General features: G+C 35.9%; 1 protein-coding gene and 1 pseudogene across 1 annotated transcript; one reads left to right on the top strand and one right to left on the bottom strand.

Annotated features, from left to right (window-relative positions):
- Positions 1-544: 544 nt before the first annotated feature.
- Positions 545-84815, top strand: DTWD2 (DTW motif tRNA-uridine aminocarboxypropyltransferase 2). The gene is made up of 6 exons (XM_090279037.1): positions 545-773; positions 20060-20150; positions 37674-37768; positions 39949-40141; positions 77558-77686; positions 84446-84815. The coding sequence occupies exons 1-6, from the start codon at positions 571-573 to the stop codon at positions 84614-84616; spliced, it is 882 nt and encodes a 293-aa protein (XP_090135163.1). The 5' UTR covers positions 545-570; the 3' UTR covers positions 84617-84815.
- LOC150008865 (large ribosomal subunit protein uL18 pseudogene) lies at positions 35239-36629 on the bottom strand (annotated as a pseudogene).
- Positions 84816-121896: the final 37081 nt, after the last annotated feature.

The raw sequence follows: 121896 nt of genomic DNA, 5'->3' as shown, positions 1-121896 counted from the left end.
TATGCTTGATGCTGGGAGAAATACCAAGAAGTACAAGATATAGGATACAGGTCGCTGCCCCTGTAGAGCAAGAAATTCGCGTGAACCAGACAAGTGTGAATCCAGTTTTCAGTTGGTACAACTTTTCCTGTGTTGGCCTTTAGCTATCAACTATTGTACACCATTTGCGGCTATTGCTGTGTCCACTCACCCAACGAATTTGTAAAGTGTCATGCTAAGGCGGAAAATACAGAATTCCATCTTACTTTCACTTTTAAAGAAGTGGAACTAAGGAAGGTTCATTGCTACCTGGGGCGTTTCTATAGGGTAACCTTTACGTGTCTCAGCGACGCTAACCATGCCAGCCCACACGTCCCGATCTGCGTCTAGGTAATGGACCCACTGAGTATTGACCTATGGGCTCGCTCCTTCTTCGTTGAGGGGCGGAACCTCGAGCATAAACTTCGGAGATCCGCCCCTGTACGTGGCGTGCACGCGTGGCGACGTGCAGCGCGAAAGGTTTTCTGCAGCGTGTGGCGCCCTCCGGCGGCAGCGGGGCGTCAGTGTGACAGCCGGATCTGAGCGCCTGCCATGGAGCAGCAGAGAGAGGCGCCAACACCTAGGGAGCGGTCGCCGACCTCCAGGTCTCAGACTCCTAAAGAGGCGGAGCAGCGGGAGAGTGGCGAAGCGGCGGTGGCTGCCCTGGGCGAGGAGGCCAACGGCGCCAGTGCTGAGGGGCTATGGGAGCTGCCAGTGGTGCCGACTGTGCGGAGGCCCGAGTGCAGCCGCTGCAGGTGACCGACGGGCGGGGCCTCAAGCTGGGGGAGGCGAGGCTGCAGCGCCCCCTTCTGGGAAGGCGGCTGCTGCGGCTCGGGCCCAGTGCAGCGCTGGCTCTGGCATCTTAGCTCTTAGGGTGACGGGCCCGTTGGTTGACTTTGCTGTCACTGTGAAATACTTGTCACAGTCCTCTAATAGGCAGCCATTTATCTAAGTTCGTTATTATTTAGCCTTACTTCCCACAAGACTCTGAGTGCGCTTATGTGACAGTCGTCTCACAAAAAATCCAACCAACCAACATTGAATTAGAGAATAGAGACAGTCAAGTGACTATAATAGTAATTAAGACTGTATTCAGAATTCTGGATTCACTCAGAAATATTTATCAAGCACCTACTATGTGCCAGACACTCTGCTAGGTCCTGGGAATGCAGGCATGATTAAATAGACGTGGTCTCTGCCCTCCTTGGGGCTCTTACAGTCTAATGAGACAATTTGTTAAACCGCCACCGACTAACATGATTGAATGCCCACAGTGTGCCCGCTTGTTTAAGTACTTCTCAGGATTACCCCACTGTGCTGGTGCACTAAACGATTGTAAGGATTGCTTTCCTTGTTTGAATTTTTGCTGTCCACATATACTTTTCTCTTTATTTCCTGGGTGTTCAGGATCACTTCCCTTGGTTCCTGAAGGTCTCCATCTATCTCCTATCTCCCTGCTGCCTTCACAATTTTAACTGTTAGTGGCTGTACTTCCTTACCTCTGGATCACTCTGCAATTTGTCATCAGATCCTACACTGTCCTGAAATGGCTTTCACTCAAGTCACCAGTAATCTCCGTGAGATGAAATCCAGCGGATCCTTTTCTGCTCACTTTTTACTAGACCTCTTGGCAGCGTCCTGCAGGTGAATACTTCCTTCTCAAAGCACTCTTTCTTTGTCTTCCCTTTGGTTTATCTGACTTCCCTGCCCTAGTTGCCTTTGCTTGTTCTACTCAAACTAAATGGTGGGCTTCTTCAGGTCTTGATTCTAGATGCTCTTCTCTTCTAACCCCACACCCTTCCCACAGGCGATCTTACCAGTTTTCATGGGCAAGTTATTACCTCTACCCCAATATCTCTAGCCCAGTGATTTTCAGTTTTTTAAAAATCTCATGACACACATAAACTAATTACTAAAATTCTGCGGCACACCAAAAATATATTATACTTTTTGGCAATCTGACAAAAAAAAATAGATATAATTTTGATTCACTCTCACTGGATGGCTATTGTTGTGTTGTCATTTTTTTTTTATTTGACATTCTAAGGGATGGCACACCGGTTGAAAATTGCTGCTCTAGCCATTAGCTTTCTTCTGAGTAGCAGGCCTATGCACTCCTTTAACCAGTGTTTATTGAGTGCTTTGCTAATCACTGGCAATATAGTGGAGTCTGTGTTCATTGGAGAGTTCAGTCTGTTGTTGGATACAGACAATAACCAATAAACAAGAAACCAAATATGTAGTTACAGTTTTTGAAAAAAAAAAACAAAACAAACAGCAATGAAGGAAAAGAATGGGTTGCTGTGATAGAAAATAGCAGGAGGGTATCAGGAAAGACCTCTGAGTAGGTAGCATTTACATTGAAATTAAAAGATGAGGGGGATCCAGCCAAGAGAAAAGGATTCCAAGAAGGGGTATAGGACAGACTGGTTGAAGGTCTGTACCACTTGAATACTCTGGACATTTTGACTTTTCCCCATGACTGGATTGTGAGACCTTAGATGAAGGGATCTTGAGTATAGGAACTTTTTATATTTTCTGAGTGTACTATGTATTGGGCTGACCAAAAAGTTTGTTTGGTTTTTTCTGTAAGATGGCTCTAGTAGCACTTAGCTCTCTTTAACTTCACTTGAAATGATTTTGTTAGATTGTATTGTGACAGCTGTCATATCAGTGTGCATTAAAAAAACCCAAACATCGAAACTGGTGAATTTTTGTGTAGCCATTTTAATATTGAAGATAAAAAAAAATAAGCAACATTTTTGACATATTATGATTTATTTCAAGAGTGGTAGAAACGCAACTGAAAAGCAAAAAAATATTTGTGTAGTATATGGTTAGGGTGCTGTGACTGATCAAATGTGTCAAAAGTGGTTTGCAAAGTTTCACGCTGGAGATTTCTTGCTGGATGATGCTCCATGGTCAGGTAGACCAGTTGAAGTTGATAGCAATCAAACTGAGACATTCATTGAGAACAATCAATGTTTACCACATGGGAGATAGCCGACATACTCAAAACATCCAAATTAATAAAGTTATTGGTAAACATGAAAATGTGCCGTTTATTTTACGGAAAAGAACTAAACAGACATTTTGGCCAACCCAATATAGTAGACACTCAAAAGAATTTTGAGGAGAATGAATAATTTGTTTCTAGAAGGGACTGTACATATGAACAAAAGGGGTATTGAATACTATTTATTTAAACAAGTTGTCTAAATGTGTTAGGAGATAACACTTAAAAATGCTGAAAGAAAAGGGTTTCAAATATAAATCCAGGGCTAAATTTTCATGTTAGCTTTATCATGTTGTTTTTAGTCTATTTAAAACTACTAATTGTAAGTGCTCTATATACTTTAAAAAATAAGTTTCCTGTGTTTAGCAAAGATTTATTATTTTTCTGATCTTCTCCCCCCGTTTAATAAACATTATTTTTTAGAGCAGTTTTAGATTTACAGCAAAATTGAAGTGGAAGATGCAGATTTCCCACATACCCACTGCTTTCCCTCATGCATAGTTTCCTCATTATCAGCATTTCCCATCAGAATGGCACTTTTATTACAGTTGATGAGATACATTGACACATCATAATCCCTCAAAGTCCATTATTGCCTTAGGGTTAATACTTGGTGTTGTACATATTTTAAATTTGGACAAATTTCCGATAATATATATCCACCAATATAGTATAATATCATACAAAGTATTTTCATGCCCTAAAAATCTTCTTTGCTCTGCATATTCATTCTTCACACCACTTAACCTGATCTGCTTTTTAAAAAATAAAAAATGACTTGCTGGAGTTTAGCTTGTTTCCAGTTACATGTAGTTAATATTTTAGGGTTATGCCAACCTTTCTGCATTTTGCTTTTTCCAGCTAAATTCTGTACATAATAAAAGCTCTTCTCTCTGTTGGTTTGCTATGCATTTTGTTTGTTTTAATTGTTTAGAATACAATTCTAGAAATATGGACACTATTTGGTCTTATCAATGAAGTATAAACTAACTGATGGCTCTTTATATTTTATCTCATTAGGTTGTTAGGGTTTTATTAGTTTCATGGGTGAATGTCTTTACCTTTATGCTTATAATAGTTTTAAAATCTAAAAAGCATCGGCCCTGGCCAGTGTGGCTCAGTTGGTAGGAGTGGAGTCTGTAACTGAAAGGTTCTGGGTTTGATTCCTGGTCAGGGAACATACCTAGGTTGTGGTTCCTGGTTCAGTCCCAGTCTGGGCGCTTAAGATCCTCAGTCTGGGAGGCAACCAATCGATGCTTCTATCTTGGATGGATGTTTCTCCCTCTCTAAAAAGTGGTGAAAAAAATGTCCTTGGGTGAGGATAAAAATAAAATAAAATAAAATCTAAAAAGCATTCTTATATTTGAATGATCACTTAGTTGGAATTATATGGCCATTTATTTCTAACAGTATTCATTTCTCTAAACATATTACTATAATTGTTACAGCCTAGAGAGTTTAAAACATTGCTTTTGTTCAGGAAGTTCAAAGTTATTTTAACTTCTCAGCAAAATCATGCTCTTTAGAAATACAACATATCTTAAACATTAATGAAGTAATCTTTAAAAGATCCCAGATTACTTTGTGATTGTAAGATGCAGCTTTTCTAAAAAGTATGCTCGTGTTAGAGGGAACAGCATGTGCAGTGGTGCAGTGTGTAGAGAATAACGGGTTTGGAGAGGTCGGCAGAAATGAGATGAGAGACAAGGCTGCAGAGGTTAGTGGTGGTTGCACCAGGAAGGGCCAGCGAGGCTTTGTTAGGTGGTTTGATCCTAATGCACTGGAACCCATCAAACCAGTTACTGAAATATTTTTATATTGGAGGGGGATGACAAGTTTGACTTATATAGATGGCTTTTTGCTATTATAATTTATACCGTATTTTATTAAAAATGCAAACTGGTAGGTGATACAGTGGGGAAAGGCTTGACTAGGAAGAGCTAGGGCCTCATTCCAGTAGAGATGCTAGACATCTTAATTATACTTTCTTCTGTGGATATTGCTATGGGCCTGAGGACAAGATATAGTAGCCACTTGCAAAATTTTGGACATTAAAATAATGGAATAATATCTAAATACAGAATTTCTTTTATCTCTCTGAAGGAGGGAGAGCACACACACACTGACACAGCTAGACCTTGAGATAAAATTTTTCTCTCTCCAGTGTTTTCTTCCCCAAAAGTAGAAAGTTGTAAGGATTCTAATAAACTGCACTGGTGTATTTAGCACCCATTTATTAATCACTGACCATCTGCAGCTTACCTACCAGGCCTATATATTTTATTTATGATATTTCTTACAACAACATTTTAGAGTTGATATTGTTAAATGACAAGGAGGTGGAGGTAATAAATGAGTAGCAGAATTGGGTCTCCGGCTCCAGTGCACTTGGTTCCCAGCTCATGCAAGCACTTGACCTTGCCCCACACTTCATGCTTGCTGCAGAAGACAGGATTGTCTTTGCAGTGTAGTTGTAGTCACCAGTCAAGTGGAGCCAGAGTCTGCAGGAATATCTCTAATTTTTGTACTTTTTAAGATGAAGTATGTTTACTTCAAGCTTAGACAAGTTGCCTGAACTTCAGTATTCTCTAGCTCTTCTTTTAAAAGAATTGAGATATAATTGAAGTATAACATATGTAAGTTTAAGGCTTATAATGTGTTGATTTGATACATTTATATATTGCAATATGATTACCATTGGGAGTGTTAGCTATCTTCACATAATTACCAATCCTTTTTTTGAGGTGAGATTTAAGATCTTGTCTCTTAGCAATTTGGAAGCATGTAATACAGTATTGACTTTAAATCACTATCATAATTCATTTTCTAGTCTTAAGTTTGTATTTTTTAACAACATCTAGCTCCTTTATTCCACATCTTAACCTTTTCCTTATTCTTTAAGGCTTGGATATTATGGAATAAAAAGTGATTGGGATAAAATCATGAGGGAAGGAGGGAAGTCTGTGGGTATTTAGGAAGAATGCAGGAACCACAAACCAGCAGCCCACAGATGTTTTGAACTGTATTTTATCAGTTTTTAATTTAGTTTCTAACAGTTAAAAATCAAGATATTTTATATAAAAATCCAGATATCTGGCTAATATGAGAATGGGGATATCTAGGAGCTCAAGGATCAATTTCTGAGCAGTAGTTGGGTCAGCTGTGTATTGGCTCTACCCTTAGATTGGGTCTGATTTAGCTCCCAGTCATTCCTGTTTAATCCATCTATGGTTCACTTCCTGTCCCTTGTAGGCATTTATTTTTTATTCTGGGTGTCATTGTGGCTAGTCTGCCTGTTTGGTAGGTAAAAGTGAAAAGTGGTAATTCCCAAGGCAGTTTCTAATAATTAAGGTTAATTGTTATCAATATTTAGAATTAGAAAACAAATTGTTTTGGTAAATTTAAAATCAACTAGGTTATTGATCATAATTTTTAGGGTAAAACTTAGATAATCTGCAAATTTAATTCTTTGTCCATTTAAAAATATTGTATTCCAAAGGAAGAATGATTAAGTTAATTTGTTCTTTTCTGTTAGTATAGAAAGTATGCTTATTCTTTGAAGTAGTTCATTTGTAATATTTATGGAAAGCAAACTGATTTACAGATTGCTTTACAAACTAATCATATGTTCAAAGTTGAGCAAGGATGTTGTTACAGAAACAGGGGAGTCCGGAAAACAAACCCCAGAGTTTGCGGCTGGGAGATAGGCAGCAGGAAGCACCTTTCAGGATGCCCTTGCATGCCTGGAGCTAGTGGCTGGATACATTGTTGCAAAGATCCGCTTTACTTCTAAGACTCAGGAAGATGGGAGGGGTCTTGGACTGTGGGCTGGTAGGGAAGAAGCAGACAGACAGAGCCTAGGTAGGGTTCTGTGAATGGTCAGAACTGTTTGCAACACCCACTGCGTGAGAGGACGCAGGGAGAGAGAGGAAGCAGGGAGGAAGAGAGAAGCAGCTGTGGACGTTTCGGGCTGGCTCTGGCTCTAGGAGACTCTCTCTCTCAGGCTCTCTCTCTCTGGCCCTCACGCCCTCACTCTCTGGCTCTTGTGGGCTCCCTCCATCTGGCTTGGAGAAGGGATCTCCAGGCTGCTTTAAGGAGAGGCTCTTGCCAGACTGCTTTGAGAAGGAGAGGAGATCCATGTGGTTTGCAGGAAGAAGGCAGTTTCCAAGGAGGCTGAGAATCCAGGCGGTCCTGCACTGAGAGCTGGAGGGCACCACAGCACAGAAAGGACCTCCCCAATCAGAACTGAGTGATTGGCAGCTACTGGTAAAGCTGAACTGTGCCTAGGAAGTAGGGAAACGGTGCTTCTGACTTTCCTAAGACTGGGCAGGTCTGGGAGGGGGAGGCAGGACTTTGTGTAAATAAACAATTCTTTTTCTTTTCACCAAACTCTGGTATTCAGAGTTATAATTCTGGCGGCAGGCAATCAGGCCCCTAACTAAACAGCCCGTGGGTTCTGTTTCAATTGAAGCAGCCCAAGGGTTCTGTTACAGTGATATATGTCAAAAGGGAATTTTTTTCTTAAATTTAATTAAGTCTCCAAAGAAGGGTGACCAATTTTAAAAATCACTTTAGAGTTTTCTAAGTGTTTGACATATTTTCCCCAAGAAAAATAAAAATTATGTCATTACTCTCTGATAGAAGTTTTCTTCAAGGAACATCAAAGCACATTAATTCTTTAAAGTACAGTTGCCAGAAATTAATAATTTATAGTTATGTGAGTTGCTAATGTAGTGAGAAAACGTTCAGAAATTGTATAGTCTAAAACTTGACATTACTTAAAGAATTCACAGCTTACAAAGTGCTTTTACATCTACATTTTTATTCAATATGTAAGACAACTTTGTGATCTAAATTGTTATTTCCTTTTGTAGACTTTCAAGGTCAGGTGACTAGTAAGAGGTACAGCTGCTGTAGCTTTCATATTTTTATTAGTTCACCGCATATAAATGAATTATACTGAAATTAATAGTATGATTGCTTTTGTTTTCCTTTTGCATATAATAAATATTTTGAGTGAAGTGTTTATAATCCATGGATCCTTTTTATTTTCCTTTGTCCTTGGCTACTTTTAATTATTTTGGGATAAGCAGTCGTAACTATTGTCTTTTTTTAAGATAGAGCTTTTATCTCCTGAATCCTCTACCTGCTTATGGTCAGCTTTTCATTTGTACTAGTGACTTCTCACTTTTCAGTTAGAAAGGCAAATTTGTCAGAGGGGAGGATGGATGGGGAGCTGGCTGAAAAAGGTGAAGGGATTAAAAAGTACAAAATGGTAGTTACAGAAAAGTCACAGAGAATAGATTATAGCATAAGAAATAGAGCCAGTGATATCATGATAACTGTGTATGAGGAGGCCAGGTAGATACCGGAAATATTAGGGGGACCATTTTCTGAAGTACATGATTTTCTAATCACTGTGCTGTACACCTGAAGCTAATACAGAATAAGATTGAAAGTAACGTGTAATTAGAAGAGAAAATAATATAAAAAGATATTGCTGATGGGAGTTTTTTCCTTCTGTTGAGTTTTTGTTTGTTTGCTTATTTTTGATTATTTTCTTTATTCGAAGCCTAGTGGAAAGATTGTGGGGAAAGAGGGAGCAGTGAAGTGAATGAAGTAAGTAGAAGTATTCCATGAGTACTCAAGTCAAAAAGGTATGGAAATGAGTCTCCTTGCAAAGGGTTAGAGGGATTGGCCAGCTAGAAATGTGTCTGATCTGTTTGTGGACATGTTATTTGTCAGGCTAGTCTTTTAAAAAAAATATTGTGTTAACATATACATAACATAATATTTATTGTTTTAACCATTTATAAGTATGCAGTTCAGTGGTATTAAATACATTCATAATTTTTTGTGATCATCACTACTATCTATACCCAAAACTTCTAAAACATTCCCAGCATAAACTCTGTACCCATCAAATAATAATTTCCCATCACCCCCACCCCCAGCACTTGGTAACTTCTGCTTCCTGTTTCTATAAATTTGTTTATTCTAATACTTCATGTAATCAATCCATACAATATTTGTCTTTCTGTGTCTGTAATTTTATGTAGAATGTTTTCAGGGTCTGTACATGTTGTAGCATGTATAAAAATTTCATTCCTTTTAATGGCTGAATTGCATGTGTATATCACTTTTGTTTATTCATTATCCATTCATTCACACTTAGAGTGGACTTGCTGGGTTATATGGTAGTTCTGTATTTAACTTTTTCCAGAATTGCCAAACTGTTTTACATAGAAGCTTCAGCCATTTTGCATTTTCATCAGCAATGCACAAGTGTGTTAATTTCTCCACAGAATTATTGGCAGACAGTTAATAAACAGGGCAAATATATGACCATTAACGTATTGTACTTGAAATTGCATTTTTAAAGCAAACCCCCAAACAGAAATAATCACTGAAAAAATACAGTGATTACCATTGCTGTAGTGAATCATGAATTTTTTAAAATTGAGGGATAATTGACATATACTCTTATCTTAGTTTCAGATGTACAATATAACGATTTGATATTTGAATACATTGCAAAATGATCACAATAGGTCTAGTGGACATTCTTCACATTACAATAGCTAAAGTTTTTTTTTCTTGTGATGACAAATTTTAAGATCTACTCTCATCAACTTTCAAATATGCAATACAGCACAGTATTATTAACTATAGTCATCCTGCTGTACATTACATAACCATAACTTATTTATTATGTAACTGGAATTTTGTACCTTTGACCTCCTTCACCCCTTTCTCCTGTCTCCCAATCCCCAACAAAGTATGAATTCTTTGAGAGGATAACCTGATGTAATGTATGCAGATTACACAATGGTAGTGATGACTCCATTATTATTATTACTGGGAATGGAGAATTTGGTAATTGGGTACTAATTGATTTAATTTATAAGTAACTTTAGACTTAATGAAAGGTTATAAAAATAGTACCAAAGTTTCCATATACTCTTCACCCAATAACCCAATATGTTATTATACATAATGATAGTACTATCATGAACTGTAAAGGATCTGAGGTTTTATCTTATTTGTATTGCAGGTGGACACATTAGCCTGCTGCAGTTTCATGGATGCTGGCAAATGACATGAGATTCCCTTGCTCTCCTCTCCTATCCCAAGTCCTGCAGGGGTTTCACAGAGGAGTTTAGGTGGACGCTGTGCATCCAGTGGTTTTACATCTTGGCTAAAGAACCCTGAGTTTAGGGTTCCCGAATATTTTATAATGGTTTCAAGCAAAACTGCCCTTTGCTCCAATTGGAAGACTTATCTCTTTCTTCAAAGGCAGTTCACCATATAAACATCTCTGAAAACATAGTTGAGAACAAAAGCATAGCTAGTGCCTCTTTCATAAGACATACAGAAATGTAAGACCTATGGAGAATTATCTCCCAGTGAGTTCTCTTATCTAAAGTAAGAAATGAACACTGATACAACCCTATCCACCAGTTTTCCTACTAATGTCCTTTTACTCTGGACCGGGATCTAACCTGTGTTGCATTAATTGTCGTATCTTTTTAGTCTCCTCTAGTGTGTCATGGCTCCTCAGGCTTTTCTTGTTTCTCATGGCCTTGGTACTTTTGAAGAATACCAATCAGTTATTTTTATAGAGTCTCTCAGTTTGGGTTTGACTCATATTTTCTCCGTGATTAGAATGAGGCTATACATTTTGGGCAGAAATAACTACAGTGTGATGTGTTTTTGTTAGCACAAGGTGCATAATGTTGCTGTGCTTTGAGGAGATTAACTAATCACTTGGTGAAGGTGGTGTCTGCTGAGTTTTTCCACTATAAAGTAATTCTTTTCTCCTTTGCAATTAATATCTTGGGGGGGATATTTTGAGACTATTCAAATATCTTGATTTTCCTCAAATTTCTGCCTGCTAATTTTCACATCCATCTGCAGATCTTGCCTGTAACAGTTATTATTGTGGTGTTCTAATGATGGTTTTCTATTTATATTATTAATTTTACATTTATTGATTGGATTTTTCTATATGGAAAACTATTTTTCCTGTTTATTCAATATATTTATGTCTGTAAGGAATTATGGACATTTATTTCATTCTCTGGGTTATAATTCAATAATGTTGTTATTTATTTTGTTGCTCAGATTATTCTTTTGGGCCACTGGGAGCTCTTTCAGGCTGGCTCCTGAACTCTTTCGACAAGCTTACCTTTTCTCAAAAACTTACTTTTGGCACCCTAAGATGGTCCGGCCACCTTGTATTTTTCCCTATCCCAGATCTGGAACCCACCACTTTTCCAGGAAGACCTGGTTCATTGGAGAATGATATTAGAAACTAAGATCTGGGCTCTAGGTTTGTCTATTATTACTGAATGTCCATCTTAAAAATGGACAGAGCTATGATATCTATGTATATATACTGACCCATGCATAATTCCCACTATATATACATATATATCATGAATTCATCAAATACCACAGGATTCATTCTGACCTTTCTTCTTTCTCTATTTGCAACTTCTTCCTTTGACAGTGCGAAACCTGGCTTTCAATATCTATGGCATTATCAATAGCATATACCATATTGCATTATCTATAGCATATATGGCATATGTACATCATATTATTTACTCAATCCAAGTACATGTATAAATGACTCATGGACATAAACAACGGTGGGGGGGTATATGACTGTAGGAGAAGGGGTGGGCTGGATCCAGGGGAACAATGGGGGAAAAATGGGACAACTGTAATTGAAAAACAACAAAAAAAATTAAAAAAAATTTAAAAAAAAGAATAGACAAATGAAAATATTGTCTATGCCCTGGCTGGTGTGGCTCAGTGGGTTGGAGTGTCATCCTATAACCAAAAGGTTGCGGCTTCAGTTCCCAGACAGGGCACATGCCTGGGTTATAGATTCAATCCCTGGTTTGGACGCGTATGATCCCCAGACCAGACATATATGTGAGGCAACTAATCAATGCTTTTCTCTCACATTGATGTTTCTCTCTCTTCCTCTCGCTCTAAAAAGGCAATGAAAAAAAATGTTCTTGGGTAAGGATAAAATAAAAGTAAAATAAAAAAATAAAAAATTTGCTAGTAACATGGTCCCTTCATTATATACTATTCTTTGTAAAATATTTCTACTGAGGGGATACCTGGTCCTTGGGACCACTTTACCCTTTGACTTCTTGATTGTCAGGATGGACAGTTCCGCTGTTCTCTTTAGTTGACTAGTGGATAAGGAGCATATAATTCTGCTACACATGGCCTGGAAGTGCACTTTGATAAATCATGTGGAAAGTCTATTCATTCAGTCATTATTTATTTAATAGCCAATATCCAATAAGTATCCAATTTGGGTTATAGAAAAATAAGCAAGAAATTGTTTTCTCTAGAATTTAAAGTGAACTGAGTGTGAGAGAAAACATACCTAAATAACTAGTATTTAAGATAAATTATGAAAATATGAAATAGGAGTTTTAAGAGGAAAGAGTGATTAACTTAATCTGCTATTAATAAAGATATTTGCTATATTTATACTCATATAGAAGAGGAGAAGGTAAATAATAGGGTAACTATATAGGTGATTACTTTATGATAAGCTCTTCAGTCGTTGATCTGTCACTTTTACAATGACACTAGGGACTTTATTTAGCTACTATTTATAGTCATCTTTCTGTATGCAAGGCTTTTTCCCCCCTAAGCATATGGTTCCTCTGAAGCCTTCTTTAATTGTAATAACTTTAAGATTTTTTAAAATTATAGATCCCATAGAAGGGACAAGCGTACCTCTAGGCCAATGAATTCTAAATTATTTTGATTATATACCATAGTTGATTATTTAAAAAAGGATAAAATTCTAATAGGTATATTACATATTTATCTGTGATTATATACATTTCTTATATATTAATGTGTGATGTGCCTCATAAAACATACACAAAAATAAATCTAAAAAAGGAAGCCATAATATGAAATAAACTCTTTAAAAATGTCTTGCCCTGGCTGATGTGGCTCAGTTGGTTGGAGTATTATCCTATAATCAAAAGGTTGCAGGTTCAATTCCCAGTCAGGACACATACCTAGGTTCCGGGTTTAATCCCTATCTGGGCCTATATGAGAGGCAATCAAGTGATGTTTCTCTCTCAGATCAATGTTTCTCTCTCTTTTACTCTCTCTCTAGAAGCAATGAAAAAAAAACATGTCCTTGAGTGACAATAAAAAAATATATTTTCTTAATTGTGATGGAGTCATACAATCATTATCCATTATTTTGAGGTATTAATATATCACTATACTGAGGTTCATAGTTAATCATAGTGAAATGTGAATCTACAGTGCAATTAATCTTTATAAGTTCTATTTTAAAAAGTTATTGTCATATGTGATTAGATTTTTAAATTCTAATGCAAGTTTGAACTAGGATTAAGAAAGAAACAGTTCTGTCATGTACTTGTTCATTGTGATTGTGTAATTAGACTTTCCTCAATATAGATTCTTCATGGTATGTACAGTTTCTTTGCAAGTGCCATTGTTAACACTCCGTGTTATGGAACTTCTCCTTTCCTATCAGGATTCCACATATCCTTATTATCATCTAATATACCAACCCAGGAAGGGGGTGTTAATATTTTCTTTTGCACCCCATTGTGTCATTTTACTTAACCCACTTTTGAGAGCACTGCTTTAGTCATGCCTTCTGGGGCAGGTCTCTAAAGGTCTCACTGAAGATATTTATTCCCTTCATAGAGTTGCTTCCTTTCCTATAACATGATTTTAGTTCTAAGTTTACTCTTCCTCTACTCCTGAAGGCAGTTTATAAAATAAAATAATATAGTGAGAAAACAGTTTGGGGCGGGTTTGAGAATATTATTTTTATATGTATTTGAAGCAATCAGACATAGTAGAAGTTACCTATTTTTCTTTCTTTATGAGGTAAAACTTTACTGTAATATATTAAGAAGAGCTGTGTCTTTTTTATTTTTTATTATTATTTTTTAAATTGGGATGACATTGGTTAATACAATTATATAGGTTTTAATGTACAATTCTACAATACTTCTGGTTACTGCATTGTGTTCCCACCATGCAAGTGAAATCTTCTATCACCATGTATTTTACCCCCTTTATACTTTACTATCCCCCAATTCCTCTTCCTTCTGGAAACCATCAAACTGTTATCTGTGTCTATGAGTTTGTGTTTGTTTGTTTTTCTTGTTCATTTGATGCTTTCAGTTTTATATCTCACATACGTGTGAAATCAAATGGTTCTTGTCTTTTTTTGTCTGACTTATTGCATTTAACATGATACTCTGAAGATCCATCGATGTTGCTGCAAATGGCAGTATTTTATCTTTCTTATGACTAATATTCCATAGTATATATGTACTACATCTTTATCCAATCATCTTTTGAAAGCCATTTTGATTGTTTTATTTTGGTCACCATGAATAATGCTGCAATGAATGTAGGAATACATATACCTTTGCAAATAACTGTCCATTTTTTTTATAGATACCCAGAAGAGGGGTCATATGGTAACTCTATTCCTAACTTTTTGAGAAACTTTCATATTCTTTTTTTCTTTTTCTTTTTTAATTGGTTATATTGAATATAGTTTCAGAAATGTAAAAACTTGTTTGTTATAGAGATTAAGTTTCTTTAAAATGACAGTAGAGGGCACTGTAGTATCTAGTTTTTCTAAGCTTGTTTAAAAATTACCAAGTTCTTGGCATTTTTATGTGTAATCGTGTGTCTCTATTCAGCTTATTGAAGGCATGAAACTTTGTTCTTTGCTTTTTCACTCTGTTGGGACTATAAAAATTTTGCTGAGTATTTGGAAATGAGGTGCACTATTTTTCTGTGTTCGACATTTGCTTTCTTTTTTTAGTGGGTAAAAGAAATCAGTTAAAAATAGTAATTCTTACAAATCTATTCACTAAGCTTTACAGTTTGCGTATGTGAGATTTTTTTTCTTTTGTTAAAAGACGTTTAAAATATGTTTATTGATTTTAGAGAGAGAGGAAGGGCCGGGAGAGAGAGAGAGACAGACAGACAGACAGGCATGTGAGAGAGACATGTGAGGGAGAAACTCTGTTGGTTGCCTCCCATACATGCCCTGACTGGAGAGTGAACCTGCAACCTAGCTATGTGCTCTGACTAGGAGGAATTGAACCCCAACCTTTTGGTGTACGAGATGATGTTCTAACAACTGAGCCATACTAGCAATGGTGTGAGATTTTCTTGATTAAAACTAGTGTTATGAGAAAAATAGTTCTCAGTGAATATTATGTAAGAAATTTAATTAAATTTTCGAAAAATGTTTCTATAGGTTCCAGCATTCCTAGTTCTATGCCAGCTATTTTTGCCTACAGGCTGTGAGAGATAGCATGCCCAGAGTGACAGATTACCCTTGTGTTACAACATTCACTCGGAAGCCAGTGTATTTTAGTCTGACAGGAATCCTACATATTTATTCCTATAACCCTTAGTGAGAAAGGAAAAAAAGCTTATTTTATAAAATTTCCTCAAGGACATTATTTGAAAATTTTATTTATATTTTAAGAATATAATTTACATTAATTGGGTTGTATATATTTTAAGGAAGATAACCCACAATGATGGAAAACAGTATTTATAATACATTTCCAATTCATTATACATGTGGAAGAGGGAAAAGCCTCAGCTCTTACTTTGGTCACTCTATTATACATTAGCTGAAAAATAATAGACAAATGATTACAATTTTATAATATTTGCCTACAGTTCATTCAGTAGTTATTCCTCAGAACTTTCTTGGTGCTTTATTACTACTTTTATGAAGGAGGAAGTTGGAAGACCTGTGATGTGCTCAAGTTCATATAGCAAGACAATGACATTGTTGGTGACATCTTAGTAAGTTATTCCCCAAGCCTACACCCAGATTTTCTCTTAGATGTGTACAAATTCTAGAAGTAGTTTGATTTTTTAAAAAATGAATGTTCATTATTTATAAATAATGTTTTGATATGTAGTTTTCTTTTCTTTCTTTTTTTTTTTTTTTTGCTCTGTCAACCATAACAGTTCAAAGGAAGGAAGGAATTTTCTGGCACATCGAAAACAAATAAGCTCCATGAGAGTAGGGATCTTTGTTTTGTTGTCCCAGGTGCCTAATATCTGGCACATAGTTAGGTGTACAGTAACTGTTTGAATAAAGAACTGCTGAATTTATAAATTATTTAATTTATTACCAATTTGAAGTATTTAAATCTTTAGGAGTTAAGTTCGAATGTAGGAAGAATTTTTGTTCTTTGGGAAAAGATTTTAGAATGAGGAGAGCAGTTACTGTCCACTTATCCACTAGTTTGTTAAGAGATGGTTTAACATTTGGACGTCTAATCATGAGCACGGTGTATGCAGACTACTGTGGGAAAGGGAAGTATGAGGAAAGTATAAACAAACAAGCACAAGTTCATATTGTAAAGTAACTTTCTAAATATAAAATCGATCAATTGTAATGCAAAATGTTTTAAAGAACTATAGTTAGTTTGAGGTAAACGTAATTCGACTTAGATTAATAAATGAGACATGCGTTAAAATAAATAGGCAGTGATGTTTTATGAGCATATCAAAGCATAAACCAAACAATTAGTTTTAGCTTAAATCACAGTTACAGTGTTTACACATAAAGTACTTAGCTGTTTTTTTTTTTATTAGTATATATTTTCACCTTTTATGCTATCACTTACTAGAGTGGTCACAAATTATAACAAAAGAAGACCTGAGACTCTAAATTTCATTTCTAATAGAAACTGCTTAAGTATTAGAGAAATAGTGAAGGAGAGATCAATATTGATATGTAAGAAAAGGAAGGGATAAGATAAGAAATTATGTAGGAAGAGAAGGCATTCAGGTATTCCTTAATGTATTCAGCTGTGTTTATTGATAGCTTACTATGCCAGAGGCTGGGATATAAAAGTGAAAAAAGTAGGCCAAGTTTTTGTCCTTATGTAGCTTACATGTTGCAGGCAGGAAACCCACCTTGAGATAACATAATGTCAAATTGTGATAAAAATGCCTCTTACTAATTAGGTTGAACATTCTTTTTCCATTGTGTTTTACATTTCTTAAAATAATAGCTTTATTAAGATATGATTTGCATACCATGGCATTTATCCTTTTAAATTGTACAATTCAGAGGTTTTTTGGTTTTATTAGCTGAGTTTTAGCAGGGTTCTCTTTGAGTCTCTTTTCCAGATCTTTCTCTGAAAGCCGCCTTCTTTTGGCCTGCTGCCCATTAGGCTCCACTAGTTACTAGATGACTGTTCTGCATTTTGGTATGGTGCCCTAGGGCATAAATTGCTCAGCAGTCTGATGTTAAATCCTGGTAGGGGGAGTTTTTGTGGCTGCTCTTTGAGGTTTGTTTGACTGCAGGTGTGCTCTTCTTAGATGTCTCCTTGTTTTTTTTTTCTGATGAACTAACTGCCTTATGACTTAGTTTGTTGCTCTTAATGAAGAGGAGTTACTGTTTTTAAGGCAACCTTAGGGTTGAACTTCCTCACACTGTTTCAAATAAAGTCGGTTACTTTTGGGAGATCTTCAGAGCAAACTCTCTGAGCACTGTTCTGGGGTGAGAACAGTGGGGCCCCAGCAATCTCAGCCTACCACACTGTGGTAAAGCTTCTGCTTTATAGGTGGAGTCTGGGTGGGAAGGGAGCCTCTGATCTCTTAGTCACACTCACCAGGAATTTAGCCTCTTGAACCTGGAGTTGGAGGGGATCTCTGTGACATACAGTAAGCCACGATTGAGAACTGGGAGGGAGCTCTGTTTTCTTGGCCACACCTACCTGGAATGGAGCTTCTGTCACCTGAGCTGAGGCAAGGTAGGAAATGGGTTATGGCTCAGATACCATAAAATGCCCCAATACCAACTTTTAGTAGATGTTCTTGAATACTATTTCTTTATTCAATTATGCCCTTAGGGTAATTTCCAGACTTTTAATAGTTGTTTTTTAAAAATAGTTTTTGTCAGTTTTGCTTTTATCACTGGAAGTGAAATTCTCCAAACTACTTAATTCTAAATATTCCTAAAGTTCAAAGATGTCTTTTTAGTAAGGAAATTACCATCCTAGGTAACTGAGTGTTTTTGTTTGTTTGCTTGTTTTCCTTACTTTTCTGAGCAGAGGTTTCGGTCAGGCATGAAATCCAGAGCTACCAATATCAGAGCGGTATTTGCACTACCCTAACTCATACTAAAGACTTTATAATCACCCTATATATCATGAGCTAAAGATGTTATTTTCAGGGTTTATTTACCTAGTTTTCTGCTACCCACAGAAATCTGCAGCTTCCCCCTAGCATGTTTACTTGATTGGACTTTGCAGTTCTTTGGCTCTATTGATATGTGGATGTTTCCTGCATGGGCCATTTGATATTTTTGCATTGTTTCGTATTCTTAAAATCACACAATTTACAGATATTTACTTGATATTAAATTAAATTCTGAACTTTTAAAAGGCTTCATCTGGTCTGGATTATACTTTTTAAAAGAATTTTACTGACATCTGTGCATTTCAGTCATGTACAGAGTTTTAATATAAAAAAAGTCAGAAACTTAAAATTTTAGAAGTTGAATGGGCCTCTTTTTTTTTATTGTATTGAATGAAGAATTCTTTTCAATTGTCACCCCTGATGTGTGTCAATATACCTAGTTCAGTTGATCACTCTCTCCTTCTTTTACTTGTGTTTATTCTTTTTGTGACCATCAAATGACTCCCTTCCTAAAATCTGCTCACATTTCTGAGAGGGAATCCAATGTTGGGCAGAGTGGTCACACCAAGTCATTTCATTTGTCACTGGAAAGAAAGTATATTGATTTTCCTTGGGTTAATCATCCATTTTAGTTTCAGTGGTGGAGAGGGGAGTGGAGTCATGTTGTAAAATACATTTATACCTCTGCCTAAGTTTATCATGTAGATAATTTCTTCAACAGGAGCATAGGTTTGACAGTTCCTTGCAGAATGAGGTGGTAACTATAATTGAACCAATTTACAAACAGTTATTAATATAAGCATTTATTACCTCAGGCTATAACTCTGCATAAGCAGAGTTACAGAAGGAGTAGATAGTGATCAGTTTTGTAGTAGTTAATATGGTGTTGGGAATTCTCTTTTATGAGGCATTCACTTGTATACTATTGTAATGTCATATAACATCTGTAATAGTGATCTGTTGTGAAAATTTATTTCCATGATATATTGTGTCTGGCTGTTGGATGAATTTCATACTATAAGTGCACATATCAAATGTTGGATTCAATGATAAAATATCCATGTTATGTTCGTACAATTTTTGGAAGGACACACAAGAAACTGGTCATTGGTTGCCCCTAGAGAAGAGAATACCCTAGGCTGTAGGACTCAGATGGGAAGTGTACCCTTCCATTCCATTTGAAATTTGTAATGAGTATAAATGTTACTGAAACAGCAGTAAGGCACTCAACAATGACACATGGGAAAATAGGCACTCTGTGGATATAATTCTTGCTAAATATAATTTGGGTTTCTTCTCACAATTAGTAAGCTCTCCATGTTGATTGATGGCTAAATTGGATTAGAATGCTCTTCTAGGTGGTAAAAATTCTGTTTTAGTATTTTATCATCATATTGTCCCCTCCAACTTCAGATGATTTAGAAAAGTTGCTAGGCTTCTCTTTAACATGAGATCTGTTCTTGATTTAGAATACAGGTTAGTAGAAGTGTTGCTTCATGAATAAAAAGACCACGGTGGTGACTTAGGAGTATTCTTTTACTACAGATAACCAGGACAAGATTTTTTGAGGTACTTTGATCTATATAGATGGTAAAAAATTTACTTGAAGCTTTTTTCAAAGTCTTGTATCTAGAGTCTGAGAGTTTCTTGGTGTTTCATTTTAAAAGAATGCCTTTAGCAAATCTTTTTATAGAAATGAAGTTGGATTATGTTCAAGTTTTAGGTTATTGTCATGTCATTGTATTCTAAACATTTACAGGCTTTTTTTTTTTTTTTCTTCTTTCTGCCCTTTAGGCGGCCTCAGAAAGTATGTTTATGTCCGTTTCTACCAGTGCATCCTCTGCATATCTCTACCCACTTGTACATAATTCAGCATCCTGCAGAGGTAAGATTTTGTAAAATAGCACGAGTTCAAACAGACTATTAGTACATAAGAGGAAACACACAGATGAACATACTCATTCCTCCCAGCTCTTTAGCATTTCTGGAAGTAAACTGATGATAAATGCTTTTTCTGTGGGAAAAAGTTTCTTCTACGTATTATATGGTAGTGTCATGTCATATGCTTTGGAGATAGAAAAAATGGTCTTATTTTATAAAAACTGTGTTGTTGAATAGTATAGAAATTTAGAACTCCCAACAATATTGTGTGAAGGAAAAATGAAATTTTTGTGAGTAAAGAACTAGGAAAATCAGTGCTTTTAAAATTTCGATTATAGCTTATATTCGTTGATATCTTTTCTTGTTAAAGTAGAAGTAACTCAGAATTTTATTTTACTTGCCTTTATTGTTTTAATTTTTTAAATTATATTTTATTGATTATGCTATTACAGTTGTCCCAATTTTTCTCCCTTTGCTCTCCTCCAAACAACACCACCCACTCCCTCAGGGAATCCCCACACCATTTTTCGTGTCCATGGGTCATGCATATAAGTTATTTGGCTACTCCATTTTCTATACTGTACCTTACATCCTGCTGGTTATTCTGTAAACTACCTATTTGTATTTATTAATCCCCTCACCTCTTCACCATTTCCCCACCATCGCCCTCCCTTCTGGCAACCATCAAAACCTTCTTCGCATTCATGATTCTGTCTCTGTTCTTGTTTGCTTTGGTTGTTTTTGAGATTTAGTTGTTGAGAGATATGTATTTATTGCCATTTTATTGTTCATAATTTTCATAATTTTGATCTTTTTCTTAAATAAGTCCCTTTAACATTTCATGTAATAATGGTTTGGTGATGATGAACTTTAGTGTTTTATTGTTTGGGACGCTCTTTATCTGCCCTTCGATTCTAAATCATAGCTTTACTGGGTAGAACAATCCTGGCTGTAGGCCCCTGCTTTTCATGACTTTGATATTTGTTGCCAATCTCTTCAAGACTGCAAAGTTTCTTTTTACAAATCAGCTTACAGTCTTATGGGACTCCCCTATAGGTAACTAACTTCTTTTCTCTTGCTGCTTTTAAGATTCTCTCTTTATCTTTAACCTTTGGTACTTGAATTATGAGGTGCCTTGGAGTGGGCCTCTTTGCATCCCTCTTGTTTTGCACTCTGTGCTTTCTGGACTTGCATGTATATTTTCTTCACAAAAGTAGGAAAGTTTTTTTTCACTATTTTTCCAAATAGAGCTTCAATTTCTTGCTCTTGCTCTTCTCCTTCTGGCACCCCTATGATGTGAATATTGGAATACTTGAAATTGTCCCATAGGCTGCTTACGCTATTCTTGTTTTTTTTTTATTCTTTTTTCTTCTTCTTATTCTGATTGGTTATTTTTTGCCTCCTAATGTTTCAAATCATTGATTTGATTCTCAGCTTCATCCACTTTATTGTTGTTTCCCTGTAAATTGTTATTTATTTCAATTGGTGTATCCTTCGTTGCTGACTGGATCTTTTCTATGCTGTTGAGGTCCTCACTAAGTTCCTTGAACATCCTTATAACTAGTGTTTTGAACTCTGTATCTGATAGATTGCTTATCTCTGTTTTGCTTAGTTCTTTTTTCTGGAATTTTGATTAGTTTTTTCATTTGGGCTTGTTTCTTTGTCTACTCATTTTGACAGCCTCCCTGTGTTTGTTTCTATGTATTAGGTAAAGCTACTATGACTTCCTGTCTTGGTAATGTGGCCTAATATAGGTTTCCTTAGGGGCCAGTGGCACATCCTCCCCTATCACCCAATCTGAGTACTTGAGGAATGCCCTTCATGTGGGTTGAGTATACCCTCTTCTTGTAGATGAGCTTTGGTTGCTGTTGGCAGGTCAATGGGAAGGATTTACCCAGACCAAGCAGCTACAAAGTCTGGCTGTGACCACTGACCACCAACCACCATCCTCCATGGAGGACCAGCTGTGCAGGGACAGGGTGGTGGTACTCTGATGTGGTCTGTAGCTGTCCACTGGGTGCACAGGCTCTGTGGTTTCCTGGGTGGTACAGGCCAAGGTTAGCTTTGATCTGTGTTTTTTTCCAGGGCCACCTGCCTAGGCTTTAAGAATATGAGATGGTTGCTACTTGTGCTGGGCTTGGAGATTCCCAGGCAAAGCCAAGCTTTGAATCTAGGCTGGCTGCTGCTAGTGCCAAATCTGGGGCCACTTAGCAAGAAGTACTGGGGAGCTAGAGGCTCACTGAGGTCAGCTGTTGTTTGTTTAGAGGATTTAGGAAGTTGTGAAGCATGATCCAAGATCAGCCATTCATATGGAAAAGTCTTTATTAACAGCTTGGGTGGGCCTATAAGTTTGATGGGATGGAGTCTAAAGGGATCTCCAGGGAGGGGCAAACAGTGTTAGCCAGGTTAATACAGTTTCAGATATGGCACCTACCTGCTGGCTCTGGGGCTCTGTTGGATGATGATTCAGAAAAAGGACAATTATCTTTCTGTCTGGGAGAAAGCTGTGCCCAAGCTGTTGCCTTGATGCCAGAACCATCACTTCCTCCCTATATACCACTGGTGCCTTTCAAGCTGCTACCCCGGTGCTAGAGCTCAGAGGGAGTGAGTCTGAGTAGGTAAGTCCATGTGTGGGTTCTTTCACAAGAACTGCTTGTGACTCTAGAAGTTTCTTCCACTGACTGAGTCCCCGCTGGTTTTTGCAGCCAGAATTTATGGGGACTTACCTTCCTGTCATTGGAACCCTGAGCTGGGGTTCTGGTGTGGGACTGGGACTCCTTGCTCCCAAGATATACCTCCTGAGTTTTTTTCCCTACATATGGGTGTTGGACCAGCTTGTTCTGCATCTGTGCCCCTCCTACCAGTCTGGATGAATGTGGTTTCTTTAATTCTATAGTTGTCAGACTTCCATTCAACTCAATTTCTAATGGTTCTGAGTGATGGTTGTTCTATAATTTAGTTGTAATTTTCATGTGGTTGTGCAAGGAGGTGAGCCATGTTTACCTATGTTGCCATCTTGATCGGAAGTCTGTTTTTATTTCTTAATTTTATTTTCAAGTAGAGTTGACATACAATATAATACAGTCATTAGACATTTATTTAATTTATGAAATGATCACCCTGATAAATTTAGTACCCATCTGATGCCATACATAGTTATTACAATATTTTTTACCTTATTCCCTATACTATACTCAACATCCCCATGACTATTTTGTAATTACCAATTTGTACTTCTTAATCTCTTCCCCTTTTTCATCTGTCTCCTCAATCTCCCTCCATCTGGCAACCATAAAAATGTCCTCTGTATCTATGAGTTTGTTTTTGTTTTGTTTGTCTGTATATTTTGGCTTTTAGATTCCACATAGAAGTGAAATCATGTGACATTTGTTTTTCTCTGTCTGAGTTATTTCATTCAGCACAATACCCTCTAGGTCCATCCATGTTGTTGCAGATGGCAAGATGTCATTCTTTTTTTACGGCTGAGCCATGTTCCATTCATTGCATATATATAACCACTTCTTTGTCCACTCATCTATTGAGCCATGTTCCATTCATTGCATATATACAACCACTTCTTTGTCCACTCATCTATTGATAGATACTTACATTACTTCCATATCTTGGCTATTCTAAATAATGCTGCAGTGAACATATGGTTGTACATGTCTTTTCACTTCAGTGTTTTTGGCTTTTTTTGATAAATACTCAGAAGTGGAATTGCTGGGTCCTTCTTTGTCTGACTATACAGCCTTTGTTTTAAAATCTGTTTTGTCTGGTATAAATAGTGCTACCACAGCTTATTTTGTTTGTTTCCATTTTCATGAAATATCTTTTTATCATCCCTTTACTTTCAGCCTATGTGTGTCTTTTGATTTGAAGTGAGTCTCTTGTAAGCACCATATGTAAGGTCTTATTTTCTTATCCATTCAGCCACCCTATGTCTTTTGATTGGAGAATTTATTTGATTTACATTTAAAGTAATTGTTGATAGATATGTACTCATTGCCATTTTATTATTAATAAAAGACTTAATATTAAGTCCTTTTTTCTTTATTCTTTTTTTAAGTATATTTTATTGATTATATTGTTACAATAGTTCCAATTTTTTCCCCTTTGCTCCCCTCCGCCCAGTACCCCCCTTCCCCGACAATCCCCTCCCCAAGTCCATGCCCATGGCTCACCCTTTCATATATTCTTCTTCTTTTTCTTTTTTAAATAATTAATTAATTAGTTAAATATTTTAACAATAAAAAATAACAATCCCTCCCTCTCAGACTTAAGACCCTTTACAGTCTTATAAAGGACAATGGACGAAGGTCTCGAGCTCCTCTAGTTGCTTCAAGCTGGACATGGTTGTCGTCCTACCTACCCTTGGGTCAAGAAATCCCTAATAAGAGTGGGGGTGTGGAGGGGAGGGTGGCCTTCCCACAAGGGGAAGGATCGTGCAGACTCCAGGTTGGTTGGCTGTCTCTGGACAATGGCATGCTTGGTTTAACAGGCTGGCATCCTTGTTGTATTCTGGGGGCAACAGGGTTAAAGGACATCATTCAATCCGTAACCACTAGATGACAAAAGACAGGTATTAATTTTTCAATGTCCCACATTAGGGAAAAGAAGGGCTTCTTTAGAGGAAGGTATGCCAGGTACTTCTCACCTGTCCAAAACCCTTTTGCCCATTATACTTAGTTTGGACTGAGGGAAATATTTTAGGTTTCCCCCCTCTCAGGCCTCTGGGCTCTTTCTGTCCAAGCCATTAGGATAGAAAAGAGAAACCAGTTTTAAAGTGAAGCCCACAGACCACCCCGTTCTTCACCAACCCAGCCACTTAGTTCAGCCAAACCATTGAGTCTCAGGAGGCAGCAATGCAGACAGGATTAAGTGAGGCCTATATGTACAGACAATCACTCAGGTAATGAGATCGTAGGCTTATGCCCTTTGAAAACAGAAAACACATGTTAATTTATGTAACATAACCCACACACAAGTTTATAGATCTGTAGGACTGTCTTATCAGAAAGTCATCCAGTTGCAAGGCATTTGACATTCTTCTTGCCTGTAAATTAAACATCTTTGATAATGCCACAGACATAGTTTAACTTTCAAATGAAAACAAATTTTAAATGAAAAGAAACTTTAAAGATGGTTAGCTGCACTACTTTATAGTCTACCACTGGGCATTGTGATCTTCCTTGAATCTTGATTTTTCTCCCTAAGATTACCCTCCTTGTCATTAAAGGGACTGCATTAAGTCCATTTTTAATTTATCCTGTTCATTTGCATAAACACAACAAGAGCAGCAAATGATCACTTATGATCTTTAGTTCTGCTTTGCTGGAACTAACGCAAGGAACATTTAGGGTGACCTTCAGTCTGCCCTTCAGGGCACAGAAGCTGAGCCACATACCTGGCATTCAGCCTTGCCTGTAAACACCTGTCTTTTCCAGGTCCTCCTGGTTTTCCATTGTGCCTTAAGGTCCCTTCTAGCCATCTTTCAGGAAAACAACCTTCGTTCCTTCCCTGGAAAGATTGCTATGGACCGCTCATCCATCCAAGGTACCAGACCTTTTATCTCATGGACTTTTATTACCTTTGAAATTCAGTCCCAGTTGCTCAGGGCTTTTTGGTAACAACCAAAGCCCAAGCATGTCTCCTTTAGGCATGACATTCCAGTCAAAGTCTTAGTCGAAAAATCGTTATTAACAACTGGTCTTATTAGTTTTATGCAAAGAAACTTAGGTCATTACTTACTTCTTTAGAATGCCAAATTCTGGAGGGATCAGATAGGGAGAAAAATATACAGTGTGAAGGAAAATCCTTGTCCTTCTAATATTCACTGAACTTACATTTCTATTCTTTATATTTTTATTTTTCCCCCCACTAAAAATTTTTCCGTTTGTTTGTTTTTCCATTACAGTTGTCTCACTTTTTCCCCCTCTTGCTTCTCTGCACCCTGTCCCTCCCTTCTCCCACATTCAGTCCCCACCCAGCTGTCCATGTCCATGGATCATTTATACATGTTCTTTGACTAGACCCTTCCCCTCTTACCACTTCTCTCCCTCCCATCTCCCCCTTTGTTACTGTTAGTTTATTCCTCGTTTACATACCTCTGGTTCAATTTTGCTCATTTGTTTGTGTTGTTCATTAGTTTCCTTTAACAGGTGATAGCATAAGGTAATTTTCTTTTGTTGCCTGCTTATTTTGCTAAGCATAATTCTCTCTAGTTCCAATCATGTTGTTGCAAATGGTAGAAGTTCCTTCTTTCTTTCAGTACTTTTTCATTGTCATTTTCCCCCTTTGTACTCGTGTTCCTCTCTGTCTCTCTCTGTTTCTTCATCTTCTTAAAGCAGACCCTTTAGCATCTCTTGCAATACTGGTTTGGTGGAGATGTATTCTTTTAACCTTCTTTTGTCTTGGAAACTCCTTATTTCACCTTCCATTTTGAATGAGAGCCTTGCTGGGTAGAGTATTCTTGGTTGTAGGCCTTTGTTTTTCATTACTTGGAATATATTTTGCCATTCCCTTCTGGCTTGTAGTGTTTCTGCTGAGAAATCTGATGATAGCCTTATTGGAGCTCCCTTGTATGTTATTAGTTGTTTCTCTCTTGCTGCTTTTAGGATTCTCTCTTTGTCTTTGAATGTTGGCATTTTAATTATGATGTGTCTTGAAGTGGGCCTGTTGGGGTTCGTCTTCATTGGGACCCTCTGTGCTTCCTGGACTTGCATGATTCTTTCTCTCTTCATGTTAGGGAAGTTTTCTGTCATTAGTTTTTCAAAGAGGTTTTCTATCCCTTGCTCTTCTTCTTCTTCTTCTGGAATTCCTGATACGGATATTATTACGTTTCATGTTGTCCTGCAGCTGTCTTAGAGCCTCTGCAGTCTTGTTCAGCCTTTTTTCATTTTGTTGCACTGTCTGTGAGTTTTTGTCTACGTTGTCCTTCAGCTCGCTGATCCGATTTTCTGCTTCCTCTAGCCTGTTTTTAATTCCTTCTACTGTGTTCTTCAATTCAGAGATCGTATTCTTCATTTCCTCCTGGCTCTTATTGATAGCTTCCATGTCCTTTTTGATGCTGGTATAATTCTCAGTAAGTTCCTTATAGTTCTTCTGGAGTTCACTGTAGTTTTTCTGGAGTTCTTTGTAGTTTCTGCTGAGCTCATTGAGCTTCTCCATAATACATGCTTTCAATTCCATATCTGATAGTTGGCTCCCCTCTATTTCATTTAGCACTCTTTCTGGGGACTCTGCCTTTCCTTTCGATGGGGGGTTGTTTCTCTGTCTCCCCATTTTTGTGACTCCTATTGTTTGTTGGTGCTTCTTAGAATCTCTTTATTCTTAAAGATGTCTTTTTAACATTTTTAATAATGCAGGTTTGGTGGTGATGAACTCCTTTAGTTTTCTTTTGTCTGGGAAACTCTTTATCTGTCTTTTGAGTCTAAATGATAGCTTTGCTGGGTAGATTAATCTTGGTTGTAGATATTTGCTTTTCATCACTTTGAATATTTTGTGCCAGTCCCTTATGGCCTGCAAAGTTTCTGTTGAGAAATCAGCTGACAGTTTTATGGGAGCTCCTTTGTAAGTAACTATCTGCTTCTCTCTTGCTACTTTAAACTTGGCATTTTAATTAAGATGTGTCTTGGTGTGGGCCTTTTTGGGATCATTCTCCTGTGACTTGATACTGTCCCAGAGGCCTCTTAAACTATTCTCATTTTTCTGGATATTTTTGTTTTTGCTCCTCTGATTAGATATTTTCTGCTTCCTAATTTTCCAGCTTGCTGATTTGATTATTTGCCTCATCTACTTACTGTTGATTTCATGTAATCTCTTCTCCACTTCATTTATTGTATTCTTCATTTCTAAGTGCTTTTGTTTTTTTTTAGAATTTTTGTAAGTTTTTTTGAGCCAAACTACTGACAACAGCCAGGAATAAAAACCTGAACAGATTGAGAAAATGCTCTAAAAAGTGGCCATTTTGCAGCTATTTTTTATATATTACATTACGACCAAAGGAGGAGGCATAAGGGGGTTACATGCAATCCATTGTTGACAGATTAGGGAGGTGGGAAAAGCAAAGCAGGGAAACCTCTGGGATTGGGTAAAAAATAAAATGATAGGCACATTCTTCTTTTACATAAGTGGGTACAGGATAGTTAACAGTCAACAATTAACATGATAACAATGAGTGAATTTGTGGTCTCCAGTAATAATGATGGGATTTGTGGTCTCTGTTCTGGTGCATGATTGTGCTTGAGGGGTTCAGAAAAAGGGAAGTTACCTTGATATTCCAAAGATATGTTATCATAGGTGCAAAACAAACAAACAAACAATAGACAGTCTCAATTAAGGTAAATATTGACTTTTGTCAAGGAAGATTTTAGCCTAGGACATGACTACCCACCATGATCTGCTTTTAGTTAAAAAGTTTTGATTTCAGACCATTTTATGTGGTTTCTTTAGGTCTCTGATTTTATAGCCTGCTCCACAGGCCTCCCCTGAGCTTGTCAGGTTTAGTACCACATGTCCCCTTTATGGTCATAAATTAATCCAAAGGATGCATTTGATGACCAACCTTTTGGTTGGATAATGAGGTCCCATGGTGCTAGGAAAGCTCATTCCTAGGCAGTTTCAGTGTCAGTATTTGTCTTGCTGAATGATGGACCTTTGGGGACAAGGAAAGACTGTAACCTTGGATGGAAGTCCAGGTCAAATTTTTTCTCCAAAGTGACAGGCAGGTAAGCAGTCAGGTCTTATGCATGTTTAACAAACAAACAAACAAAAAACACTGAATCATTTCTAACCTATCAGCTATTATGGCCCAAATTTTGTTACCTGTCTCAGTTTTCTATATTTTGTATTTAGTATAACATTAACTTATAGTTTGAGGGTACGCAATACACCTTTTCAGTTTTCATAATCTGGCCATGAGATGGGTTCTACCTCCATTTTTATGTTTCCTGTCTTTTTGTTGAAATTCTCACTGAGATCATTGAGCATTCTTATAACCAGTTTTTGATACTCTGCACCTGTAGATTGCTTGTCCCTATTTTGTTTGGTTCTTTTTTCTAGAGCTTTATTCTGTTCTTTCACTTGGGACATGTTTCTTTGTCTTCTCATTTTGGCAGTCTCCCTGTGTTTCTTTCTAAGTATTATCTAGAGCTGCTATAATTTCTGGTCTTGGTAGACTTGTCTTATGTAGTAAGTGTTCTTGGGGACCAGTGGCATAGTCTCCCTTGTCACTTGAGCTGGGTGCTCTAGGTTTGTACTTTGTATAGGCTGTGTGTGCCCTCCTGTTGTACTGAGCCTTGATTGCTGTTGGCATGTCAATGGCAGAGATTGGTCCTCAGGCTGATTGGTTGTGAGGACTGGCCATGACTACAGTGGAAGAGCTTTTCTGTAGGGGCTGACCCCCTGGAGCAGGATTCGCTTTAGCCATGCTCTGGTGCCTGCTGAGTATGTCCTTTGGGTATGTGATTTGTGGTGTGATGGTGGCTGAGTGATGCTCTGGTGTGCTCTGACGCTGGCCACTAGATTTCTTGGGACATGCAGGCCAAGGTCAGCTATTGCCTTTGCCCTGCCTGGGGCCACCTTTATGAAGTAGAAAGTGCAGATGGTTGCCACTTGTGCTGGGCTTTGAGGTGCCTGGGAGAGGATAAACTTTGAACTTAGGCTGGCTTCTATTAGTGCTTGGCTTGGGCTACTTAGCAAGAGGTACAGGGCATGCTGATGCCATATGCTGTTATGAGTTTGTGAACTTTTGAAAGAGATTAGGAAAGTCCACAGCATGAGCCAGGAGAGGCTGTTTGTATGGAGAAACCACCAGAAGAGGCTTGCTTGGGCTCACAGGTTGGGTTGGATGGGATGCACTGTGTTAGCTAGGTTGATGGTGACTCAGATATGGCACCCAGCTGTACCTGCAGGGTGGGTGGGGATAGGGTTCAATGAAAAAGCAATGGCTTCTGGCAGTATTTCTGTCATTGAGAAAGCTGTCCCTCCAGCTCTCTCCCCGAATCCAGACAATTCTTTTTTTTAAATTTTTTTGTATATCTGTGGTGCCTTTTGAGGTGCTGTCCCAGCACTGGAGCTCAGAGTGAGTCTGTCAGTCAGTAAGTTCCCACTAGGGCCCTTTGATAGGAACATCTGGGACTTCAGTAGCCCTCCATCTCACTCAGCCTCAATCTGCTGGTTTTCACAGCCAGAAGTTATGGGACTTCTCTTCCCAGCATTGGAACCCTGAGCTGGGGCTGGGATCCCTCACACCTCAGTGGGGACCGCTGCAGATGATTTTAAACTGCCACACATGGATGTGGGACCAGCCAGCTTTGTGTCTCTGCCACTCCTACCAGTCTCAATGTGGCTTCTTCTATATATCCTTAGTAACTGGACTTCTGTTGGGCTAGATGTCAGGTGGTTCTTGAAGATGGTTGTTTTGTAGTTGCAGTTTTGTTGTGGCTGTAAAATGAGTTGAGTGCAGCTTTTACCTACTTCACCATCTTGACTTGAGGCCACGCTGCATTTTAGTTTACAAAATGAATGTATAAATTTTTTTCAATGAATAGAACAAATAAGTATATTTTATAGTATATATGAGGTATATAAAGTTTTTAATTAATACTTTACTATATTTGGAGGTGTATCCATATATATGTGTTTGTAAGTCTTGATTAACTACAGTTGTAGACAACCAAAAATTATATGAAGACAAAACTAGTCATTGTATGGTACCAGATGGGTTCAGTGTAAACTATTCCAGCATTTAGGGACTGAGGACATCATAGATTGAACCAGGCTTTTGAAGGAATAATTTTTTCTTAATCCTCCCCGAGGACAATTTTTTCTGTTGCTTTTAGAGAGAGAGGAAAGGAGAGAGAAAAATCGATGCAAGAGAGAAGCCTCTATCAGTTGCCTCCTATATGTGCCCAGACTGGGGATTGTACAGTCCAGACCAGGGGCCATATGTGCCTGCATTCAGACTGGGGATCGAACTCGCAACGTAGGTATGTACCCTGACTGGGAATCAAACCCACCTTTTGGACAGGGTGAAGGACTAATTGTTTTTTTTTTTTTTTTTTTTTAATTTCTGAAGCCTATACCACTTGAAGGCTTTAACAAAGACATAAAAGATATTGACCCATCATTTTCCTTTTTTTCAAATGATGAAACACTTATTCTCTAATTGTAAATTATTAAATATTCCATTTATTGGGCAACTGTTTTTTTAGTGTTAACAACAACATATTTTGGTCAAAATTGTGACAGTTTGGTCACTAGCATTATTTTGTTGCATTTAAACTTTCAACACTGTGCAGGTCAATTTTATATAAAATGATAGTTTGTTGGCCACAACAGTTTTGGGTAAAGCTTAACTTTAGATGGTACATGCTATTATAATTTTGCAATATACATAGTATGGTGTCTTCATTATTATGTAGTACCAGATATAAGATGGCTTTTAAAACAGGTGTCCTCATTGATTTGTGGCAATTTTAATTAGTTTTCAGTTTCTCCCGTCCTCCTTTCCTCCCTCCCTCTCTCTTTCCCTCCCTCCCCTCTCTTCCTTCCTCCCTTTGTTAATTCACAGTTTAGGTAACCAGTCCATCATTGTGTGTTCCAAATGTATTTTATGTGTATACAAGTACATCCATATTGTTTTCCTTACCACCCAAGGACTTTTCCAGTCTTTAATATCAGTAACACCAGGCTGCCTTGAGCCTAATCTCAGTGCACTATTTTCAATAAAAGAATATACCAATTTGATGACTCTAAAAGGTGATTGAAAATGATTTGGATAGGTTCCAGGAGGTGACTTTGGCTTTGGGAAAAGGAGACTTAGGGGCATGGATCATATGGAAGTGATATGGAGCATTTCAAAGTGAATATATACATATATGTAGAAAATTATTTAAGGATAAAAACAAAGTACTTCTCTCAAAAATAACAAAAAGCTTTACAAGAAAGTAATATGTTAAATTGCTTGGTCTTTTTTGAACAATGTATATGTAGCCATAATGATATAAACACTTTATTAATTTAACTAAAAATATCAAAAGATGTGAGTGTAAGAAGTCATGTCAAAAAGCTGAATTCTCATTTATTGTATTGGTGTTATGAGAGGCTGTAGTTATAAAAGGCAGTAATTAAAGAGTTAGGGTTCAGGAGCCAGATTGCTTGAGTTTAAATCCTTGATAACTCTGTAAACTCTGTAACTCTGGACAAGTTCATTAACTTCTCTTTCTTCAGTTGTGTCATTAGTAAAATGGACATGTTAAAAGATACACTTCTTTAGTGGTTTATTGTGAACAGTAAATTATATATATGTGTGTATATACACACATACACACACATATAAAATGCACTTTGAACTATATACATTAAAGTTAGCTGTTATATGATAATAAATGATAGTTTGTAGATAACTGACAAATTATAAAATTGATAAAGCAAGAAATAGCAAAACAAACATATTATTTAGAAATATGAAGATAACTGCCAGAAGATACAATTAAGAGTTAGTGTCTATGAAAGTGTGTAGGGGAGTGTATCAAGGAACATTATAAATTTTTGGCATTATTTAATTTGACATATATACTTGTGTTAATTTGATGAAAGTTTGGAAAGTGATTTAAGTGTGTGTCAAAGTCTTGTGGTGATGGTCTAGAGAAAAGAAAATAACATGAAACACTCTAAAATGTTCTAAAATGCTCCATCTCACCTCTTTTAGTTCCAAATTGATGTTTTCATGTTTCCTTAGAACTTCAGCATACTACATGTTCCTTTTATTTTAAATCCTGGCAAGTTCTTACTTTCCTATTTTATTTTTGAAATTGTTATTAGGTAGATGAATTTACTCTCAACATCTTTAAATGTATTTTTTACATATTATTTTAATCAACTCTTCAGGTTCCCAGGAGCAAAAGAAGTACACACAAAAATGTCCCTAAAAGGGTGTGTGTATGTGTATGTATATGTGTGCTTGTCGTTTTTGAATACTGTTACTACAATAGTTTCTTTTTGTTTGTTTTTTTAAGTTTATTTTATTGATTATGTTGTTACAGTAGTCCCAATTTATTTTCCCTTTGCTTCCCTCTTTTCAGTACCCCCCTTCCCTCCAGCAGTCCCACCCCCCTTAGTTCATGTCCATGGGTTGTGCATATAAGTTCTTTGGCTTCACTCTTTCCTATATTATTCTTAACTTCCCTCTGTCTGTTTTGTACCAACCAATTATGCTTCTTAGTCCCTGTACCATTTCCCCATTATTTCTCCTTCCCCCTCCCAGCTGATAACCCTGCAAATGATCTCTGCATCTATGATTCTGTTCATGTTCTGGTTGTTTGCTTAGTTTGTTTTTGTTTTTATTTTTTTAGATTCAGTTGTTGATAGTTGTGTTTTTTGTCATTTTAATGTTCATAGTGTTGATCTTATTTTTCTTAAATAAGTCCCTTTAACATTTCATATAATAATGACTTGGTGATGATGAACTCCTTTACCTTTGCCTTGTCTGGGAAGCACTTTATCTGCTCTTCCATTCTAAATATTAGCTTTGCTGGACAGAGTAGTCTTGGTTGTAGGTCCTTGCTTTTCATCACCTTGAATATTTCTTGCCAGTCCCTTCTTTCCTGCAAAGTTTCTTTTGAGAAATCAGTTGATAGTCTTATAGGCACACCTTTGTAGTTAACTCTCTGCTTTTCTCTTGCTGCTTTTAAGATTCTCTCTTTATCTTTCACCTTTGGCATTTTAATTATGATGTGTCTTGGTGTGGCCCTTTATGGGTCTAGCTTGTTTGGGACTCTCTGTACTTCTAGGACTTGTATGTCTATTTTCTTTACCAAATTAAGGAGGGTTTCCTTCATTTATTTTTCACATAAGTTATCAATTTCTTGCTCTTCCTTTTCTCCTCTGGCACCCCTATGATTTGGATGTTGGCACATTTAAAGTTGTCCCTGAGGTTCTTAAGCCTCTCCTCATTTTTTTTTCAATTATTGTTTCCTTATTCTGTACTGGTTGACTGTTTTTTTCTTCCTTATATTCCAAATCATTGTTTGAACGCCAGTTTCCTTCTTTTCACCATTGGTTTTATGTGGATTTTCCTTTGTTTCATTTAGCATAGCCTTCACTTCTTCTCTTATGCATTTGCCATAGTTAAGCATATTTGTCAAGCCTATGAGCATCTTTATCAGCAGTGTTTTGAACTCTTCATCTGTTAGGTTAGCTATCTCCTCATTAGGTTGGCTATCTCCTCATCGCTTAGTTCTCCTACTGGAACCTTGATCAGTTCCCCCTTTTGGGCCATAATTCTCTGTCTCCTCATCTTGACAGGCTCCTGTGTTTGTTTGCCTCTGTGTCTTTGGTACAGCCGTTGCACCTGTTATATTCTAACGGACAGAGCCTTAGGTATTGGTCAGTAGAGGGGACCTGTTTCACCACATTGCTGCGCTGTGTGTGGGGGAGGGGTTCGAGAGGGAACAATGCTGTTTGCTCAGCACTCACCCCCTTTCCAGGCACTTCTCCTGCTTTCTGTATGGGACTGGTTCCTCTCTAGTTGTTGCCCTGGTCGTTGTTCCCAGAGTGGGTGGGTCTGCAGACGTTCTAGGATGGTGGGGGCCCTTTAAACAAGCAAACTCTCCTGAGAGACTGGGAGTTTCTTCTTCTGCCCCAACCCCCATTGGTTTACACCGTCAGAAGCAATGAGACTTTATTGTCCCTGGCGCTGGAAATGTAAGCTGTGCCATCTGGTCTGGTGCCAGGAGTTCTTCCCATATGTCTCTCTCTACTTTTTAAAATGTATGACTGTGCTTTCTGCTTGCCTTCTGCTGCTGCTACCACACCCTGTCCTCTCCACCCCAGTTCCGTCCCTCCTACCTGTCTGAATGAGTATTTCTTCTTTATATTTTTGTTGGACTTCCATTCAGCTTAATTTTCTGGGACTTCTGGTTGTATAGTTTTGAGGTAGTTTTATTTCTTCTTAGTTGTGGAGGGAGATGCAGCGTGTCTGTCTAGGCCTCTATCTTGGCCAGAAGTCATTTATTTTGTTTTTTGCTGCTTGGTTGATTAGTTATTATTGTCTTTATCTGAAAAATCTTTATAGAAAGAGGTTTCTTCTAGGCAAGAGGCATTTCAAGATGGTTACACCTATTTTTAACTTTCTTAGGCTTCTTCTCATAGACTGGATTCTTTCATATAGCATCATGACCTTTCTTACACATTTCCTTCATTGTGTCTGAAGTTACATTGTTCTTCTTGTGCTGAGAGAATTGTTTCTTATAAGCATTTTCATCTTCTTCCATCAGGTAAGGCGTATAATTTGCAACATTTTGACTCATGATATGCTTCTAATGTATTTCTGCATTGAATTACCATATTTTTCACTCAGTAAGATGCACTTTTTCCCCCCCAAATGTAGGGGGAAATGTCTGTGTGTCTTATGGAGCAAATATTGTGTCACAGACCATGATGTGTATTATCTGACCTGTCAGCGGTGGTGACAGCTGTTAGAAGAGGAAGTAGTGGGCCCACGTGAAACCCTGGGGATGCTTAAATGTCCCACTTTACTGCTGAATCTCAGGGTGTCTGGTCAGTATGAAGATAGTGAAGAAAGTGATATCAGTGATTGTAAGCAACTGAGCTTCATAAATTCTGACACTAGTGATGATGAGTTCTTAGGATTCCCAGAAAACTAGAAGAGTACTTGAACCTTAAAGTCTCTCCTCATTTATTAATGACAGTTATGATGGTTCTTAATACTGCTCTTGACTGCTGTCCACTTTACATGGTTGAAATATTATTCTGTTATATTTTATTAAATATTTTAGCATACCATTTAGTTCAGAATATTTTTTTTTCTTGTTTTCCTCCTCTAAACCTAGGTGCATCTTATGGTCAGGTGCATCTTATAGTGCAAAAAATATGGTACTTGCTTTCTGAATCATAACCAGGGAATCATTTGGTACTATAAGGGATAGACAAGTCCCCATCCTCAGCTCCCTTCAGGAACCCCAAAACTTTTATTTCCTTTAGTAGTTCTGGCAAGTTGTACATCCAAATAGCAGGTACAGGCACCAGGTTGACCATCAATGCTTTCCATGTGGTATTCAGCTCAGTCACCTCCACTTGGCCTTCATATATCCTGTCCATACCCAACCTACTGTGAGACCTGTGAGCCAGCAGCTGGCCAGTACAGTATTTTGCAGCATAATTTGTCAGTCCATCTTCACATCCTGCTTTGTGAGTTCATGAGCATAAGCTGCACCATCGTATCTCCTTTTATATGGCCATAAACAAGCTGATAAATGATATCTATGTTGGTTATAACATGAACTATCGTCCTGTATTTGGATGTGTTGTACTTACTTTTATCCTGGATTACCAAGAATTTCTGGGCATAAAATTCAGTTTTCCTCTCTCCTTGTCTTCTAAATTTTACTTGGTACCTCTTGAAGTAGGCCTTATTTTTGAGAACTTTAACAAACCTGGAAGAGAGACCCATGTCCATGGCTCACCACCGACTCGCAGGCCCAATGCAGCTCCAGTGGGGGAGTGGATGTGTGTAGTATAATATGCTTTCTTTCTGTTATAAACAAATAAGTTAATTATAACCTTATTTATTTTTAACTATTTTAGTAAATTCTATGTAACATTGTTTTGTGTATTAATTTGCTAAGTAAGTGATAGTTCTAAAGTAAAGTAAGTAATATTTGCTATTCCTTGGAATTCTTCTATAAGGAAGATCTGTCTCTCTTCTCCCATTTATTTATTTATATCATTCAGGACTCTATTTTATAATTTGGGTTGTAATATAAATACTCTATTACTTATTTTGTTACTCAGGTTGCTCCAGTTTGGACATTGGGAGCTCTTTAAGCTTCTGTGTGCTATTGATATGCATCATTGTTTTATTTTTTATTTTTTGAATACTTTCTTTCTGGGAATAAAGATCTAGGCAGTTATCTTCAAGTTGACATACTATTATGGAAAATGTAATTACTATTAGAGGAAAATGTTTGTCAGAATAAATGCTTCTATTTAGTGAAACACAAATTTACATTTTCATTATTTTAACTATGATTCACTACTATCTTGTTTTGACCAGTAAACTTATAAACATACCAAAGTGAAATAAAAATGTACACTTGTAGTATATTTACTACTGATATAGCAGAGAAACTACATTTTTTTATTTTAATTATTTATTTTTAGAGAGAGAAGAGAGGGAGAAAGAGAGGGAGAGAAACATTGATCTGTTTGCATCTTGTATGTGCCCTGACTGGGACCGAACCCACACAACACAGGCATGTGCCCTGACTAGGAATTGAACCAGCAGCCTTTCCCTTTAAGGGACAACACCCAACCAAGTGAGCCACACTGGCTAGGGTGAACCTATAGTTTCTTGTTTTGTTTTTTTAATGAAACCATGATCTGTAGTAAAAGATTTGTGAAAATTCCGTATAATGTTATGAATCAAATGTTTATCATAAAAGTTTTTAAAATGTGTTTATCTGAGTAAAAATCTACATTTTAATTAATTTTTTAATTAAAGGAAAGCAAAGTGTTGCGGACAGTTCCTCTACTAGCAGCATGTCTCCCCCAGGACAAGTGTAAAGTCAAGGTTGGTCGTCGCTTCAGTGAAGAAAGGTAATTTAAAATAATTTTTTCTACATAGATCTTTAAAAATGATTTCTTATAGAGTATCCTTTAGACTTAGAACATGATACATTGAAAGTGGTCGAAGCATTTAAGTTCTGCCTTTTCTCTCAAAATAATACAAGACAAAGCAAAACATAAACAAAAACACCTCCCGCAAACCGACCAAAGTGGAATAAACAAAGTAATGATGGCATTACCTGAATTCCATACTAATATATATTGAGCTCAAAAGGCATGTATATTTACTGTTTATTTCATTTTGTTCAAATGGTAGGGTACTTATAGTATATTTAGTTTATTCTTTTTTTATATATGATATACATTTATATAAATAAACACATATTTATCTATTTCTAACTCATTAAAGCTTTTTTTAGATACAGTAACTAGTACTATATTTGGTATTCTAGTTATAGGCACATTATATATATATATTTTTTTTTTTATTTTTTTATTTTTTTAAGGATAAAACATCTTCTGTTATATTTAAAATATTATTTTTGATGAGACCCAGAATTTTTATGTGCAGCAGCCATTAGTTGATACCTTCATTGACAGATCTATAGTGTTCTTGGATCCTATTTCACATTCTATTACATAACCCATTATCATAAATATATACACATATGTATTATATATATTTAAATTTTTCTACAAGTCTTTTTATAACTTTTTTCCTTTTCTGTCCATTCATAAAGCCTTCACAAATTGCTATCTACATAGTTAAATATATTTTTAGATGCAAAATTTAATTTCTCTTGGAAATATGGAGATTTCTTTTTTCAGTTCACATATGAAAATGCAAAGTAAGATTTTTACTAGCATGAAGCCTAGTGAATTGACCAAACTTTTCCCTTCCTGTGTTATTTTAGCTTCCTTTATAATTTAGCTTCACATTATGAAAATAACATCACATTAGAACTTTACATATCATTTTTTTCTCTCCTCTGAAACTGTTGATTAGGCACACTTTTCTCATACAGAATTTTCTGTTATAGATTTTACATTGCTTTGCCCATAGAAGAGAAATTTGCTTTGTGCTTGGTACTGCTCTTGGGAATTTTGCCATTTTGTTAAGAATGGAAGTGAGATTCAGAGTTCATCACGTGGGAAACAGCCACATCATTTACACTGTGACACTTCTTTCAAATGTCTTTATAATGACAGTTTGTCTATCTTCTTGTGTGGGTGTGATATAGAAGTGGAATAAGGTTCCCCTAACCTGCCAACTTGGATTTTATTGCAAAAGTGATGAGCACCTATGGTGGTAAAACTGGAAACTATCTGGCTATCTAACCCCTTGCATGAATGTGCTTGGGGATAAGTATGACCAAATAGCTCATCCTATTTTGAGCCCATTATATTAACTAGTTCATTTCTTTCCATGGTGCATAGTAATAGTGCTTACTCAGTAAATTATTATACACTGATTTTAAACTAAAGCTCATTAAGATTATTTACTTAATATTAATCTGATAATTATTAATTTAATCTTTTCTTAGCATATGTTGTTATATAACTATAGGGAAATGATTATGAGACACTACCCTTGGTATCGTTTGTAAGTGGAATTTAAAGATGTGTATTTTTAATTTTTTGTCTCTATTATGTAAGAAAACAATTAGGTTTTATATATCAACCCTGTATCCAGAGACTTTCTAAATTCATTTTTTAGGTGTAGAAATTGTTTTATAGATTCCCTAGGTCTTTCTGTGTAAGTAGCATTATCATATGCACATGAGGTCATTTATACTTCTTTTTTTCATATCTTTATGCCTTGTATTATATTTTCTTGTCTTATTGTAATAATTGGGACCTTCAGGTCAATGTGTATTAGCAGTAGTGAAAGACAACATTTTTAACTTGATCCCAATCTTAAAGAACATTATTAAATATGATATTGGCAGTACATTTTTGTAGATGCTTTCTACTGGTTTGAAGAAGATACTGTTTATTGTCTTTAAATGATTCTTTAACTTGTCTTCTTCCCCCACAAGCTTATTTTGTTTCCTGTAGACAGGGGCTATCTGATTTATTATTATATTTCTAGTCCCAAAATGCTTTGATAAGTAATTTTATCTGTATATTTGAATTAAGGTCAACAAGAATAATAAAACTTTTGTTAACCTACAAGGTAATAAAGATTTCTTTAAAAAAAAATCTTTTAGGGATCCTGAACTTGCAATGGTTTGTCGGAAGTCTGGTACATTAATATTATATCCAGGGGCAGAAGCTGCTAATTTGGAAGAATTTATATTAGAGTCTGCTATTTATCCTTCCACAATCATCATCATCGATGGTACATGGAGCCAGGCTAAGGACATTTTCTATAAGAATTCCTTGTTCCGACTTCCCAAACAGGTAAACTAGTAGTATTTCTTAAATTAATTTACTTTTAACTTTTATATATTGGGGACACTATTACGGATGTCCCCATATCCCCTCTTTGCTCACCTCCACCCATCCTCTATTCCCCCCTTCCCTCTGTGCATCACCACACTGTTGTTTGTGTCCACGGGTCATGCATATATGTTATTTGGCTATTCCCTTCACCTTGTTCATCCAGTCCTCCCCACATCCCTCCCCTCTGACAGGTATCAGTCTGTTCCATGTATCCATGCCTCTGTTTCTGTTTTGTTTGTCAGTTTATTTTGTTCATTAGAGTCCACAAATAAGTGGGATCATATGGTATTTGGCTTTCTCTGACTGGCTTATCTCAATTAGCATAATATTCTCCAGGTCCATCCATGCTATAGCAAAAGGTAAGATTTCCTTCTTTTTTACAATGGAGCACATAGTATTTCATTGTGTAAATGTGCCACAGCTTTTTTTTTTTTTTAATCCACTCAGTTACTGATGGGCATTTGGGCTGCTTCTATATAAATATTTTAATAATTCTGTCTTATAGTCTTGTTCACCAAGTAAAAAATAAAAGCGTAAGTGAAAATTTAGGTCAGTTCTTGTCTAAGTTTCCCAAATATAAAAATAATATAGTTTTAAGTTAACTAGATTTTATTTCTGAACTGTAGTCATTTTTACCAGCCCCTCAATATAGATACACCCATATACCTGCTTTTTGCATAAATTTATCTTAGCTGTTACTTAGTTTAGTCAATCCATTAAATTTCTGTAGTAGTATAAAAATTTTGCTCCATATGCATGAGAGAAAATAGCAGAAAGAAAATAGAAATAAGAATTAAGTCCAAATGTTGCTTTTTCTACAGAAAAATATACAGGTTTTGTTTTTTTCCAAATATGTAACCATATGTGAACTTCATACTTACATAATTAAGGAATGAAAGAATTATAATGCAAACCCATTACTTGGCCTCCTTTGAATCTGGATTGCTAATATATCCAGACCATTTGGCAGTGAATCTCTTCCTCAGAGGAATTTTACACAGGAGCCTCTTGACATTTGCTAGGAATAAATCCAAAGTGAATATGGAAATGTTTGCAGAGGTTCCTGGCTTTCTTCATAAACTTGTTCTCAGTGAGTATTTGCATTTCCTTATTCTACTGCCTTTTAAACTTCCACTTAAAGCTCAATTTCTCACTTGAAAGGCGGAACACTGTTGGGAACACTCACTGGCTAAGACATTTCCCTGAAAACTTTTTCTTGTGTCTACATAGAGCTATAACAGACTGGTTTATGTTACATATTTAATCTATTGAGAAATTCAAATTTATCATTCTTTTAATTTTCTAATTGAGTTGTAATTGACATATAGCATTCTCTTCATTTTAGATATATAGCATAATGATTTGATATTTGCATATATTGCAAAATAACCTCTACAATCAGTTTAGTTAACACCCATCACCATACATAGTTATCATGTCTTTCTTGTGGTAAGAACTAAGATCTATTCTCTTAGCAACTTTGAAATATATAATACTATGTTATTAACTATAGCCACTATTCTTAGATTCCTAGGATTTACTTATTTTAAAGCTGGATGTTTGTCCTTTTGACCCCCTTTTACCCATTTTGCCTACCCCTACCTCCAACCTTTTTTAACCATCAGTGTATTCTATGTCTCAGCTTGTTTTTGTTTGTTTGTTTTGGTTTGGTTTTAGATTCCAAATATAAGTGATATCATATGGCATTTGCTTTTATTTGATTTATTTTACTTAGATAATGCCCTCAATGTTTCTCCCATGTTGTTACAAATAACAAAATCTCCTTTTTCTTTCTTCATTCATCTGTGAATACTTAGGTGGTTTCCATATCTGGCTATTTTAAATAATGCTGCAATAAACATGGCAGTGGGAGTGTAGATATCTTTTTGAGTCTGTATTTTCATTTTCTTCAGATTAGCCTTTTAATTTTATTCAAAACTTCAGTTTTTACTTCTATTACCAGCATTGGGAATTGATGTACTTAAAAAACTTTATTGAATTTATTGGGCTGACATTGGTTAATAAAATTATATTATACAATATCAGGTGTACAACTCTATAGGGAATTGGCATATTTTTAAACTCCCTTTACCCCTGAGAAGGATTTTTTTTACGTTTAGAATATGTAAAGGATTCTGGAGAAGTAGAACTAGGGAACAACAGAGCTTCATTGAGCTATGTATTCTGAATAACCTGTTTTTACTGTTTATTAAGTGACTTCTGTACTGTACCTTCCAATAAGTATGCCTTAAATTAGTACTAGAGCAAAATAATTATTTCATGTCCCAAAACTTTAATGTCCTTAGGGCAGAATTAGAACAGTTTAATATAAAATACGAAATGCCTAAGTTTTACTATATCAGTGATTAACTGTTTTGACCTTTGTTTCAAAGTTCATCCATGTTGTAGCATATATCAGAAATTCATTCTTTTTTATGGCTAATATACTGTTATATGCAGATGCCATATTTTATCATTCACTCATTTATGTACATTTGGTTTGTTTCTGCTTTTTGGCTATTGCGAATAGTGCTTTCGTAAATATTTGTGTACAAGTTGCTGTGTGATACCTGTTTTCAGTTCTTTTTACTGTATACCTAGGATTGGAATTGTTGCATCATTTAGTAACTCTATATTAACTTTTTTGAGGAATGGCCAAACTGTTTTCCAAAACAGCTACACTGTTTTACATTTACATTTCCTCTAGCAACATATGAATGATCCAATTTCTCCATATCCTGGCCAACATTAGTTATGTCCTTTTTTTGTTTTTTTAATTATGGCCATTCCAGTTGATATGAAGTGATATTTTACTGTATGGGTTTTTTTTTTTTTTTTTTTTTTAGATTTTATTTATTTAATTTTAGAGAGAGGAGAAGGGAGGGAGAAAGAGAAGGAGAGAAACATCAATGTGTGGTTGACTCTTGCGTGCCTTTCCCTGGGGACCTGGCCTGCAACCAGGCATGTGCCCTGAGTAGGGATTGTAGGAATTGAACTGGTGACCCTTTACTTCTCAAGCTGGCATTCAATCCACTGAGCCACAGCAGCCAAGGTGGGTTTGTTTGTTTTTTTTAAATCCTCAAGGACATGCTTATTGATGTTATAGAGAGGGGGAAGGGAGGGAGAAAGAGAGGGAGAGAAACATCAATGTGAAAGAGAAACATCATAGACAGTCTGACTAGGGACTGAACCTGCAATTTAGGCATGTGTTCTGACTGGGAATCGAACCTGTGGCCTTCCAGTTTGCAAGACAATGCCCAACCACTGGCCAGGGCTCATTGTGGTTTTGATTTGTGTATCTCTAGTGACTTAATGATGTTGAGCATTTTTTTTGTGTACTTAGTCATTTGTATATCTTCTTTGGAGAAGTAGCTTTCAAATCCTTTGCTGATTTTTAAATCTAGTTATTTTTCTTTTTATTGTTGAGTTGTAAGTGATCTGTAGAATAGCCAGCCCCTAATTAAATATATGACTTGCAATTATTTTCTTCCATTCATTGGGTTGTTTTTTTACTTTCTTGATTGTGTTTCTTGAAGTGCTTTTAATTTTGATGAATTAAAATTCATATTTTGTTCTTTTGTTTCTTGACTCTTACATGTTTTAATGCTCAGAGAAAAAGAAGTGAGGAGAAAAATACTGGCGGCCTTGACTATAAAGTCAAATAAAGTTCAGATCTGGGAGAAGTGCTTAAGATTCCCTGGGTACCAAATGCTAGCATCACAAACCTGTTACTCTGTTCTCTATTAATGTAATTTAATTTGATTTATTTTTCCAAACATTTTTATAGTAGTTATTATTTCAGTCACTTTTCTAAATACCAATGTTGTCATTTAATTGTCATAACAAATTTCATAAAGTAGGTATTTTTATGATTTCCATTTTGTAGAAGCAGAAACCGAAGTACAGAGATATTAAATATAACTTACTCAAGGACACATAGCTAGTAAGTGGTGGAACTAATAAAGAGTTATAACATATGTTTTTAAAGTTTCTATATCAGATATGTTGATATTAAGAGGTTAAGACTAATCCTTAATTTTAATCACAGAGACGGACATAGAAGATGTTGTATGGAAGCATGTTTAGAATGGGTTAGGGCTGGTTTGGAAAATTCTGCTGCAGTTTGGGTAAGCATCTAATGTCATTCCAGTATGTTTTTCAAGTGTTTTATCTCCGGGAATTCATTAAATAGACTTAATTTTCGTTATTTTAAATTATACTTGCCCACATAACTTTTACATATATTTTATGTACCTTCTTAGGAGAGATTAGAAATAGTTGCACACACCCATATCTAAGTGGTAATCATCAGCTAACTTAGTGTTATGTATGGAAGCTTTTATTATGGCCTACATGTTCTTTATATCTTTTGGACAACCCATTAAATCCATGAAAAGATATAATTTCATGAACCAAATATTTTACATTATAAAGAGGAGAAGGAAACTGATGATTCCTGCTATATGTGTAGTAATATGGGGCCTATCAACTGTTGAAACAAATCAGTTAGTAATTGCCTTTGCCTCGCTTCCAGGTAACCCCATAACTACATTTTCCCCCTTGAACCTTTGGTATTTAGAATTATAAGTATATTGTGTTTGCTTCCATATTTTTTCTGTGCTTGTATACAATGCAATGACATATATGTATTCACTTCTAAGGCATGTGCCCCATTCAAACATCCTTTAACTCAAAAGCACTGAGTATGCAGAAATATGAAAATATTCACAGAACATTGTTGTCAATATTGGTGATTTAAATTTTGAGCTCTAAGTTTCTTTAAAGTTTTTTAAAAGTATTTTAATTACAATGGACAATCAATATAATATTAGTTTCGGGTGTACAGCATAGTGGTTAGACACTTCTATAACTTACAAAGTGATCCCATGAGTCTAGTACCCACCTGACACCATACATAGATATTACCTGAGCTCTAAGTTTCATATTTAGGGTTCATATCAACGGAATTCCCAGAAGATGATGTAAGGCAGCTAATCTGTGGTATTTTGTTGTAGCAGCTTGGGCTAAAACAAATCTCTAGGAAAACGGGACTGTAATGTATATTCATTGTTATAAAAAAAAATCTTTTTCATGGGAAAAGGGACGAGAGCAGCAGGTTGCCTTTTTACTGTTGATTGTGTCCTTTGATGCACAGAAATTTTCGTGAGAAATGAATGACAAAAACAATCAGTAATAAAATAAATTGAAATTTTGCTTTATCTGGAATTTCTTGTTGATCTTTTAGAAATATGTAGCAAGATAACTTTCCATAAAAATTTGTTAAAGTATTTTCTGTAGATATGAAAGAAGAGAACGATAAAGAATTTCATTTGGTCTATCTGTCCTTGTTTTTCCTTTTTGAATTTCTCTTTTTGCACTATGTTGGAGTATCTCCTACTTAATGGTAGCTATATAGTCTCCAAAGGTAATATTTAAATTGTTCTTCATCATTCGCATTATCCTGTCCACAGGATAGTTAATTGGTCTATTCTGACATCTTTGACTTGTCATTAGAAGCCCACTAAACACATAACCATCACAGTTCCATTGTTTGAATTATTCTGGTATATAAGTGCCTATATGAATAATCTTCACACATTTATCTTTCTTTCCATAAAACCTCTTAAAAATTTCATTTATCATTGCCTTGTATTTATTTTGAGAATATATAATCTTTTTCTTCTTTATATTTTTTAACTTACATGCAATAAACTGCACATGTTTAAAGTGTATGGTTTGACACATATATGTAGCCGTGAAACCATCACCACCATGAAGATAATAACATATATTCACCACTTACCAAATTTCCTTGAGCTTTGTAATCCTTTCTTCCCACCCCTCCCCCATTTTTAGATAACTTATGGTTTTATTTCTGTCACTATTAATTTGCATTTTTCTAGAATTTTATTTAAATAAAACCATATATTATGCATTTTTTGGTACAATACAACTTCTTTCACGCAGCATAATTATTCTGAAATTCATTCTTGTTGGGTATATCATAAGTTCATTCCTTCTTATTGCCCAATAGTATTTTATTGTGTGGATATACTCCACTTTGTTTACCTGTGTATCTATTGATGATATTTAGGTTGCTTTCAGGTTTTGGCTATTACAAATAAAGTAGCTATTAACATTCATTACAACTATTTGTATGGGCATATGCTTTCTTTTCTCTTGCATTCATTTAGGAATGGAATCCTTGGGATCATATGGTAGGTGTGTGTGTTGAACCTTGGAAAACTGCCAAACTGTGTTTCAAAATGGTTGTACCATTTTGCATTTTCATCAGTAGTTTATAAGATAATTCTGTTTCTTCATATCCTTAACAATACTTGGTATGGGCACAATTTCTTATTTTAGCCATTCTGATAGTTGTATAATAGGGATATCTCATGTGGCTTTAATTTGCATTTCTCTAATGACTAATGATGCTTAGCATCTTTTCCTGTGTTTATTTGCCATCCATATATCTTCTTTGGTAAGGTGTACATTAATTTTTTACCTCTTTTTATATTGGCTTCTTTGTTTTTTTATTACTGAGTCTGAGAGTTCTTTATATATGCTGGATATAAGTCCTTTATCACGTATGTGAATTACAAATATTTTATCCTAATCTATGCCTTATTTTTACATCATCATCATTCTCTTTGGAAGTGGAGAATTTCTTAATTTTGATGAAATCTAGTTAATCCCTTTTTAAATTCATATACATGTTTTTTAAGATATGGAAGCTACCAGAAAAATCAGCTTATTTTACATTTATGTATGAAGGATGGGAAGAGCTAAAGTTTTTATGGTTAGGAAGGATGACCAATTGAAAAGACAAATTTCTTAGATACAGGTTAGAGTCAAAGGACATACTAAGTTTCTTTGAATCCAGATGACTTGAGAGACTCCTTTGTTACAAATAAACGCTTATAAGGGTAGTTTTAACATAGAAAATAGATAAGGAAAATTGTAGTTGTAACTTAGCACACTGCCTCTATATTGGACTTGTGGTTATTCTTATGAATGCTGTCTGTCAGGTCTTCTGACTCAGAATCTTCTGTCCCCTGTACCTGTAGGAGAAAGAGCCTAAATATTTCTTTTTATCTTTCTGAGGGTACTTTCACTAGCAATTACTAATTAGGAGGATCTGTGGTCTCAAAGATAAACCAGAAATTCCACTGATTACTAGCTCCTAGGAGAAAAGAACAAGGCTGAGAAACTTAAATATTTACAATGTGAAATAAAAAAGGGAAAATTTAACAAATCAAATGTTGATAATGAATGTTTTGTTTTTAAAACATATACTATAAATATGCATATAAATACATATATACTTACATATACTTAAATATTTATAAAGTACACACATATTTAATGCAGTTGTTAAAGCAGAGCTTGCTTTATCTTTTGAGATTTAAATAAATTTGTCTCATGTTCCTTATCAGATATGCTGTGGGAGTTTTCTGCAAAAATGTGATGGTTACTTCTTGGTCTGAGTTCCTACTCTGCTGTACTCAAGCTCCCATGGATGTTCTCTTGGCTTCTTGTCTGTCCAGATGTGGAATTTCACCTCTTTGCTACAGTTTATCCCACATCACTCACAAAAAGCATTCATGTGTATGAAGGGTCACCCCCCCAAAAAACTGGAATTATTTTCTGGAGGGCAGGCCCCTTGTAGTACAGGCTTCCCCAGCTAGGTGAGTGCTCTAAGAACCCATCTGTATCAGTGTACCAGCTGGTATTGTTGTGAGAGGCTGCGTTCGGCTTCAGTGGATTGTTTTTGAAGACTCTTTCAGCATGTTTGCCCATTTCCTGATGGGTAATTTACAAGTGCACCTACACTGTGCTGAGTGTTGAGCAAGTTTTGACCCAAAATGGCATGACTCCACTGCCCCACCCTCCCTGTTCACCCAATTACACCCCGAGTGACTTTTTTGTTTGTTTGTTTCTCTGGATGAAAAATGTCCTCAAAGGGAAATGTTTTGCCCATGTGGAGCAGGTGAAACAAAAAGCACAGATGCACTAAAAGGCATCAAAGTCGATGATTTCAAAAACTGTTTCGAACAGTGGAAAAAGCATCTTGATAGGTATATTGCACCAAATGAATACTAATTTAAAAGTGACAGAAATTTAAACATGTAAGAATAAATACATAGTTTTTTAATAAATGAATTCTATTTTTGGGGGGTCCCCCCTTGTATATATAGTAGATACTAAAAGATGTTTGGGTAGATCAAGTTGTGGGCAAGGGGGAGGGTTGTAGCATGGTGAACTATTTAAAATTAAATGCTTAATAACCATGTTCTTTTTCCACACACTCCCAGTTCTTGTCTTTTGCCATATTCATTCATATTCTCCCTCACTCCCTTCCTCCTTCTCCTTTCCTGTCTCTCCCTGCCTCTCTCCTATTCTTCATCCTGTCTGTTTATTTTGTTATCCACTATTTTCTTCTTTTTGCCTTTCAACTTGCCTTTATTTGCAAATTCAGGAGAGATTTAGGTATGTTCTTGATTCATTGTCTCATTTTTTAATTTTTTAATTACAGTTGACACACATTATTATATTGGGTTGGCCAAAAAGTCCATTACATTCTTTCCCATATAATGGCTCTAGTAGTGCTTAGTTGAATGAAACAATTTAGTTAGATTGTATTGTGACAGCTGTCATATCAGCGTGCATATAGAAAAAAAAACTTACCAAAATTGGTGAATTATCATGCAACCATTTTAATATTGAAGGTGAAAGAAAATATGCAACATTTTCACTGTATTATGTTTTCTTATTTTAAGAAAGATAAAAATGTGACTGAAACACAAAAAAAGATCTATGCAGTGTATGGAGAAGGTGTTGTGATTGATCAAACATGTCTAAAGTGGTTTGTGAAGTTTCTTGGTACTCCTGACATTTTGGCCAAATAATTCTTTGCTGTGGGGCTTTCTTTTTTTATTTTTATTTTATTTATTTATTTATCTTTGGTTTTTCAATTATAGTTGTCCCATTATTTTCCCCATTGCTCCCCCCCACCCAGCCCACCCCTTCTCCCACAATCATATCCCTCCCCATCGTCCATGTCCATGAGTCGTTTATACACGTTCCTTGACTAAAAACCCTTCCCTTACTTATCCCCATTCTCTCCCTCTCCCCTCCACCCTAATAACTGTTATTCTGCTCCTTGTTCTGTTTAGTTCATTTGTTTATGTTGTTCTTTAGTCTCCTGTATTAGGTGATATCATATGGTATTTTTCTTTCTTTGCCTGGCTTATTTCACTAAGCATAATTCTCTCTAGTTCCATCCATGTTGTCACAAATGGCAGGAGTTCCTTCTTTCTTTCTGCTGCATAGTATTCCATTGTGTAAATGTACCACAGTTTTTTGATCCACTCATCTGCAGGTGGGCACTTAGGCTGTTTCTGGCACTTAGCTATTGTAAACAGTGCTGCTATGAACATAGGGGTGCATAAGTTCTTTTGAATTAGGGTTTTAGGATTTTTTTGGTATAATCCTAGCAGTGGAATCGCTGGTTCAAAAGGCAGTTCCATTTTTAGTTTTTTTGAGGTAATACCATACTGTTTTCCATAGTGGCTGCACCAGTTTGCATTCCCACCAACAGTGCAGTAGGGTTCCCATTTCTCCACATCCTCGCCAGCACTTGTTGTTTGTTGATGATGGCCATTCTGACAGGCATAAAGTGGTATCTCATTGTGGTTTTTATTTGCATAAAGCCTAGGGCAAGAAGGAGGAAGGAAATCATCAAGATCAGAGCAGAATTAAATGACATAGAGACTAAACAAACAGTTCAAAAGATCAACAAGAGTAGAAGCTGGTTCTTTAAAAAAATAAACAAAATCGACAAGCCTTTAGCCAGGCTCATCAAGAAAAAAAGAGAGAAGACCCAAATAAACAAAATCAGAAATGAAAGAGGAGAAATCACGACTGATACCACAGAAATACAAAAGATTGTAAGAAATTACTACAAACAACTGTATGGCAAGAAATTTGACAACGTAGATGAAATGGACGTTTCTAGAAACATATAATCTTCCAAAACTGAATCAAGAAGAAGTAGAAAGTCTCAACAGACCAATAACAAAGAGTGAAATTGAAACAGTAATCAAAAATCTCCCGGCACACAAAAGCCCTGGACCAGGTGGCTTCACAGGCGAATTTTACAAAACATTTAGGGAAGAACTAACTCCTACCCTCTTCAAACTATTCCAAAAAATCCAAGAAGAGGGAAAAATCCCAAACTCTTTCTATGAAGCCAGTATTACCCTAATTCCAAAACCAGGTCAAGACACAACAAAGAAAGAAAACTACAGGACAATATCACTGATGAACATAGATGCTAAAATCCTTAACAAAATATTGGCAAACAGGATCCAGCAATACATTAAAAAGATCATACACCACGATCAAGTGGGATTCATCCCAGGGATGCAAGGATGGTTTAATATTCACCTGGGGCTTTCTTATGCATTGGAAGATGTTTAGCAACACCTCTAGTCTCTAGAAACCAATATCAAGAGATAATCAACAAACTAAAAAAAAAAATCCAACTCAATAAAATTGTTGGTGAAAATGAAAAATGTCTTTTATTTTATGGAAAAAAAACTAAATGGACTTTTTGACTAACTCAATATTAGTTTCAGCTGTACACCCCAGTGATTAGACATTACATAACTTACTGATTATCCTGATAAATCTTGCACCCATTGGACACCATACATAGGTATTAGAATATTATTGACTATATTCCCTCTGCTGTACTTTACATCTATGAGACTATTCTAAAACAACCAATTTATACTTATTAATCCCTTCACTTTTTTCACCCATACACCAGCTCCCCTCCCTTTGGCAACCATCAGTATGTTTTCTTTTTCTGTTCTTCTTGTTCATTTATTTTGTTTTTCAAATTCAATTGTTGATAGATATGTATTTGTTGACATTTTATTCATATTGTTGATCTCTTTTCTCTTTTTTTAGAAGATGACTTTAACATTTCTTATGGTTTGATGGTGATGAACTCTTTTTAGCCTTTTCTTGTCTGGGAAGCACTTTAACTGTCCTTCGATTCTAAATGATAGCTTTGCTGGGTAGAGTAATCTTGGTTGTAGGTCCTTGCTTTTCATTAATTTAATATTTCTTGCCAATCCCTTCTGGCCTGCAAAGTTTCTGTTGAGAAATCAGCTGGAAGTCTTACGGAAACTCTCTTGTAGGTAACTAACGGCTTTTCCCTGGCTGCTTTTGAGATTTCCTCTTTGGCATTTTAATTATGTTGTGTCTTGGTGTGGTCCTCTTTGGGTTCATCTTGTTTGGGACTCTATGCTTTCTGGACTTATGTGTCTGTTTCCTTCATTCAGGGAATTTTTGTCTCATCCTTTTAAAAAAATATGTTTTTAATTTCTTGCTTTCTCTCTTCTCTTGCTGGCACCTCCATGATGCGAATGTTGGTATGCTTGAAGTTGTCCCAGAGGCTCCTTACACTGTCCTCATTTTTTTTTTTTTGATTCTTTTTCTTCTCGCTATTCTGATTGGGTATTTTGTGGTTCCTTATATTCCAAATCACAGATTTTATTCTCTGCTTCATTTATGCTACTGTTGATTACCTATAAATTATTCTTCATTTCAGTTAGTGTTTCCTTCATTTCTGACTGGCCCTTTTTTATGCTGTTGAAGTTCTTACTAAGTTCACTGAGCATCCTTATAAACAGGGTTTTGCACTTTGTGTATAGCATTTTGCTAGTCTCCATTTTGTTTAGTTCTTTTTCTTCAGTTTTGTTCTGTTTTTTGTTTTTTAAAATTTGGGCCTTGTTTCTTTGTTGTCTCATTTTGGCAGCTTCCCTGTGTGTGTTTCTATATACTAGGTAGAGCTGCTACATCTGCTAGGCTTGGTAGAATGGCCTAATGTAGTAGATGTTCAGTAGGGCCAGTGGCACCACCTCCCCAATCACCCAAGCTGGGCACTTGAGGTGTGCCACCCCTTTTCCCCATCATGTGGGCTGTGTACACCCTCTAAATGTAGTTGAGTCTTGATTGCTGTTGGTATGTTCATTGGAGGGTTAAACCCCTAGGCTGATCAGCTACAAAGACTGGCTGCAACACCAGTAATCCCTCGCTATATCGCAGTTCACTTATCGCAGCCTCACTGTATTGCGGGATTTAAAAAAATATTATATTTAATTATTTATCACAGATTTTTCGCTACATCGTGGGATTTTGCGGTACTTTATACATATGTTGTTGAAGTTACATAGGTTTAAGAATATAGAAAAAATGTAAGGTTCCTACTTTGTGGGGGGGGGTGTCTGGAACGTAATACCCGTGATAAGTGAGGGAATAGTGTACTGACCTCTGACCACTGTGGAGGATCAGCTGTGCAGGGGCACACCCCACAGAGCAGGACTTACTTCACCTGGGCTCTCGTGTCCGCTGAGTGTGTTGTTTGTGAAGGTGGTTGGATGGTGGTGCTTTGATATTGTGTGAACCTGTCCGCTGGGTATGCTGGCTCTGGGGCCTTCTAGGAGGGCATGCCAAGATAGCTGCCACCTATGTTCTACCCAGGACCAGCTGGTATGAGCTAAAAAGTGGTCTGCAGATGGCTGCTACTTGTGCTGGGCTTGGAGGTGCTCAGATGAGGCCAAGCTGTGAATTCAGGCTGACTGCTGCTAATGTCAAGTGTAGGGCCACTTAGTGATGGCATGCATTTACCTATGCCATCATCTTGACCAGAAGTGCCAGATTCACTCTTTTATATACTGCATTTTGCTTAAGGAATTTTTCTAAACACTGGCAGAACCCTTAATGGCAGCTGGTTAAAAAAGCGAAAAAATTTATTTCTGCTACATAAACACATGTTTAATAATGGTGCCCATTTTTAGATATTATTCTGGAACACTTTTTTGTACATGACATTAATTTTTGGATCTTTTATGTCAGTACCACTTATAAATATAATTCACTTAACTATTACTCTTACTGAACATTTAGGCTATGATGGTTATATTTTAGTGAGTATCTTTGAGCATTTTAGCCTTTTGAATATGTGATAATTTTTATTTAATTCCTAGAAGTGAGTTTTGGGTCAAAAGGCAAAGCCAAATTAGTCTCCACTAACAGTCTATGAAACTATCTCATACTCTCAACAGTCCTAGGTATTATATTATCATTGTCTTTTTATCATTTATTTTTGCCAAGATGATAGCATAAAGTGGTGTCTTGTGATTGTTTCAGTTGCCTTTTTATTAAAATTATTTATTCTTGCTGTATGTAGTAGTAGTAGTAGTAGTAGTAGGCAGCCGTCCGTCTCGAGAGACGATGGTGTAGCTTCTTAAGAGTCTATCTGCACCACCGAGAATGGCTGTGCAGTCCGACTCGGGAGTGACACGGTATCTGTCTCCTCCCGTGTTGAATCGACATCTTACGATGATGCTGGAGTGTCCTCTCCAGTGGAGCTGAAGCTACAGAGCCTGGGCAGGGTGATATGGAGGGTCTGTTGTTGCCCATGCAGCAGACCCCCCCCCTCTCTTCGCAGCTGAAGGATCCAAGGGAAAGACGGAGTCAATACAGCTTGGCTTCAGGTGCGCTGCAGGAGTTGCCGGTGTTGACTACAACGTCAAACCGCCTTAGGGACTCCGGCTCCGGATTTTCTGTCGGGGTTTACTCCCTTAGCCTTTCCCCTGAAGAGGTATGCTGCAAGGCAGCGGAGGTTTTTTGGAATCAGAGTTTTCCTTCTCTGATGTGCCCTGACTGGAAGATCGAACCAGCGACACTTAGCTCGCAGGCCGACGCTCAATCCACTGAGCCAAACCAGCCAGGGTTTTGCTGTATGTAACCATAAATTTAATATAGACACTAATGGTGTGCATTAAAAGATATTGGTCATAATGCTTAATAAGAAGATCTACTGATTTTGATCATCTAAAATGATTAATATAAATGTTTTATTTTAAGACAAATTGTTGTTTTCCCTTAACTCTTCTATTTCTTTTGACTGATTTTGAAGTATGCATTAATAGATAAGATTATGGTTATGACCCTGGCTGGTTTGGCTCAGTGGATTGAGCGTCGGCCTGCGAGCTAAGTGTCGCTGGTTCGATCTTCCAGTCAGGGCACATCAGAGAAGGAAAACTCTGACTCCAAAAAACCTCCGCTGCCTTGCGGCATACCTCTTCAGGGGAAAGGCTAAGGGAGTAAACCCCGACAGAAAATCCGGAGCCGGAGTCCCTAAGGCGGTTTGACGTTGTAGTCAACACCGACAACTCCTGCGGCGCACCTGAAGCCAAGCTGTATTGACTCCGTCTTTCCCTTGGACCCTTCAGCTGCGAAGAGAGGGGGGGTCTGCTGCATGGGCAACAGCAGACCCTCCATATCACCCTGCCCAGGCTCTGTAGCTTCAGCTTCACTGGAGAGGACACTCCAGCATCATCGCAAGATGTCGATTCAACACGGGAGGAGACAGATACCGTGTCACTCCCGAGTCGGACTGCACAGCCATTCTCGGAGGTGCAGATAGACTCTTAAGAAGCTACACCATCGTCTCTCGAGATGGACGGCTGCCGCCGCCGCCGCCGACGATGGTTATGATAAAGATGGTAGACATTCTGTTCTTTTTTTGTTAAATCACATAACTTTTAAAAATATTTCTGTGGAATTCAATTTTATTTTCAATAGGATTTCATCTTCATAATGACAGTACATATAGTTTACAATATTCAACTTTTAAAGAACATAGTAAGAATCTGCTTTAGAAAGCTAGTTAGAGATTTGGAGGGCCTCACCCTCTACTTAAAAATTCTGATAGGCTTCAGAGGACCAGATCATACTTGTATTCTTAAAATATTTTGAAGCCAACCTCAAATATTACTGAGTTTTTACCATTTGAAATTAAAATTCTTTTAACTTTATAATACTGATTTACTCTAAATTATAGTTTATAACTAATGTTTTAAGAAAATTAAAGGAAAGCAAGAGATAAAAGAGGCTATTTATTTCTCCTTACTCAATATGGTGTACAATGTCTATTTCTCTCTCATAAGTTCTGTCTTTGTATTTTTTAAAGAATAAATACTGTTGACATTCTTTGTACTTATTAAAATACACTGATAATCCTTACCATTGGTGTGGCAATTTAGAGTTTTCAAAAGTTATTTAAGTTTTATCTCATTCGCTTCTCAGGAAAACCTTTTAGGCAATATTGTTGTCAGTGTGTTGGAGTAATACTGACTTGTTTGTATTACTTAGGACAGTGAACATTAATAACACATTTTTGGTGACAAAAAGAGAAGTTTTAGGATGTATTGTTTCTTAATATAATTAATAATATTGAATATACTTTTTATAACTAACTTAAGAAAGATTAATTAGTTATAAAATCTGGTTTTGATTTTATGATGTAATGTATAGACACACCTAATGGTTATGTCAGATTTATAGACAGATTCATATAGTAGTATAAAAATCTGTTTATGTGGCATGAAAGGATATCATCAACTTTTAAATGATTAATAAGCTTAGAGCATCTGGTCCTTTGGATCATTAATGACTTTGCAGGCAGACAAAATGTTAAGATCCATATGGCAATGATTTGTGTATACATTATAGAATATATATAAAAAAGTAGAGATTTGTGTTCTAGCAGGAATTAAATCTACTTTTCCCAAATGGGTGCTGTTTTTCCCATCTGCCTTGTTCAGAAATATTTTAAGTATGTATATTCTCTAAGTGTGGATAAGATTCATTGAGACAATTAAGTTGAAGAAAAAATATAAATATTTGGATATATTGTAACTATAAATTTAACTGTAAATATTCAGTTTCACTTCTTAATGTAATTTTTTGGTTTACAGAAATCTGGGTACTTTTACCAGTTTATTATATAGTATTCTATCTTTTTAAGTATAAATGGATTATAGTTGTAATATATTTATATGCTTTAGGAGTTTATTGCTTTTTTAGTCAACAATATGTTTTTGAAATTTATTTTTAGTGTATGTTGACCCATTTCATTCATTGTGTTTATTTTTTAAATTATATTTTATTGATTATGCTATTACAGGTGTCCCAATTTTCCCCCCTTTTGCCCCACTCTATCTGGCTCCCAATCTGTTCCTTCAGATAATCCCTACATCATGGTCTACCCATGACTATTCTGTAACTACCAATTTGTATTATACTTCTTAATCCCTTCACATTTTTTTCCATCCCCCTGATTCCCCTCCCATCTGGCAACCATCCAAATATTCTCTGTATCTATGATTTTGTTTCTGTTCTGCTTATTTATTTTGTTTTTTAAATTCAGTTTTTGATAGCTGTGTATTTGTTGCCACTTTATTCATATTTTTTATCTTTTTTTTGTAAAGATGACGCTTTAACATTTCATATGATACAGGTTTGATGGTAATGAACTCCTTCAGCTTTTTCTTGTCTCAGAAGCTCTTTAACTGTCCTTCAATTCTAAATGATAGCTTTGCTAGGTAGAGTAATCTTGGTTGTAGGTCCTTGCTTTTCATCAGTTTGAATATTTCTTGCCAATCCTTCTGGCCTGCAAAGTTTCTGCTGGGAAATCAGCTGGAAGTCTTACAGAAACTCCCTTGTAGGTAACTAACAGCTTTTCCCTGGCTGCTTTTGAGATTTCCTCTTTTGTCTTTAACCTTTGGCATTTTAATTATGATGTGTCTTGGTGTGATCCTCTTTGTGTACAGCTTATTTGGGACTCTCTGTGCTAATATATTACAATACTGATAATGAAAATAATTTTTAAAAGTTACGATAATTTTTTATAAATTTGGAAAACATCTTGAATACAAATGGGAAAATGAGCCAAATCTATTCAGATGAAAGACATATTTTTAAAAATTTGTATTGACGAGAGTTTCCTAATTAAATTTCATTATTGATAAAGTTGTTATATAACTATGTAAGACTTTTGCACCTGCAAAATTTCATGTTTAGTCATCTGCCTATTTTGCTCTCTTTTTATCTGCTTAAAAATGAACTATACATATTTAAATTTTTTTACCTATAAAAGAATTAATTATTAAAGAATAATTCATGTAATTAGGGCACAAAGCTTGTGATATCAGGACTTTACATTGGTGTGACTTGCTTTAATTTATATTGTTAGGCTAGCATTCTGTCTAAAAGGAAGGTCCACCAGTTTTCAAGCTACATAGAAATTTAAATGAATTAATCTTTTGATGGACACTTGGGTTGCTTCTATCTTTTTGCTATGCTGAAGACCTGCTTTCAGTTCTTTTGGCTATATACCAGTAAGTGGAATTGCTAGATGATTTGATAATTCTATTTCTAATTTTTAAAGGAACTGTCATAGTTTTCCATAGTGCTTGTACCATTTTACATTCCCATCAACAGTGAACAAGTGGTCCAGTTTCTTCACATCCTTTCCAACACTTCTTTTCTTTACTTTTTTTTTTTTGATAGTAGTCAACCAAATGATTGTGAGATGTTATCTCATTGTGGTTTTGATTTGAATTTCACTAATGAATAGTGATGTTGAGCATTTTTTCATGTGCTTATTTGTATATCTTTCTTGGAGAAATGTCTGTTTAAGTCCTCTGCCCATATTTCATTAGAGTTTTTATTTATTACTTTTATTTATTATTGTAGGTGTTCCTTATGTTATATTAATGTCTTATCAGGTAAATGCAGATATTTTCTCCTGTTCTGTGGGCTATGTTTTCATGGTTAATGTGGCCTTTGGTATTGTAGTTTTAAATTTTGATATAGTACCATTTATCTATTTTTTTCTTATATTGTCTGTCATATCCAAGAAATCATAGCCAAATCCATTTCCATGAAGCTTTTGCCCTATGTTTTTTCTGAAAGGTTTATTGTTTGTTTTCATGTTTAGGTTTTTGATTCATTTTGAGTGAATTTTACTTAAATTTTTCATTTAAATGTATTTAGGCAGTGTTCAAGGACTTTAAAGGAAGTTTGAAAAAACATGGTTGTATCAAAATATGAAGGGTCAAATTTTAAGCTCTGTTTTCTCTGACTGTTAAGTATGTATATAATTATACAGGTGATTCAGTTTGTCTAATTTTTTAGTTTTATATTTATTTTTATAAGTTACAGTTTTGATATATAATATATACAAATGAAGAAGTGAAGATATAGAAGCACATATTTATATTCATGATTCTAAAGCAGTGATTTTTGAGTAAGTGCTTTATTCTTTCCTGCTGTATTTGAATATGGTACAAGAAAGATGGTCTTAATGTCATTCCAGATATGTTTTTTACATGCCTTATTTTAAAGTGACTATTAGTGAAGTTTGAATCAGCCTAAATTCAGGGCTTTTTTTTTTTTTGTGAAGGAATGTTTGCTTTCAAATTGAAATGTGTTTCAGAAATTGTAAGTAATCAACTATTGGTGTATCTTAAGGTTATGAGGTGAATAATTGGTGATGATGGTGAAAAAGCCTGTACATTATATACTCTCTCAACGTGTGTTTAAATTAGCACCAGTGTTGTAATAGTTTTATTTTCACTGAATGACTTCTCAGACAATATATATTTCTGTAGGCAAAAGGGAATATAAGTTGTGTAAGAAAGTAAATCCAAGGAAGCAACCCAGCTTTGGTATCCCAACAATTAGGAGTGAGGTTTTTATAAGTGAGCGTTATGACAACTGGGACCGTACTACTGTGAAATTCTCACACACAATAAATCTGCTAGAATTTTAGTGTCAGGAATGGGTAATAACATACCTTTATTTTGTCTGATTTTTAAAATAGCATATGTATGTTTTGTCACTAATATTTTAAGACATTCTAAAATTATATCTTTTATGTTAAAGGCAATTTGTGTAGTTAAAATATCATTCAATTTTGCTAATATTGATAAATTGGAAATAGGCCATAAGAAATTTTTTAACATTACAGCAATCCCACCCCCCTTAGTTCATGTCCATGGGTCGTGCATGTAAGTTCTTTGGCTTCACCCTTTCCTATATTATTCTTAACTTCACTCTGTCTACTTTGTATCAACCAATTATGCTTAGTCCCTGCACCATTTCCCCATTTCTCTTCCCTGTCCCAGCTGATAACTCTCCAAATAATCCCCATACCTATGATTCTGATCCTATTCTGGTTTGCTTAGTTGGATTTTGTTCTTATTTTTTAGATTCAGTTGTTGATGGTTGTGAATTTGTTGTCATTTTAGTGGTCATAGTTTTGATCTTCTTTTTCTTAAGTAAGTCCATTTGATATTTCATATAATAATGGCTTGGAGACAATGAGCTCCTTTAGCTTCACATAGTCTGGGAAGCACTTCATCTGCCCTTCCATTCCAAATGATAGTTTTGCTGGATAGAGTAATCTTGGTTGTAGGTTGCTTTTCATCACATCAAATACTGCTTGCCAGTCCCTTCCTGCCTGCAAAGTGTCCTCAGAAATCAGCTGATAGTCCTATAGGCACCCCCCCCTGTAGGCAACTCTCCACCTCTCTCTTGCTGCCCCCAGGATTCTGTCTTTCTCTTTCACCTTTGGAATCTCAATCATGGTGCATCCTGGTGTGGTCCCCTCTGGGTCCAGCTCACCTGGGATGCTCTGTGCTTCCAGAACCTGTATGTCCATCCTCTTCACAAAATTTGGGAATTTTTCCTCATTTTTTTCAATTCTTGCTTCCTCATTCTGCACTGGTTGACTGTTTTTTTCTTCCTTATGTTCCAAATCATTGATTTGAACCCTAGTTTTCTTCCCTTCACCATTGGTTTTGTATGGATTTTCCTTCATTTCACTTAGCATAGCCTTCACTTCTTCTCTTTTGCATCTGCCATACTCAAGCATATCTGTCAAGCCTGTGAGCATCTTTATCATCAGTGTTTTGAATTCTACATCTGTTAGGTTGTCTATCTCCTCATCTGTGAGGTTGGCTATCTCCTTATCACTTAATTCTCCCACTGGAACCTTGATCTGTTCCCCCTTTTGGGCCATACTTCTCTGTCTCCTCATTATGAAAGGCTCCTGTATTTGTTTGCCTCTGTGTCCCAGGTAGAGCTGTCGCTCCTGTTACATTGTAAGGGGCAGAACTTTAGGGATTTGTCAGTACAGGGCGACCTGTTTCACCAACTTGTGGCACTGTATGTGGGGGAGGGGTCCGAGAGGGAATAATGCTGCCTGCCTAGCACTCACCCCCTTTTCAAGCACCTCTCACTTTCGCACCAGACTGGTGCCCCTCTAGCTGCTGCCCTGGCTGTCCTTCCTAGAGTGGATGGGTCAGCGGGCGTTCTAGGACCATGGGGGCCTTTTAAACAAGTGGACTCTGCTGAGAGCAGCAATTTCTTCCTCCACCCCAACCCCCACTGGTCTGCAGTCAGAAGCAATGAGGCTTGACTTTTCCTGGTGCTGGGACCGTGAGCTGGGAGGTCCGGTGAGGAGCTGGGAATGCTCCCCAGGTGTCCCTCCTGACTTTTTAAAATGTGTGACTATGCTTTCTGCTGGCGTGCCACTGCCGCCACTGCTGCCGCCACCATATCGCATCCTCTCCACCCCTCTTACCTGTCTGGATGAGTATTTCTTCTTTATATCTTTGTTTGTTGGATTTCCATACAGTTTGATTTTCTGGAACTTATGGTTGTCTCTAGTTTTGAGGTAGTTGTATTCCTTCTTAGTTGTGGAGGGAGATGCAGCATGTCTGTCTACGCCTTCATATTGACCAGAAGTCCAGGACACATGATTTTTAATTATTTTTGTTTGTTTTAGCAAATAATTTTTAAATATCATAGGGAATGTATTAATTGTTGCAAATTCTCATACAGGGATCCTGTTAGAGATGAATATGAATGAACTGCTGCTATAGGAGTCAATGTGGATGCATCGTTAAAATATGTTGTTGAAAAGACCAGTCACAGAAAAATATATACCTTTTAAATAAAGTTCAAAAATAGACAAAATTGAACACTGTCTTAAGATACTTAAATGTAAAAAAATTATAAATAAACTTAGAGTAGTGGTTATTTCAGAGGAGGTCAAGTTTATTTGGAGAACTTTTACTGATATACTATGGTAATTCTTAAGTAAAATTGGATGTATGGATCTATCTATATATCTGTCAATCTGTTTTGTGTGTGTGTGTGTGAAGGTATTGGGAGGAGTATCCTGAGATGTCAATCATTTTGGTTATATTCTATTTCTTTTTTCAGATTTAATGTGTTTTATTGATTAAAATATTACATTTGTGCCAATTTCCCTTCCCTCTGCTCCCCTCCACCCGGTGGCCCCCGTCCCTCCAGTTGTCCCCCCCTTTTAGATTATGTCCATTAGTTGTGCATACAGTTCCTCCCAACCTCTCTCCGTCTATTCCATTCCCTCCTACCATGATCCCCAATTCCTATATCATCTCCCTCCCTCTCCCCATTCCCCCTCCCTGTTGACCTCCCCCCAATATGCTTCCCGTACCCACAGTTCCTTTTCCACTCTCGTTGCCTGTTTAGTTTGCCTTTGTTTCATCTCCCTAGCTTCTGTTTTTTAAACCAGTCCCTTTAACATCTCATATAACAGTGGTTTGGATCTAATGAACTCTTTCAGTTTTATTTTGTCCTGGAAACACTTTCTCTGTCCTTCTATTCTGAATGACAATTTCGCTGGATAGAGTATTCGTGGTTGTAGGTTTTGGATTTTCATTACTTTGAATATTTCTTGCCAGTCCCTTCTTGCCTGTAGGGTCTCTCTTGAGAAGTCAGCTGATAGTCTAATTGGGACCTCTTTGTACATAATTCTTTTCTTCTCTCTTGCTGCTTTTAAGATTCTCTCTTTATCTTTAATTTTTGACATTTTGATTATAATGTGTCTTGGAGTGGTTCTCCCTGGGTCCAGTCTCTTGGGAACTCTCCTTGCTTCCTGGACCTGCAAGTCTATTCCCTTCCCCAAGTCTGGGAAGTTCTCCTTTATTATATTTTCACTCAATTTTTCAAGTTCTAGTTCATCTTCCTCGTTCTCTGGCAAACCAATGATTCTTATGTTGGGCCTTTTATAGCTGTCCCAGAGGTTTCTGATCCTCTCATTGTTGCTTCCCATTTCCTCTCTCTGCATTGGTTGACTGCTCGTTCCTTCTCCATATTCCAGTTTGTTGAAATGAACTCTGGATTTCTTTTCCTCACCATCTGTCTCGTATGTGGTTTTGTTCCTTTCGTTATGAATGTTTTTCGCTTCTTTCTTATCTTTTTCCTGCTCTTTTGTGAATTCTGTAAGCCACCTGATGACAATGGCCCAGAACTGAGCCTCTGACAGGTTTCTTATCTGTTCATCTGTCAGGTTCTCTATCTGCTGCCTGGTGAGTTGTGTCACCGGCATTTCTATAGTTGTCTGCCTCATTTTGACAGATGCGTTTTGTTTTCTTGGGCCGGCTGTAAGGGGCAGTGCCTGTGTACGCGTCACAATTCAGCGACTGGCGCCTGTCTGCGACCTATTTCGCAGCCCTGTGGTGCTTTCTTTGGGGGCGGGGGTCCAAGATGGATTCACACAGTTATTCAGCTAGGAGACCGGGATCCGTCCTCCCGCCCCCCTGGGCCTCACTGTTCAAGGCGATGCGATGCGGCTGCCGCTCTCCCCAGTGCCGGGGTCGCGCACCGCCAGGGGCTTGACCGCAGCCGGGATTCCTCGCCGCCTGCCGCTCCAGGTGCGACCGCAAACAGCGCTGCCCTCTTTAACTCTTACCTGCCCAAATGGCACCGCTGGTTTATAACTTCATATGTTGGGCTTCCGTGTAGTTTTATTTTCTGGAATTTCTAGTTATCCTTTGTTTTGAAGTAGTTGTATTCCTCTCTAGTTGTAGAGGGAGACCTAGCGTGTCCGTCTAAGCCTCCATCTTGGCCGGAAGTCCTCTATATTCTATTTTTTAAATAGTTATTACAAGTATCAGGGATGTCAGTTTTAGCCTTCTACTTCATAACTGAAATATTACACATTTTATTTTATAGATATTAAAATGTTTATAATTACATATTTAAAAGGTGTTGGAAGAATAAATACCATCGTAATAAGCTGTCATATCAGACTTAATACTGAGGATATGATTTTTAAAATCACTAGGCCCAGTATTTACTCCCTTTTCAGATTCTCTGTTTTTCATCAGAATTTTAATAACAAATTTCGGTAAGCATTTTCTACACTGGTAATATATAGCTAGGTTAAAAACTAAGGTTGACCTTTGAGTGGCTGAAAGATTACTAATATATACTTATTGTAATACATATAGTACTTAATTTTCTATTTCTATACAATATTATTAAAAAATTCCAAAACCACTCACTTTAAGTAAGTTTATTTTATAAGTACAAGTATCCTCTGTCTGCATGACACTTCATCTTTTTAAGGATTTTTTTTAGAACCTAAAACGAAATATGTTGTTATGAAATTTAGAGTAAAATATAATAAACATTTGACTTTTAAAGGAACAAAATATAAATTCTGTGGTTATTAAAACAGTCTCTATGATTATTTAAAAGCCTTAAAAAGTTTTTAAACTTCATATAGAATGTTAAATTCTTAGAAACATAGGAACAATATGATTGATCATGAAATAGTTTCTTCCTTGATATCAAGTTTATACATATTTCTTGGGTTGACAATTTAGAAGGTTTTGGTATATCCACTTTTATGTTAGAATAAATATGTGTGTGTGTGTGTGTGTATATATATATATATATATATATATATATATATATATATATATATATGAGGTTTGTCCAGAAAATATCCAGCCATGTACTATGAAAAATAGACCTTTATTTGAAGAAGACACAAGATACAAGTAACATTGTACATAGGACAATGACACCTCAGTTCTCTTCAAAGTAGGCACCTTGGGACCTCACACAGTTCTTCCAGTTGCCACCAGCTGCCCTATTGTATTTTCCTGAATCTCATCTATGGTCTGCAATCTCTTCCCTTTCAAATCTCTTCCCTTTTATTTTGAAAAGCCAGAAGTTACAGGGTGCCAAATCTGGGCAATAGGAGCACTTAGTCACCTGGGTGATTTGATGTTCGGTCATAAAACTCTACATGAGTCATGATGCATGAGTAGGTGCATTGTCATGATGAAGCTGCCAATCACCATTTGCCTATAGCTGCTACCTTCTGAATCATCTGAAAGTTTCAGTGGAGGAATGTTCAAGTTTAATGCAAAATTTGATGCAGATTCATTGCTCTACTCATTCAGTCATTTTGAATGTGACAGCCACGCACTACAGTGCTTACTCAATGGTGTCTACTGCCCCCACTACCTAGTACAGTGAAGTTGTCATTGTTCATGCATGTACATTCCAGTCCACTGTCCTTGGATATCAGGTTACATCAATGTCGCACAAACTGTTCTCATTTTATTAACAATGGTTGGACTTTTTCCAGACTAGACAAATACAACAGTTGTTGAAAAAATGTTTGTGACATTTACTTTCTTTATATGACTATATAATTTAAAACGTTGCATAACATTTTTTTCCTTTAGAATTTTTTTTTCTCCAAATGGAATGCTCTAAAAATGTCACTTTGAATTAAAGCGTAATGTTTGGAAGAGATAACTTATTTATGTCCTTGATGTAGATTTCAGTAACGTGCTGAGTTTTGCTGTAGTTGATTTTTTTCTGTATCCCTAAAGAAATCGCTGTAAATATTTAGATGTAAGGTTTTTAGATTTTACATTATAGAAAACAATGTTAGAATTGCATAGACTAAAAGAAAGTAATCCTTTATTCTTAGAAAAGGGTCGGATAAACACTCTGTATTTTATATTTAAACACACTTCACATCTGACTCATAAGTTCTAAATGCTTTTTATAGGTTTCTCAGTTTTAATGTAGATGTACTTTTAAAATAATATGACAAATTGGCTAAACTTCTAGTTCTTGTAGGATATATGTGCCATCAGTGGACTCTCCCTTATAAACTTACTAACATCCCTTAAAAGGGATAAATTTTTTATGACTAGTATGTATTTCCTAATTTCAGCATTTTAATGTAAAAATTAATAATTGACTAAAGCAGTATTTTACCAGCTTCAAGATAAGTTTAAATTCAGACCCAAATCCCTAACATCTTTATACAGGTCCTTTTTCCACTTCTCATTTTCACATCTGCTTGCCCAGTAAAATCACAGCCCCCCCCCCCCCAATTTAAGTATTAACTGCTGGCTTTAAATTTATAGCTATATTTTGTTTTTTTATGGCTGTGATCAGTGTTCATTAATTCAACAAGTATTTATTGAACACCAGCCACTGTGTTGGGAACTTTTCCTGACACCGGAATACAGTGGTTAAGTAAAATAGACAATCCATGTCCTACGGAGCTTACATCATGTGGAACTAAATAGCCACTTAGAAGGATATAATTACAAGTTAAAGTAAATTGTATGAGTAGCATATAAGGGTGCTTTAAAATGGAGATTTAATAAGTTGGGGTTCACAAAGAACTCTCCAGCATTTTAGAACTAAAGGATAAGTAGTACTTAGTGAGAAAAGAGAGGGGTAAATAAATTTTCATTCTTAGTCTGGCTAGTATGTCGTGATGGGTGGAGAGAGAGCAGTATTGATGAAACAGATGATTTATAGACCATGTTTAGAATTTTGCTTAGTGAAAAGGTAAGGATTTTAATTTGAGTGATAATGTGATCTTTAAAAAAAAAGACTTTATTTTTTAGAGCAATTTTAGGTTTACAATGAAATTGATTCGAAAGTATAGAGAATGTGTGTGTTTTGAAATTTTTTATTATGACTTCAGTTTTTTTCCTTCATGATAAAATATAGTGATGTCACCCTATAAAACTTTTAATTTAATATATTTCATTGAACAATAGGAGGAAATATCGGAACACTTTTTTGATAAAACATGGTGCTTCCCTCACCTATAATCCACCCCCGCAAAGTCCCATATGTTTTCTCTGAGTGAAGCCCAGAGTTTTATTCCTCTTGCTCCAAATACTGCCTATTCATTATTTATTTGTTAGGTTTCAGAGGCACACTAGTTTGTTTTTCAAAGAATTACTTGGCTGATACAGAGAATGACATAAGAAGACTTAAGTGAAAGCAAAATGTTCAGATGGGCGTTTGCAATGATTCAGGCTAGAAATGACGGTGACTTGAAATTGAGCAATGCTGTTGGAGGTAAACATTTATAAATAAAAGTTATGTTATATAAATAGTAACCGAAAAACACATTTAAAAAATCATTAAAAATTTATGCTAATAGTTACAAAGATTTTGTGTGTTTGTGTCTCTGGCTTAGAATGTTGACCTTGTCTAGTAAAAAGAAAATTAATTAATATAGGTGAAGTTAGGTTCTAGACATTGCTAGTAAATTAAATATATACAAACAGCTTTTATGTGGATTAAGGAAATGATGAGAGTCTTAATAAGATATAATTAGTTAAACTATAGGAGAAGCTTTCATTAAGCATATATAAAATCAATATAACAGTAAACCACAATTTGTTCAATATTGTATATAATTAGAGTGATACTTTTCTTATAATTAATGCCTTTCCACAAAGAAGTGTGGAATTAACATGCCACTGTTTTATAATTTTCATTTAAATCACTTGAAAAGATTAATGATAAGCTTTGGGAAAATTCAGTTTTAATTTGAAATCAGAATATTTTTCTTACTGAATAGAAAACAAATTCCTGTAATTTGTTAAGAATTCTCTATTTCGCATTCTTCCCCATATTCTTTTCTTTATTGATTTTAGTTATCAGTTTGTCACCACTTTTTTGAGTGACAGTTCTTCAGGTCTGTATGTACCACTAAAAACAAATTCATTTGACAAATACAGTATGCAACATTTATGTATATTTTTTCATACTACATAGTTGACAGAATTTTGCCATCTTTTTGAGGGGAACATATTATGTCATTAATGGCTATTACACAGAACTTTATTTTGTGCTTGAATGGTTTCATTTAAGAAATACCAATTCCATTTTTGGATTTCACCAGCTCTCTTAAATTGTATAACAAAGTAATTAACAGAACAGAAGTATAGGTATTTTTTAACATCTCAGTATATTGACTACTTGAATGGATAGTAGTCAATAAAATTAAATTCCACACCACCACAAAATATAATGCATACTTTATTTTTCTTTAATAGCTTTTCTGCTGTCACACAGAATGATTACTGTATATTTGAATTTTAAAAACTTATTTATCAATCAGCAACTATGTATATCCCTACCATTTTATTAGTCTGATAAGAAGATGGTAAATTCAGGATCCCAGTTTGGCTAATTATTGTTCTTTAAATAGTGGTCACATATTATGTTTGCATTGATATCAACATGACATTGTATGTGCCATTTTTTTCACTTTGCTGTACACTGGAGAAGATAAGAACATACTTGTGATTCAGTCACAGTACTGATAGTGTTAACCTCAATGCTAGGAGATAAAGAGAATCCCAGAATATTAAATCCTGAAGGAATCTTAGAGATAGATTTAAATAAATTATTTCATGTATTAGGAAAGTAAGTAACCTATGCAGTGTTACACAGCCAATTACTGACAGCTATCCTCCATTTTTCAATTTATTTGCATAGCAAACTTCTAATAGTAAGAAAGGAGCATTTACCTGTCAAGAGAATTTTTATAACATTTTATTTTGAGATGTGCATAAAATATATGTAGAGTAAGAAATACTTAACACTCTTATAACCATCGTTCAAGTCAAGACATAGGGCACTGTTGGCATTCCACAAGGGCCACCATGTGTTACTATCCCCTTCACTACCCTTTTCCTTACCTCTAGAGGTAACCATACCCTTACCTTTATTGTAATCATTTATTTATTTCTATGTATACATGTATGTATGCCTAAATGATAACGTTCAGACTGTTTTTGAACATTATGTAAATCAAATCATACTATTTTTGCTCTCTTGAACCTCGTCTTTCTTCAGTATTTTATCCTTAAAATTCATCCATGTTATGGAACATTCCTGTACGTGTTCATTCTCATTGTTGTGTAATACCCCATTCAGTTATGGCCAAACTGAACCGGCGAGTGTGGAACAATTCCAGCCTCACTGAGAAAACCAGACTGCGCATCTACCAAGCCTGCGTACTCAGCACTCTCCTCTATGGCAGCGAGACGTGGACCACCTACGCAAGGCACGAAAGGAAACTCAACAGCTTCCACATGAGGTGCCTGCGACGCGTCCTGCATGTCGCCTGGCAGGATAAGGTTCCCAACACCGAGGTGCTGAAGCGAGCCAACATGAGCAGTTTGCATGCAGTTCTTAGTGAGAGACGCCTCAGGTGGCTCGGCCACGTCAAAAGAATGGATGCAGGCCGTATTCCCAAAGACCTCCTCTCCGGCGAGCTAGCAGAAGGCCAGAGGATGACAGGGCGCCCAAAACTGCGGTTCAAAGACATCTGCAAAAAGGATATGACACAATGCTCCATCAATCTCAACACATGGGAAGTTCAAGCAGATGACCGCCTAGCCTGGAGGCTCGCGGTCAGGCAAGGTACGTCATGCGCAGAGGCTGCGCGCAACGAGGAGGCGGTCCAGAAAAGATCGAGGCGGAAGCAGCGTCAACAGCAGCAAGAACAGCCATCTGCCTTCACCTGTAACAAGTGCGGCAGGGATTGTCACTCCCGAGTCGGACTGCACAGCCATTCTCGGCGGTGCAGATAGACTCTCAAGAAGCTACGCCATCGTCTCTCGAGACGGATGGCTGCCGATGATTATTAATGGACTTTAAGGTTGTTTTCAGAATCTTGGAGCTGTTATGATAAATCCTGCTATGAAACCTCTTTTGTGCATATCTTGATGTCCATATGCAAGAGTGACTCTCTGATATATACCTAGAAATGAAACAGATGAGTCATGGGTTAAGCATAATTTTAATTTTACTAGATTTAATTGAAGTGTTACAAAGTGATTTTAGCCTTTTACACTCCTTCCAGCAATGTATGGGAGTTGCCCTGCTAACATTTGGTAAGTCAGATGTTTTAAATTTTTCGGCAGTCTGATGAGTGTTTAGTACATTTTCATTTGGTCTTAATTTTCATTTCCATGATGGTTAATGTGATGTAGCACCTTTTTTAATACGTTTATCAGCCATTTATATTTTTTTCAAGTGCCCATTCACATCTTTTAAGCATTTATTTATCTTTTTGACTTTTTTCTTATTGATTTCTAGGAGTTCTCTATGTATTCTGGATTTGAAATACTTCATAGTTAAATATATTGCAAATATAATCACTTTGTGTTTGTCTTTTAACTCTTTTTATGCGGTGTCTTGATAAACAATTTTATATTTTAATGTAGTTGAATTTTTTCAGTCTTTTTTTCATGTTTAGTGTTTTCTGTGTTTTATTTATGACATTTAATCTTATCTCTACCTCAGATTCTCTTATATTATCTTCTAAAAGTTTTACAGTTTTAATTTACATTTGCCTAAATTTACCTGTAATGGGTTTTTGTTTTGTTTGTTTGGTTTGAGTTATGGATCCAACTTAACATTTTTCCATATGGCTGTCCAGATTGTTGCACATTTATTGACCCAGCACCACTTACTGAAAACAGCATTCTAAAATTTGTTGCAATTGTGAATATATGTCAGAATATGTTTTTATGCTTTAAATTCTGTCCCATTGGTCTACTTGTCCTTTTCTCAATTCCACACTGTGTTAATGTTGCTTTACAGTAAGCATGACTGATAGGGTAAGTCCTTCTTCTCTGTTTTTCTTCAAGACTGTCTTGGTATTTTTGCCCTTTGAATTAACATTTAATTTCAGAATAAGCCTATGAAACCCCACCAAAACCTCTTTAGATTTTTGTGGAGGTTGCATTAACTCAAATCAAATTTTGACAATTAACATCTGTACAGTAGTCTTTGATTCGAAGAGCATAGTATGCCTCCTTTTATTTAGGTTTTCTGCAATATTGCTTGGTAAAATACAGACTGTAGTTATTGAGACACTAGTACATAGACAGTTATTATTTTATATATTTGGTTCAGTTATACATGAAGAGTCAAATGATTAGTTACAAATAAACCAAGGATTAAAATTTATAATATTCTGCACTGCATAATTTCTGATCATTTAGGTATTTGTACTTTGTATTGTTCAAAGGAACATAGCAACCTTTTGTTACCCAACCTTTTTTGTCTGTCACTTTTACTGATGTAAGATCAATTAAACATTATAAATAAATTACACATGTGCAGAGGTAGAGGAAAATGAGAAAATACATTGAAAACATTAGACATAGATGAAATAGTCATGCAGGAAATGAACACTTTTTATTTTAAAAGTGATTTTCAAATATTACAAAATCTTGGTCTGTCTTTTTTGTTATATTGTGTTGTTTGGGAATATTTCAAAGAAATACCTAAAGACATAGATACAAAATGCTATTACTTTAGTGATTATTGTACATATGATGCTCAGATCATGTACTTAAAGGGTAAGAGAGTAAAAAAAACTAATATATTCCTTGGCTATAAATGTTTTTTATAGGGTTCTAACTAAGAACATTTTATTTATCTGGCAAAGTAATTTGTTCTCTGATACTTCTAAGACTGCGTTTTTTTCCTTCTACCTATTCCATAGCTTTTCTTCTTTAATCCTGTAAAAGTTGATATTCTTCTGGTTTTGTCTTAAATTCTATCTTATCCCACACCCTTAGCCAGGCTACTCATCTGGCTCTATTGCAGTCAAGGTGAGTTGCTTTACACTTACAACGAGGTCTGTCTGGAAAAAGTCCAGCCATTGTTATGTAATGAGAATGGTTTGCACGACATTGATGTTACCTGGCAGCCAAGAAGAGTGGATTGGAATGTGCATGTATGAATAATGATAACTTCACTGTTTTAGTCAGTGGGGGCAGTCGACACTGTGGAGTGAGCATGTGTACTGTGTGGTTGTTGTATTCAGAATGACTGAGTGAAACTATTCAGAGAAATCATAAGGCTGCAGCTGTGGGTAACTGGCGATTGGCAGCTTCATCACAACAGCACACCTGCTCATGCATCACGACTCAGGGAGAATTTTTTGGTGACGTATCAAATCACACAGATGACTCAGTCCCTACCACCAAGATTTGGTGCTCTACAACTTCTGGCTTTTCTCAAAACTAAAATTACATTTGAAAGGGAAGATTCCAGTCTGTGGATGAGATTCAGGAAAATATGATGGGGCAGCTGATGGAGATTAGGAGAACTGTGTGAGGTGTCTAGTTTGAAGGGGACTGAGGAATCATTGTCCTATGTAAAATGATTCTTGTATCTTGTATCTTCTTCAATAAATGTCCCATTTTTTCATATTACATGGCTTGATACTTTCTGGACAGATCCTGTATTTAAGATTTAACAGAAGAGAAGAAGGGAAGGCATTATAACAATAGGAGAATTTCCAGGAATTCAAATTTTAGTCAACTCAGAATCAATGGAAAAGATCTGAAGCTAAGTCCAAAGTAAGATGTAGAAGAGTTGGCTGTTTCTAAAATGGAAGTTGTATTATACGCTCACTTTATTCTGATAGAATGCTACACCAACCAGTGACTTTCCTGTTTTGAAAGATGTTACATTAAGAGCACTCAAACAACTTATACCCATAGAGAACCAACTTCCAAAATGTTCAAAATTATTATAATTTTATAATATACACCAATAATTCTGATATAAATGGATTAATATATAATTATCACTATACATGTTGTATATAACCTTAGAGTTGATTGCTGAAAGATACGATTTAACAGCCTTAGGTCCAGCTGCCTGATTTTTTTTCACAGATTTTTATTTCAGTTTTATAAAAATGTTTATTATCCATGTACAAACTTTTAAAAAATTTCTTTAAGTTAAAAAAAATTTATTTTTACAGAGGGGAAGAAAAAGGAGAATGCAAGGGAGCAAAACATTAATGTGTGAAAGAAACATTGATCAGTTACCTCTCACATGCTCCCAACTGGGTACCTGGATCACAATCCAGGCATGTACTCTGGCCAAGAGTCAAACTGGTGACCTTTCTGTTTGTGGCACAAGGCCCAACACAAATGAGCCACACCATTCAGGACAAATTTTTTAATTTTTAAATTATAGTGACATACACTATTATATTAGTTTCAGGTGTACAACCCCATAATTAGACATTTATATAGCTTATGAAGTGATCACCCTGATAAATCAAGTACCCATGTGACACTGTATATAGTTACACAATATTATTGAATATATTCCCTGTACTCAGAGAAGGAAAACTCTGACTCCAAAAAACCTCCGCTGCCTTGCGGCATACCTCTTCAGGGGAAAGGCTAAGGGAGTAAACCCCGACAGAAAATCCGGAGCCGGAGTCCCTAAGGCGGTTTGACGTTGTAGTCAACACCGGCAACTCCTGCGGCGCACCTGAAGCCAAGCTGTATTGACTCCGTCTTTCCCTTGGACCCTTCAGCTGCGAAGAGAGGGGGGGTCTGCTGCATGGGCAACAGCAGACCCTCCATATCACCCTGCCCAGGCTCTGTAGCTTCAGCTTCACTGGAGAGGACACTCCAGTGTCATCGCAAGATGTCGATTCAACACGGGAGGAGACAGATACCGTGTCACTCCCGAGTCGGACTGCACAACCATTCTCGGCGGTGCAGATAGACTCTTAAGAAGCTACATCATCGTCTCTCGAGATGGACGGCTGCCGACATTCCCTGTACTGTATTTTACATCCTGTAACGATTTTGTAACTACCCATTTGTACTTCTAAATCCCTGCACCTTTTCACCCATCCCCCCAACTTCCTCCCATCTGACAAACATTCTCTATTTTTTGTTGTTGTTGTTTTTTTGTTTCTGTTTTTTAGATTCCATATAAAGGTGAAATCATGTGGTAATTTGTTATTCTCTGACTGACATTTCTCTGCGCATAATACCCTCTAGATCCATCCATGTTGATACAGATAGCAAGATTTCGTTCTTTTTTTTATGACTGAATGTTATTCTATTGTATATATGCACCAATTCTTTATCCATTCATCCACTGATGGACATTTAGGTTACTTCTATATCTTGGCTATTGTGAATAATGCTGCAATAAACATACAGATGAGTTTGTCTTTTTGTTGTAGTCTTTATTTCAAAGTCTTCTGTCTGGTATAAGTATTGCTACCTAGCTTTTTTTGTTTGCTTCCATGATCATGGAATATATTTTTTTGTCACTTTACTTTCACTCTGTATGTCTTTTGATCTGAAAACAACACTATTTATAATTACTTCAAAAAATAAAATACCTAGGAATAAATCTAACCAAGGATGTAAAAGACCTATACTAGGAATTTATAAGACACTGAAGAAAGAAATTAAGATACAAATAACCAGAAGCACATGCCATGTTCATGGATAGGAAGAATTAACATCATTAAAATGTCCATACTACCCAAAGTAATCTATAGATTCAACAGAATTCCTATTAAGATTTCAATTATGTATTTCACAGAACTAGAACAAATATTTCAAAAATTTATATGGAACCACAAAAGGCCCCACATAGCAACAGCAATCCTGAGAAAGAACAACAAAGTTGGAGGAATCATACTGCCTAATATAATCTATACTCTAAGGCCATAGTAATCAAAACAGCATGATACTGGCATAAAAACAGACACATAGACAATGAAACAAAATAGGCCAGAAAACCTGCATCTTTATAATCAATTAATATTTGACAGAGGAAGCAAACACATACAATGGGCTAAATATAGTTTATTCAATAAATGGTGTTGGGAAAATTGGATGGATATGTGCAAAAAAAATGAAGCCAGACCACCTTCTTATACCACACACAAGAATAAACTCGAAGTGGATTTAAGGACTTCAATTTTAGACCCGAAACCATAAAAAAATTTTTTTCTCTTCTAATTGAGTGTTATCTGCTATCTTATCTTTCAGATTGCTGATAATCTATTGGTGATTCCTTGTAACGTATTCTTCATTTCAATTTTATTATTTGTTTCTGACTTTTTTTTTTTTTAATGATTTCTATGCCCTTTCTTAGGCTGTTGAATATCTCACTAAGTTCCTTGAGCATCCTTATAACCATTGTTTTGAACTCTGTATCTGGTAGTTTGCTTGTGTCCATTTCATTTAGTTCTTTTTCTGGAGATTTGTCCTGTTCTCTCATTTGGGACCCATTTTTTTGTCTCCTTATTTTGGCTGCTTCCCTGTGTTTGTTTCTATGTATTAGGTAGAGCTGCTATGTCTGTTGGACTAGGTAGAGTGGCCTTAAGTAGTAGGTATCCTTGGGGGCCCAGTGGCATAGCATATCCAGTCACCTGAGCTGGGTGCTCTAGGCACAGCCCCCTTGTAGGCTGTGTGCACCCAACTGTTGTCGTTGAGCCTTGGTTGCTTTTACCATGTGACTGGGAAGGATTGACCCACCCAGCTGATCTGTTGCAAGGACTGGCTGTGACTGCAGTGGAGGCCAGCTGTCTGATTTTTGCAGAAGAGAAGGAACTGAAAAGCTAAAAGACTTGGCTGACATTGATTGGTTAATTATTGTCAGGTTTGTTAGAATAATCCTGGTCTTCCAATAAATCTTCCTTCTACATACCAAGCTGCTATTATGTGTTAATTTTTTTCTTTAATAATTTTGCCTTTGCTTTTCTTGAAGTTTTATTCAAGAAGATAAGACAATTTCCAAAAAATCATTTGTTATGTTGCCTGTGACTTCTCAAAAAGATAGATCAACAGTATTTCCTTTTTGCATTTTCTTATTTACTCATTGAATAAAATATGTGGTGAAGGTGAAATAGCACATGAGCATAGAAGGAGGAGTTGTGAGAAGACCATATTAACATACTCTAATAACATGTATACTAATAATGTGACAGATCTGAGTTATATACTCTTTTAATATATCTGGTTACTGGATATTTCTTAGATGATTTGTGTAGGATATTCTGAAATGTAGCACATCATAAATTTCAAATTCTGAGTTTTCAAATAGCCATATTGGTTAAAGTAAGAATTGAAATACCTCCTTGAAATAAGTTTCTTTTAAAAATCCAACTCATTCCAGTAACAAAATTTACTGGGAATTTTGTGTGTTTTCCAGAGGTTTTGTTGTTTTCAGATACCTATTATAAATTCCTCCAGTGATGACTTGCAATTGAATATTGAAACAGTAGTTGTCTGTACAAGTTGACCTGTTGGAATTTTAAAGCCATAAGTAATTAAAGTTAATCAACATTCTGAATTATTCTTACAATTATTTAATCATAGGCTTTCTTTTATTATTATACATGTTTCTCAATCATTTTTCTCTATCTCTTTTCCTCCCTGCATTTATTTTTCATGTTGTCTATTGGTAGAAATGTAGAATAACTTTAATGTGTCATACCTAAACCATTATTAGTCAAATATGCTTTAAAAGATGTATTCTAAAATCAAATACATTCTGTTGTTAATCTTTTATGATACCTACTTTACTTTCCTCCCTCCCGCCCTTTATCTCTCTCTCCCTCTCCCCTCTTCCCATTCTTCTTCTTTCCTCCTCTTCTCTCTTACCCTTTCTGAGGAAAAAAAGAAAACATGGTATAGAGGAAAACTATTTGAACAAAAAGCACTTTTATTAGGAGACCCATACCCCGTATTTATCATCATTGGAGGACTGAATGAGAAACAAAGGAGGGAAGAGATTGAGGGACAAGATGCCATGGGTGATAGAGTTTTGATGGTGTAAAGAAATGAGAGACTCAAAGGACCTTAGAAATACTAGAAAATATGAGAAAACACCTGATTTTAAGAAGGTGCTGTGTGTTAATACTTAGATTCTACTGCCTTCAATCCCAATGCTTGTATATTTTATGAGTAAAAACTTAAATTCTCATCTATGCATACATGTTTAAGTGTGATTCTGATCAGAGTGTAGGCTAGGAATATGGCTTTATAAGATTACTTGAATTTCACTTAATTGAAATAGAAATCTGAAGGCCAAATTGTTGACATTCAAACTTGTGTTGTCTTTCTCACATCTGACTCAGTTATTGTCTCAGCTAAAATGTTATCTATATGGATAAAATACATGTAATATACTATTTTTTTTATCTAAAAAGAGGATATATATACATATATGTATGTGTGTATGCCCTATGTTTATATACACTTACATCCACACAGACATACACTTACCAACTTATATTAAGAAATAATGGGAAGATAAATCATAAAATAAATTCTCCAAAGTGAATAAACCATTTTCACTCCCAGTACAGTGTATGAGAGTTCCATTTGCTCCATATCCTCCCCATTTGGTGCTGTTAGTAATTTTGACTTTAACTGTTCTGATGAGTATGAAATGTTATATTACTATGGTTATAATTGTCACGCTGTTTTTGCTCTGAGAAATCACCCAGAGAACCATCTAGAATTTTGCACCAGGTTTATTGAAAGAAGGGAGGAAAAGGAGTTAGAGGTAAGAAAAAACTCCCAATCCAACTCGAGGGCTCATAGGAGCACAGGAAAAGAGAAAGGGGAAAAAAAAAAAAAAAAAAAAGGAGGAAGGGGGACGAAAACTCCCGGTCTACCTCGAGGGCCCGAAGGAGTCCCCTCCATATTCACTTGCAAGCACTGTTTCCACACCTTTCCGAACATCCATACGGTTAGGGTGAATTTACCCATCAACACACTCAACAATTTCCTTGCTTTTCCCTGGTCAATATGTCGGACTAGATCTATTAACATTTCTTCAGGGAACAAGAAATGTCCATTTTTATTTCTTATGGGAGAAGCTGGGACAAAGTTAATTTGCATACAGTTCATTTGCATATGTCAAAAGTCCAGGTGGGTGGTCCAGCCGCCGCCATCTTTTGACAATGAAAGAACAGAAAGTGTAGGTAGCATAGATGCCCCGAAGGAATTGAAGCTGGAGGGAGGAGCCTTTGGGACTATGCGAGCTACTATGCGTGGAGCCACCATGCACAGAGTTTACACAGCCGCAGTAGAAGCTGCGGTATTAGCCGCACTCCCTCCAGCCAGTCGCTCCTACCGGAACGCCATGTTCTGACAATAATTACATTAAATCATGTTGAGCCCTTTTACAGGGACCTATTTGCCATTCTTACATCTTCTTTGTGAAGTGTATTTACTCTTTTGCCCACTGAGAGGGGGTTATTACTCAATTCATTTTTGATTTGTAGGATTTTGTATTCATTCTGAATATATTTTCTTTGTCAGATGCATGTGAAAATATTCTCTTCCTTCTGCTATTGGACTATAATGTAAGGATATTATGTATAGAAAATACTGTACATTTCATATTTCTAAACTGGTCATTTTGGAAGAAAATTAAAGTAATTAGTATTTAAAACACAGACTTTATAGTTTTGAATTTAACACAGAAATTACATTCTATTCTGTTTTTTGGTTTCAGGTGCAGTTAAAAACTAGCATTTCTAGTCAGTATGTAATTCGGATGCAACCAACTAATAGGTGCCTGTCTACACTGGAGTGTGCAGCTGTTGCTCTTTCCATCTTGGAGAAAAATGATCACATACAAGAGGTATGTATGTCTTTGGAAGGGTATATAGTTTTTTAAAGTAGGAGTTCGGTTAGATTTTATCTAGAAAATTTAGAAACGCATGGCTTGTTAAATTTTAGCTCAAGTAAAAATAGAATGTATCTGTGATAGAGATTTATTTATGTTTATAACCTTTTCCTCTCTGGTGTTTTTCTGTTAGTTTAGCATTCCAGATCCCATTATTTAAAATTGCTTATATATTCTAAGTTGTGCAAACACCTTTGTGATATGCTAAATTACATTTAAGTATCACAACATTAAATATAGGTTTTTGAGGGGCTAGATTTTTCTTTTAGTGTTTTATATTTCCCTTTTAGTACGCATTCTTCCATTCTTCTGTACTCAAAAGAAGAAATGTCTCCAACTCTGACATTTTCCATGTCTTAAGGGTAGGGGAGAAGAGAGGGAAAGAAGAACAACTTACTTTTTTTGCATTGTTTCTTTTATGTCAGGAGGTCTACCAACTTCCTGTTTATCTCATTAACCGTACTTAGAGTGCAAAAAAGATATAACTTTTTGAGAAAAACACCTGCAGAATATGAAAAGATTATAACCTGCAATCATCATTTTATTTAATTTTCATGAAAGCCTGATGATTCACATATAATTAATTATCATCAGTAAAGAATAATGTTTTATTGCACTCATTAACATCTCAGTCTTTGGAACATTTAAGAAACTTTGCACTTCTGGCAAAAAGAAAGCAAAATAAAACTTATATTGATAGGTTTTGATAAATACAACTCAAGAAGAAAAGTCAGAGGGTAAAGATATAACTAAATGAAGTTTGTTACTAACATACACATGCACATACACCAAGTACTCTTTCCTGTCTTCTTTCTCTTTCTCATACACTGTGGTTACTATTATATAAGTGGGTGTCTTAGCCAGAAGGAAATTTCAATAATGGATAAAAGCTCAGGTCAGAGTAACTGGGTTAGTTACCATGCAAAACAACAAAGGGCCTTCAGAGCAAGAAGAGTTAACGAATGCCAGGAGCAAGCATTTACTTGTCTTTTCCTCTCTTCTCCCCTACCCTAAGACATGGAAAATGTCAGAGTTGAAGACATTTCTTCTTTTGATGAAAGAAGTAGGCTTTCATGGATAGCCTTTTTGAAGTTGATTTTGTTTTAGATCTAGGCAGTTTCACTTTCTTTGTTCCTCTCCTTTGAGAAGAATATTCATGAGGGACTTCAGATCTTTACCCCAAATTACTAGGAAGTGTTTTCAGACTTTTCTCCCTCCATTCTAACCCTGTTACCTACTTCCATGTACCTAGCTGTCAACATATAACACTTAATATACTACGCTACTTGTCTTCTTTTATTTATTTATTTTGTCTAGTTACCATTATTCCTGTAAATTCTTGAGAGAGAGAAAAAAAAAATGAACAAAAAATAAACTATTCTATTTTTAGGTGTCTTAAAATTATTTAAACTTGCTTTCCATACAGTCTCAATGTTTGTTTCCCTTTTTGTTGATGGAAAACTGTATGATCAGTCACCATCAGACCAAGGACCCATTAAAAGTTCAAATATTGAGGGGAAAATAAAATATTCTTTGGCTATAGATTTAAAATTTTCCTCACCTTCTTTTGGGTTCTGAAAAGAATCCTTTATGGATGTACTTTCCTAATTCTCACAATTGGAATTCAATCTTTACTACTATCCTAAACAGAAGCTTTAATGTTAGTATTGGTGGTGATTGAATAACAGTAATAGGGCCAGGGTTAAGGATGGGGTTTGTACTAGTACTACTGCTACTAATGCTGCTACGTGCTTTCCCAGTTTTATGACAAGTTATTCTGATATTAATTAATGTACCATCATAGCAGGAAACCTATCTTATGTTCTGACATACAGGCAAAGTTTAAGATGCAGGATGGAGACACACCCTTCATCTCCAGCTTTTGTCATTATCTATGGATTATATTGAACATAAAGTCCCAAAGTAACGGTGAGGTCGGTGAGGTCCTAGAGTTCTCATTCTGTTCACTTTGCCAGCAGGAGTACTCATATGATATTCATCAGGAGTAGGAAAAGGATGTTTGACAATCAGACATGTGACTTAGGAGGTGCTAATAAGATGGTCTACCAGAGTTTGAGCAGAGGAAATGCATAATGAAACATCCCAAGTTGCTTACTATTCCAGATGGCAAAAACTTAGCTTTCTTAGTGGGGGAATCCCATGTTCAGCCTATTCAAATCTAGCTAAAATTTAGAAAAAGTAAGGTACATTCCTCTGAGAAACGCAATTACTGTCTGCTCTAAATGTAGGTGTTTTCTTTCTTTCCTGGGGAGGAAATCTATGCCATACATTTCCCCCCAATAACCTTTAATTAGTACCATCATCATAAAACCTTAAGATGGTGGGGAGATTAGTAATCTTTCAGTTGGTTTCATTCTGTAGAGGTACGGCTTCTCAGAACAACAGCCTTCTTAGCCTGTTAATTCATCCTCATCCTTTATTCTCAAGCAGTTTTTCAAACACTTGAAGTAGCATGATATGAGCTTTGAATCAGATTTGAATTAAAATTTCATCATTTTTCATCATTACTTTTTGCCAGTGGGCAATTCATGTAATCTCTTTGTGCTTGTTTTCTTATCTGTAATATAAAAAAAATAGTTACCTCATAGTGTTGTTGTGAGAATTGAATGGGATAATTAGTGTGTTCATTGCGTGACACCAGACATTCAAATAGTTAATCCTCTTGCCCTTTCTTGCCTTTCTGATTGGATTGATACAAATTTTGAACTAAAAGTTGGTGATATTCATTAAACTACAATAATATTTACCAGGCTTTTCATACCCTGGAAGCCTTGAGTTTGGGAATTTTTTTTTATTTTTATTATAGAACCATCTCTACTTATGAAGTTTTGCCTTGTGAACTTTTATAACTAAATATGGCAAGGCTTTGTGCCATAGCCTAAGTGCCTTAGCTCTACTCAGCACCAGTATTTGGTAATAATGGTCCCTTGAAAACTCACTTTGTACCTGCACACAGAAGGATTAACAAAACTTTGCCTTTGCCTGCAAATAACCTTTTTCTAATTTGTTAATTGTATGAGAGGATTTTCTTTGTTCCTCAGAACCAGTCCATCTCTCATATAGCTTCACATTGCCTCAGATATGTTATTCATTTATATGGAAATATTATTATTATCAAGTAGTATGCCAAATATTTTAATGCATCATCTTAGTGTACCATAATAACAGCCTTATAAGGTAGACATTATTTTCCTCATTTCACAAATGAAGAAAACAAGGCAAAAAGAGGTTATGTAATCTCTGGGAACATATAGCTACTACATGATTACATCTGTCAAGGTAAGCTGGATTATTATGACCCAGCAATTCTACTTCTAGGAATATATCTGAAGAAATCTTAAACACTTATTCGAAAGAATAAATGCAACCCCATGTTTATTGCAGCATTATTTACAATAGCCAAGATTTGGAAGCAGTCCATGGGTCCATAAGTAGATGAGTAGGTAAAAAAGCTGTGGTACATTTATACAATGGAATATTACTTGGCTGTAGAAACCTTTGTGACAGTATGGATGGAACTGGAGAGCATTATGCTGAGTGAAATAAGCCAGTCATAGAAAGACAAATACTGTATGATTTCACTCATATGTGGAAGCTAATGAACAAACTGAACTAACAAGCAAAATAGAAATGGGCTCATAGATAGAGAGCAGGATGACAGCTATCAGAGGGGAAGTGGGCTATGGGGCTGGGTAAAAAGGTGAAAGAGTTAAACAAACAAACAAAAAAAGTTACCTAAAAAAATACAGGCAATAACATTGTGATTACCAGAGGGGAGGTGATGTTGGGGGAGGTAAAAAAGGGTCTATGGGGATAGATGGTGATGGAAGGATATTTGAGTTGGAGTGGTGAACACTCAATACAATATACAGATGATGTATTACAGAATTGTACACCTAAAACGTATATAATTTCACTATCCAATGTCACCCCAATAAATTCAATTAAAAAAGATGAACTGGATTAAGCTCCAGTAACTTAAAACTCCAAAATTAGAATAGTGTAGTACAACAGAGATGATGTATTACAGAATTGTACACCTAAAACGTATATAATTTCACTATCCAATGTCACCCCAATAAATTCAATTAAAAAAGATGAACTGGATTAAGCTCCAGTAACTTAAAACTCCAAAATTAGAATAGTGTAGTACAACAGAGGTTTATGCCTTGCTCCTGCTGTCTGTTCAGTGGGATTGCCAGGAAGATCTCTGCTCATTGCAGTCACTGAGGGACCCAGGCCTTTGGAGGCACTCTCAAGACATGTCATCTGCTTTCTTCAAGGAAGGTTAAAGGGAGGTGGTAAATCATGTACTGTGTTTAAAGCTTCTGCGCAGAGGTGGTGGCACACATATGTGCTCACATTTCATTAACCAGTACTCCTTTTTTTTTTTTTCTTAATTAATTTTTTTTAGATGTGCTCACATTTCATTAACCAGTACTCCTTATATAGCCATGCCTAACTTCAAAGGGGCCTAGAAAATCCAGTCTGATCATGTACCAGGGAGGACTGGCATATTTGTGAATAGTCCTAATGACTACCACAGAGATGGAGTGGGGAATCTCTTCAGGTCTGTCTATCTCCAAAATTCATTCCCTTAATTACCTTGGAAAGTTAATAATAGACACTTATCTTCAGGAGGTAAAAGTTGGAGGCCCTTAACCATAGGAATATTAGTATTCTCCTGTTTGTGAAGAATTTAATATGATAAAATGGCAATAGAACCTTCAATTGTTTCACTCTGTATATAGTCCTGGATATGTTTCCTAAGTACAGTGATGCAGAATCCAATCATTCCACTATGTTGACTCTGTAAAGTGATACATAGTTATTTCCACATTTTCTCTCTTGTTTGTAGAAATGAAGATATTAAAAGAAATTATGAGAACATATCTAAAGGACTTTCTACAGCAGTGTCATGCAGACTTTTCCAAGATATTTGTCTTTTTCTTATGTAACAGAGCACGTAGTACAGTAGTTGAACCATACAGGAATTTCTTTTTCTCCTGTAAATAAGGAATGCCAGGGCTGGGATGCATCAGAGACCCATATTTTTTCCTGTCTTTCTGTTCATCCTCATATATATTTATTTTAATCTTCTTGTTTATTGCCCTGTAGTCACATGGTGGTTATTTCACCTCTAACAATCCTGTTCCATTTAAGAAGAAAGAACAAGCCTCTGCCTGCTGAGTCTATCCATTTTAAAGAGGCTCTGGGAGCCCCGCTTAAGGACTTCCACTTACCTCTCACTGGATAGACTGTGTCAGGACCCAATGTAATGTTGCTAGCTGGACACATTGCTACCTTGAATAAAATTTTTGATTTTTTAATGTGGTAGAAAAGAATGGATGGATTCTTTCTTTAAAAAGTGACTGCTAAAATTTTAAAGAGTTTATTGTACATTAAAGCTATTAAAGCCCTTTTTACTTCTTGTGTTGTATATGTGAGGGAATAAATTTTCACACGGACATTTTGAAATTTTTATAGTTAAATATATCAGTTTTCCCTTTGTTCCTTCCCTTCCTCCCTCCCTTCCTCCATCTCTCCCTTCCTTCCTTCCACCCTCCCTCTCTCCCTCCCTCCCTCCCTTCCTTCCTTCCTCCTTCCTTCCCTTGCTTCCTCCCTTCCTTCCTCCCTTCCTTCCTTCCCTCCCTTCCTTCCTCCCTCCCTCCCTTCCTTCCTTCCTCCCTCCCTCCCTCCCTTGCTTCCTCCCTCCCTCCCTCCCTTGCTTCCTCCCTTCCTTCCTTCCTTCCCTCGTTCCTTTAACAATCTGCTCAAGTGTTGCTATTGTTATTTTTAGAAATTGGATAAGGGGGCTCAGGTTCAATGAAAGAATCTGACTCAAAATGTATTTAAAACACTGACATCTCTGTATGGTATAAAAAAACTAGTATAATGTTTTTATTTAAAATTTTTAAAATTTGAATGACTTTAGGAAAGGCATATACTCCAGTTGTTTTACAGCCTCCACCATTCGCTTGTTACCTTATAGATCCACCCAGTTCACATGCTTGTGGTCAGTGGCTGGCCCTGTAGATATTTACATTTAGACTGGTATGGATACAGTTAGGATTATTTCCAATGCACCAAAACCTGGATATATAACTTGTATGTGCTCCATGGGCTAGTGTGCATTAGTAAACCACTTACCCATTACTGCCATCATCTAATTGTTATCAGGTAGCAGGGAGCAGCCTTCTGTGATTTAAAAATGGATCAACTAATTGTTATCTAAAAATTTCTTATAGTCTGCTTGTTACAGATTAAATTATAATGGCAACAGTTCTTCGTGGGGTTTGAATATCTTTTTTTTTTTAATTGTTGTTCTATTACAGTTGTCTGAATTTTTCTCCAGTTGCTCTCTACTGCCTCACCCACCCCCAGGGTTTGAATATCTTAATGTATAAAACTAAATTCAGACTTTATCACCTGTATGAAAATTGATTTGTATCTTTTTACTGGAGTTACTTAGTAGTATATAGGTATGGATTTAAATAAAGTATTTATTTAGGAATCATCATATATTTATTAGAGTATCTGTTGCTTTTCATAGTTAAAAGCAAATAATAATAATAATAATAATAATAATAATAATAATAATGCTTGTTTCTGAAGAAAAATTCTAGATAGAATACCATGACTTGTCACAGACACTTTAGTTTTGTTTTTTGTTTTTGTTTTTTATCTTAACAGACTTTGCTTCGCCCTCTTCAAGCTTTATGCTCTTTCCAGCTTCAGCATGGTGCTCAAATTCGTCTCAGCAAGGAACATCTCCTGAAAAATGGATTATATCCTAAGCCGATGCCAAAGAACAAACGCAAACTCAGGAAGATGGAACAGTTAATGAACAGTGTTAAAATTTAGTACAAATGTTACAGTCCTATTTATGGTGTCTTCAGCTGACAGTATCAGATTAAGTTCTCATACAAACTAAGTCTGTGGGGATTTTTGAGTGTCTAAAGGATGAGGGTTACACACTAAACTTGCCCAGAAGAACAACATAAATCAAATAGCCATAAAAGCAAACAAACAAACGTTACACTACTCAGTGAAAAGCAAGATTTTATACTGCATTTATTTTTTAATATGTGCCTCTAATACATTTTTTCAAATTCATAATTTAAGATGTAAGATTAGTTGTTGAGCTGGACTAGAAGTTTTTAAAATGGAAGGAAATTGTTGTGCCTGATTGGAATGGTAATGTTTGCATTAATGTTTTACAGATAATTAGGTGTAGGCCTATATTAGAGGATACCTGCATCAATTTGCAATAGTATACATGAACTTTATAGTTTCAAATAAGTGACAAAAATAATAATAATCAAGTAGTTTAGATTGAATTTACTTATTTCTTAAAACAATATAACAGAATAAAGAAACTAAGTATTCTTTAGGGACTAAACTTAAACTCAGCTAATGTGATTAAATGTTCTATTTAATGCCCCTAATTTTTTTATTAAGGCGTAATTGACATAGAACATTATATTAGTTTCAGGTATACAACACATTAATTTGATATCTATATAGTACAAAATGGTAACCATAATATATCTTAATATTCATCACCATACATAGTTTTTTTTCTTGTGATGAGAACTTTTAAGATTTACTCTTAGCAACTTTAAAATATTCAATACAGTGTTATTAACTATAATGTAATCATCAAGTCATATGTTATATTCCCATGACTTATTTATGTTCTAACTGGAAGCTTGTACCTTTTGACCCTCTTCACCCATTTTGTTCACCCCAGAACCCCGCCTCATTTAAAAAAAAATTATTCCATGTATAAGTGATACCATATGGTATTTACCTTTCTCTGACTTCTATCACTTAACATAACATAATGCCCTTAAGGCTCATCTGTGTCACAATGATAAGATATTATTCTTTTTATGGCCAATTAACATTCCATTTGAATGGAATACACACACACATACACATATAAAGTCATCCATCTATTGATGGACACTTAGGTTGTTTTCATATCTTGGCTATTGTAAATAATGCTACAATGAACAAAGGGGTGCATACCTGTATCTTTTTGAACTATTTTCATTTTCTTCAGATAAATACCCAGAAGTGGAATTGCTGGATTATATGGTAGTTCTATTTTTAATTTTTTGAGGAACCTCTATACTGTTTTCCATAGTGGCTGCACCAATTTCATTCCCACCAACAGTGCACAAGTGTTCCCTTTTCCTCACCAACACTTTTCTTGTTTTTTAGATAATAGCCATTCTGACAGGTGTGAGGTGGTATCTTATTGGGGTTTTGATTTGCATTTCCCTGATGATTAGAGATGTTGAAGATCTTCTCATGTACCTGTTGGTCATCTGTATGTTTTCCATGGAAAAATGTCTATATAGATACTGTGCTCTTTTTTTTTTTTTTGCCATTAAGTTGTGTGAATGCTCTATATATTTTGGATATTAGCCTCTTATCAGATATATACTTTGCTGATACTTTTTCCCATTTAGTAGGTTGCCTTTCATTTTGTTGATGGTTTTCTTTGCTGTGCAGAAGCTTCTTAGTTTGATGTAGTTCACTTGTTTATTTTTTGGTGTCAGATTTAAAAAATTATTGTCAAGGGAAAAGGGCTTTGGACAGGTGTGACATGCCTTGCACACCTTCCTCCAAAGAAGCCTTTTTTTTTCTCCTAATGTGGGACATTGAAAAATTAAACCCTACCTTTTATCATTTAGTGGTTATGGTTTTAATGATGCCTTTTAACCCTGTTACCACATCTGTTGCCCCCAGAATACAACAAGGATGCCAGGGAAAAAAATTATTGTCAAGACTGATGTCAAAGAGCTTACTGCCTGTTTTCTTCTAGGATTTTTATGGTTTCAGGTTGTACATGCAAGTCTTTAATTCATTTTGAGTTAATTGTGTATGGTATGAGATAGTGGTACAGTTTTATTCTTTTGTGTATGGCTGTTCCGTTTTCTGTATCACTTCTTGAAGAGACTGTCCTATAGACATTGTATATTCTTGGCTCCTTTGTTGTAAATTAACTGACCATATATCTGCATGGATGTATTTCTGAACTCTCTGTTCTGTTCTATTGATCTGTGTGTCTGTTTTTATGACAGTATCATACTATTTTGATTACTGTAGTTTTGTAAGATAGTTTGAAATCAGGGAACATGATGCCTCCAAGCTTTATTCTTCTTTCATAAAGTTGATTTGGCTATTTGGGTTATTTTGTTGTTCTATACAGATTTTAGGATTGTCCTATATCTGTGAAAAATGCCATTGGTATTTTGATTGGATTGCTCTGGTAGTAACCCTAATTTTTAAAGAGGTGTGTGTAATTTTGAAAAAGCACACATTTTTGTTTTTAATTACTGTGGAGAAGTTTAGATTTTCAGCATTCATTGAACAGGTTTATTGACCCAGATAGACTAGTTTTATTGATGCTTTTATATAGAATTGATTAAAGTAGAATATAATACAACTGTAATTTCAAGAACATATTTCTGTAACTAGGTCTATATAAATCTTTTGGGAAGCATAAACTTTCAATTTGAGAGAATTAATTTCTACCATGTTTGGGAAAATATTTCCTGAGATTTTATATAGAATAAGAGACATGTATGTAATATGTATTTATATCTAATTTGAATCTACTGCAGTTATGTACACATTTTGCCAAAAGGGGGGACTTTGTGTTGGTCTTTTTGACTTCTAGAATTTCCTCTATCCAGTCTTAAGTTGTAAGGAAAAATTAAATGCGATTTAAAAGTCAGCTTGATATAGTTACTTGCTCTCATTAAACAGTTTTAAAATCTGTGATGAATATTTTTAGTTTCTAAAAATTCTCAAAGTATGTAGTATTATGTGAGGTAGTTAGCTGAAAATTTAATTTGGCTTTTAAAAGTTCTTACTTTTTTTTGTTGTGTTAGTTGACTTTAAAATTCAGATGTTTTTTTATTTCCTTGATTTGCCTTGACTAATTCCTGGCTTTGTGGATTTGGACAGTAGGCTTCAAATGTTCAGTTAACTTACACTTTGTGGGGAGATTGTTTGTGAACTGTTAGTTAAACCAGATAAATCAGAAAGTAGTATTATCTTATACACGAAGTGACTGTGCGATTAGCCCATTTTTGGTGGGTTGAAGTCACTGTGTAATTTGTGATATTTTGAGAGTTTGTTATACACATCAGTGTAAAGGATTGAGAACTATAGTATATGAAACAAGCTTTCTGTACCTTGGATGGATGACAAGGTTTTTGATGAGGAACCTGAGACTTATATTAGGAAAAATTATCTTCCCTCACTTTAAGAGTCCAAACCTAAGTTTCCTTAGCTGTGACTGTTACAATGTTAGTTTTTTATTCCTAAAATAAATAGATATCACTATTGTTAGTGATTTATGTAGAAGAACCCCAAATTGACTGTTTAAAAATTTGATTGAGTTATTTGAGACTTCTTTCCATTGAGTGATGCTCAATCAGGGAGGTAAATAGTTGACTCTTGGATACAGCTATCATTGGTATAAAAGTAAGTGTTTTGATGCTCTAAGTGAAAAACTAGGTTTGACTTAGTGAAGCCTAAATGTTTTATATAACTGGATTTTTACTATGCCTTAAAAATAGATATGAGTGAATATTTTATAAATATTACTGTTTTAGATGTAATGAAGCTTTGCATTTAATTGTGTCCCATAGCATACAGTGAATCACTTCTTTTTAACTTGTCCAACATAAATTTTTATTTATTGGATTTGCTTAGCATATTCTTCCTTTCTCTCTTTACAGTTTTACTGAGGCATCATTGACAAATATAATTGTAAAATATTTAAAGTATGCAACATGATGACTTGATACATATACATTGTAAAATGATCTCCCCATCAAGCTAATTAACACATTCATCACATCACTTATTTACTTTTTTTTTTTGTGATAACATTTAAGTTCTACCTCTTAGCAAATTTTATTATACAATCCAGTGTTATCAACTGTAGTCACCTATGTTTTCCTTTCTCTTCACACATTTTTTTCCTTCTCAGATCCTTCCTCTCTTATCACCCTCATTGCCCTATTTCCTTTTCTACTATTCTTTTTTTTTTAAAAAGATTTTATTTATTTATTTTCAAAGAGATGGGAAGGGAAGGAGAAAGAGAGGGAGAGAGACATCAATGTGTGATTGACTCTCTCACGTCCACAACTGGGACCCTGGCCTGCAACCCAGGCATGTGCCCTGGCCAGGAATCAAACCAGTGATCTTTTGGTTTGCAGGTCAGCACTCAATATACTGAGTCACATCAGCCAGGGCTCCTTTTCTACTATTCTTATCCCCTGTACTAATTTTATTTTAAGTATTCACGTATTCTTGCTTAAGAATTTATCTTTACAAAATATCCTATTGGGGCCTTAACAGATTATACTTTTATATTAAAATTTGGGCAGTATGTCAGGCAGTGCACTGAGACTTGCACCATACTGATAACTTGATTCCCTTACTCTATTAAAAAAAAAAAGCTAGTTAGAGAATCAAGTAATTGTTTTTTAGTCTTGAATAATTGTTCACTGGGATTAACATTAGAGTTATTTTTTACAGAATCTTTTTAATAAGGGGTTTTAAAAAACCAGTTGATATCCTTTGAATACAAATTATAATTTATTATTATTTAAAAGTATATTAAGGAATTAAAACATTTTATTTATAATTATTATTTTTAATCCTAACCCAAGGATATGTTTATTGATTATTTGTAGAGAGAGGAGAAGGGAGAGAGAGAGAGACATAGATCGGTTGCCTCCCATATGTGTCTCGACTGGGGATCTAACCTTCAACCTTTTAATGTACAGAATGATCCTCCAACTAGCTGAGTCACTGGCCAGGGCAGAAATTAAAACATTTAAAAAGTACATCTGCCTAAGGGTTATTTCCATCACAGATGTAAGACTCTTTTTTTTTTTTTTCCTATTATGCATGCAAACTGTATTTACCCATTTCTGTTCCCAAATATGTTATTTACAAGGTGGAAAATATCTTACAACATTTTTTTGTGTATATGTAATTTTGTGGGAAACAATAGTTGATATGAAAAAGGCAGTAATTTACAACATGGTCATCAGATTTTATAAGTATAAATTGTATTTTATTTTGGCTTTCCTAAATAGTTTTGTTTCTAAAGTTGCTTCTTAACAGACTCAATGAAGAAACATTTTAAAATGTACATGAAAAACCTAGGTTTTGGATATAAAATGTAAGCTTTTGTTTTTTTCCATTTTTGAAATATCTACAATTATAGAAAGAAAATCAATATCTTAAAATCATATTTTAATTCATACTTTTTTAGTTGGTCTCACAACTATTGCAAATTCCAATCATATGTGACAAACAATGACAGATATTTTCAACCGTGATATATGTAGTTTCCTATAATAGGAAAATATCCATTTTGTAAAAGTAAAGATTAATAGAAATAATAAATAACTTTAAGGAAAGATATATTACCAAATTCCTTTAATTTATAAAGTGTTTATTCAGTAAATTAAAGTATTGGGTTGGCCAAAAAGTTTGTTTAGCTTTTTTCATAAAATAAAAGACACACTTTTTATTTCACAAATAACTTTATTGATTTGGATATTTTGAGTATGTTAGCTATCTCCTGCATGGTATAACGTTGATTGTTCTGAATTAATGTCTCGATTTGATTGTCCAGCAAGAAGTCTAACCCGAAACTTCGCAAAGCACTTTCGACCTGTTCAATCAGTCACAGCATCTTCTCCATACACTGCACAAATCTTCCTTTTTTTTAAATTTTATTTGCATGTTTACCTTTCTTGAAATAATAAAACATAATGTGCCAAAAATGTCATTTATTTTCTTCCAACTTCAATATTAAAATGGCTACACAAAAATTCACCAATTTTGGTGTATTTTTTAGTGCATGCTGATATGACAGCTGTCACAATACAGCTTGCGTGAAATTAAAGACAAGTAAACACTACTTACGGAAAAACCAAACAAACATTTTAGCCAACCCAATAAAAATGGATTATGATGTCACTTACTGGTTTTTCTTCTGTCCTAATTGATTTTATTACTTTTAAGAATATTGGTTCTCATTTTAGTTTATAGTTTATTAATATCTTTGTTGATGGAGTATAATAGTATTTACTTAGGACTAAATATTTGTGATTTATGACATCTAAGTTGTGGTAAATTATTAATAAAACAGACTTAATTTTATTTTAAAAGTAATTAAATCACTAATGACAATAATTATTTTGAATAATGCTTTTACTATTTTTCGTGGCTAACAAAAGTTTGAAGAAGGTATTATACTTATGTAATAAGTCAGTCAGAGAAAGAAAAATGCCATATTATTTTAGTTATATGTGGAACCTAAAAAACAATATAAAGAAACAGAAACAGACTCATAAACACAGAGAACAAACTGATGGTTGCCAGAGGGAAGGGGGTTGAGGGACTGGGTGAAAAAGGTGAAGGGATTGAGAAGTACAGATCGGTGGTTACAAAACAGTCATGGGAACATAAAGCACAGCACAGGGAATACAGTCAATAATATTGTAATGACTATGTATGGTACCAGGTCGGTACTGGAAATATTGGGGGGAACACTTCGTAAAGTACATGACTGTCCAATCACTGTGCTGTGCATCTGAAACTAATACAAGATAATATTGGATGTAAAATGTAATTGAAAACAAAAGTTATTTGAATTATTTGTAAAAGTGTAATTGTTTTATAGTGATTCTCAATAACAGCATTATTAAAATATAAATATTTAATTTGAAATATATGAATTATTCATAGTGCTTAGCATCAAAGAATCTATTGGGTAATATATATCTCCATACACTTATCATTATTTTGGATAATGGACATGATGATGTTATTAGTGAAGTAGTCTTAGATATCCATAAAAACATCAGGTTTCAGTATATAGTGAAAGTGTCTGTAAGTTCTGTCTTTTATGTCTATTAGGTAGATAGAACTTGGTTTACTTAGTGTTTCTCAGTAACCAGTCCAATAAACCATTTATTTAGTAGGTATTTTTATTTTGCTCTTACTATGTTTCAGACCCTATTTTAAGTAATAGAGACTACAGTGATGTAGAAGACAGAAGCCTTGTGTTGAAGAGGTTGAAATTTTGGTGGCTGGAGACAGAACATAAAATAATTTTAGGTATTGATAACTGCCATTGAAAATGGTCCTATAAGATAGTATGATGAGACTTTAGTCACAGTAGTGGGAAAGGTGTTACTGGAGGAAGTGCCATTTCATCTGTGTGCTAAATAATGATGAGGAAGCACATACACAGAACTGTTACCAATTTTTTTAGTTAAGAGAGATCAAAGGAGAGGAATTTTTTAGACGTATGTAGTATTAAGGATAGCTATATGCATAGATTGGCAGACTTACTTGAAGAAAAAATATGAAACTTGTTATCTGATTATATTTTTTCTGTAAATAATGTAACAAAGTTATTAACTAAGTGTGAAGAAAGATATTGATATGTGTTTATAGAGAGCTCATGAAATAGTTATCTAGAGAGTGGATTTACTGGGGTAGAAAGCAGGATTGTTTGGCATTCTTGTGTGCCCCTTTCAGATATGAGAGTAATTTTGAAGTAGATCTGGTCAGCATAGTTATGTGGGGTGTGTGTGTGTGTGTGTGTGAGAGAGAGAGAGAGAGAGAGAGAGAGACATTCTCTGTGGTACATGGTTCTGGAGTAAGCAGATAATTGGGTTGGGGTATTTTTAGATGAGCACAAAGGAAGGAGAGAGGGTCAGGGAGCTGGGGTAATGTGTTACAATGCTAAACCAGTTAATACTGTTAACGATTTTGAGAGTGTGACCATAGAAATGATGCTGAAGTTTGGTAAAGGACTAGTTTTTTTAAAAAAAATCTATATCATTAAAATCAAGAGGCTATTAAATTGGATGTGTAATTTTGGGGTATGGGAGTTCCCAAGAATAATAATAGTAGTGGTGGGAAGTAGGTGCTGAATTTATCAGCGAGTGAGGGTGAGGGATAATAGAGTCTGGTAATACATTTCAGAAGGGCTAGAAGCTGTTAATGAAAAAGGAGAGAGCCAGCAAATAGGATGGAAAGTGACAATGGCCATCAAAGAGGAGCACCCTACCTCTAGGCTTTGAGGTATGAGCAATGTGAGAGGAAAAGCAACCTCCACTTGAGAGGGCTACAGTGCAAGCAATGTCCTCGAAGAACAGCAGTTATGGAAAGGGGAACACTCAGAGAATAGGAGAGTTTACTGCTAATTAGGTTGATTATCTAATTTATTATATAAATGAGGATACTTTTATCTCTTTGCTGGGATACTAGAAAAACAGTAATGCAATACAGTAATGTGCAAATTGTAATACATAGTCACCCTATTGATGACCAGTCATGAATTTTAAGATATAGTACAAACCCTGAAGGATTTGTCCATTGTGTGTATGTTTTGTCCACACCACCAAGCAATTAATTCAATTGTCTGTGGACACTGACTTGGTGTTCCACAAATCTAACTCCTGGAGATAGTGTCAAATTTCCACAGGTTCAGTGCTAATCCTAGTAGTCTCCCTTCTATCCCCCTTCAGACATCAATATCAAGTCTGGGCTGTAACCAGTGTTTTTAACCTATTGGATATATATTGGAAGTTCCAATGACCCCTGTCCTTGGATTTGATTAATATGCTAGAGTGACTAACGGAACTCGGAGAAACATTATACTTTCTAGATTAGCAGCATATTATAAAAGGATATTACTCAGGAACAGCCACATGGAAGAGATGCATAGGCTGATATGTGGGAAGGGACTTGGAGATTCCATGCTGCCTGAACACACCCCTCTCCCTGAATTTCCCATGTTCACCAACTTGGAATCTCTCTCCCACCCATGTCCTTTCGGATTTTTATGAAGGCTTTACCATATAGGTATGATTGATTAAATCATTGGCCATGGACTATTGATTTCAGCCTCCAGCCTCTCTTTTCACTCATGTTTGTCTTTCTGGCTCATTTCACTTAGCATAATGCCCTCTAGTTCATTCACATCCATGTTGTTTCTAGTTGCAGGAATTCCTTTTTTTTTTTTTTTTAATGGATGAATAACATTCATTATATATGTGTGTGTATATATATATATATATATATACACATATGTATGTCTTATATATGTAAAATATCTCACATTTTCTTTATTCATCCACTGAAGGACATTTAGGTTAATGCTGCAATATTATGGGGGACTGAAAGCTCTAATCCTTCTGTCACATGGTTGGTTCTCCTGGCAGCCAGCCCCTGCCTTTAGGTGCTTTCTGAAAGTCACTTGTTAACATAAATTCAAGTGTTCAAGTGTGGTTGGAAGGGTTTTGTTATGAATATCAAGACACTTTATTGCTCTTAGCACTTAGGATATTCCAGAAATGGGGAAGAAGACCAAACATATTCTTGCTAAAAATCACAGTATCACCCTTGTAAAGATAGGAAGAGTAGGAAATGGGGTATATTAGGGAAGGCTAGTGATGAATTTGTATGATGATAGATAACCTGGGAGGATTGCATTTCTGATTGAGTTGAAGTTTGCATTTAGACATAAAGGTATGATGGGATTAATTCATCCTGAGGTCAGAACATGAAGTAAACCTTTAAATATTTTGTGACTCTTTTTAACTTTATAGAGGAATAACTGACAAACATAGTCATGTATTTCAAGTATAAAATGTGATGACTTGCTATATATATATACATTGTAGAATGATAATTGGATCAAGATAATGAACATACCCATCATCTCAGTTAACTTAAGTAACTTTTTGTGTGTATGTGACAAGAATGCTTAAATCTAATTGTAATTATTTGTTATTTGTATATATTACTAAATGATCACCATAGAAAGTCTAGTTGATATCGAAACTGGAAGAGCCGGTGTTCATGCTGCCTGTCATCTACCAGACCCAATAAGCAGAGACGGGGATTGAATCTTTATGGGCACTGTATCATATGGTCAGCAGTCGGAGAAGATGGCAGGTTTGTACCCTAACAGACCATCTTAAATTCCGTTATAAACAGACCCTTTTTATAAAGAGAAGAAAACTGTAGGTAAGGGGTTTGGAATTCAGGGAAAAAGGTAATCAGATAAAAGCTGCAACATTCTTTCATCTGTGTCCTGGGTGGTGGTCATCTCACCCTGGAGTATAGTGGCTCAGATACCATCTTAATTGCTTGTAGTCTTCCTGTGGCACAAAGGTGGAACTGCTTATGGTCTGTTGGAGTCGAGGTGGGTCATACCTTCAGTTCTTGAAACAATAGCTTTTTACATACATTGATTACCTGAAACTAAAATCTTCCAACATTTGAGTCCCCCATCAATATCCATCACCATACATAGTTACAAATTATTCTTTTTTTGTGTGATGAAAAGTTTTAAGACTTATTCTCAGCAACTTTCAAATATGCAATTTAGTAGTAACTGTAGTCATCATATTGTACATTAGATCCTCAGGACTTATTTTTCTTGTAACTGATAATTTTTGACCTTTGATGTACATCACCTAATTTCCCTCTATTCTTATTCCCTGGCAACTACTATTATATTCTTTGTTTCTTTAAAATTGGCTTCAAAATTTTTTTTTATCCTCAGCCGAGGACATTATTTTTTCATTGCTTTTAGAGAGAGAGGAAGGTCTGTATGCGCCTGGACCAGGAATCGTACTCACAACCTCAGTATGTTCCCTGATTGGGAATCAAAGCCCCCTCACTTATGGGATGATGCTCCCAACCAACTAAGCTCCACCTACACTGGCCAGGGCTTTTTTTTTAGATTCCACATATAAATTGTTTTTTTCTGGTTTATTCTACTTAACATAAATGCCCTTCAGATTCATCCATGTTGTTGCAAATGGCAGGATTTCTTATTTATGGGTGAATAATACTCCATTGTTTGGATTTACATTTTTTTTTATCGCTTCAGTCAATTGAAGGACATGTTGGTTGTTTCCATAGCTTGGCTATTTTGAATAATACTGCAATTAATATGAGGGTGCAGCTATCTCTTCCAGATTCTGATTTTAATTTCTTCAAATATATACACATGAGTGGGATTGCTGGATCATGTGGTAGGTCAATTTTTAATTTTTTGAGGAACTGCCATGCTGTTTTCCATAATGGCTGTACCATTTTACAGTTCCACCTACAGTGTTTAAGGGTTCCTTTTTTTCAATATTCTCATAACACTTGTTGTCTCGTATTCTTGATGATGACAGTCATTCTGACAGGTGTGAGGTGATATATAATGGTTTCGATTTCCATTTCCATGATGATTAGTGATGATTGGTGAAGCAAGCCCCAACTGCATACATTTTATAAGAGGCACCAGACACTTTAAATACAGGGTGGGGCAAGAGGAGGTTTACAGTTGTGAGTACACAAAACAAGAGTTTATTCTTTTATTATTATTTGTTATTATATTACTTTTCATACAAATAACCATAAACCTACTTTTGCCCCACCCTGTATAAAGACAGGGTTAAAAGGAAAAGGATGGAAAAAGATATACCATGTAGAACTTGACTTTCTTCATTTTATTTTATTATTCATTAAACAAATATATGTTTAATGCATAGTAGGTGTCAGGTACTGAAGTAAGTAAAAAAAAATCTAGCCACTTGGATTTTCCAATATTTTGGATTCTAGATAGGAAAACTAGATAGTGTTAGGGCATTTTCAAACAATTACTTGTCCCTTAAAATGTCATGTTCTTAAAGGAACAAAGCCATTTGTACAGCCTGACTTTCCAGTTAATTCTCTTTTTGTAGTTATAAATGTCTATCAGAAACAAAAAAGGATTTTAATCACAGTTGTAGGCATCAGTAGTCTTTAGTAAATCCTTTAATCCTGTCTGGATCTTTATAAGGAAGCATACAACAACAGCAATATTTTAAATATACTTGTTTGATTAAAATATTTGTCTCAATTCCTGAGATCTAGTCATTAATTCCTTAATTTGCCTCTTTAGAAATCATGTTACATCCACTTCTTTTTTCAGTGGAAAATGGAATCTGTTTTGTTCCTCTTGAGCCCAGAATGTTGTTCTCAACATGTGGTGTTCCCTGTCAGAAGTGAATAAAAGCTTCATTTGATGTTTCTTATAAAGCAAATTAATTTTCTTTTCTTAACCTCCTTCACTTTTATTATCATCAGAATAGAATTCAGAAAAGGGATAGTAATATACGTTGACAACACCTTCCTGCAGAGAGGTTGCTCCATTAACTTGTTGATTTCTACAGGAAAATGCCTTGCCTGGTCTATAATTCAAGTAAGATAGTAACAAGGGATTGGACTGACCAGTGAGCAAATCATGTTGGAACCAAAATATTCTATGTAAAATGTATGATATTCTTAATGCTCATATTTAAGATTTAATAAATCTAGTCTTGAAGATTAGTCTTTTAAATGCAAGTTCAGCTACCTAAGTGACAATTCTGTATGCCACAATTAGAGCTGTCAAAACAATCTCTTTTAAAATTGAACCAGAAGGAGCTTGAGTGTGTGTTGTCTGGAGTTGTACCAGCATTACTTGATGTGAATATAGAGGTTCCCCAAAAGGTGAGGGAAAAATATACTTTCTGGTTGTAAGTCTAGTGCAATACATAACATACACCAATAGAAGTGGATGTACTTTTTAATACTAATGATGAGATCTTTTTTATTAATTGTTTAGATATTTATGAATAAGCAGGCATAGCCAAAAATCATCTATGAAGAAACACATAGATAAACATTTCTGAAATTAAGTTATGGAATAAAGAGGCCTCAAATACATTCTTATATATGGAAAAGAAAATAGAGTGATAGAAGTAATCCTAAAATAATTGTTTATTAATGGACATCATACATTTGACAGAACTGCTTTTAATTTTTTATCTTAGGACTGCATAGAGTAAGTGAAGTAAGAAATGCCTCATAGGTCTTTAATCTCTTCCTTAAGAAAAACATTTTCTCAAATGAAATATGAGTTTCCCAATTCACAAATAAAATTCTCATTATGCACTGCTAGGATCCCACCAGCCATGCAAAATTGTGTTATTTTACAAGACACATCAATTTCTTGCTCCTTCTTCAACTTTTTTGCCTATATATTTGAAAAAATAATCCAGAAAGTTCTCTCTTGTTTTCTCTTTCAAGTTATAGTGATTTTGCCTGATTTTGTTAGAATCCAGGTTCCTGATAATTAAAAAATTCTGATAGGAATTCTATAACAGATTCTGTGGCAGCAACTCAAACATGTCAATTGTGGATCTTCCTATTCCTTGTAAGTAGGAAATTAATGACAACCTATTTCATATTATCAAATATTCTGCTCTCAGACTATCTCATTTGCTCAAAAGTCAGGAAGAGCAAAGAGAAACATTTGTCCCTGCAATATGTGAAATTTTTAAATATTGTCTTTTGAAGGAAAGGCTAAGTTTATTGGTTAAGTGTTTTATGCTTAAATTTAAGCCTTGCTGTTCGCTCCCCAATTATTCCCTCTTGAATTTGTATTGTGACTGTCTACAGCTGAGTGCTAAAGGTGGAAGCTAATGGTTAGTTATTGCACTAGAGTACAGGGGGTCAGCTTCACCTGAGAAAAACTGTTAAGCTTGAAACTCTGGACTGGCAGAATAGGAGCTCCAAAGGGTACTTAGCTGTTACATTAGCAGTTATACCATCCAAAGGAAATATTTTTGATCCTGGAGCAGGCTGACTCATGCTGATCCTCCCTGTGCAGAATGGGTGTTCTGGATTTTAACAATCTGATCTATATTAGGATTGCCTTTTTATATATAGGGTTTTCCTTACGTATCTTTAGAGCTCTTTATAAAAAATGCATGACAGAGAAATAAAAATGTAAGTGTTCACTGGTTTACAAAGACTCAACCTGGAGGTAACAGGAGAGAAGGGAGGCATAAAGGTAGTTCAAAGGAGGAAGAATTCAGTCCCCTAAAATGCTGCACCTATAGCTATCAGTCTTGAGAATATTAAGCCCCTTTCTCTCATAATTTGGTCAGGAGTTCATACATGCCACAATATTTCAGGACTGGAATTGCATCTAGAACCCAGATAAAAAAAAATTTTTTTTATATTCTTAAAGATGAGAATATTTTCTTGATTGTTGATGTGATTTATTGAAGTGTTCAAAAATTTTAGCTGATAATAAAATGGAAGTAAATCTAGTTTTACTGTGAAATATTTCTCTGAGCTGAAAAGAAACCCCAATACTTTACCATTTCTGTACATTAAGCCTGATTGTCCTTGTAGCATGAATTCTTCATGAAGGATACCACTGATTTGAAAGAAAAAGTCAACATTTACATTACTTATGAGTCAGGCTTAGACATTGTAAAGCTTTCAGTGTATTGGGAATTTTTTTCTGACTCATTTAGTTACTGATTAATATCTTCTGTAACAGTAAATGATTTTTGGCCAAAATAATTGTCAGTCTTTTTTGCTCAAACTCTACAACAAGATGATTGCTAAACTTTTTTCATGTTAATTTTATTTCGAAATTATCTTTCCTTTCATCTAAATTTGACTCCTCAATAATCCAATCTGTTTTAATATACTAAGTCTTATCTTTCCAACATTTTTATGTTGAAAGTTTTCATGGCTCCTGCAGGTAATTAGACAACTTACCACTTCATGTATAATTGTGCATATCTTTTCTCCTTCAAAACTTATGAACAGGCCAATGAACTCTACATTAATATAACTTCATCTGAATAAGCTTTTAAGAGGTCAAAATATCTTTTAACAAAAATTTATTGTTTATTGACCAATATTATAACCAGTCAGTTTTATGCTGACTTGAAATAGTAGGGATATACAAGTCAATAGAAGAATTTATTAACTGATCTTGGCTGATCTTGAAGATGTAATGTTACAGGATTCTCTACTATAACCATTCTTTTCTATAGTAAAAATAGTTAGCTTCCCATTGCTAGTTGTGAATCCAGCTCACTTTCTTTCACTAGACCCTGGTCAGTCACTGATTACTGAGGGTTCTGACCAAGGAGAGTTGCTAGTAAATGCATTTGTGTCTAGATTTCTGTCCTGCCTAAACCCCCATTTTACCTTCAGCATTTGGAAGTTGGGCTTGACCATATTTAAGTATCAGAGACTTCTTTGTATCCTAGACCTTGCTTTTTCCCTAGAATTTCATCCAGATCCATTCAAAGACCTTGCAAGAGTGAATGATCAGACAGCATACCCAGGCTTATAATAGCATTTATTAGAGAAATCCTAGATGGGAGAGGAGCAATAGGAGTTGTGAGCTACTCATTGCCCTTCACTTTCTGGGGCAGAGCACAGAAATATAATAGGGTTGAATGAAAGGCTCTGGCCAAGGGTCCCAGACCTTGTAATGTAGGACTTCGAAGATGAATTATTAGGGGGAAGCATCAGCCCCTTCCCCTGTCATAATTAGGAGCTACAATCCAAGCCTCAGGATTACAGCTGTATAACCTGGTCGAACTAGGGCTTCCAGCCTTGTACTACTCTCTCATCATTCTGTACAGGTGTTTGCTAAATCACCCATCTCCAGAAGGCCAGCCACCTTTCCTTAGAGCCACCTACATTTTCAACCTAGTTTACTATTACCTCTCATACACTAAGATGGCTGCTGAAAGAAGAGAGTGAACTTTGCCTTAACCTACTTCCAATTACGACACTACATTTCTTTTACCAAAGTATTCAGTCATTAGCCCTAAGGAAGGTAGTCAGTGAGACATCATTCTGCGGTCCTGCCTGTCTCAGTTTTGTCACAGATTCATCAAGAGAGTTGCTTCCTGATGGTAGAGTTGGAGGGGCTATGATGAACAGGCTGGTAAAGCATGAACTAAAAAGGTTTTTCTAAAAGATTTTATTTATTCATTTTTAGAGAGAGGGGAATGAAGGGAGAATGGGAGGATGAGAAACATCAATGTGTGATTGCCTCTCATACGCCCCCAACCGGGGACTTGGACCACAACCCAGGCGTGTGCCCTGACTGGGAATTGAACTAGCGACCCATTGGTTTGTAGGCCAGTGCTCAACGCACTGAGCTACACCAGCCAGGGCACAAGTTTTTTCCAACCTGCATACTGTTTAACTAAAAAAAAAAAAAAAAAAAAAAAAAAAAAGCCAGCATTTCACACTGGTAATCTCACTTAAAAATTTTAGTTTTCTCACTAAAGATTTGGACTCATTGAGCCTGTATTCTTTCACAGCAGCAGTCAGGGGAGGCCACTGGCTTAATCCTCTGTAGACAAGTATTTAGTTTCCGTTTCCCTTGGGGTCCCACTGTCACGTGCATTACCTGCCTAGTTTCTATCCTTATTTGAGCCTACAGCCTTTATTTAGAATCCTACTGAGGATGTATCTCCTTGTAGTCAAATAAGATACTAAGAAAGGTGTTTTCACTCTTTCAATAGTATTATTAGGTTGTTTGTTGTAGGTATAGCTGATGATATATTGCTTCCCCCATGTCTGTTGAATTGAGTGGTGCAAAAATGGGACACATTTAACAGTCATAAGAATATTGTTTCTTCTTCAGCTTTTACTGTGGACATGGAATTTTGTTAGAAGTATTAGTGTAAGTCTTTAGTGGAAATCATATTTTGATATTTTAATAGGAACTGAGTTGCTTGGCTCAAAATCTTTGTTTCTTGGGGATGAGACAGGGTGAGGACATATCTCACTGCTTCTATTTGCACTTGAAATATATTATATAATCTTGATTCCAACTCCAGTTCTTGAGGAACATTTCATTGTATAGGAATGATGAGCAAACTGCTTTGAAGGGATAGTGTCTGTCTTGAACACACCCCAAGGAATGTATAGTAACGAAGTTAAGAATGAACAAGTTCTTTATAAGTTCAATAGGTGTATCATATGAACCAGAGAAAGAAGCAAGCAGGTTAATGGAGCCCCATGAAGCAATGACTGTAACTGATCCTTGGGTCAGAGGCTGCTGACCTTCCACTGTTCTTACTACTTTCCCAGAGTGTTTATACTTGGGGGTGGCGGGTAGGGGACATTGAAGATGTGTGCCAGAGACTAAAGCAAAAGTGGTGATGTTTCTGTTGCTTTCCTATAAATCTGAGGACTTTTTACATGAGATCTTGAAGCTTTGTTTTATATTTATTTTTACTCCTAAGTTGAGATAAGGTGTTAAAAGCACATGTTACAGAGTGAGCATCTGAGGAATTATTCTGATTTTTGGAAGATTAATTAAGTATGAAAGTGGGTTGCTATTCTGGAGAGCATCAAGAGTAGGGTAGGGGTGGAGGAGTAAATAAAAGAGAGAATATTGTGGGGAGGGAGAGGGAAGGAGGAAAGGAGGAGGGCAGGGAGAGAAGGGGAGAGGGAGGAACAAAATGCAAGCATGTGTGTGTGTGTGTGATTTGAAGGAGGAATTCAGACTGGATTGGAAATAGCTCAGGCACCTGGGAGATGCAACTGAGTATAAGTTTGAAATGCCAGACTTCTGTCTACCCTTCTACACATCCGCTCTCCTGGTTGCTACTGATGTTTGCATTTGTTTTAGTCTTTCAAAGAATTTCAAGGTAGCATAATTGATCAAATCATTCAGAGTTATTCAAAAGATGGGACAAATCACAGTTAACTGTGATTTTTGAAAACTGTTTATCTGAATGTAAAGTTGTACCTAAGAGGCAAATGGGGCAGAGCTGCTAACAGAATGTAAATGGTTCATTTCCAAAGTTATGAAATTATTTCAGTTTTGACTGAAGTCTACAAACCCTGCATAGAAGTACCTGAATCCTTTTTATTTTCAGCTTCTAACATTAAATTGCACTACATTTTGGAATCATGAGTTGCTTTCATGATGAAATCAAAGATATATAATTTAAGCTCTTAATATGCAAAATTTTATGAAATAATTTTAAATGAGTATATTTCTGCAAAACAACCCCATTTTAACTTGAAGATATAAAAATGTACTGCTAATCTTATTTGGTTAGTCACAAAACAATCTAAAATAATGACAACACATTAATGGCAAAACAGTGCAATATTAGGTATGTCAGCCTTGTCTGTATGTTTATACTACACCTTAAGGATGGAAACCTTAATTAGGATGTTTAGAAGCTAATCTTTAATTGAATTAGTTGTTAATCTAAATGTGGCTGCATGAAAAGAAATGAGAGATAGAGAAAACTTTTCTGGTACCAGATCATCTTAATGGGATCCCAAAACCTGAGAGAAGAGTCATCTAATGTTTTGGTCAAAGGCTAAACAAACAATCCAAAAGATCAATGAAACTGGGAGCTGGTTCTTTGAAAAAATAAACAAAATCAACAAGCCTCTAGCCAAGCTCATCAAGAAAAAAAGAGAGAAGACCCAAATAAAATCTGAAATGAAAGAGGAGAAATCATGACTGATACCACAGAAATACAAAAGATTGTAAGAAATTACTACAAACAACTGTATGGCAAGAAATTTGACAACCTAGAAGAAATGGACAAATTTCTAGAAACATAACCTTCCAAAACTGAATCAAGAAGAAGTAGAAAGTCTCAACAGACCAATAACAAAGAAGGAAATTGAAACAGTAATCAAAAATCTCTCGGCACACAAAAGCCCTGGACCGGATGGCTTCACAGGCAAATTTTACAAAACATTTAGGGAAGAACTAACTCATACCCTCCTCAAACTATTCCAAAAAATCCAAGAAGAGGGAAAAATCCCAAACTCTTTCTATGAGGCCAGTATTACCCTAATCCCAAAACCAGGTCAAGACACAACAAAGAAAGAAAACTACAGCCAATATTACTGATGAACATAGATGCTAAAATCTTCAATAAAATATTGGCAAACAGTATCCAGCGATACATCAGAAAGATCATACACCATGATCAAGTGGGATTCATCCCAGAGATGCAAGGATGGTTCAATATTTGCAAATCAATAAATATAATACATCACCTAAACAAAATGAAAGACAAAAATCACATGATCATATCAATAGATGCAGAAAAAGCATTTGATAAAGTACAACACCCATTTATGATGAAAACACTCAGCAAAATGGGAATAGTGGGAGCATACCTTAACATAATTAAGGCTATATATAAGAAGCCTGAAGCCAACATCATACTCAATGGACAAAAACTGAAAGCATTCCCACTGAAATCAGGAACTAGACAAGGCTGTCCACTCTCTCCACTCCTATTCAACATAGTGCTGGAAGCCCTAGCCACAGCAATCAGACAAGAAAAAGAAATAAAAGGCACCCAAATTGGGAAAGAAGAAGTAAAACTCTCATTATATGCAGATGACATGATAGTATATCTAGAAAACCCTATAAACTCCACTAAAAGACTATTCTATATAATAAGTGAATTTGGCAAAATAGCAGGGTACAAAATAAATATGCAGAAATCTAAGGCATTTCTGTACACCAACAATAAAATATCAGAGAAAGAGACAAAAAAAAATACCATTTATTATAGCAACAAGAAAAATAAAGTACCTAGGAATAAACTTAACCAAAGAGATAAAAGACCTGTACTCTGAAAATTATGTAACATTGAAGAAAGAAATTAAGATAAAATAAATGGAAGCAAATACCATGTTCTTGGATGGGAAGCATCAACATCATCAAAATGGCCATACTACCCAAAGCAATTTACAGATTCAATGCAATCCCTATTAAAATACCAATGACATATTTCACAGACCTAACACAAATACTCCAAAAATTCATATGGAACCAAAAAAGACCCCGAATAGCAAAAGCAATCTTGAGATGGAAGAACATAGCAGGAGGAATCACAATACCAGATATCAAACAATACTACAAAGCCACTGTGATCAAAATATTCAGGTACTGGCATAAGAACAGACATATAGATCAGTGGAACAGAATAGAGAGTCCAGAAATAAATCCAGGACTATATGGTCAACTAAAATTTGATAAAGGAGGAAGGAACGTAAAATGGAGTGAGAAGAGCCTCTTTAACAAATGGTGCTGGGAGAACTGCACAGGGACTTGCAAAAAAATGAAACTAGACCACCAACTTACACCACACACCAGAATAAACTCAAGATGGATCAAAGACTTAAATGTAAGCCATGCACCATAAAAGTCCTAGAGGAAAACATAGGCAGGAAAATTTCAGATATCTCATGTAACAATATCTTCATGGATACATCTCCTAAGGCAAGAGAAATAAAGGAAAAAATAAACAAGTGGGACTACATCAAACTAAAGAGTTTCTTCTCAGCAAAAGAAAACATCAGCAAGATGAAAAGGAAACCAACCATATAGGAAAACATATTTGCGAATGATATCACAGACAGGGGACTGATCTCTAAAATATATAAAGAGCTTATACGACTCAACATCAAGAAAACAAACAACCCAATTAAAAAATGGGCAAAGGACCTGAACAAACACTTCTTCAAAGAGGACATACAGAAGGTCCATAGACGCATGAAAAAAATGCTCAAAATCATTAGCCATCAGGGAGATGCAAATAAAAACCACAATGAGATACCATTTTACACCAGTCAGAATGGCCATCATCAACAAATCAACAAACAAGTGCTGGCGAGGATGTGGAGAAACGGGAACCCTACTGCAATGTTGGTGGGAATGCAGACTGGTGCAGCCACTATGGAAAACAGTATGGAATTACCTGAAAACAGCTAAAAATGGAACTGCCTTTTGAACCAGTGATTCAACTGCTAGGATTATATTTAAAAAAATCTTAAAACACTAATTCAACAGAACGTATGCACCCCTATGTTCATAGCAGCACTGTTTACAATAGCTAAGTACTGGAAAAAGCCTAAGTGCCCATCTGTAAATGAGTGGATCAAAAAACTGTGGTACATTTACACAATGGAATACTATGTAGCAGAAAGAAAGAAGGAACTCCTGCCATTTGCAACAACATGGATGGAACTAGAGAGAATTATGCTTAGTGAAATAAGCCAGTCAAAGAAAGAAAAATACCATATGATATCACCTAATACAGGAAACTAAAGAACAACACAACCAAACTAAATAAGACAAAGAGCAGAATAGCAATCAATAGGGAGAGGTGGGAGGGAGAAAAGGGGGATAAGTAAGGGAAGGGTTTAGTCAAAGAATGTGTATAAATGACTCATGGACATGGACAACGGGGAGGGATATGATTGTGGGAGAGGGGGTGGGCTGGGTGGGGGAAAAATGGGACAACTGTAATTGAAAAACCAAAAAAAAAAAAAAAAAATAGAAAAACCAAAAATAAATAATGTTTTGGTCAAAGGAATGCTTTGGAAACCCCATAAAATAATGTAGATATCATTGTGGTTATGAACACATATTCAGTTATAGGGACCATTTTCCCTAAGTCAGCTTCTAGGGTAAGAATATAAATCTTATTAATTCTTGCATCCTATATTATCAAATGAATGACAAGAAGAATGAATGATTCATTTAGAGGCTAAGATTCTGGTTCTGTGTGAGGGTAAATAGTAATTCAGAGAAACTTAGAATTTAAACATATTACATATTAAAGTCTTACTTACATGACCTAAAGTTTCATATGGTTAACACAATATTAAATCCCTTTGAAAGTCTGATTTCTGGAAAAGAATCCTAATCTTAGAAGGAAAGAAATGGAAGGAAATCACTGTGAACTTCAATTTTCCCACCTAGTATTTTTATTTGGGTGAAATCAGATTAACACAATCATCAAGGAGAGTTCTGAAAGAATGGGGTAAGACTATAGGGAATGGGAGGAATTCACATATCATTCTCCCTAATTGAATACATGTGGAAGGCAAGGAGGACCAGTTTGCTCTGTTTGTAACAGGGGTTTTATGGCTGACTCATGTCAAATCACAGATGTTTTCCAACTCTGGTTTCTGGAGCTCCCTTCTCCCCAGGTATCCTCTTGGGATTACTGCTTATTCAGGGCTTGTGGAGTGCCGTGAAGCAGGGGTCAGCCAACTGCTGCTCAAGGGCCAAACCAGGCCTCCTGTGAATTTTTGTAAGGCCCTGGGATTAAGAATAGTTTTTACATTTTTAAATGGTTGGAAATAATTTTAAAAAGAATAATGTTTAGTAAGTCAAAACTGTACAATATAAAATCATAATTTTAGTTTGCACAATTACATTTTTCTTGGCACATAGCCACATTTATTCATTTACATGTTGTCTATGGCTACCTTCACACTACAAGAGCAGAGATCAGTATTTGCAATAGAGACTGTATGGTTGGTGAAGCCTAAAATATTAAGTATCTGTCCCATTATAGAAAAACCCTGCTCATAAAGCATGGAACTTAGGAAGAACACCCTGATGATCTTTCTAAAGATCTGGACATAAATGACATTAAGTCACCAGTGACAGTTGTAAAAATACAGATTCCTGGTTATCAGTGCTACAATATCTACTAATTAGAAACCCATGTAATCATGCAGGCCACGGAGTATGCATTTTTAACTAGTGCTCCAGGTGGAGTATTTCTTAGTATTGTGGAACCATAATCTTTGCTTTGTACAGGGAAAGGAAACCGGGCTTCTGAATTCCTAGAACTGACATAGTCTAGGCAAACTATCTGGTCCTATATAAGATGTAAATAAGGGGTTATTTGAGATAGGCTAGAGCATTCTCTTTGAATTCTACATTTTTCTGTAACCCCCTTCTCACTTGCAGAGCTTCTAGCAAGCCTTGCTATTGAAGTAAGATCTTATTTGTCATACTGTATAAAATGATGGTCTCCAAATGAAATGTGCATACTCAGAGTCCATAATTCTCTCACTGCCAGGAAGAAAATATTAGAACAATTAGCCCTGGCTGGCATGGCTCAGCAGATTGGGTGCTGGCCTGTGAGCCAAGAGGTTGCCGGTTCAATTCCCAGTCAGGGCACATGCCTTGGTTGCGGGCCAGGTCCCTGGTTGGGGGTCCGTGAGAGGCAACCACACATTGATGTTTCTCTCCCTCTCTTTCTCCCTGCCTTCTCCTCTAAAAAAAATATAAATAAAAATTTAAAAATACAAAAAATAAACATTAAATTTTCTCTGTAAGGATGAGATACATTTAGAAAGCTTAAAAATTAAAAATTTTATAACAGAAAATTAGTATTTCCCAGTTATACCCATTACCACACTCATTTCTTTTCCCCAAAGTCTATTTCCTTTGCCATTTACCCCTCTATTTCTATTTGATTTATATATTGTAGGCATTATCTGTTTACTTTTATTATGAAAGATGAGGATTATATTGTCATGTGTTCTGCTTACTCATACTCTTGCCTTACTGCCATCTTCTCAGTATGATTATATATACATTTTATTTAATATTCAGTGTTTACTAAGGCAATGGATTAGTTGCTTTTTATATATGCAGTACAGCTATCATCCTTTGACTTTTCTTCACTGTCTTGGAATTAATTCTCTGTGCCTTTTTTTTTCCTTTTTGTTGTTGTTGGTTTCCTACTTTGTTGTGTTTAATGTCTTCCGTTTTCTTGCTTTTCTCCCTCATTTTGGTGGATCCTATTCTCCAGTGGATTCCTGATAAAAGGCATGTGGGAGAGAAGTTTTCAAAGAACTTGCATGTCTGAAAATGCCTTGATTGATAGTTTTAATGAAGATATATAGTTAAAAATATTTTTTCTTCATAAGGAATTGTTTCATCTACTTTTAACTTCCTGAGGTGCTATCAAGAAATTGAATGCCATGTTGATTCCCGATCCTTTGTTTCTCTCTGAAAACTTGTATAAATATTTTTTCCTCCATTGATTATAAATTTTAGGATGGCATGCCTTATTGTAAATCTGCCTTCATTTATTGTGCAGAGCATTTGGTGGTTATTTTGAATCTAAACACTCATTTCCTTCAGTTTTGAAAACTTTTTTGTATTTTTTTTTAGTTCCCTCTGTTTTCTCTATTATCATTTTATAGAACTCCTATTAATTATATATTGCCCCTGGCTGGTTTGGCTCAGTGGATTGAGCGTCGGCCTGCGAGCTAAGTGTTGCTGGTTCGATCTTCCAGTCAGGGCACATCAGAGAAGGAAAACTCTGACTCCAAAAAACCTCCGCTGCCTTGCGGCATACCTCTTCAGGGGAAAGGCTAAGGGAGTAAACCCCGACAGAAAATCCGGAGCCGGAGTCCCTAAGGCGGTTTGACGTTGTAGTCAACACCGGCAACTCCTGAGGAGCACCTGAAGCCAAGCTGTATTGACTCCGTCTTTCCCTTGGACCCTTCAGCTGCGAAGAGAGGGGGGGTCTGCTGCATGGGCAACAGCAGACCCTCCATATCACCCTGCCCAGGCTCTGTAGCTTCAGCTTCACTGGAGAGGACACCCCAGCGTCATCGCAAGATGTCGATTCAACACGGGAGGAGACAGATACCGTGTCACTCCCGAGTCGGACTGCACAGCCATTCTCGGCGGTGCAGATAGACTCTTAAGAAGCTACACCATCGTCTCTCGAGATGGACGGGTGCCGACGACGACGATTAATTATATATGGTAACTTCCACATTAATTTTGATTTTCTTATTTCCTGTTTTCCATTTCTTTATTTTTTAGTTCTACTTTGTTGTATTTTGTCATCCTTATCTTCTAGTCCTTACATTGAACTATTTTTGCTAACATTTCTTTTTATTTCTAAAATGTCTCTTTTTCCATGACTATTCTTTGAATATAAGCCATTATTCTTGTTTCACGAATATAATATTTTCTCTTAGAGCTCTGATTATAGATTGCTCTTTTGGTCTGTTTGCCTTTTTATTTTTTTAAACTTCTGCTCTTTTATTTCCTGAGTGCCTTTTTTTCTCTGTTAGTTCTAGTCCCTGTTTTTCCTGTCAGAGGCCTGCCTCAGGTTTCTGATGCTTAGTAAGGCAATGAGCAAGATTTTTCATGCTGGGTTAGCCAAATAGTGGAGCTCTTCTTTTAGCAGCTTCATTACCTTAGAGGAGGTAATGCATGTCTCATGCATGGATGGAATAAACTTCACTTCTAGTATGTATTCTGGTTGCTGAGTAAAGGAAGGGGGCTGGAGGTCTCACATTTCTATTGGGATGGCCAAAAAGTCTGTTATGTTTTTACCATATGATGGTTCTAGTAGGCTTAGTTGTATTTAACTCCATTCAAAATAATTTTGTTATTTTGTATTGTGACGGCTGTCATATCAGCATGAATTTTAAAAAAGTTATCAAAATTAGTGATTTTTTGTGCAGCCATTTTAATATTGAAGATGAAAGAAGATATGTAACATTTTTAACATATTATTTCAAGAAAGGTAAAAATGCAACTGAAACACAAAAATAGGATTTTTGCAGTGTGTGGAGGTGCTGTGACTGATCAAACATATCAAAACTGGTTTGTGAAATTTATTGGTACTATTGACATTTTGACCAAATAATTCTTTGCTGTAGGGCTGTCTTATGCATTGGAAGATGTTTAGCACAACCCTGGCCTCTACCCACTAGAAGCCAATAGCAGAAGATAACTGCCATACTCCAAATATCCATATCAATAAAGTTATTAGTGAAAATGAAAAATGTGCCTTTTATTGACAAAACATAACAGACTTTTTGGCCAATCCAATATTTTAACTTCATCATTATCAGCAAAGTGCCTTACTGAACCAAGTTTTCTTAAAGCTTTCTAGAGTCAGCTCACTGTCTTCTATAGGTTGTAGTGAGGTGTGAGGCGAGTCATTTAGCCGAAAAGGTGTAGATGGGTTCTTTCAACCAATCCTCATGTTTCAGCTAAGACTTCTACACAATGTCTCTAGTGTCTAAGTCCTTCTGAAATTGCTGTTGTGAGTTGGCCTTTCTAGTCACTTTACTTCTCTCATCCCCTTTCTTTACCCCTATTACTTGCAAAATTTAAGTTTGTCATCTCTAAATCTTTTACTCTCAAGTTTTTTTTGGGATTGGGAAGATAATGTATATATAATCCATTATTTTTAATGGGTATATAGAACTCTATTTTCCTAAATGATCTGATTACAAATTTATATTGATATATCTTACACTAATATAATAGTGAAGAAAAACATGTATGTAATATCCAAATTATATTTGAAGTTGTATTCAAAATATTTACTGATGTCTCAAGATACTGGATAAAACACGTTTAGAAACTTCTAATTTTAAGCATGTACAGTAAAAAATTTTGAAGAATGTATATTAATATAGAAGTTAAACTGAGGTTTTCTTAAATGAAAAATACTAAAAAATTTGCAAAAACAAAATGTAACAAAGTTCAGTTATATAGCTTTGTATGCACACAAAAGCAATGTACTTGATTAATCACATGCATTCCCAGCAGGTAATATTGGGCAGAAATTTCAAGAATTCTATTTAGCTTTAATCTATAGGAACATTAAAAAAAATAATTAGAACTACTTAAAAATGAAATGTGCTACTTTGAGGTTTTATTTTTACTTTAATAATTATGTTTCTTCTTTACTTTCATTATGCACATTTATTTCTACTCTCCAGAGATACTGTACTTTAGGTTTCTCTTTTGGGTGATTAATTCGTCGTCGGCAGCGTCCGTCTCGAGAGACGATGGTGTAGCTTCTTAAGAGTCTATCTGCACTGCCGAGAATGGCTGTGCAGTCCGACTCGGGAGTGACACGGTATCTGTCTCCTCCCGTGTTGAATCGACATCTTGTGATGACGCTGGAGTGTCCTCTCCAGTGGAGCTGAAGCTACAGAGCCTGGGCAGGGTGATATGGAGGGTCTGCTGTTGCCCATGCAGCAGACCCCCCCTCTCTTCGCAGCTGAAGGGTCCAAGGGAAAGACGGAGTCAATACAGCTTGGCTTCAGGTGCGCCGCAGGAGTTGCCGGTGTTGACTACTACGTCGAACCGCCTTAGGGACTCCGGCTCCGGATTTTCTGTCGGGGTTTACTCCCTTAGCCTTTCCCCTGAAGAGGTATGCCGCAAGGCAGCGGAGGTTTTTTGGAGTCAGAGTTTTCCTTCTCTGATGTGCCCTGACTGGAAGATCGAACCAGCGACACTTAGCTCGCAGGCCGACGCTCAATCCACTGAGCCAAACCAGCCAGGGTGATTAATTAAGCTACAAAAATTCTAAAGCCCCTCCTCTGTATAATATTCTATAGATTTAAAATTGGATATAAAATTATAAAATATTATACTAGAGTGAGTTTTGAATAAACAAAACAAAATTGAGAGTAATAGTTATGTATGTAATGTGTTTTGTAGTTATAATTTCTTTACTTTTTATAGCTAAAGACTCATCTCATTGGCATGACTTACAGAAGGTGTTCCCCAGTAAGGCTCACACAGAGCTCCATGACACTTTCAAAATAAAGGCTTGTCTTAGTGGGAAAGATATTCATCCATTTCACTGGGTTGTTTTCAAGTGGATTGAAGTAATTGCATGTCTGCTTTTAGTAGTATAGTACAGTTAAGTCTTATCTTGAGGACATAAGAGGTTTATGTAATACCCAAGCATCAGTCAATTAGGCCAATAAAAATAAGTCAATTTTGTGAGTGTACATGAGTCAGGCATTTGATTATACTGAGAAAACAAGGGTCTGGTTCCTTTCACTGAAGCTTGTCTTCGACAGCTGATTAACTGCTGACTCTTGTTCTATTGACCCTTACTAATTTTGTTGCATCGTCTGTCATTCCTTATTTGGAGCAAAAGGGAGACTTCTCTGTAAATACTGAAAACTGAAGAGGTTAAAGAGGGTCCATCTATTCTGGGCCCACTGTCCTTAGGGTGTGTCTGTGTGGAGGACCATGTGTGAAGTTTGATGCCTAGCACATTTTTAAAGAGCAAATTATAAGTTATAGTTCTCTCTTTTACATATACAACAAATTATTGGACAGTCAACACCAGTACAGATATTTACAAATTAAAATTTTATTTTGTCTTCACTTTATTCTTTAATTTTTTACATTATATTTTTACTAGTGTAAAATCTTGATTTTATATGGAAATGTAGTTTAGAAACTCAATAAATAAGTTACTTTTCCCAGCTAAAGATTAGCTATTTCAGTTTACTCTCAGTTTCTTTGTAACAAAAATCTTAGTGTTAGGGATCCAAGATGGCAGTTGAGTAGGTAGATATTACACTCACCTCCACTTGGACCAAATTGGAATTACAACTAAAATATAGAGTAATCAACCTGAATAACCAACCGAAGGCTAACTGAACAGAAATCTTATAACCAAGAATTTACAGAACAAGCCACATTGAGACTGGTAGGAGGGGCAGAAATACAAAAAGGTTGAAGGGCCAAGACTCCAGAGAGATAGCTCAGCTGCAAAGGTTTCTCCTGAGAAACACAGGGTCTCAACACCAAGCCAGTCTCCAAGTCCAGAGCACCAGAGCCATGAGGAGGCACCCACATAACATCTGCCTGTGAAAAGCAGAGCAATTCTGTCTTCCAGGAAGAGATGAAGTTTGCTGAAGACACAGGTACCTCTCTTAAGAAGCCAACACACACACACACACACACACACACACACACACACACACACACTCATTTTCATCTGCTCACCTTGGGTTTTGGTGCAGGGAGGGCAGAGTAGACTAGAGTTGTGTGAGGTGAGACTGGGATTTATGGCTCTAGGGAGAGAGCTGAAGCGATAGTCAAGATACCTGTGCTGGGTCATTCTGCAATACTGCAGACACCATCCTTCTTGGGTAGAGCACTCCCATATGGCATCAGCCTGGGAGGAAAGCAATAGCCATACCCTTTGAATTCCCTGTAGCCCCAACCTACAGAGCTTGCACCTTGCTGAGGATTCAGCTGCCTGGGCTGGGGTGTAGAGGTCTGGGCAGACCTGGGGTGTCAGTGACTGAGTTGTGTGGCTTTGGAGTGAGGGCCATTTCCCCCACTTTCACTTAAACATGTCTGGTGCCTCCCCCTCATGGGAGATTGTAAGTCCCATTTTCTGGGCTCGTGGAAGCCACACCCTCCCAACTCTTAGTGTTTCTGTCCTGCTGAAGTATGGGAAGAATTCAGAACAGACTTAGTTGTGTGGTTATGTGGAAGGGGCCACTCCAACCACATTTGCCCAAATTGGACTGGCACATTCTGCTCATAGAAAATCCACTAGCCCCATCCTCCTGACTCCTGGCAGCTCCACCCTGCTGAGGTTGGGCTCCTGGCAGAATGTGGACAGACTCAATTGTGTTGCTCTAAGGCAGGGGCCATTTTTCCCTCACATGCTTGTGCAATGCAAAACCTTCTCTTCACATGGCCAATCTCAGCAGGGTGAAGCTTCCAGAACCAACATATCCAGTGGCTAGCTTCAGACAACATCAAGACAGAATCCAACTGGTTTTAGAAGTGGCCTATCCAAATGAATATTTAGGCAGGCATCAGATGCTGCCGAAGTGAATTCTACTTCTTGTGCTCAACACCTGCACAGCAGCTCATATGCTGAGGTACAGTTCTCACAGTCCACCAGCCTGAGGGTTGACCCCACTCATGCAAGAACAGACCAATATATATCAAGACCAAATTACAACAGAAGGCCCCACATAACCCACAAAAGGGACATTCTGGGACACCCAGCTCAGGTGATCAAGGGGACTGTGCCACTGGGTCCCACAAGACACTTACGTGGTAAGGCCACCCTACCATGAAAGGAAACTAAAGCAAATTAACCTAATACATAGAAACAAACACAAAGAGGCAGCCTAAGTGGGGAGACAAAGAAATATGCCCCAAATAAAAGAACAGGAGAAATCTCCATAAAAAGAGCTAAATGATTAGGAGGCAAGCAATTTAGCAGATACGGAGTTAAAAAAAAATAGTTATAAGCATGTTAAGGAATTTAGTGAGAACTTAACAAAGAGATAGCAAACATAAAGATGGACACAGGAACCATAAAAAAAAAAAAGCCAGTTAGAACTGAAGAATGTAATATTTGAATGAAGAATACACTAGAAGGAATAAACAGTAGGTTGGATAAAGCAGAGGATTGAATCAGCAATTTGAAAGACAAGGTAGCAAAAAATACCCAATCATGGGCTCAAAAATAAATAATATGCAAAAAATGAAGATAGCATAAGGATCCTCTGGGACAACTGCAAGCATACCAACATTTGCATCATGGGTATACTGGAAGGAGAAGAGAGAGAACAAGAAATTGAAAACCTAGTTAAATAATGATTGAAAACTTTCCTAACCTAGTGAAGGAAAATACACACAAGTCCAATAAGCACAGAGCTCCCAAAGAAGATGAATCCAAAGAGGCCCACACCAAGCCACATCATAACTAAAAGGCCAAGGGTTAAAGACAGAAAATCTTAAAAGCAGTAAAAGAAAAACAGTTAACTACAAGGGGGCTTCCATAAGACTGTCAGCTGTTTTCTCAACAGAAACATTTTTGTCTAGAAGGGTTTGGCAAGAAATATTCAAAGTGACAAAAAGAAAAGACCTACAACCAAAACTACTTTACCCAACAAGGCTATTATTCAAAGCTGAAGGAGAAATAAAGAGCTTCCCAGACAAGAAAAAGCTAAAGGAGTTTATTACCACCAAATCAGTATTACATGAAATGTTAAAGGGTCTTCTTTAAGAAGAAGAAGAAAAGACAGAGGAACTTAGTTAAAAGAATAAAATGACAATAAATATGCACCTATAAATAATCAATTTAAATGTAAATAGTTTAAGTATTCCAACCAAAAGACATAGCGTAGCTGAAAGCATAATAAAACGAGACTCATAGATATGCTGTCTCCAAGGGACCCACATCAAAACTAAAAGGGATGGAAAAATATATTTCATTCAAATGGAAATTTTAAAAAGCTGGTGTAGCAATACTCATATCTGACAAAATAGACTTTTTAAAAGGCTCTTTTTAAGAGTCAAAGAAGGACAATACATAATGAAAAAGGGAGCAATCCAACAAAAACATATAACCCTTGAAAACATGTATGCACCCAAAATGGGAGCACCTAAAAATATAAAGCAAATCTTGATGGACATAAAGGGAGAGTTTGACAGTAAGACAGTTGTAGTAGGGGATTTTGACACCCCATTCACATCTATGGCTAGTCTTCCAGACAGAAAATCAACAAGGAAACAGCAGTCTTAAATGACAAACTAGATAAGATAGACTTATTGGATATCTTTAGGGCATTTCACACCAAAGCAGTAGAATATGCATTCTTTTCAAGTACAAATGGAATATTTTCTAGAAGAAACCACATTCCAGGACACAAAACAAGTCTCAATAAATTTAAGAAGACTGAAATCATATCAAGCATCTTCTCTGACCATAATGGTATGAACTTAGAAATCAATCATAAAACAAAAACAAACAAACAAAAACCATGAAAAATACACAGAGTCATTGAGGCTAAATAACATGTTGCTAAACAATTAATGTGTTAACAATGAAGTCAAGGAAGAAATCAAAAGATATCTTGAAACAAATGAAAACGAGAACACAACAACCCGAAATCTATGGGACACAGCAAAAGCAGTCCTAAGAGGTAAATTCATGGCGTTATAGGCCTACCTCAAGAAACAAGAAAAATCTCAAATAAACAATATAACATTGCACTTAAAGGAACTGAGGGGGAAAAAAGCTCAATGTGAGTAGAAGGAATAAAATAATAAAGATGAGAGTAGAAATAAAAAGTGTCTTAAAAACAACACAAAAGATCAATGAATTCAAGAGCTCGTTCTTTGAAAAGATAATAAAGATTGACAGACCTTTAACAAGACTCATCAAGAAAAAAAAAAAGAGTACCCAAATTAATAAAAACAGAAGTGAAAGAGGAGACATAAAAACTAACACCAAAGAAATACAAAGGAGTATAAGAAAATATTATGAACAACTATATGCCAACAAATTACACAATAATAAAAAAAAAATTTCCAACAAACAAAAGTTCTGCACTGAATGGCTTCACTGAACAATGAAGAACTTTATTAAACATTCAAAGAAGAACTAACACCTATCATTTTCAAAATATTACAGAAAATTCAAGAGGAGGGAAGACTCTCAAGCCCACTTGACAATGCCAGCATTATCCTAATTATAAAACCAGATAAAGACACTACAAAGAAAGAAAATTATAGGCCAATATCCCTGATAAACACAGATGCTAAAATAGTCAACAAAATATTAGCAAATTGGATCCAGCAATACATCAAAATGACCATACACAATGGTCGAGTGGAATTTATTCTGGGATGCAAGGTTAGTACAATATCTGTAAATCAATATACAGGATACAACATATAAAAAGTGAAGAATAAAAATCACATGATAACATCAATAGATGCAGAAAAGGCATTTGATAAATTCCAGCTCTCATTTATGATAAGAACTCTCAGCAAAGTGGGCATAGAGAAAACATACCTCAATGTAATAATGGCCATATATGACAAACCCACAGCTCATATTATATTCAATGGGAAAAAGCTAAAAGCATTTCTCTTAAGATTGGGAACATGACGGGGATGTCTGCTTTCACCACTCTTATTCAACATAGTACTGGATATACTAGGCACAGCAACCGGATAAGAAGAGGAAACAAAAGGCATCTAATTGGAAAGGAAAAAGAAAACTCATTGTTTACAGATGACATACTGTATCTAGAGACCCCTTAAGACTCCACCAAAAACTAGTGTAACTGATAAATGAATTCAGTAAAGTAGCAGGATATAAAATAAGTATCCATTAATCCATGGTCTTTTATACATCAATAATGTACTGTCTGAAAGGGAAACTAAGAAAAGAGTCCCATTTACAATTGCATTAAAAACCTAGGAATAAATTTAACCATGAATGTAAAAGACCTGTACTCAGAAAATTATAAGACATTGAAGAACAGAATTGAAGATGTTACAAATAAGTTGAAACATATACCGTATTCATGGGTAGGAAGGATTAACATTATTAAAATATCCATACCACCAAAAGCAATCTACAGATTCAACATAATCTTATCAAGATTCCACTGGCATATTTTGCAGAACTAAAACAAATATTCCAAAAATTTATATGAAACTAGAAAAGACCCCAAGTGACCAGAGCAAAGTTGATATAGAAGAACAAAGTTGGAGGAGGCATGGCTACCTGACATCAAACTGTACTACAAAGTGATAGGAATCAAAACATCATAGTACTGACAAAAAAAAAAAAGATACAGATAAATGGAACAGAATAGAGAGCCAGGAAATAAACCCATGCTTAATGGACAATTAATATTTGACAAAGGAGGCAAAAACATACAATGGGGTAAAGATCGTCTATTTAATAAATTGTGTTGGGAAAATTGGACAGACATATGCAAAAATAATGAAACTAGATCACCTTCTTACACTACACACAAGAATATACTAAAATTGGATTAAAGACATAAATATTCTATCTGAAGCCATAAAAATCCTAGAAGAAAACATAGGCAGTAAAATCTAGGTCATTTGTAAACAATTAAAAATGGAACTACCTGTGGACCCAGCACTCCAACTTAGAAGAATATATCCTAAAAATTCCAAATGCTTATTTGAAAGAATATGTGCACCCCTGTGTTTATTGCAACATTATTTACAATAGCTGAGATTTGGAAACAGAAAGGCTGTGGTACATTTACATAATGGAATACTATGCAGCCATAAAAAGAAATCTTACCCTTTGTGATATCATGGATGGACCTGGATATTATTATGCTAAGTGAAATAAGCCAGTCAGAGAAAGACAAGTACCACATGATTTAACCTATATGTGGAATCTAAAGAACAGAATAAAATAACAAAGAAAATAGAACCAGACTCATAGATGCAGACTGACAGCTCTCAGAGGGGAGAGAGGTTGGGGGCTGGGTGAAAAAGGTGAAAGATCTAAGCAAAGAAAAAAAACTGATAGACACAACAACTGTATGGTAATCCCCAGAGGCAGAGTGGGGTGGGGAGAGGTAGAAGAGGGTAAAAGAGGAATAAATGGTGATGGAAGGAGGCCTGACTTGGGTGGTGGACACACAATACAATATATAGATAATGTATTATAGAATTGTATACCTTATATAATTTTCTTAACCAATATCACCTCAATAAATTCATTAAATTTGTTTTAAAAGAAAAAAAATCTTATTGGCTTTTTTTTTTTTTTTTTTTTTTGGTTTTTCAATTACAGTTGTCCCCTTTTCCCCTAATTTCTCTCCCCCACCCAACCCACCCCCTCTCCCGCAATCATATTCCTCCCTGTTGTCCATGTCCATGAGTCTTTTATACAGGCTCTTTAATTAAACCCTTCCCTTACTTATCCCCCTTACTTATTGGCTTTTTAAAGCAAGCTTGGCCCTAATCTTTTATTTAGTGTCAACAATCAGTATGTTCACTTGAAGTGTAATGCTTCTTGTTTTTATTTATTGGATATCATTTGGATCTTTATATCCATTCCCCAGATCTTCTAAAATTTGTTTCTTTGGCTTATATCAAATTTCTATAATTTAGGACAATTTTCTAAAACCTTGCTGAATTACGTGTTAGATATTAGACACAGATTGAGGAATTCACTGGAATGAATTTATCACTGGATGAGCTATCCAAAGTGGGATGTGATCTAATGCTGCTGAATACCTCTCTCCAACTTGATTCCTCATTCACCTAAGACTAAACTGAAGCATAACATTTATAAACCATGATGCATTTAGATCCAAATAACTTGGGCATTCTAGAAAGGGAGGACATTTTATGCTTAAAAGCACATACTTATTTCTATTCTGATTCTCCCACATAATCGCTGTGAAATCAAGATACTAAGAATTTATGTAGTCCTCACCTGAGTCTGAATTGCATCTTTTGCTTCTAACACCTACTTGTTGGAGGTCTCTGAGTACCTTGTGTTACTTCTCACCTCTACACCATTCTTGTTTCCTTTGCCTACTATAATCTTTTTCTCCTTAGTCTGCCTGATCATTTTTCAAGACAAAGTTCATGTATTTTTTTTTCTGTGAAATCTCTGATTAAACGATGTGCAATAGAGAACTCCTTCCTTTGTGCCACTACCTATCAAATATTACAGCTCTTGTCACACTATATAGTTATTTTTACTAACTCATGAGTCATTCCTTCAGGATTGTGCACTCTAAGTGCTCAATAAATGTTGAATAAATGTTATTTTTTATGCCTAGAATGTGTAGGATCAGTTTTGAGTTGCTTCATAACCAGCTCTCTAGATTTATGGATGAAAGCAACATATGAAGGAGACCTTAAAAATGGACTTTATTCATAAAAAATTGCATTTTTATTCTTACATGTTTAAACTTCAGTCATTTTCAAAGTACTCTCCATTTGATGCAATACACCTATTGAGTTTATTTTCACTGCTCAAAATAGCTTCTTTTATTAAATGCTTTTTTTTCTATTACAATTGTCCCACTTTTACCCCCATTCATCCCCCCACCCTGCCCACCCACTCTCCCACAGTGCATCTTCACCCCGTTCCACTGTTGTTCATGTCCATGGGTCATTTATACTAGTTCCTTGACTAAACCCTTCTCTTTCTCCTCCTTCTCTCCTCCCCGCTCCCTCCTTGTCACTGTCAGTCTGCTCCTTATTTGCTTGCCTCTGGTTTTATTTTGCTCATTTATTTGTGTTGTTCATTAGTGTCTTGTGTTCGGTAATATCATATGGTATTTGTCTCTCACTGCCTGGCTTATTTCGCTAAGCATAATACTCTCCAGTTCCATCCTTGTTGTCGCAAATGGTAGGAGTTCCTTCTTTCTGCTGCATAGTATTCCATTGTGTAAATGTATCACAGTTTTTTGATCCATTCATCTACAGGTGGGCACTTAGGCTGTTTCCAGCACTTGGCTATTGTAAACAGTGCTGCTATGAACATAGGCATGCATAGGTTCTTTTGAATTGGTGTTTCAGGATTCTTCGGGTATAATCCTAGCAATGGAATTGCTAGGCAGCTCCATTTTTAGTTTTTTGAGGAAATTCCATACTGTTTTCCATAGTGACCACAGCAGTCTGCATTTCCACTAGGAATGCATTAGGGTTCCCTTTTCTCCACATCCTTGCTTGCCAGCACTTGTTGTTTGTTGATTTGTTGATGATGGCCATTCTGCCTGGTGTGAGGTGGTGTCTCATCGTGACTTTAACTTGCATCTCTCTGATGGCTAGTGACGTTGAGCATTCTTTCATATGTCTTTGGACCCTCTGTATATCCTCTTTGGAGAAGTGTTTATTCAGGTCCATTGCCCATTTCTTAATTGGATTGTCTGTCTTCTTGGTGTTGAATCTTATAAGTTCTTTATATATTTTGGAGATCAATCCCTAGTCTGAGGTATCATTGGCAAATATATTTTACCATACTCTTGGTTTCCTTTTCATCTTGCTGATGTTTTCTTCTGCTGAGCAGAAACTCTTTAATTTGATGTGGTCCCATTTGTTTATTCTTCCCTTTATTCCCTTTGCTCTAGGAGATATATTGATGAAAATATTGCTATGTCAGATATCTGAGATTTTCCTGCCTATATTTTCCTCTAGTACTTTAATGGTATCACGGCTTACATTTAAGTCTTTGATTCATCTTGAGTTTATTCTGGTGTCTGGTGTAAGTTGTGGTCTAGTTTCATTTTTTTTTGCATGTCCCTGCCAGTTCTCCCAGCATCATTTGTTGAAGAGGCTATTTTAACTCCATTTTATGTTCCTTCTCTCTTTGTCAAATATTAGTTGACCATATAGACCTGGGTTTATTTCTGAGCTTTCTATTCTGTTCCATTGATCTATATGTCTGTTCTTATGCAAGTACCAGACTGTTTTGAATACAGTAGCTTTGTAGTATAATTTGATATCAGGTATTGTGATTCCTCCTACTGTGTTCTTTCTCAGGATTGCTGTGGCTATTCAGAGTCTTTTTTGGTCCCATATACATTTTTGAAGTATTTGTTCTAGGTCTGTGAAATATGCCATTTGGTATTTTAATAGGGATTTTGTTAAATTTATAAATTGCTTTGATAGTATGGACATTTTAATGATGTTGATTCTTCCCATCCATGAACTTGGTATATACTTCCACTTATTTGTATCTTCCTTAATTTCTTTCTTCTGTGTTATGTAGTTTTCCAAGTACAAATCTTTTACCTCCTTGGTTAACTTTATTCCTAAGTACTTTATTTTTCTTGTTGCCATAGTAAATGGGATTTTTTTC

This window comes from Furipterus horrens, unplaced genomic scaffold (genome assembly GCF_987537825.1).
Source record: "Furipterus horrens unplaced genomic scaffold, mFurHor1.1.pri manual_scaffold_5, whole genome shotgun sequence".
NCBI lineage: Eukaryota > Metazoa > Chordata > Mammalia > Chiroptera > Furipteridae > Furipterus > Furipterus horrens.
This window is presented reverse-complemented; position numbering and strand designations above follow the sequence as displayed.

Bases quoted from the DNA above. Each gene is read 5' to 3' on its own strand.
- DTWD2 (XM_090279037.1), top strand. From the start codon at position 571: ATGGAGCAGCAGAGAGAGGCGCCAACACCTAGGGAGCGGTCGCCGACC. The intron at 774-20,059 runs GTGACCGACGGG...TCTGCCCTTTAG, and splicing joins CCCGAGTGCAGCCGCTGCAG to GCGGCCTCAGAAAGTATGTT. The intron at 40,142-77,557 runs GTAAACTAGTAG...TTTTGGTTTCAG, and splicing joins TGTTCCGACTTCCCAAACAG to GTGCAGTTAAAAACTAGCAT.